The sequence below is a fragment of the Lepisosteus platostomus genome, chromosome 6 (genome assembly GCF_059453375.1).
Source record: "Lepisosteus platostomus isolate fLepPlt1 chromosome 6, fLepPlt1.hap1, whole genome shotgun sequence".
NCBI lineage: Eukaryota > Metazoa > Chordata > Actinopteri > Semionotiformes > Lepisosteidae > Lepisosteus > Lepisosteus platostomus.
The window spans coordinates 63644379-63759737 of record NC_142616.1 but is presented as its reverse complement, the minus strand read 5'-3'; the positions used below and the strand labels follow the sequence as shown (position 1 = coordinate 63759737).

At 38.1% G+C, this 115359-nt stretch overlaps 7 protein-coding genes across 17 annotated transcripts; 2 read left to right on the top strand and 5 right to left on the bottom strand.

The window, feature by feature from the left end:
* Nucleotides 1–1121: 1121 nt before the first annotated feature.
* On the bottom strand, nt 1122–6041 carry LOC148662104 (uncharacterized). The gene is made up of 3 exons (XM_088636855.1): nt 4050–6041; nt 2561–3628; nt 1122–1998 (listed from the first exon to the last, which is right to left on the bottom strand). The coding sequence occupies exons 2-3, from the start codon at nt 3617–3619 to the stop codon at nt 1684–1686; spliced, it is 1374 nt and encodes a 457-aa protein (XP_088492981.1). The 5' UTR covers nt 3620–3628; nt 4050–6041; the 3' UTR covers nt 1122–1683.
* A 146-nt stretch (nt 6042–6187) lies between these two features.
* On the bottom strand, nt 6188–12203 carry cnbpb (CCHC-type zinc finger, nucleic acid binding protein b). Of its 4 annotated transcripts, none has more exons than XM_088636856.1 (5): nt 12045–12203; nt 9245–9388; nt 8735–8797; nt 8156–8396; nt 6188–7194 (listed from the first exon to the last, which is right to left on the bottom strand). In XM_088636856.1, the coding sequence occupies exons 2-5, from the start codon at nt 9366–9368 to the stop codon at nt 7077–7079; spliced, it is 546 nt and encodes a 181-aa protein (XP_088492982.1). In that variant the 5' UTR covers nt 9369–9388; nt 12045–12203; the 3' UTR covers nt 6188–7076. The 4 variants fall into 4 exon arrangements, with proteins under 4 accessions (XP_088492982.1, XP_088492983.1, XP_088492984.1 ...); XM_088636857.1 differs by having other exon boundaries at nt 8156–8354; XM_088636858.1 differs by lacking the exon at nt 12045–12203 and adding an exon at nt 11859–12027.
* An 11564-nt stretch (nt 12204–23767) lies between these two features.
* raf1b (Raf-1 proto-oncogene, serine/threonine kinase b) lies at nt 23768–52221 on the top strand. Of its 5 annotated transcripts, XM_088636844.1 has the most exons (19): nt 23770–24079; nt 24253–24406; nt 38390–38619; nt 39073–39185; nt 39337–39439; nt 39894–40051; nt 41179–41271; nt 42086–42239; nt 42914–42973; nt 43880–43904; nt 44011–44117; nt 44422–44539; nt 44959–45043; nt 45559–45735; nt 46380–46426; nt 47180–47298; nt 49134–49265; nt 50608–50742; nt 51162–52221. In XM_088636844.1, the coding sequence occupies exons 3-19, from the start codon at nt 38416–38418 to the stop codon at nt 51300–51302; spliced, it is 1971 nt and encodes a 656-aa protein (XP_088492970.1). In that variant the 5' UTR covers nt 23770–24079; nt 24253–24406; nt 38390–38415; the 3' UTR covers nt 51303–52221. The 5 variants fall into 5 exon arrangements, with proteins under 5 accessions (XP_088492971.1, XP_088492970.1, XP_088492969.1 ...); XM_088636845.1 differs by having other exon boundaries at nt 23768–24406; nt 39340–39439; XM_088636843.1 differs by having other exon boundaries at nt 23770–24406.
* A 1861-nt stretch (nt 52222–54082) lies between these two features.
* On the bottom strand, nt 54083–66278 carry mkrn2 (makorin, ring finger protein, 2). Its single transcript, XM_088636853.1, has 9 exons — nt 66136–66278; nt 65685–65817; nt 64403–64531; nt 62776–62930; nt 61295–61614; nt 59791–60005; nt 58498–58608; nt 55636–55780; nt 54083–54719 (listed from the first exon to the last, which is right to left on the bottom strand). The coding sequence occupies exons 2-9, from the start codon at nt 65708–65710 to the stop codon at nt 54567–54569; spliced, it is 1254 nt and encodes a 417-aa protein (XP_088492979.1). The 5' UTR covers nt 65711–65817; nt 66136–66278; the 3' UTR covers nt 54083–54566.
* Nucleotides 66279–66297: 19 nt separating this feature from the next.
* LOC148662100 (MKRN2 opposite strand protein-like) lies at nt 66298–71223 on the top strand. The gene is made up of 4 exons (XM_088636854.1): nt 66298–66500; nt 67439–67488; nt 68228–68390; nt 68836–71223. The coding sequence occupies exons 1-4, from the start codon at nt 66298–66300 to the stop codon at nt 69065–69067; spliced, it is 648 nt and encodes a 215-aa protein (XP_088492980.1). The 3' UTR covers nt 69068–71223.
* A 578-nt stretch (nt 71224–71801) lies between these two features.
* Nucleotides 71802–80508, bottom strand: tsen2 (TSEN2 tRNA splicing endonuclease subunit). 4 transcript variants are annotated; one of them, XM_088636851.1, is made up of 13 exons: nt 80270–80508; nt 79767–79836; nt 77846–78080; nt 77701–77767; nt 77311–77350; nt 75803–76361; nt 75384–75461; nt 74967–75017; nt 74483–74621; nt 73557–73593; nt 73133–73244; nt 72333–72422; nt 71802–72120 (listed from the first exon to the last, which is right to left on the bottom strand). In XM_088636851.1, the coding sequence occupies exons 3-13, from the start codon at nt 78032–78034 to the stop codon at nt 72061–72063; spliced, it is 1422 nt and encodes a 473-aa protein (XP_088492977.1). In that variant the 5' UTR covers nt 78035–78080; nt 79767–79836; nt 80270–80508; the 3' UTR covers nt 71802–72060. The 4 variants fall into 4 exon arrangements, with proteins under 4 accessions (XP_088492977.1, XP_088492975.1, XP_088492978.1 ...); XM_088636849.1 differs by having other exon boundaries at nt 79767–79833; XM_088636852.1 differs by lacking the exons at nt 79767–79836; nt 80270–80508 and adding an exon at nt 78645–78719.
* A 5468-nt stretch (nt 80509–85976) lies between these two features.
* pparg (peroxisome proliferator-activated receptor gamma) lies at nt 85977–102891 on the bottom strand. Its single transcript, XM_088636841.1, has 7 exons — nt 102795–102891; nt 96452–96673; nt 95847–96016; nt 94222–94360; nt 92095–92294; nt 89440–89917; nt 85977–87582 (listed from the first exon to the last, which is right to left on the bottom strand). The coding sequence occupies exons 1-7, from the start codon at nt 102856–102858 to the stop codon at nt 87335–87337; spliced, it is 1521 nt and encodes a 506-aa protein (XP_088492967.1). The 5' UTR covers nt 102859–102891; the 3' UTR covers nt 85977–87334.
* Nucleotides 102892–115359: the final 12468 nt, after the last annotated feature.

Here is a 115359-nt window from a genome sequence, read left to right as displayed (position 1 = left end):
CAAACAGTTGCTGCCAAATATTCCTTTTTTCTATCTAGACACATTCTGATGACATTTTCCAGGATCTGTTATATGTAGATTTATAGAGACTGCTGCAGTTTCAAAGAGATTTTGTTACAGAAGACATTTTCAGCACAGTGTGTTCTGGGACCTTCCCTCATATTTCCATTAGTCGGCACCAGCAAAGAGGTTCAATGCCAAATTAAGACATGAATCTGGGCGACTATATGGTACCTGTTTATGTTTGTGCTTTGAAAAATGCTGTTAAAAACAAAAATAAAGGAAATGATTACATGTCATGAAGGCTGAACATTATTAAATTATTTTATTCACTGTAATATTTACTCAGTAGGCATCTCGTCTCATGAAGAAAATCTCATTTGCCGAGTTGAGTACCCCCATCATGTCATTTTTGGGCTCCTGTTCAGCTTGGCGGTTAACTTGCAGCAGTTTTGGATTAACTGTTCCGTGGTTTTGGGACACTGTCATCCATAGGGATTAGGTGGGAAAGCGAGTCCAATAAACTCACTTTGCTGGTAATATCAGCTGCGCAATGGGGTGGAGATTTAAAGTGCCACAGAGTAGATTACTACTACCTCCGAGGTGCTAACAGTTTCACTCCTAACTGATCATTTGAGAGTATTCTACTGCTAGTACAACCATAACAATCATCTGATCAACAATGAAAGTGAAGAAAAATAATAACTTATTATTAGTATGTCATCGAGTGAAGAAAGACAGCGTGGTAATGGACCACTGAGTTTTAAAGAGGCCTTTGAAGTTCAGGTGAGGTGTTTGTTTGTATTTTTGCCGTAACTGCCTACAGGTAAACACAAAGCCAATGTCTTGATCTTCCAGATCAAGTTGGAAAAACCAAATCACTGTGTATAAGGTGGCTATAGGTATCTACCTTATAGGTAGAAAAAAAACTCATATTTAATCCTGGATGCCTGCAGTCTTATAGGTTTTATGGATAATTTATCATATTCACTGAGTAAAAACCTGGAAAATGGAAATATACAATAGACCAGGGCAGCCATGGATGAAAACCAGATGAGGCAGCAACCCCTCAGGAACAGGAGTGCATATCGGTAACATATTTCATGATGACCCCTTAGACTATTGAAATATTAATAAATTAAGGGGTTATGGTGTGTTTTTTTTTTACAGAAATTCTAATTGCAAAAAAAAACAATGAATTGTGTAAGTGTAAAAAAATATTAGGAAAACAGAAAAGACTGAGACAGCTATCTTTTATAAAAGGTACTACGGGGTCTTTTATCCACTTTATTGAGATTAAGAGGTAGACTGTCAATAATATATACTCATATTCTAATTTAGTATACCAGTGTTTTTAAAAGTCACAGTTTTGGTTTGACCAGTAATCTTAGGTATTTCTATGTGCAGCAAGTAAATTATGCAAATGAACCAAATTTGTATTTGAAATAATGGCACTCTAAAATGAATATTTGTGTTAAGCAAAAAATGTTCTGGTGTTTGCCAAAGATGGCACAATTGTGAAATTTTCCCTCATGTGCAACATATGAACCTTTGTTGATGTTGCCACACTTTACAGTTGTCTCATGTCTCCCACACCTCAATTTTACTTCACTTTTACAAACTAATTACTTCACTCGGGGGAAAAAGTTCATTCTGTGATGTCCTTTCTAGTTTTAACTGCTATCACAAGAGTGCACAAACCTTGGAGTCATTAGTATCATTTCTTGATCGTCTGTGAGGCTGATTAACAGTGTGACCGTTGGAAAGGCATTCTGCTGGACAAAGCTTTTTGTCTTGTGTCCTCTCGAGCTCTTCGTTGAGGGCTTGGACCTGCACCTTGACCTTGACCATCTCCCTGTTCTTCTGCTCCAGAGCTATCCTGGAACCCTCGAGTTCTTCTCCCAGATTAACAAGCTGCTGCTGCTTCAACATCCTCTCCTCCTCCAGGTGGAAAATCCTCTGTTTCAGGCACGCTGCAATCCTGTTTGCCTCCTGCAGCTGTAATGAGTGAATACTTAAGGTCTTTGAATTACAAGTCTCAAGTAATTGCCTTTTCAGGAGGGACATTGTAATTTTACTAAATAGGGTTGAAAGCTTCTGTATGTAGTCTGTCAATATTGTAAACAGGTGGGGAGAGACATTTGAAATGGAAGATCTAAGGTAATTTAGAAGTAGTGCAACAGCTTTTGTATAAATCTTACTTTGGAAATTCAAAGTCTTTAGAAGTCTAAGGGACTTGAAAACAAACAGGCATGATTTGTGTTTAATTTACAACTGTTCAGGATTTATGGGTGATGGTCTTTTCTGCAAATTGTTTAACTTTTGATCTAGCTGTTAGGTAGCATACATTTTTATGAAAGGCAAAGAAAATAAACTAAATGAGAATGTGGGTGCCCAGATTTTAGCCATCTTTAGGGCATTATCTGTTTTCTATGATCCTAATAAAAAGTGATTAATACGGCATTGGAACAAATTCTAGCAATGTTTTTAATAGTCATGCAAAATAGTGCATGATGTCATTCATGCTATAGAAAAGCATCCTCAAGCACATTTAACTTACTTGGATCATCAGTTCACGTGATGAATATCTGAGCTCCTCCAATTGCTCCACTTTGGTCTTGCATTCGGTCAGAACGCCAATTAGGGAGCTGTTGGACATTTCCATTTCCAGTTCTCTGATCCTGTGTGCATGGCTCTCAGATTTCCTTTTCTCTGTGCACAGCTCGATCTCCAGTTCTCTTATTCTCATTTTGGAATCCTTCACCTTATTGCACAGTCTGTTATTTTCACTCTGGTAAGATTCGTGCTTCAATTCAGGGTCCTGCAGCTCCTGAATAGAAGGCTCTGGAGGACTTAGTCGATCTCCTTTACATTCCATGACACCATCTCTGTCATCTTTGCCACATTGCTCTGTTGACTGGTGGTGCTCTTTCAGTTCCTGTTGAATTTCTCTTTCGTCAGATGCACATGAAGACACTCGCTCCCACCTGTCGTCTGCCAGCACAAGAGCCTTGTGTGATTCCTTCTGGTGATGCTCACCATTAGGAGTGACCTGCAACAAATCTTTTCCTGCCGGGCCCAGAGGCTCATTTTCGTCACACATGATTGTAGACTCCAAGGTCTCCTCAAAGACTGATTGCCCTATGAGGACAGCTCCAGGATTTGATCCAGCTTGTACCTCACACCTTTCCTTCTCAGATTGTAGTGGGAAGCCATCATCAGTGTCCTGCTGTTTGATTTTAACAGCCCCGTCTCCAGGGCTCCTCTCTAGTTCAGACACTTGTTCTTCCCTTACATCCATCTCATCCAATTCTTTTATAGACTCCAGCGGAGACGCATGGTAAATCAGGTTACTCAGGCTGTCCTGTGGATGAGATGCTGCCAGCAGACTTGCATGAGATTGGTCTTCATTTTCAAAAGGGACCTCTTGTCCCACTTTGTCTGTTCTCACCCAAGGCTTCTCTATGTCCCTGGTTAGAGATCTAACAGAGCCAGTGCTGTGGCTCTCCCCAGTCTCATCTTTACCATTCTCATTTTTACTGTCTTCGTTCCTGACCTGCGTGCAGTGCTCCTCTTGATGCAACTCATCGTGGACTGTTAGTGCCTTGATTGTTATCATCTTGGCAGTCTAGAACCGTTTTAGAAAAACATATTGAGGATGCAGTCTTCTTATCAAATTATTTTTTATAGATTCATATGCTAAACTTAATATTCTAATATAGTTTGAGCTTTTTATCATAGCAATGCATTGTGTGCATACTTGGAAATTCAAACATGAAGGTCTTAGACCTAAACATAAGTTGTTTTTTTTCGTTCTACAATAAAACTTGACCCTTGCTTATTGCAGTAGTGTGAAGACTACTGTGTAGCACGCACATACATACAGCAAGACCAGCTAATTTCTACAAAAGCTTGAGTCCAAAACTAAAACAGTAATGGTCAAGATTTGGCGTAGACATCATTGCTTTGTCTTGTTGTTCATCCACATGCAGCAGCAGATTTAGTCAATTTTATTGCGAAATGAAGATAAGGCCACAGAACGTTCTTACCTCCAGTTAGCAGGGCACTTCCAGGTTCTGACGGTTCTCGCAAGTCCCTCAGATCCTGTAAGTCTCTTTTCTGTGACTCTTTTTTCAGCTGCTCAGGTCTCTTGTATCTTCAGTGACGAAAGCATTGCCTTTGTTGATGGAGACCAGGTGATCGGGGATCCAGTTACATTGTCTGAGCTCAGCAGCAGTGAGCGTTTCACTGGAAGCACCAAACCCATTTCATACTTCAGCTTTTCTCCATCTGTGACAAAAATCACCATGACTGGCAGCTACATCTTCTAAAAACATCATATTTATCTGCATAAAAAGATTCAGGTTTCTGATGTAGCCTACATATATTCTAGCTACTAATGAGAAAACACCATTTTAAAAACCCAATTCACTTATGAACTCACAATGTAATCAAGTATTTCTGCAATCTATATAAATCTATAACACAACAGTAAACAGTGTATTCAGATTTCTGATGACTGAAGACTGCGTAATTATCAAAACTACGAAAGTCTTTAAAGAGAACAAAGCATGAACAGGTGAGAGAAACCAGAGCCGCGAATTGACTAATACTTTGTGAAGCCCGTTTCTCAACTTCTTTATCTGTGGAATTTATGTAAAATATTGATCGGAATCTTTTACCGTTATCAAAAGATACAAACTTTAAAACTGGCAAACACCAAACTGTAGCAGGATTATTAAATGGAACCTAACAAAACATATTATAATGCTTTCTCAATGTAAAGAATACTGCATAAGAACAAATACCTCTACTCAGGTCAAAATTTATTGATTCGAATTGATGTATTTCCAGGTTATGGTATGTTAATAGTGTTAAAAAAGTTAATTAATTGCTACATATAGGTTACTGTCCATTTTATTTAACAATGAAAAGAACAGTACAATCGCTAAGCACCAGTGAGACCTCTATATTGGTTATACTTCAAGGACCTGTAGAGTATTCATTTCATGACATTAAAGCAATAGCAGTTATAGAGCTTTGCCTCCCAGATCTAAGTCGTCACTGAAGAAAGAATTAGCTATTATTTATGGAAAAACCATGTCTCAGTCCAAAAAAAGTGACCAAGTGGCGGATCAAAAATACTCAGGAAAACATGAATTCTCAGGAAACAGTTCAGATGCCTTAAATATTGGCTATAGCAGAGCACATTCTTTTTTTAGGTTAGCTATATTTACACTACGGGTCACCAGAAAGAACTGCAGCACTGAAACTGATCTGAACAACTGAACGAGATGGAAACCTCGGGCTCTTGCAAATTTAGCACAACCACTAACTCTCTAGTGAAAGCGGATTTACCGATTTGTTTCCACCATTAATTTGAAACATCTTTTTCTGTGCACCTGGGGAATTCCTTTTCATCAAAAATTAATCTGATGCTCTCGTCAGCAATACCAGCTGGTTTTCAAGCAACTTTCATTTAATTCATATACAGAAAATTCCCTTACTGCACAATAAATGAAAAACAGCAGTTTAGGTTGAATTACAAATATGTTGCATATTAGTATTCCAGGAAGCACGTGTAGTAATTTAATGTATTCAGGCGATAAAAAGCACCCAGGAAGCCTAAAAGGTGAATCAATATTAAGATTAGTGGAAAAAAAAACAACTCAAGATGTTTATATCCTTATTTAGCACTAAGGTTCACCAATTTCAGGGTTTAAGGACAAGGGCCTTAAAACAGCTCTTTCAACTGGTTTCTGCTCGGCTTGTTGTTCAGAACCTCAGCATACAAACTCCAGTTGTAAATTTGGAGCTAATCCATGTCTTTCAGCCTACTCAGTGAAACTGTTCTAAAATGCAGATGATGTGTATCTGTTAGATCAATAGTCTGTTAAGAAGTGGGAATCTGAAAAACAAACACGTAGGTGTATTCATTGAAGATTTGTGGTTGCGTGTTACCCAAATGTCAGGTTTAAAAACATGTTCATTTTTTTAAAAGCAGCCTTTCTTTTTTTTGAAAAGAAATCATAAGAATACAATAAAAAGGTGAGCTTACAGTTCAGATCATATTCATTTAGAAGAACGTCATAAATAACCTTGGTGCTTGTGTGGTCTTACCAGCTTAGGAGAAATATCAACAGCAGAAGAAAAGTTAATAAAGTCATCAAGAAATAAAACTTCAGTCTTTCTCCCCTTCCTCCTCCAGCTTTATTGATAGTTTAAAATTACATTTCTATGTTCTAGGACTTCAGTTGCGTTTACCTTCCGACTTAAAAACCGAGTACAAGCAAATGATTTTTACAGTAGTCTAAGTGATATATTGTACAAAAATAACATTTTGATTTCTGTGAAAACATTCTTCTTACTCGAGTTACTTCAAATTCTGCTTTCAACTGTTCTTGAAGTTTTTTTTTCTCCACTGTGGGTTAAATGACTACTTTGAAAATCTGAGACTAACTTTGACCTAATGTGTCTCCGACGCCGATGCTGTAGCTGCATGCGGCTTGTTCATACAAAACAATTAGAACTGATTTTTTCTTTTAATAATTTGCAGAAATTAAACAGGTTTCTTAACATTTCTTTTCAGTTATCTCCCACTTAGCTGTACTGCTGGTAGGGCCCCGAGACTGATGTATCATGTTGTGTACTGCTTCCGAGGTCAAACACCTTTAGGCCAACATTTTTCCACCCAAAAAATTAAATCATACATGGAAGTACTCAGGCTTCCACGATTTCATTTTCCCCCCTCACTCAGGATCGCTTCGAAGAACCCGGAGAGGGCTTTCCTGACTCGTCTCTTCCCACTCATTAATCCCTATTCACCAGTGGCATGGAAAGGGGGTTCTTTAACAAAGCATTATACATAACACCTCTACCAAACTAAACATAAACATTTTTTTTGTATTAAATGCAGAAAGTCGATTTTGTTCCACCCCTTTCCTCCTTTTACATGTCAAGTAAAGCTCACTGGCCTGGGACTAGCCTCTATCTGCCAACCTTGGGCCAGTGAAGAGGATTCAGAGAAAATAATACAACCATCAATCAGAAAAAGGAGGGGCGACAAAGGAAAAGGATTAAGCTGTGGCCTCGATGGTGCATTCTCTTGCCAGGTGCCCAGACTCGCCACAGCGGTAGCAGTTGACTTCGCTCGTCTTGCTGCAGTTAATGGCAACATGACCGGTTTCACCACACCTTCAAGAAGAAGAAATCACAATTAATTCCAATGCTCCCCTTTCAAGACCAAACACATTCAGCCAATCCTGGGGTCATTCAAGCAAAAAAAAAAAAAAATCAACATCTTAATTTTGTACCTAGGACTGCAAGAGTACCAAGAAGGTCAGTAAAACTTGAGATGACAGCACTGACAAATGACCAGCTAATTTATATACAGCTAATGATGTGTATTTTATGTAAGATGTATCCTGTGTATGATATACCAGGTACTACCACAAGAATAATGAAAAGATCTAATGAGATCTAAGTTGATATCAGGTGAATAGATGTACAGAAATACAAGACAGAGAAGAAAAGATAATGTTGTACACTAGATTTGAATGCAAAACTTTGTTTTAGGATGTTTCAGAACCAAAGCCCCAATTCACTCGATTACAAAAGAAATCTCTTCCTTTTTCATTTTCAGTTCTTTGTGTGCTGCAGGTCAACCTCAAAAATGACACGCACAGCAGTTTTGTACATGTTTTCACAGATTTACTTTTATTGCAAGCTCCTCCTGTGGCATGGGTGGTCTAATGAAAATGCCAAAAGTGCTAATATTTTAACACTTTTTTTTAACATTGTAACCCATATTTCAGACCACTCCCTAGAAATTACAAAAACAAATTGCCGACAATCCTTACAAACCACTTACAAGAGATAACTTTGACTCCTTGACCTTCTGTACTTTTTAAATTCAATACCCACAGTTAAGGTTTGCTACTATGCACAAAATCATAAAGCTCAAAAGAAGAGACTGGGAAATAATGTTGGGAATATCTATTTTATTACACAAACATTCAAAAAGGCTAAAAACATTGTCTGAATATCAATTGTACTTTTCACCACTTCAAAGCCCCTCCTCACAATTCCATGATTACAATGTCAACATGCAGGCAGCACTGGCACAGAAGTCCTTGCAAATGATGGCCCCATTTACCTGTAGCACTTCACTTTGGTGCAGTCTTTCTGAATGTGACCAAACTCTCCACAAGAGTAGCACTTCTGCTCATCTGCGTGATCACAGTCACGGGCCAGATGGCCTGGTTTGCCACAGTTGTAGCAGTGCTGCTCTCTCTCCTTTTTCGGCTCCTTGCAGTCCTTTGCAATATGACCGCCTTTGCCACAGTTGTAGCATGCTGGAAAAGAAGTATGCTCTGATGTGTAATGCCAAAAACCGTCTGAAAACAAAAACATGCTAGATTGATTAAAGATTAAATTGGTGAAAAATGCTTTATGCAATGCATTTTGTAATTCACACATCAGACCAGTTACCAAACATTAATTCTCAAAGATGAAAAACCGTAATAAATACAAATTCCCCAAAGATTTAGCCATTAAAACCCCCTTTTCAAAATGACTACCCCTAAATTCCCTTGATACTTAAAAAGACTAAACATCATCCAGTTAATCTAACATACAATACACATGTGCATACAATATGCCAATTCAAAATGTCTTGAATGCCGTTTTACTCATGTAAAAAGTACATAAGGATTCAACAGAAAAACATTCTTACCATCCTCCTGACGTTCACAGTCCTTGGCAACATGGCCTGGCTCTCCACAGCGATAGCAGATGTCTGAAAGAGAAACAAGTTTTGCATCTAAACCATTCTGCACATTTCAGACATGACTAGTTCTCCCCCGACGTACCACAAAGTGATAAGATGAACTCTAGAAAAAGCACCGAAAACATCACCCATCACTTTTCTTGGTGTTATAAAGAATTATTTAATTCAAAACACCGGGAGGGGGATTTATTATTCTTATGAAGAATGAATCCTTATTCTTAATAACGTCTTAAGAATTATTCATAGGAATTAGATTTTTTTATTGAATGATGTTCCTAATTCAATACCGTTTTACAACAGGTGGAGAAATCCAATCCAGCAACAGGACAGATCATCAAAGCCCGATGGAGAAGAGCAGAGATTTCCCGTTTTCTGACTTCTTAAACCACTGCTCCTTGACCAGAGCCCGCGGAGAGACGCTGCCCGCCCGCTCCGCCCCCTGCGGCGCGGACTTACCTCTCGCCGACGTGAACCCTCCCCGGCCACGGCTCCTGCCCACACGTCCGCGCCCCCCACCGGAGGGGCAGTCACGGGCCCAGTGGCCGTTGCGGCCGCACTTGAAGCACTCGCTGCTGCTCATTTCCACTGTCTGTGAGCACACTGCCGAGAAAAGACACGGGCCGAGGGGGGCCCTTTCAGAAGTGCCCGCTGAATCGCTCGGACCACCCCCACCCCAAGGCCTGTAACCCAGCAGGAAGCGGGCTCCCAAAAGACCTTCGGACCACAACCTGTTCACCTCTTCGTTGAATAAACTCCCAAAGCCCCAAACAACAACAACAACAACAACAACAACAACGACGAGGGAATTCCTACATGAAAGGAAGGTTACTTTCCAAAATGAGCCACCAGCTACTTTTCACATCAGGCTGAACTGTCCCAAACCGAAAGGGACTGGGTTTCCTAAATTGGCAGGCGATAATGAACTGAGCGCTTCATAAGTGAATGAGGACAGACCTCTGAAGAGATTTACTACATGATGACAGTGCCAACGATGGCGTTTGGGCATGTAGGAACTCTAGGTATCTTTTCCACACTGAATTCTTTAATTGAATGAGAAACATCAAGGGGGTTGCTCCCAAGATGTTAAGGTTTTTAATTCTACTTGAGATCGAACCCGACAGTTACCCGTGTGCGCAAACAGAGAACAAAGTACCTCAACTCCTGCAAACTGGTCCCCCATCACACTAAATGCTTTACACAAATTATCACAAGACCGAGCTTCTACACTAACTCAACTAGGTTCTTTAACCACAGAATTTCAAAACCTCAATTTTAATCAATTTTCCATTAAAAGTTATATTAACGACTCCTGCTAATACCCCCTTTTTAAGTTTCATTCATGTCAGTTGAGTGTGATCAGTTCAAATCGAAACCTGTGGTAGAAGTGGCACTTATGACGAATTCAAATGCCATGATCTACTATTTAGAGCCACGAAGATGATGAATTCTATGGCCATTATAATACTTCGTTTAAGTCCGTTTACTTAAGGAAAATACTACTTTTTTTCGAACAAATATAACGTCGAGGGAGGAACGCTAGCTTGCTTTAAGATTCTCGGAGACTAGAACGGTATGTCGGATAAGGTTATGAAATCCTTTAAAAGACGGAAAATGTCAATATATTCTGTTAACCCCTGCTAACTTAACCTCCTTTACCAATGGTCGACGAGCGATTAAAGGAAAAGTTAAAAGCAATAACCGTGTCAGTTAACACCGAAGCACGTTGAACGTCCCTAAGAAAACGAGGCTCGGGAGGCCAGATTCTGACTCACGGTTCAGAAATCCAATCGATTGGCCGATTTCGTTACAAAAAATACCGGCGATATAAGAAGCCCCTTTGAGCTTAGTCGTTTTATCTTAATCCTTTCGCGGTGGGCCTTTTGTAAACGCTTCTGAAACACATCCAGAAGCAACTTTAATCTATTTTACGTGACCTGTAACATTCCAAGGATTAAGGAAAAGCGGTCACTCGTCCTCGTTTTCCAGGTTAGAAATAACAATCGGGTATATACATTTAATACATAAAACCATTCCGTCCGTATCTGACACGAAAAAAGCAGGAATCCTAAAAAAAAAAAAACCAACAACAAATGAAAACCTCTTCACTCCTTATATGTAACAAGTTAAAACTAAAACGAAAGAACAGGCCGAAGCGCTGGGCCTACAATTAACAGGAGTGTATGTGAGCCGAGAGGGTAAAAAAAAGAAGCGCTAACGATTTTTTTGGGGACGTTTGAGATGTGATTTACATCGCCGACTACAAAAAAAAAAATACTGGGAGCACGTTTGGAGAGGTTAAAACTCAAGAGAGAGAGGAAAAAAAAAATCAACCGGGCCGTCGAGGCAGCACGCTTCCCGGGAGCGCTGACTAGATCGTTTTCTGTCCCACGTTTCCCAACTTTTTACGTGCTCAGCTCAACCGCACGATCGAGGGGTATTTCCCCCCCCCCCAACCCCAATTCCTGCTCCACCACGGATGGGGGGGGCAATTACTATGTTTTAAGGGGGCGCACGCTTCCCAATACCGTTAACAGAGCAACCCCGGAGCGCCCGCAACAAGAAAACGAGACACATGGTGCCCCCGTTTCGAGATGATGCGCCTCGGCCCCGTCTTCTTCGCTCCCCGCTACCCGTCTCGGCACTTACCGAAAAAACAACTCCGGAGGGGGGGGGGGGCGTCTAAACCGGGGTTTTTATTTTTAAATCCTCCCTCGACTTCACGTTGCCGAGAATCGGCTCGCCGGCTCAAGCAGCACCACACTGGGGGTGGGGGAGACTGCGGCTCCACTCTGCGCGCCGCCCACCCACGCCTGCGGCCCTCATCAGCAGCGCGGCTCAACCTTACGAAGAGGCCCGGGAGGACGCGAAATAACCCCCCACCACCACCACCCCGGAAAACCACGCTTGCACGCCGCCAAATTTAGCACGGCGCCCTCTCTACCCCCGAGCCGCCTGCGGACAGATCGGCCTTTTCCTCGCGAAAATACCGTGATCGGTTAAACTCCCGGCAGTTTCCCGCGCCGAGCCTGACGCAGTAGGCCAAAGTGCGCCGTCAGAAATACTTGTTTACCTTTTCCCCCCCGAAAAAGGAAAAAAAAAATATCGCTCCTCGAAACGCTCGGGTATCGGGGCGCCTGCGACCGCTGCTCCCTTCGGATTCCCGGTCGGGAGGGACCTCGGAGGACCGCGGGATGGTGGCACGGACGCCAACAATTGTGTTATTTCGGGAATTATTTCGTCCTTTTAGTGCACTCACCTTCGCTACGTGACTCGCCGCTGTTTATTTTCGGTTCCTCCTCTTCTCCGCTGCGCCACACGCGGTTTGCACACGACTCTCCGGTCCGGGGCCTCCTCTGCACACGGCGCCCGTCTCCCCGCCCCTCGCCAGCCAATGATGTGAGGGCGCCCGGGGACCCCACCTTCGGAAAGCGCCGAATCACCGACAGGCCCCTTTCCCTTCGAAATGCCCTCCTCTTTTCCGCTGTCAGAAAAAAAAAAACCCGAACAGAAAGAATGAATGACCCTTCCCCCCTTCGTACACGCACCCTGTCCCTGGCCTGGGGAATGGTGGCTTGCTTTCTCTTCAGCGTCATAATATAAGAAAGGGAAAAAAATAAATAAAAATAATAACGTGATGGGAGATGGCTAAAGAAATATCTAACACGTTGGACACATGTTGAACGGTCCACACATGATCGTTGAAGGGTGTGTTAAGAGATGCAATAGTAAACGTAGTAAAGTAGTAATAGTAAAACGACCGTGCTGTACTGGGGGACCCCAGTTTAGTCCCTCATCCACTTTCGGTACCTTACTCTATGAATTGGCTTCATTACTCTGCTCTGATCGCTGATGTCATCCAGGTGGATGCTGCACATTGGTGGTGGTGGAGGGGAGTCCCCATTACCTGTAAAGCGCTTTGAGTGGAGTGTCCAGAAAAACGCTATATAAGTGTAAGCAATTATTATTATTATTATTATTATTATTATTATTATTATTACTACTACTGCATACAGCAGGGTGTCCCCTACTGTCACCATAATGGGGAAGGGGTTAGTATCTTATCCCGGCGAAACACTGCCACCTACTGGTCCACCACCATCACTACGGTTTCCCTAAGGTTGCCCATCCCAGAGCTGACCAAGTCTAGAATTGCGTAGCTTTTGACACAAGGTGGTAACACCTTACTTATTATGATTTATAACCAGTGTCTTACAATTCAGGCAGTTTCAAAACCACCAGAGACCACATTGTTAGGACACAGGTTTATAAGATATGCGATTATTAAAAATTGGGATTAAAATGTAGGGAGGCAAGGTGGTGCAGTGCTTAGCATTAACACAGACTCCCACCACTGGGGTCCTGGGTTCAGTTCCTGGGGTGCTATCTACATGGAGTTTGCATGTTCTCCCTGTGTTTACATGGGTTTCCTCCTGGTGCTCCAGTTTCCTGCCACAGTCCAAAGACATACTGGAAGGTTAATTGACTTCTTTAAAACTGGCCCCGTTGTGCGTGTTTGTGCTTGTCTGTGACCTGTGATGCACTGGCGTCCTTGTCCAGCCCGTATCCTGACTTGCTCCCATTGTTTGCCAGGGCAGGCTCCAGCCCCCTGTGACCCTTATTGGATAAGAAGGATAGAAAGTGGATGGATTGATGTAGATGCCAGTTCCAGCTAATCGATAGAAATCCATTAACTTATTATTGCAACAGCTCTTATCCTGGGGATAGAAAGGTACAAAGGAGAGTTAATCAAGAAAAGTACTTAAGACAATTAGAGGGACAAGCAGTTGGCTTGTTTAGAATGATATTTCTGCAATTACACTTTTATTTACTCATGCATGAAATGCTTAACACTGTGTAGGTGATTGCGTGTGCTTTGTACTTACAGTAGCAAGGGGTTAAGCAGCCCCCAACTGGCTATGTACAGTAAATCATCGGACCGAGTTACATAAACTAAATATCAAAGAGGAAATAAAAAAATAACAAAATATGGCCAGACTTGACATATCTAAGTGTGAAATTTTAAGGGCCATCCTTCCATCCGTTCTTTTGCAGTCTGTTTTCTGTTTTATGAGTGATTGTCTCATATCAACCATTCTCCTACACACGCAAGATCACAGACCAGCTACCAATTGTAACAAACTACATTTCCCACTATGCCTAACAGCAGCGGGTCAAACGTAATTTCCGTGACGGAAGCGAGAAACGAAAAGAAAAGTGTTTTTGTGGAAAAATGGCCCCAGCGCCATTTCATCTCTAAAACTAGAAATACAGAAACAGTATCAGAAAGCATTGCAATCTGAGTGTTGAACTTAATGTACATAGCTTATTCAGGCGATTATTATTATTATTATTATTCAGGTCCCAGTATAGGAGTCTAATCGCCTAAGATTTGTATTTTAAAACAAATAGAAAAAAAATAGTTTATTTAGTTTCCGGCTACATTTCAGCGAAGTTCATTTGTTACCGTTATTTATAATATGTCGCTCTGTATATTTCGCCTTTTTCAGTGCTCGTTATCCTCCCAGCCAGAAGAGACAAAAACAGGATATGTGCACACTGATTGGTTATAGTGTTGTTGCTGGGGTAACCCTGAATAATAAAGGCGTAATGACTCCCCGATAACCATAAAATCACCTTGGAGCTTTCCTATTTAATGAGCTCTCGCTTTCTATTTTGCGCCCCACACATGGGGAAGCTCCTCATTAGACTACAGCTAGCCTAATGTTAAAGAAACAATAGATAACAAATTTCGATAAAAGCAAAACCAAAGAAAGATCAGTTCCTTTAACCGTACATTGGCTTAAAATATTTTTATTTATAACAGCAAAAATAATTATTCATTTTTAAGAACAATATTATCAAAAATCTTCCAAAGGAAATCGAGTTATGTTGAAATTGTCAAATGCGTTTGTAAGACCTCATGGAGAACACAGTAACAGCATTGGTCACCACAAAAATATATTGTATGTCTGTCTGAAATTAGGTCAAAGAATAACAATCTGGTATGCTAAATTTCCAAGTTGAATTAAATGCCTTACACTCACAGATAAAAAGTAATCTCTTGATTGCTGAACAGGGAGGAAGTCAGGTGGACTTGATTCAAGTTTTCAAAATCCTTAAAGGTGCTTTCAAATCCCATCCAATATATGTCTGTGCAATTAAGAGTGGAACAGGAAGACACAAGTGGAAACCAACTGCATTTTAAAACCCCAAACTGGAGGCCCTTCTTCATACAAAGAGTCACAAATACCTTGAACAAATCATGTTACTGAAACTGAATGACTGGCATCCTCCAATAGGCTGCTAAATCTACTGTCTTCTAGCAACTGAATTATCTAGATCAGTTTATTCCGAAATGAGGACTTCCTTTATTTATAACCAATTGTGTGTTCTAACGATATTTTCATATCCCATACATGTAAAAAACAATCACTGAACCTTTGGCCTGACATCTGTGGCATGAGACATACAGGACAATATTAAGGTCTGGAGTTAACAAAATAATTCTGACAGGGCTATATAACATAATTTCAAAATATTTTTCTTTCCTCTTTTTTACTGCTCATTGGTGACTAATGGCTTGGCAGGAAAACAACAATCTAGCCTTCACAGAATTTGCCGCAATGACAAGTATATTATAATCTATGAAAATCAAAGGAAAAGCATTTAAAAAATATATTATCATCCCTTTTTCAGATGTGATTGGCCAGATTGTAGAAAAAGCAGTGCTTTTGAAAAGCACTTTGTCAGATTCTACAAGTTTCCATAAACCATGAAACCACAGAAGAGACTGTTCACAGATAGTCTGTGGAGAGTTGCTGGGGTTTCTCTAGTCTGCTTGTCTCTATACACATGATCTGTGAGATATTTAAGAGTACATTCAGGGATATTGGTGCAGTAAATTGTCATAAATCATAGTCCTGGTTCTAAAGTAGTCCAGAGGTCAGAAGGGATCCTAACTTCCCAGATGCATGCAATTGACCCTCCTGGCAGCTGCTAAACTTTCAGGCATCTGCTGTTATCAATCTGAGATCCTGCAACTAGCAGACACTAACTCCGACTCAATCTGTGAACTTCAGTTCAGTTCTTTGCACATCTATTTCCCTGCATTCTATTAGCGATCTAATAACTAGATAAAGCAGAGGTACAGCTATAAAAGTACCCGGTTTTCATAAATAATAAAAAAAATGCTGCTTTGGTGGACATAACGGATGAGAAGAAAGTCTTGTAATATACTGGCAACGCTTTAGCAACACAGGACCTGGAGAGCTCCAATCTAGAATGGTTTATAGGTTCCATTAATTTTTTTTCTTCATATTTGATACAATTTAATTGCCATTTACTCAAGTGAGTAATTTAACAATCATTTAAGGAGCTGATCCCTAGTACTCTTCAGTCCCTAAGTACAAGAGTTCTTTTAATTGAGCAAATTCTTTTGACATTATGATTAATAACGTCCAAGTGTTTCCGAATTTAAGAGACAGGTGGCCTGTAAGATCAACTGGACTGGGGCTCTCCAGGAGGAGGTCTGGAGATTCTCACTTAGCTCATTAGCTCATTATGATATATAATGGCAATTAAAAGAAGTAGCAATCTTGAGAAAATTCACTGGAATATATTAAGATATTTAGATACAGTGATTAAAAAAAATATTCCATAAAATTTGCAATGATCTTACTTCAAAAATCTTGAGCTGATCCAATTGTCAGCGTCAGAATTCAAATCCATCCCTAGTTTATGCATATAAGTCTTCATGATTAGAAATGGATAAGGGCTTACTCTAAGGGTAGATGCCTTTCCTTGAAAGTGTCCTTTCACTCTCCTCTTTTGACCATTTTTTATGTTATTTCCCCTCATGGCCACCTGAGGGAGACAAATAGTAAACACGGTATTACTTTCATTTTAATTTCTTTTTCACCCTTAATATAAAATAAACGGTTACAACCAGGCGGGATTAACATACATTGATAGTATTAATTTGAAAAAAAAAAAACTTTTTCATAAGGAAAAACACTTGGAAGTCAAGTTGATATAGTAGTTTGTGTGTGTGTTTAGTCGTTTTAGTCGAGTCCGACTCTTCTTGACCTTATGGACTTTAGCATGCCAGACCCGTCTGTCAGCAGCTGCTTCTCTGAGCTCTTGCAAATTCATATTCATTACTTCAGTAATACTATCTATCCATCTTAACTTCTGCCACCCCCTTCTTATTATCCCTTCAATCTTTCCCAACATCAGAGTCTTCTCCAGTGAATCCTGTCTTCGCATTATATGGCCAAAGTATTTGAGTAGTATGTAGTATCATTTAAAACAACAATAAGTACACATTTGTGAGTGAAAAACACAGGGTTTATATAAAGTTATTAATAATGTCCAAAGTAAGAAACACAAACACTGTTTTTCAGATCTGGGAAAATGGTTCATATACAGTAATACCTATTGTATGAAGCAGAGGTTCATTTCAAATGTAGGACTAAAGTATATGCAGGACTCTGTCTTGAACACTTGTAGCTTGTTAGTTTCCAGGTTTATGAGGAATAAAAAGATACTCAGAAGTTACTTCAGTTTTCACGAACATAGTCACAGAAAGAGGAAACCCAAAGGATGTCAATACCTTTACATATTTACACTAAAGACATTCAAATACAGCTTGTTGGAGTACTTCTGGAGCTTGTTTTATTGAGTGAGCTCAGAATTATTTTTAACAAATGTTTAAACAAACATGTTAACTGTCTCTTGATCTGGTAACACAGAAATTGTTTGTGGTTGAATTTAACTGAGTCACCTCTTCCTTAGGAAGCTAAAATGAATCTGATGTTTATATGGACGGGTTATCGGCCATGCAAGAGTTAACGGTCTCAGAGCCAGGCTGTGCCTCTTGAGAGCTCTGTTAGCGAGGATGCCTTGTTTATGTATGAGTCATTGCACTTACAGTGCTTCAGTCGCCCCCCGCCCCCCACCACAGCCCTTTCTGCATTCAAGCTTACCTTCCTAAGTGTCTGCTTTGAGACCAGATCAATATGTTTGAAACATGCAACTGTTCGTAGTTATTAAGGTGGTTTGCATTCTCATATGAAATGAAACTCAACATTCAAGCCCGGAGGAAAATCTTCCAAGCAACCTGAAAAAAAAAACACAAAACTATAGGGAAATGAGATGTATTTTCAGATGGCAGGAGAAGCAATAAACAATTTATTTTTCTTGCCATTACGCACCACAGTGTGCCCCCGGATTTTCCTGTTTAGCTTTGTTTTGTTTTAGGAGGCTTATTCACTTTTATGTTGGATTATGCTTAATTCTTCTATTCATTGATAATACATTTCATAATTAACATCAAGTGTGAGTACCGGGAGCAATCGTGCACACACTAAAGGTGATAACAAATTAAATTGACAGAGATGGCAATGTGGCTGGAACAGCACACACTGGAAGACTAATAAAAGATTCTGCATTGGAAACTCAACTGTTTTTTATGGATCACAAACAATAAGACCAAGGGCTCTTTCATCTCTTTATAATTGAACAATTATGTCCTAATCATGAATTTCTCATTCTCATTCCTCATGAACAATTTAATCAGTTTATAAATCAATTATTAGATTAGGTGATGATACACTGTTGAATTAGACATCATGTTTTCAATCCATTTTCTGAGGGTGAGAGAATTGCTACTACTTCCTTAAGCAGTTGTGGTTATAAAATGATGCAAGCTTAGGGGAATACCTTAAATATGATCTCCTAGGCTCTTTAACAGACATCCTCTCCTCATCTTCCAGCGAGGACCATGTGAGCTGTTCTCATTGTTTGCCTCCTAAGAATTCAGAGGATGACGTGCAATTTGCTGCCCTTCCTAAAGCCTATGTTTGGTTTAAAAACATCATTCTAAAAATCCAAAAAGGACGACAACAGAACGAAACTGAGCAGTAGGAATCTCACACCTTCATGCCCCTGCGCAGTCTTGAGCAAGGTAACCTTTTGAGAAGCGGGCTGCTTGCCCCTCAGACTCTGCTTTGTAATGGAAGCAGTGCAAGTAGTTTGGGGGTGGGAATCAGTGCACCTTCCGCAGGTTAACAATGTTAGGTTCTCCTGCACTCGGTAGCCTGCGATGGGAAAAGCTCTTGTTCAACAATGACACCTGTCCCAGCAACTCCAGGTGAGTTCTTCCTCCAGTCCTGGAGCGGCTTTAGTTATTAAGATGCATGCTTTAACATCAGAGGATTTTAATAGTGGTGTACAAACAGACCACAATTATGAAATTAAGATGACGATTTATTACCTTAGAATGAAACTGCAATGAAGTTGCATGTCTCTGCAGAAGATACTTTTATGTTGTACTTCTGCAAGGTTTTTGATGACATGCATTTCCAATTCATTTTGTCTCTTTTCTAAAAATAGCTAGTTTTGTTAAAGTCAAGAAAAAGCTTTAATGGTAGTCTCAATGTCCAGAAAGCAGCACCTGTGTCAACTGAATTATTACCATATGTACACTGATTTGAAAACAAACCTGAAAAAAATAGCAAAAGATGGTATATTGATTATATTTAGAAAGGAATGTTGCTGTATGATTATATAACAAGATCACACTAACTTCTTAAGAAAAAGAACACTTTGTGCAACAATAATTATTTTGTTTTAATTTTGACCATTTTTCCAGGAATGTGTAATTTGATAATAAATATGAATATATAGAAATTGTGTTTTGGGTAAAATAGAAAGGTCACTTATGTTTTTAATGATAAAATACTGTATTTCACAATGGATATACTGTTTTAATATACTGCACAACAAATGACTACAAAACCATTTGGAGACTAAGAATAATTAGATTAAGAGAGAGAAAGAGTGGGCACTCTTTTATATATGAATTATCTTTCAAAATATAGACCTGCAGTACATCCCATGTGGAGTCAGAGATACAGTATGAAAGTGTAGAATTTGAATCTAATATCGTGATATATTAATTAGATTAGATTATGCTATTTAGTCTGCTTAAAAATAGTCTTTTTCAAACTCCCTAATAACATTTAACTATGACGCCAAATCACAGCTTGTGTTGGCAAAATTCTACCTTTGATTAAATTGTTAAGAATATTAAGAATAAAGACCGAAGACTGAAGAATAATATAATAAATGTTAACTTATATTCTATATTCATATTCCTCTGGATATAATCTCCAGTGAAATAACAGAGAGTTTGGAAAGGAATAAAGTAAGTGACACATTTTTTAGCTTTAATTTAAAACCTTTTGTTACGTGTAATCTTAATTTGTTTTACTGCACATACCTTAATGAGTCAACTAATCAACAATATCTTATGTACTACGTACAGGTAAGATTACACACCAGAGAAAAAAGGCAAGATGTGTAAATACAAGAATTAAAAAATAAACACTTGTACAATAGTCTTTTTCACAGCTCACATTTGTAACTTTGACAATATTTATAGTTTGCCTTTTTAGTCATAATTTACCACCAGTTACCATCTGCAGGGAAGTCTTTTTAGATTTTGAACTTGCACTTTATTATTTCAGCCAGAGAGTGGCACTCTTTACTTTCTATGGGTTTATTCCTCTACTCTTTTAAAATATTGAGTTTTCAATACAGCTATTCTGGTCTTGTTTTATATTAGACCAAAGGCAAATGTTAGATTCTTTAGTCCATTGATCAATAGCTGACAGGTCACACAAAACTGATGGGAGCAGGGCTGAGTTAATTCGTTTTACTAAAAACCCTCCATAATGTATTGCTTTTTACAAAAAAAGAAGGTTTGTTTCATGTAATTGCACTACATGCCTTAAAAATAGACGACATTTACAAAGCACGTAAATTCAAAATGTATGACCTCCATTCAAAATCGATGCCATGCAATTGCTTTCTATTCATCTCATTGTGGTGCTTAGAGCTGTGTCATTTAATAAATGACCAAGAAATAATCCATTCACATTGTACAAGTTCACAGAGAATCATATGTGCTAGACAGTTCTGAAATAAGTTACAGCCTACTTGGATTACCTGGATCAAAATGGCTTAATGTTGCTTTTGACGGGTGCTTTTGGTTCAGATCAGAAAAATCTGAAATGTAGTGAAACTTGCAAAGCTTTGCAATGGCTAAAAAACACGAGAAGGAAATTCAGAGGGTTAGCCTAAGGTGCGGTTCATAGCTCTGAAATAAGAGAGGAAACAGCCTCCTAACGTCTGCACGTGCCCTCGTCAGCAGAAACTAAATATAGATGATTAGAGGGAACACAGAATTTTTAATATACATTTGTTAAGGGTTTGGTCAGTGAATTTAAACATAAAGGTTAACCAAAGCAAACCTTTTCTGTCAGCAAACATCCTTGAAACCTCTAAGGCATGCGTCGCACATACAGTAACAGCCTATTGCATATCTGATAACGTGCTACTGCATTTTACCCTTTAACGAATGGGAAGGCAGCCATGGGGAGATTAAGTCAGAAATTCTCTCATTAATTTTCCCAACTGCAAAAACCAATTTCTATCAAACCCATTAAACTCAGAAGTAACTTGAAAGCAAAACCGAAGAAACTTACTGATTTTCTTATGATGAAAAATAAATACAGCTCAGTGTCCCCACAAACTACAAAGCAGAGGAATACTTTTATCCCACTTTTGAGTCCAGTTTTGCTATTGGAGTACTGGAGAATGAATTGTGACGCAAAGGCATTTAGGCTTCAAGTTGTGAGGTTTCTTCTATTCACTTTACTGTGTTGTGGTTGCAGGCCTGTTTGTAGCAGAAACTTCAGTTTTCATCTCTTTAGCTTTATTGTGGTTTGCTGATGACATTATATGACCCAGTTTCTGTCTTCTAGCAAAGCAAGACGGGGTAGGGTTAATCCCCCTTTCATAAAGCATGTCAGGAAATATGATTGGCAATTACCGTCTGTAAGAGAAAGGGTTTGCTTGTAGCCTTTTTAATTAGACGGAATGTAAAAATATTGAAAATAGCCTTAGAAATGGATCAGAGTTGAGTTGTAAGGAAATTATTTGTGTGCTGTGCCGAGGTTGATCTTTTTAAGCATTTACAGATTTGGGGATTTGTACGAAAGTAGCTCAACTGTTAGTTGTAAAGACATAACATATGAGCAGCATGCCAGCATTAGCATTTAGGTCAAATTTCAGTGATTTTTTTTCTGGCTCATGTCACAATTGTCGCTCTGGACAATGTACAGTTCATACAGCACTTCGGGGAAGATTCAGTTATGATTACTCAATCTTACACACCTTATAAAGAGGTATAGAATTTTGAAGATGAAGTTTTTGTGCAGTTAACCAGTTCCACTTAGTTCATACACAAGCTAAGATAACCTGTGCATCTTACGTTAATAAGATTACTGGATTTTACCTAGCTGCATTCTTTTATTTTTAAGATCAGTTATTACCACATATCAGAATCTGTACTGGGCAAAGCTGAAATGTGCACTTTGTTACGTAGGCTGAGATTACCAAGAGAATAATTGTTTGGCCAAGACAGAAAGCTGACAAGAACTTTTCCAATTAAAAATTTCCAGTATATGCTATTTGTCCAGCATATCACATCAGAATTACAGACAGACTTTTACAGACACACTTTTGGTTGAATTTTAGTTCTCTGGAATGACAAAGAAGCTAAGATGACATGCCCATATCATGTAAATAAGTGCTGGGTAAAAGCAGGTAAACTACACAAGTGTTGTTTTCCAAACCTCTGTTTGATCTCCACCTTGTCAAGAGTGAGTCTCGTATCAAACATACAGTATCTGCAGCCAACAGGAACTGGAATGGTTGGCCTTTCCGAATTTCATGAGATTTTATTTTTTCCAAAACATTATCTCACAAACGCTCTTGGAGGTACAAATGTATCTGCACTCTTTATTCAATATTTCCTAGTGAATCCGCTCACATACAGCAGTAACATTAGGTAGTTGAAAAATATCCAAAAACCTCATTGTTAATAATAATGTCACTGGTGCTGTTGGGAAAATGAATACTTGAAAAATGCAATTTCAAAATTCTGTTTTCATTGTTCAAACATCTGTGGATTGACAGTTGCTTTAAAAACAAAGCTGTAATTATATCACCTTATCACAGAGTTTCACTGAATGTAAACCCAAGAAACTAGTAGAAAAAAGACAACCATTGTTTATTTCTGGGCAAATCAATGATAAATGTTCACGTGATGTGAGCTGGTAAGAAAGAAAACCTGAAATAAAAAATAAAGTTTTGTTTGGATACTTTTCCTATCTCTTTTGATTTAATGAGCAACTTCAACAGAGGAAATTTACAGCATAGGGGAGGTGCCCAAAACTTCGAGCCTGCTGTAGCTTAGTGTTTCATCGATTTGTACATGAAAACTTTTAACTGTGATTTCATGGCAGTTAACAGAAAAATGTAAACCTGCTTTTTAGCTTTAATAGAGTAAGTGCCATACCAAATCAAAATATTTTCCATTCTACTTATATAATCATACTGCTTGCAAAAAATCCCATAATAACTGGTTTTATGGAAGAGATGAGTTTCATGCACAACAGATAGTACTGAAAGAAGTGAAGACTGATGGCATACACAAAAACTCGTTTTCTTGCTTTCATTGCAAATAAAAAATAGCAACAATAACTCATTAAGAATTGTAGAATACTTGTGCAGGTATTTGAATTTGAAATTTTGAATACTTTTGGAAAGAACTTTCTAAAAAAAAACCAGGGTACTCTGATGTATGATCAGCACATCAGAATCCATAATTAGACATGAAAATGAAGTCAAATAATATACCCGGCGATGTTTTTGCTTCTTCAAACAAAAGGTTAGCAGTGAGAGAACTCCCTCAATGTGTAACTGTAGTTATTCTGGGGAATGTGCTGCAGCTCTATGTGAGTATTTTCAGTACTGCAAAACCTTTTCAGCTAGCTGTATTTTACCCCAGCGGTTAGTACCGCAAACTGAGCTCTAATGTAAGATTAATAGGACGCTCAAAGCGTACAGTGCCAAACCTTGTAACGTGAGGTACATGGCTGTAATTCTTGCTAGTCAAGACCCAGGGATCCAATTTCAGTTACTGGCGTCAAGCAGGCGCACTGGACTAACACAAAAACCTTAACCTTCTCAAAAGCGTCACGGAATGTGCAAATAGCGGCGTCTCTACTCAAAAATACAGATCGATGCACACAGCCTCCTGAAATGTATCTGGGAAAGGCACTTGGGCAGTGCCCATTGTGATTATCTGGTGATCAGAAAGTCCCATAGCAGTTAAATTGTTTTGGCTTTTTTTAGCTCACGTTCCCATGTGACACCCAGAAGGTGTGTATGTGGTTGCATTTATTTAAATCTATAAAGAAAGCAGTGTAATGGATCAAAGGCGAGGCTACGAAGAAAGCCGAGCGAAACGTATTATAATCGTAAAATTCAACTAAAAGACGAAGAAAAAAAAAGGGGGAAAAAAAAACACCGTGGCACTTTTTTTTTTCTTCCAGTGACCTCCCACACGATCAGTTTAATCTGGAGGACTGATCAAAACAGTTGGCTACACTAGCTCTTTTCTGCTGTGAATGTGCAGCTATGATGATGATGTCACCGAGTCTCCACTTTTTCTTCTAGTTATGGCGGAGCCGAAGTTTTCAAACTTGGGTAAGTTTTACCAGTGGCTGCATTACAACGTCTTGTTTCGTTTGACTTGGTGCTTTGCCTTTGTGAAAGCTGCGATCTTAACAGTTCGCCCTGTTAGCCTGCGAAATGTTAGCCGAATAGGTTTCAGTATTAATGCAAAACGTCGGTGTTTTGTTACGCGCTGCGAGTTTGGATCGGTCAGAGATGGGCCGTTGGTTCGGTGGGGGGGTAAAGAAATTAGTTACGTTGTTTCGTTTTCATGTTTATAATACCCTACGGCAGAACAAAGCCCACAAAAGCTGAGGCGTCGTGAAACACTGGCGGAGACATTGTATTCCAGAATCTTAATGTGTTCAATAAAATGAAAAAAAATCTTCAGTTCCCAATTCAGTGAAGGGAGTTCTGAAAGAAACGCTTGTTTTTATCCCATTGTTGCGTTAAAGTATTTTACTTTTGTGTTGCCTGGTAGTTCGGAAAATGAATTATCGAAGCCCTGAACGTGACCGTCAGGCTTGTAATGTGCTATCAGTGGGAAACTGAAAAATTCACATTGCTTTGCAATTGGGAGTTTGTGGAAAAACATTTTAATCAGGTTATTTTCGTTGTTGTGCATTATATAGGCTAAAATATTTTAGACACATAATTATGTGCAACGCCAACAGCGATCACTTCAAGAAATTCAAATGAAAGTTATACCGTGTTTACTATTTGTCTCACTTCAAATGTAACTTTAATGAAGTTTACGGAAAACACAAACTAGAATAAATTCCCTTTTTTCGAAATGTGCTTTTTTATTAACTTCTTGTTTTGAGAACAAATCGTATTTCTACATTAGAGTGCCACACACGATCTTTATTTTTTTTCTGTTAAAGTAGAGTGCAAATGAATATTATTTTTGTGCTTGGATTCACAGTCATGATGCTGTTAACCTTGTGAAGTTGAAGATACAGTGAAATCTAGTAATTAGTGGAGAATTTAAAGAGACAGTGTCGCTTGATTCATGCGAGAGATTCATAAACACATCATTTACGATTATGTTTAATAATAAGGTGATGTCTGGGTAACTGACCACTTCAAAGAATAAGTATGTTGTTTTGAGTTTTTAGGCAAGTACAAAACGTTGATGATACATTTGGTATTTCATTGGAGAACATCAGTGATTTAGGAGGTTGTTCACAGTAAACGTTGATCGCAATGTGTAAAAACAAAATAAAAATAAAATAATACAATTTTGAAATGTAATTTCCCTGCTTTTCCAGACGTTCTTAGCAGAGTGCAAGAGAAGATAATATTATTTTCATACTTTATCTGGAATAGTTGTCTCTGTAATTTTAGACTACAATACCACAGAAAATTGAATTTGTCTGAAGTGGCTTATTGCTGTTCAGAAACTATTTGGTCACATTGTGGGTTATGTGCTGGCTGGTGATTTGATCTGGTTTCTCAAACGTAGGGGGTTGTTATAAATGTATTGAGGTTTTATCTTCGATGTTATGATCGTTTGAAATGCTTTTTTAGGTTTGGTCTGTTGTGTATTGTTGTACAGATATTGTTGTATTGACTTGTTTCAAGTGGAATGTAAAAGTGCAAATAGCTTTGCCTTCCCTTTGCAAAATACTCTGCTACTGCAACAAATCGTGCCGTGTGAACTCTATTTCAGTGGCTGGATGCCTCCGTTCTTTAGCTTCAAGTTCATGGCTGGGCTTTGTCTTCTTTAGTTGTGAAAGGCTGTGCAGTGTTATCAACACTACCCATAACTACAGATGCACAGGTGGCTCCATGCTTTGTCTCTTTCTGTGCTACTCATCTCAATATTGTTAGCCTCAGTGGACAATTTCGCCAATAAGTTGTACTCTTGTATGTGTCTGTTCTGCCTCAGAGGTCAGGTGTAGGTGAAAAGAAACCACAGTCAATCCATATAAGATGATCGTGATCTGAAGGGGTGTTATATAGCCCAAATGTGAGTACTGTGTTTGAATTCTCAGAGTATGTTAATCTCACCTAAGAATATGTGAATGTTACATATGTTGTCAAAAAGTTGTGGCCTACTGTTTGGTGGTTTTAAATGTTTTAATGGCCTGTAAAAGCTCTTCAAAAGCTATCGGTTCATAAAAGGTGCTTGCAATTGGCAATTTGTTTGTTATCATTGAAAATGCACCAGCCTCAGATAGTTTAAATGCTTGGTTTTAAGACATTTGCACACAGCTGAATTTGTGTGAGCCCATGTTTTAGTATCTGGAGGTGATGGAGAGTTTAATGCATTTTCTCTAATGATTTTATTTGAAAAGGTGTGTAAAAATACAACTGTGAAATGCTGAGCAGTAGGCCTAATAATCTCTTGTCACTATGCTGGCATTCGTTGTAGTGGAAAAAGACCCTTTAGGCTTCATAAAGCATTGATAACCGTATTATTTTAGGTTCTGTCTTACTTTCACTGGCTTCATTTTTTCTTTGGTTCAAGTCGTGGAAACAGTGGCCAACAATCAGGAAAAAAATTTCAGAAGCATAGCACGACACAAGGATAAAATGAGCTCCTATTCAGACATGTGTAACCAAATATTTTCTTAGATGTTTCTGTTGTAAAGAGCATAGGAAAATAAATGTGATTATCGTTGCCTATACTGAATTTCGTTTTAGGAAATGCAATTCTTTTAAAAATAATTGCTCTGCAGCTGCAGCGCAAGGTGTTGAGGACAAGTCCATGCATGTCATGCATGTGTGGTAAAATGTGGCATTAAAATGGCTCTATTGATAAGGACGGCTCTAGATAACCTAATTGTTTCGTAGCCTAGTAAGTTTCAGAAACATCAATGTATATACTTGAGGTACTGAGCAAACTTACCAACCCTTCCCCACTCCCAAACCCAGCCCTGAAATGATTAAGGCTAGTTGCATTGAGCACCTTAAGTTAAATGCTTACTTAACTTTCTCCTCAAGTGCTCTGTGAATTTAGAGGTGTTGTACAAAGCAGCTGAACACACTGATGTCACTTCCCTAGTTAACAAGAAACAATCCATGTTTAAGACTTAAGATATATGGTTTTTTATTGTGTTTTATACACCCTGGTTCTGGTTCTGTTATGGTACCGTGTATCTGCTTTTGAATTAGCTTTTTTAAATGTAGAATAATTGATGGTATCTTCTACAGAAGTGAAATTTAATCCTAAAATAACTTCCCTCTTCTTGAAATTAGCTGTTTAACTCTGGAGTTATGTCTTAACTGTTTGGTAATAAGTAGGTGTCTCATTACAAGGTTCTCTGGGGCTGGTCTCCGTTTTCCCATTTGTATCTACTGTACATATGTGTAGTGCGTGGTCAGGGAGGTTTATTAAATAGTTGCATCTATTATCTTTCTGGATCTCATCAAAAGCCGGATTCTGATGATGCAGAATTTGTAATTTAGTATAAGAGCTGATCTGAATGAAAGACAGTGCTGCTCAAGGTGTCACTGATGTTAAGTATTGTACGTATGTACTGTACCTACTTCCCCATGTCTTGAAGGATATAAGTAGTTCCAATTAGGCTGAAAATGTTGTGATTTTGCCCTCAGATCTGTGAACACTGGCTTGATCACCGCAGGTTCCATTAATTCCTTTCTTGAAAAAATCACTGCCATGCTTTAGGATGTTTATACACAGCCCGCTTAATCACAACACAAAAGCATGAATTAGATACACGTGAGCAGTAGGCTGTCAGTTACTTTGAGACACTTCTATTTTTTTGTTTGGTTGGTGTTGTCAATAATATACCAACTGTTTACTTCCAGAATTATAAAATGTAGCCCTAATAGCTTGGTTTACTATATGCTAATAGTTTTAGATCTACAATCTTACATCATGTCCACACAGGAGACAGTTAGATTTAAAATGCATATGCATACCGTTTGTGCCTTGCTGATAAGGCTCGACACGAGCCAGTGTGCTTGAGAGTTTTGTCTGCCTGTCTGGCTATGGGGTTTGGCACATACTGTACTGTTAAAGGACATGTTTGTGTGTGTGGTTTATGCTTTCAGACTGTTCGTGCTGTCTTTCTATTTGAAAATAAAGACATAGAGGTCGTGCATGATTTTCATTCTACACGGCGCATGAATACTGAAAGGTCACTTTTTTTTGTGTATTGCCTTGCTGTTAGAGTGTATAAGCATACACTGTGCATATGATATTTGCTGTACATTGCTTGATTCTTCTTGCATACAGTTGGGATGGCTTTATTTTTGCAGCAAGTTCTTCTTTTCACTTCTTCTTTGAAATAAACATTTGAGTCTGTTAAAAATGTCAATTGTTCAAAAGACAAAGTGCTTTGGGGGTTTCCATTACACCTACAGACTGTGTGAAATAAACGTTCCAGCTGAGCCTTAGAACCTAAGCAAATGCCAACTGGGTTCACATTTGTCCTACTTTTCATAGACAATGAAAGCTAAGATTCATAAACGGTGTCCTACCATGAATTGTGTGATGTGTGACACCACTTTGCATTCTCTAAGAGAAGCTGGATTGGAAGCTGAAAATGTGTGAAGTTTTTGGGCAATGTGTACCAGAAACCTGTCAAAGCCACCATTAGATACTGTAAGTTGTGAAATTTCTTCAGGACTTCTGCTACTCTCTACTTTTCCTGTTTGTTCAAGCAGACCATTAGGGTACCTTTTTGAAAAGAGGGACCATTTTGCCCATGCATGCTCGAACAAGGGAGGCCTTCACTTCCAAAGGGGGGGAGATTTGCTGTCTGGGGAACAAAAAACTCTTCAGTAAGTTTGCCTTCACTTGGCGTTTTCTAGCTGAAGTTATAACTGTTACCAGATGTTTTGCCGATTCAAAGCTAACACAAAAATAACAAATTTTTAACATTTTTCAAAGCTAGAAATGTATTTTTAATGGACTTCACCCTGATTAAAAAAAGCGAGGACATATCCTGCTTAATACTTTCATTAAAGTCTTTAATGATCAAAGTTTTCATGCATTTGGGTACCTTGTGTTTCTAATTCTAGTATGATTAATGTGTGACAGATAGTTACAGGACTTGATTCCTCCCCTGATAGAAATATACATGAGGGGCTTTGTGTTACTTAACGGATAGGAAATTATTCATGTACAACAATGAAATGTGACAAAAAGGAGTTGGCATATAAACAAATAGGTAATATTGCAGAGGGATTTTAAACCTGCCAAAATGAGCACTAATAACTGGCGGAGTGAAGTCGTCTTGTTTTTCTTTGGTAATCCAAACCTTCGAAGATTCACATTTATGGTCATAGATTAGGAAATGGCGGTTATGTTAACATTGCATATATACACAGAGTGCAATATTTAGAGAGCTACACAACACTCTAGGACAACGGGAGGGATTTTTTCCCTTGCAAATGAAACTAACCGTACATAAAAGTTTTATGACATCAAGGTCCACATTGCTTGTAATTCAAAAGATGCCTCATTTTAGTTGACCAAAGCCAGTGCTGTAAACAGCAGGGTTTTTAGCTGCCATTTTAGCCAGCAGTTCTCATAAATATTTACTTTGCAAGTTAAACGGAGAAGAAAAAAAAAGAACACTGCGATGTCTGTTTAGACTGCTGGAGCCGTTAACCAAGTACATGATGAATGTCTTTCACCCTGTCCTCAAGTTGTGCTCATGGCTCTTTTTCATTTTGTACCCAAGTAGCTGCCATGACAGCTGGATGATTTAGTCTGTTTTAAAGACTAGTGTGTAATGATTTTGTTTCCTGCAGTGTTTCAGTCTATTTTATGTCCAGGTGGTATTTGCAGTGTGCAGTAAATATTAGATCTGAATATTGTGTTTCAAGTCCTCCAGCTGGGTTCGGATCCCTTTGAAAGAGTCAGGACGTGCACAAACTCAGTTTCGTGCTTATTGAGGGAAGAAATATGGATGTCAGGATTCCAACCGGCTCTTGAGGAAATAGCTCAGCACTCATTTAAACTAAGGTCAAAAATGAAAATTAAAGTTCACATCCAGAAAAGTGAAGTAAATTTAATTCTCACATATGCTGCCAATGTAGCCACTAAAATGAGTAATTTTGCAGGATTTTTATGAAAACGATAAGGCCCAAAGAAACTTAAACTGAAGTGTCATTGTGACGGTTATTCCTGTGCACAAACATTGTCGCAGGACTCAAAAATAAACTGCTGAGCATCTTTAAAGGTACGGCCAGATGACTTCGTGTTGTGTAAGATTAACAGGTAATGTTCTATTTTTAGGAGAAAAAGGCATTTGACCCTTTTAGAGGTCAAGCACAGTGTGAATTTAATACCCGATTTGCCTAAAGTGACCCCTCGGAGAACATTCCTCATTTACGTGTTGTGAATTGCAGTCACAATCCTAAGGAATGTTGTGGCGGTTAGCTTGGACTCATTTAGCCCTGTGTGCTGTGAGTTTGATCTCTGCCCACAGCTGACCCAGTCTTGAGGCAAGTCTGAAAGTCTAAAATGAGCTCTGTGCATTGGCTTGAGGTCATTGTCTGAGAAGTGAGCACATCTCCTGTGGTTTCAGAAATGACTGTGTGACACCCTCCCCCCAGAGTGGTAGCTAGGCTCAGCTTTTGATGACAGTGCAGTACTGGTCTACCCACTAATCTCATCGTGTGACTGGCTGTGCTTTTTGATATTTAATATAATGGAAAAGCACAGTTCTACAGCATCACGGTGCCAGGAGACTGCAGCCAGCGGCCGAGATGAAACACTTTTTGCAGAGATGAGAAAACTGCTCAAGTAAAGCTTTTGTTTGATTCCCCCACTGCTACAAATAAAGAAAGTTACACTAGTGGAGTTGAAACCTTCTGAGTTCAGGAAAAAGCAGAGTGTGAATGAATCCCTGGGCCTGAAGAAGAGTCTGAATAAACGTGAGTGTTTAAATGTGAACTGAATGGTTCAGGGATGACATTTACACAGACTGAGTTCTAGGTATTGCTAACTCAAGCCTGGGCCATGTCACTGAATGACTGTACCCAGGCAGTGGCTTCTGACTTCCTCAGCCTGTCCTGAAGTAGGGGCTGGGATTAATCAGCAACGTTTGTCTTGGCCCCTGGTAAAAGTTATCCCCCCCAATAATGTCCTGTGCACCTGCAGAATTGCCGCAGTGTCTGGGGCTGTGGAGCTTGACATACAGGTGGGTCTGCTCCTTTGTATTCTGCCCATCTGGGTCCAGGTGTCATTGGTGGGGGTCAAAATCTTAACACATTACTGGGATTCCAAATCGGGTGTGCATATAATAATAATAATAATAATAATAATAGTGATTCGATAAAACAAATCTGGAAATGTGTCGGATGCATTTCCGGTCTTGGGTACTCGGAATGTTGACAGTTGCACAGAGGGTGACAAATTTTGATCTCCGTAAAAGTAGTATGCTTCAGAATCATCGTTCACCTAATTGAACTGATTTAACACTCGTCACGGATGTAAAGCAGATAATGATTTAAACAGATCTATAAACTGTGCTGGAATATGGCCCACGAGGACTCAATATCTGAAGAACATTGATTGAAGTTCCAGAATTTTTTTCAGTCAGGTCTGTGGTTTATGAGATATTGCCATGTTGGCCATTAACATGGGTTTCGGATTTGTCACTTGCATTTGACACACTGACAGGCTACAGTACCTACTGTAGGTTCAATTCAACAGAAGCTTTTGTTACTTCATATATACCATGCATTTACACTATAGCCTCTCGCTTAATGCATCAGTCCTATGCACTACATGCATTTTGGGGTGATATTTCATTCTAGCTTCTAAAATATTTAGTACTTTGTAATCTCAGTGTTTTTATGTGGTTGGTAAACTTGACTGCCAAGGTGAAATCCATTTCATAAGCACACAGACCAGCTGCGCTGGTTCTTTCCCATTATACAAAGTAGGGAATTTCTCATACCCTCTAGTGCTCTGCAGTGTTTAATGTGGGCTGGCAGGGAAATCAAATCATTTATAAGAAAAAAAGTATATGTATGTATACTGAGCGTGCAAAAAGAAGCTTATTACTTATAAATATAACAAATTTACAAAGCTATCCTTGAGTAAATTCCAATGTTTTTGACTATTTTATTGAACAGATGCCATACAGTGAAAATTTATCATTAACAGCTTTCGTTAATGTGGGTGTACTGTGAGACTTGCAGGCCAGGTGTTTTTGATGCCAGTGTGGGAAGCAGCAGAAGCTGTGCCTCTGTGATGCATGCTTTGGAACGGGTGGGAAATGCTAGCCTTTAGGATTCTAATCCATTCCCGTCTTGGAAGTGAATTGTCTCGTTGTAATATTGGCATGCCAGGATGGTTTTGCAGGAAGGACAGCAAGTGAGGTCCCAAAACTTGATCCATGAAGCAGTACGAAGTCAGGCTGTCATCGGTTACCACAAGCGTTCGGGGGAGAATAGACACTGCTGTCCAGACCTTCACACTTGGATCTTCCCATTGATCAGTCTGTTGCACACAACAGTAAGCATGACATTCTGGTCACCTGCATCAAGCTGGTGTGCACAAGACTTTGTTTCATTACAAAAGAGGCCTTGGCGATGTTCTCTTCTTAAGCAGGGTGTATCGTGAAACCTTTCTATATTTTTATTTCCTGACTTTCATCCACTTTGACATTTAAAAGACTAAACTATCTCATGCTGTTTGATTTAACGCTCATCTAACATAATAAATCGAGTGTATCACAGTCACTGAATGATCAATGGCAAAAAATTGTGATCATGCCAAAAGCATGTATTTCATTTTTTGCATCCATATAAGCTCATATAATTTTTCTATAAACATACATAAAGTGGTTTCTTTTTATACTTAGTTAATAATTTTTTCATTTGTTAAATCTCCACAACATTTGTTTTTGTCAAGGACCATTTAATTTTATGATAAGTCTTCTACTAAATGTGATTTTGCTTTGTCAGATCTCTAGCCAGCAACAAAAGTTTGCATGCAGTAGCTTTTGGTTTCATATACTGTAGCTAACATTGCCTAATCTATAGCACTAAAAGACACTGATCAAAAGCTTATACTTATTCTTTAAGATGCATAGTGACATTCTGTTTCTTCATACTTTTCATCATCTTATGTAAATAAAATATAGATTCAAAACACTCACTGTAGTGGGTTTTTTGGGAACAAAATCTAATGTTTATCGAAGATTTCTCTCATATTTGTCTCTTTTTGAAAATTAGGAGACAGTTTTATTTAAAAAAGGCCTTATCACAGCATGCAAATAGCAGTTATACATTCTGGCAACTACAATTATGATTTTTATACCAATGTCATACTGCTGTGGTTGGTATGAAGCTCAAGATATGATAAATCAGATATTATCTACAGCCTCAAAGTCATATTGTGGAGACGGAAGGAAAACCAGTTTTAGAAGAATATGAATCAGTCAAGTAAAAAAAAAGTCCTGTAAAGATGAGAATTTAAGTCCTGTCATGCACTTTCAAGGCAGTGAATATCATTTAGAATTGCAAGGCCAGGGTGGCGGAGCCCTTATTGTTTTGGTTATATCTGTTGGTGTTAAAAACAGTTTAATTCAAGATTTTAATTTGAATGCGCTTTCTCAAAACGAATTTGTCCAGAGATTTATGAATTGGTGGTCATGACAAATTAAGAAAATCCGCTACCAGGAGCCATCTGGTTGGTGAAATATGCTCCTTGGCATTATCCTGAAACTTGGCCTGTTTCAGGGCATGTTTAAAACCTGCGTCAGACTTGCATGTCACAGGTTGCAGTGATACTTTTTATGTGTACCTCAGCTCACCAACTCTGCTTGGCATAATGCATCCTATAGCTCTAACTGCTCTTCAGACATCGCTTGGCCAGTTAACTCCAAAGTGGGTACATACCATTCTAGTGACGGTGCCATTGCCAGACAGTGAAACAGGGTTCCTGCATAAAGCAGAAGGGCTATCTTATTTTTTTGTTGATACACATCCTGTGCCACAAACTGCTCCTGAGGAAAATCTACATGGCCAGTGGATTCCAGACTTGGTAGGAGTTATTCAAGGCACAATACGATTAACATAAAATAATAATAATAAACTTTATTTTATATAGCGCCTTTATGGGTGGCTTCTCAAAGCGCTTTACAGGATGACAATAACAATAAATAAGAAGACTACAACAATAAATAAGAAGATTTCACAAGATAGGACACAATTATAATTACAACAATACAACAATAACAATAGAGGAGACCGTGGAAGGTGGTATTAAGAAGAGCAGAGGGGTGAAGAATGGAACCAGTTAAGTAAAGGCTTTTCTGAAGAAGAAGGTTTTGTCAAAATGTTAAAATGGGGCTCCTTCTTTGAGCACAAGGACTGCCTGACAGCCGTTGTGTGCGCAAAAGTCCAATTACTGCTGTCTTAGGAGCCACTGCACTGATTTAATTGAACTTGTAGGTGCATCACATAACAGAACCTCCTCCGGTCTTTCACCTCACGTGTGGATCTGACACCTTTTACAACCACATTAGGTCATCACTCGCTATGTGAAACACGACCCATACCACAGACTGCTCCTCTTCAATATCTGTTGCTGCCACTAAATGCGAAACCATGCAACTTACAAAATGCTTGTAGGTAGCATTTTTATAACACAATTGAAAAATGGCTATATATGGGTTCCTGCATGACCCAAAATTGCTACTTGACCCCTGTTTTTTTTAATTCACACTGCCTCAGTCTTGGGGAAAAAGCAGTTGCTGCGATGTCATTATGGAACTTAGAAGACTTAGACTTGGAAGCTTTCAAAACCACTTGTAGTTTACTAGTTAAACATGAGTAGTTCAGTACCTAATAAAGTCACTAATAAAGGCTGTTGTTTGTATACTAGTATGCAGTGTCTCCTGACTGTTAGACATTTTTGTGGAATTCCAATCATCCACACATTGACAAAGTAGTTGCTGATTCATAAAGGAAACGACTCTTTCATGCTTGGCGTAAGGAGAGCCTATCAGTTAGACCCTGACTGATCGTTTTAAAGTATTTTGGTTTATATTACAGGGAATTTGGCAATGATGCTGTATTGGCATTTAATGTTAGCACAGAAATTTGAAGTATGCAAAGGTTAATAACAGGCGATGTGTTTTTTTGCTTTCTTCCCAGAACCAACTATTATGATTCATTTCAAGTAATACTCATAGGAGCATCTATATTTAATGTTGCTGAGTGCTTTCTTCTTTGTGAATATTTAAACTGGTATAATAACCTTCCAAGTATGCTGAGGACATTTTCATTGAGAGATAACTGTGCAGACCTTTTTCAGCCCTTAACTCTTTAAATCTTTGAGTATTGTTTTTATTTCAGTCTTTTATCTCCCAGTCAGTCACAGCTCTGTTAATGCTGAAAGTGACTGCTTTCATGGCATAAATATTCTTCAGGGCTTCCCTGATGGTCTTATTTTGCCTGATGTGTTTTAGGATTCTCCCAAAGCAAATGATAGTTGTGAAAGGAAGGCAGCAAATGTCCCATGTTTGTGTTTGCCGGAAGGATTTGTCTGTATCCTCATGAAAGCAGTGGCAGGCAGTTAATGGGGGTCTCTAGCCAGCAGTTAGTAGATATATGTGTCTTGGAGAAGAGTTGCCTTACCTTGGGGTTCACAGAAGGTTCAACTCCCAGTTAATAAACCACAGGATTTTTCAAGGAGGGGCCGGGGATCCTGGCTTCTTGCCAGAGACCACACTCCATGGTGCTGGGCTCTACATACAAAGCATCAACTGTTGTATTCTCCACTCCGCCAGTCTGGGTCACTGAAAATAGGGGTTTCTACAGGCTATAACATTAGGCAGAAAACATTTCTGGCTGTTGGGAGATGAAGATGTCCTTTATGTGATGTTTTTTTTTCTTTGCCTGTGCTGGGAAAGAATTTCCCGAAATTGAAATGTTGGAGAAACGAAGACTTAACATAGCAGGACTCCCCCGTCGACCTACTACTGGGGTCCAGTGTCATTGGCTATAGCAGGTTTGGACACCTTGAAACGTCTTCTTTTTTCATTCTCATATCACTAAGAACCAAAGAAAGTGATCTGCCCTTGGAACAGAAAATGGGGAGAAAGCCTGCAACTTTGAAGTGTGTGAGATGACCAAATCAAGTATTGTTACAGTGTCGTGAGATGTTGTCCTTTGTTCCATTGTGAAGCCCAGCTCTAATGGACCTTTGTGAAACCATCGTCCTGGATGTGTTGGAGCCGATATGATGTTCTTCTTGTTGCTGGCCTGGTGACACTGGTCATCCCTAAAGATGTAGCAGTGCATGTTTTTTTAATTGATCAGTGCTTGAGGATAGTGCTTCTTCATAAAATAGAGAACTGGCAGCCTTCACATTTACTGAAAAGTCCTTTGGTACTTTTGTGATGGTAGGACTATGGCTACCAACCAGAGCAAGATTAAAACCATGAACCACTGTGTGCACTACAGGTCACCCCTGGTGTGTTTTTAAGCTTATACATTCAGAAGATCATGTCAAAAAATTATTTTCAATATACAAGACGGCATACATGATGCTCTCCTCATGTGGCCCTTAGCTGGCTTGGTGCTGTTACGCTAAAATGAAGAACTAATGCGAATGTTTGCCTGACATTTGCTGAAGCTGCTCATGAGTGCATCAGGATTCAGGCTTTACTTCAGTTTCACTGCTGTAGTTTAATTGGCTCAGAATGCTTCTGTGCTCATCTACTTGCACTAAGTATGTTACAAGGCAGAAAAAGAAACTGCCCAGATATGTATACAGCATTTGAAATGTATTTTTAGAAAACAGTCTGGGACCTAATCCTAAAAGACATGATTCTGTTGGAATAACATGATGAATGTTATTTTAAGTCTGCTCTTCTGCCAAGAAGAGGTAAGTCTGGCACCATGGAAGATTATGAAGTAGTTTAACGTCCCAACAACTAACTTGAATGGTATGATCAGTGGCTGAGACGTCTCTTTGGTGCTTTTTCAGTATTGGTTCTGCTGAGTAAGCAGCCTTCCTGCTAAGTCTTCTCTCATACTGAAAGTGCGTCATTAAGAGGTTTAAGTCTGGTCACATGCTGTTATGTTTTGAGCAATATCAGCTCATAAAGAAAATACTACTGTGATAGTTTCTTTTTAAATTAGCTGCTTTCCTTTTCCTTTCTTTCCAAAATAAAGCCTCCCTAAAAACACATGACCTTAATGCTGACAATTCAAATTGCCCTACAGTTCATTTTCAAAAGGAAGAAACTGTTTCAAAGGTTAAAAAGATATCCAAAATTCTGTTTCTTGAAGCTAACATGGTTATGCTTGTGCAAGAGTAAATGGATTAGTTTCTAAAATTAGCTTTTGTACATAAGCACTGATGTAGTGATGATATAGTGCAATATTGAGCAATCATACAGCACACTTCAAAGAGAAAATATGCACCAATCCTTCTGTTCAAGTGATATGCAAACACTACTGTATTTGTATGTTCTTGCATTTTGTTATAGCTCTAAATTTTAAAGTAGTCTTTATTTTTTCAGTTATTTTAGATTATTCATACTAAGTGGAAACCTATTGATTTTCCAACAAAATCTAATCTCTTAGTATACCATGAAAAAGTAAAGTATTAAAGATATTAGGATTTGACGGCTGACCAATGAATTAAACGAGAACTCTTGTGGTTGTGATTAGTTTACTCTGCCTTGCAATCGCAATAAAGTCCTTAAAGTCAACATGCAAAAGCTCTTCAGAGCTGTTGAGAAAGTGCTTATTTTTAAAAAAAACTTTGTACGATATTTATAAATAACTTATAGTGAATAGTTCGATTCTATGGAAACAGCAACACAAAAATGGTGACATACATTCAGAGTGTCAAACATTTCTAGAGTACTTACTGTAAAAATACAATATGTATATAATCCTTCTGTTAATTATGTGGTGTGTCATTGCTTACATTCTGATCTGAGCTCATACAGCATGTGGCAGCTGTGAAGTTCAAATGTAGTTCAGCCGACTGAGCATTCATTTCTCCTGCTAGAACCTTCTCGACCAGTAAGCCTTGTCCCTCCCTCCCTTTTGTCAATTTAGATTTTTAAAGGTAGCGTCTTTTGCCAATGGAGCACATTCAAGGAGCCTGGAAGACCATTAGCAATGGGTTTGGCCTGAAGGAGTCGGTGTTCGACGGTCAGTGCATGTCGCCCACCATTGTCCAGGGCTTCCCTTACCAGCGGCGCTCTTCGGATGATGGCAAAATCCCCGACCCCAGCAAGGCCAACAGCACTATCCGGGTCTACCTGCCCAACAAACAGCGCACTGTGGTGGGTATGGGCTTGGGGTCCTCAGGGTCTTTGTCTTGCAAGGTGACGTGCTACCAATTCAGCCAAAAGGAACGGAAATAGAATAGTTTTACAAAAAAGTTCTGTTTTTTCGAGATGCAACTTCCCCTTATAATTTCTTTTTAATATTTGGATTGTTTTGCCCTGTGTGGGTATGATTTGTGAGGTATGGCAGGTCCGTGCGAATGTGTATGGCATCATAAATATTTAAGTCAAATTAAATGATCAACCCACATGGCCATTCTTGTATCCAAAGACTCTTACTCCATTTACAGAGCACTGATACAAGGATGATTTCATCCCAAACACGTGGGAGTGGCGTGTCCTTAATATTGCAGAAAGAAAAGGTTTGAGCTTTCGGTGAAACCAAACAGTAAGGCACACCTAAGGGTTTCACTTTTTCTGCACAGCTTCATGTAGATTGTTCTCCTCTAGGTGAATGTGCGACCTGGAGTGACCCTACACAACTGCCTCATTAAGGCCCTGAAAGTTAGGGGTCTCCAGCCAGAATGTTGTGCTGTCTTCAGGCTGCACCCAGGACAGAGAAGGTAATCATGAAGTGAGCGTACATTAGGCACGGATTTGTTTTCAAGCTGCCGGGTTGCTTTGACTGGGCAGTTCCGTGACCCTTTCAGACCTGGAAAGACCTTCCCATTGGATCTGTGTTTACTGTGTGGCTTGCTTGCTCTCTCGATACAGCAGAAAATCCCGCATGGATTGGAATACGGATTCTACCTCATTGATTGGGGAGGAATTGCTAGTGGAGGTTTTAGACCACGTACCCTTAACAACGCACAATTTTGTGAGTATCTTCAATCTGTAACTGGAAACCGTGAATTTGGTGTTTCTTTACATGTGGTTTAGTGGGCATACTAAAATGATGAGCAGTTCTACCATTCATAAGATGGTGAGCAGAGCTGTTATTTTTCTCTGAATGCAAAAACTGTTTTTGGCACCAAAGTATTTTTATTTTGGAGTGATTTGAGTTTTTGAAAACATTTTTTATGAGAAAAATTGCATTTGAATGTTCTGATGATTTAAGCATGCATTTTACCTGGTGTTAGACCAGCACAGCGGGGGACATAGAGTAAAACAGTTTAAACAAACAAGACATTATCTGTTGATCTCTGATAGGGAGAAGGATGTGGATGTACAGACTTGTTCTCTTATCATTTGCCTAAGTAGAAGTCTCTTTTTCATGTGGTGGGTTTTAACCTTCTTATGTGTAAAAACAAATTTGTTTCTATTCTCTGCAGGTCCGGAAAACTTTTTTGAAGCTGGCTTTTTGTGACATATGTCAGAAGTTTCTTTTAAACGGTTTTCGTTGCCAGACTTGTGGCTATAAATTCCATGAGCACTGCAGCACCAAGGTCCCTACCATGTGTGTGGACTGGAGCAACATCAGACAGCTTCTGTAAGTATCGCCTTATAATTAACATGGAAAACTAGCAAAACGTTAGAGGAACTGTTGCAAATTTTGTGGTTGTTGTAAACCCTTTTCCTTCTTCTGGTTTCCCTTTTAGCTTATTATAATGTTATATATGTGACTATTCAAAGAAAGCAGACTTCAGATATGAATGGTGAAGTTAAAGATACATTTTTACTAGTCTTGTAGTGCTATAGGCATCTTTTGGGTGTCAAGAGGGTGATTGTCATGAAAAACGTCACAGGCTATATTACTCTAGGCTTTAGTTACACCACAGTTATTCTGCAGTATTCATCAGTGGCTGTTTGCTGCATAGTTACAGGAAACTGAGAAGGAAAACACAAAATATGCTGCATGATTTTTTTTCTTAAAAACATGTTGACTAAAGCCAAGATTAAATCATAACTTCAAACCAGCAGCCAATAACAAATTGCAGACCTATGTGTGATGGTAGGTTTCCATTACGTTGGAGTAAGAAGGCTAGTTTAAAAAAAAATGTGCTATCTGGCACTAGGCTTTTGAATTGCGATACCAGAGATGTTTAGCTTCAAATTTTGGTTTCATCCTAGCCAGATTTAAAAAAAAAAGTTTTCTCTTCCCACGGTCCCACTAATAGAGGCAATATATCTTGCTTCTGAGTTGTGTGCATGCCAGTATTGTATTGTAAATCAAAATGGATTTTGCATTGTTTATCTCTATAAACATCTATTTTTAGTTCACTGTGCTTTATAGATTGATACCAATGTAAATGAGGAGGCTTTAGCATAAAGGTAATTCTCTGTGGGTGCTTTATTTATAAACAGTGCATCTTTGTATAATATGGGGAAGTCAGCAAAGTGTGATTTCCTTAAAATGTTAACATTATTGTTTTGGGCTTGTCTTTATGCAGGGCAGGCTTGCTATTTGTCTAAAGGTATTTTTGCTATAATAGACATACAGTAGACGAATGAATGCAGATGGTAGATTTTGCTTCACTTGCAGGCTAGCGTTAAGGTTAGAGGCTGATGTTGGAATACATTAATAAATAAGAGTGCAGTGTTTCTCTGTGGAGAATTTCATACAGAGTGGGATTCTCTTTAGATTTTCTTTCACTGAACTGCCATGCTCTGTCTCAGATTGTTTCCAACTCCAGGAGAGAGTGGGGCTCCCTCTCTGCCTCCTTTAACTTCACGACGAATGCGGGACTCCCTCTCACGATTTCCCCCCAGGTAAGCAGTGTTTTTTGTGATTTCAACTTTTGCCATAGAAGCAATGTGGAAGAGCAGGGTTCGAGCTTTGCAGTGTCAGGCTTAAGAAACTGATTTGCTGGGAATAATCGACGTCTTTTGACAAAACAAAAGATCACATACTTCACAATGGCGTGGAGAGTGCCTGGAAGCCGTGTCCAGAACGTAATAATTTCCACAGTGTAATTCTAGAATACTCAGCACTTCCTCCTTTTTTTATTTACTCTAATGAAAGCGGGCCAGCAGACGCAGATTGTGCCCTGTCATCGCTGCAGTGTGTTCCGTTGCTGCTTCCACGGTGATAAAACACAAAGCGCTTGCTAGTCAAGGGTGTGTCCAGCTAGCACAGCAGAAAAAGACAGCCCTGAAATTGTAGAGGGTTTGGTTTTTGTCCCGAGAGGTCCTGGTCAGAGCTTCTGTAAAATACACTTGTCTTAGCAAAGGCTCTATTAAGGACATCAGTTTTGATTTCCTTTTCTGTGCTAGTTGCAAATGCAAGATGTTTCTCTGCCCTTGCCCATACTGCTCATTTAGGTGACCTAATCTAATTTATGTTTGAAGATAGACAGCTTTTTTAAGGAGCACAATGAACTGGTTGACATGGTTTCTATTACTCTTGTTTACCACTAAAATTATAAACTAAAATCCTTTAGAATCTCAGGAAAGTTCAAGAAAAGGTGCAATTGTTTTCTAAGCCTTTTCTGACTCTAACAAATGTGATGACTGGTAGGAGGGCTGTAGAGGAAAAAAACTAGTAGTTTGAATTCTGAACATCCTTTCTCTGTTTTTCTTACAGCTCCCAGCACAGACATTCTACACCCCATGCCTTTAATTACATAACACCTTACCCACCCACAGGGGGAGCTCTTTCTCAGAGACAGAGATCTACGTCCACCCCTAATGTCCACATGGTCAGCACTACCATGCCAGTTGACAGTAGCATCATAGAGGTAAACGACCAGATGAGAGATGATTTACTTGGTTTCGCTCGTGGTAGGTTTTTGGAACATTAATAAGGACTCATAAAATAATCAATATAACCATAACAAGACACCAAGATTACTATTTTAAAAGTGATGGAATCTCAAGGACTTATGTAGCCCTGTATAGAAATTCCATGTAATTCAGAGCATGATGTTGGCCCTGAAGTATTTGTGCAAAGCATCCATGCACAAAATGACCAAGACGTTTTTAAAACTGTACCAAGGGAATAGTAGATGTTGCTTCACTTCACAGTGACAGGAGCAGGAATGTGTTGAGAAGTAAATTATATTTATTTCAGTGGATCTACTATTTCATGGCCATGGCTTTTGATTTGTTTTGGTTTTATTTTTAAATAAGTTATCTCCCCCCTCCCCGTTCTGAAACACATTTCGCTTTTGCACTTCTCCTGCCTCTTTCTTTCCCGCCTGTTTTAGATGGTTTAGTGCTGGAGAGGGTTGGAATGCCTGCTGGGTGCCCTGTTTTCCACAAAAAGAAGAAACGAAAGCCGAGGCTTCGAGACAGGGCCCCACAGGTGCCACCCTGTTCAGCAGTCCTTTTCCTTCTTTTTATCGCTTTCGTTTTCTTTCATTTTCTCCTCTGTTCTTCGCTCTCCTTCCCCTTGTGCCATGGCGTGGAGTAGCTAGATTGCCTGAATGCTTCACCTAGTTCCTGGTGTCGGCGATTTTGCCTAAGAGGAAGAGTAGGTATTATTTGCTTCTCCACTGCTTTGGCTGCAGCTACCCGAAAATAAGGGCAGTAAAGATTACAAATGAGCACTCTTTGCTCCCAGGCCGCAGTTATGAGACAGAGACATGGTTCAGTCTTTCAGCATTTCCACACAGGGAAGCTGTCCATAATGTGGAAACATTTTCAGTACTCATAATTAACAGCTAATTAGAGTTAAGGAGTGTTCTTCTATGTACTGTTTTAGCCTCCAAGGCATCGCTTTAGAAACTGAAGGGGAAAACTAAATTTAGCAAGGGTGTGCCACTTGAGAACATTAAGTTCATTTTATTTTAAATATTTAGGTTATATAGTATTTCTTTAAAAAGAGCCTTCAGAGAAACACAGAATGGTAAAAGCTTCTGATATTGAATAGATGTGGTTAATGTGTAAGTGAACCCTTTACTTTTTCTTCACTTTGGAGGTAGATTGCAGCTGAATATTCCACGTCGCAAACAGGAACCCCTTTGCCTTGTTACTGTAATTTGTCTATCTTGAACAGTTACATCTCGGTGTTCTTGTTAAAAAGGCCAGTGTTTTGGAGTGTCTCCAGTAAGTCTTAGGTGTGGCCCCCACAATGTTCTGCACATTTCGGAATGAGGAAGCTTTTAGCACCACATTAGTTATTTCACTGCCTGAGCAGAATATTGCCCACATATCTCAATCAACTTGTACAAAATGTTCCCTGAAGATAAAACACAGCTGAAGGTGATGCCCTGATCGTTTTTTTAACTGAGGTGCGTCTCAGTGCAACAGATTGTATTTGAGCTTTCATTTAAATCTAAAAAAAAAATGTCATCGTCCACTTAATTACATTTTAAAAATCGCTGGATTTTATGGGAATGCTTTTTGTTTTCTGATCTTTTTTCTCCTCTTTTTCTAGGATGCAATCAGAAGTCACGAATCAGGTAATAGTATAACAGTTCATATTTTTCTGGTTATCTGATTTGCCCATTTGCTTCTACTTTAATACCTGGATGCGTTTCTCCTAGTCACATTGCACATCTCTTACAGGGAGCCCCACCAGTCAGAGTCCGACTGGCTGGTCTCAGTCCAAAACCCCTGTGCCTGCTCACAGAGAGAGAGCCCCTGCTTCCAACACGCAAGAAAAAAACAAAATTGTAGGTCCTGTTGAAATTTGCATGATTCAGCTTGGTAGAAACAGACCATCTATCTATCATTTCTTCTTTTAATCTGATACTTTACTTGATATTCTGAATGTGTGTCATTTACAAGATGTTCTTTAGAGGTTAAACTTGTAGATCCCTGTTTGCATGTGTACAGCATTTGACCCTAAAGTGGGGCATAACATTGTCCTAAAAAGCTTCATTACACTTAAATATTGTTGGATTTTGCCATCACTGCTTGAAAGTGTGGTGAAGCAAATGTGGAGAATAGTAGCTAATTCTGTTTGCCCTCTTTCAGCGACCAAGGGACAAAAGAGATTCCAGCTACTACTGGGAAATTGAAGCCAATGAGGTCATGCTGCTATCTAGGATAGGCTCTGGCTCCTTTGGGACAGTGTACAAGGGGAAATGGCATGGTAAATGTTTTCCATAAAAATGAAAACCATGTTGCATTGCATGCCCTGCCACTGTGCAGTGCCATTGTTCAGAATGAGCTTCACTACGACAGCAGATCATCTAAATATGGATTATTGTTTAAACAGAACACCCAAGCAGTTCTGGTAACAGAAAATGTGATTATAGTAAACCTATTTAGGAGGGCAGACGTCAAATCCTGTGGAAATAAGCTATACCATTACTATATCAGTATCATTTGGAGGAATTAGAAATTAGACTTTTACAGATCCTACAGCTGTCATATTTAGGAAGAATGTTATGTTACATTCAGTTCAAAAACCTATAGAATAATCTTAAATTTTGTTCTTGATGGGGGCGAGACACAGCATTTCTCTGTGGTGTGTGAAACTCTAGTAAACAGAGGAACTTTTTCGCGTAGGTGATGTCGCTGTGAAAATTCTCAAGGTCACTGATCCAACGCCAGAACAGTTTCAGGCCTTCAGAAATGAAGTGGCAGTCCTGAGGTAAGAAATGAGGGGAACAGACCTAATATTATCCTAGGGCATTTAAAATCGTACAGGAGTTAGTTCTGGAATGAAGAGCTGTTTCATACATCTTTGTTTAAAAGGTGACAAAGGAGGCATTTTTAGAACAGAATCAAGGAGTGAAGGATTTTTGTGGGAAGAACTGTGTGGCTGTTGGCACCAGTTATCCAGGACCTAAGAATGGGATCCCATCTTACTTTAAAGAAATGCCTGTATTTCCCTAATATTTGTCATCTTTAATTAAAGGAAAGTGCATTGAGCCAAATGATGAGTAAGGTCAGGTAAATCCCCACCTCAAGGGAACAATAAACTAAACTGTGCTAAAGAGAGTGATTGAAACTTGTGTATACCATATAAACAATAGACAAATGAGGCAAAGAGCTTTTACATCTTTATCTTACCACGATAAGAAGGAAGGTCTTCAGCGGTAATAAAGGAGGAATTTATTCATCTGTCATCCGTCGATAACAGTCCCTTTCACTTTTTCCATACAGAAAAACAAGACATGTCAACATTTTATTGTTTATGGGCTACATGACGAAGGACAACTTGGCCATCGTGACACAGTGGTGTGAGGGCAGTAGTCTTTACAAACACCTGCATGTCCAGGAAACAAATTTCCAGATGTTCCGGCTCATAGACATCGCCAGGCAGACTGCACAGGGCATGGAGTAAGTGCAGCCCTTGTTAAAAGGTGTTTAGCAAATATGCCTTCAACACACACAGTTTGTAGTGGATTGACCAGGGTCGATCTCTTTAAGCTCTCATTAGATTTTACAGTTGAATTTGTTTATGGTCTGTTTCTGAGACCTCTCACACAAAGCCACACTCGGATACACTGTTTAAAAAACAAATGCAATTTTATGATGCTATTATTAGATCCTTCGTACTGATGAGAATCGGCTTGTTTTTTACAGTTTTTTTTTTGGTTAATACATCACCCTTTCTGTGCCAACCGGTTTGTGGTTCAGAGTGTTCTCTCTGTGTGGCACACAGCTCTTCCTGTTGTGGTTTATCAACATCCCTGTAGAACAACACGATAGTGGTGTTTTTTTTTTTCATTTTTATTTTCTAACCCAAACAAATTTCCCATCAGTGATTGCAGACCACATATAAGCAAAGAGAAGCAGCTTTAAGTCTGCTTCTTTAATAATTTTTCTGTGCTGTTATGTAGTAAAATGTGTGCGTATAAAATGAAGAGATCACAAGTGAATGAAAGAAAATTGCGTTAAGTAGATTCCTCTACTGTGCTTTTTGTACAAAACATTTTGCGATACTTTGTGTTTTTATTTTAACAGTTTTTTCCCCCCTCTAGCTATTTGCACGCTAAGCATATTATCCATCGGGACATGAAATCAAACAGTATCCTTTTCTTGATCATTGCATGACACTGTCATGTCTTGACAGATGTTATGAGAATCCTGAATGGTTTTCTGGAGGGAGGAGATGGTTAGGAGGAGTGGACTACTAGTCATAAATGTGAAAACTGCTACACCCTCATAACTGCTTAGGTGCAGAAAAACATGTATCTTTACTAAAAACTGACACATTTGACATGGTTCTGGGCTAGTCAGATGCTGCTGTCATTATTAACCTTGTCTTATGCCAAACTTGTATCATAAAGCCTTTACATTGGCAAGCAAAAGGGAGCTGATCTTCATTTTTTAGTTATCGTGTCAGATTGATAATCATCTTCGGTTTGGGGTCTAATGAGGATCGCGAGTAAGGTTTTGATGCATTCAAAGTTCAATCCAGGAGCTGGAGTCGCTCCTCAAAATGCAGCATGTCAATCCCAGAACTGGGAGGCCAAAAGGGATCCTGGAGCCCTGGAGCTCAGAAGCAACAACAGTACCTGTCATTAAAAGTTAAGATTTGCAGATCCTCCTAGGAATTGTACTTCTATACAGAACACAGAAGAGAATTTCTGACAGAACCCATCCTTATTCTGTTCTAGGAAACCATACAAAATGCCCAACGTGACATTTGAAAACTCAAACATAAAGTATGGATTTGTAATTGAATGACGCATAATGATCTTGGTTCCCTCAGTCAGGAAAGGCTGTGATTATTGCAAACCATTAGGTGTACAGTATATTGTCCTGAGCATGTGTGAAGATATCTTCCTGCATGAAGGGTTGACAGTGAAGATTGGGGACTTTGGACTAGCAACAGTAAAAGCGAGGTGGAGTGGTTCTCATCAAGTTGAACAGCCTTCAGGGTCTATACTGTGGATGGTGAGTAAGTGAGCACGCTTGAAGTGTGTTCTGTCTTTACTGAATCTACACACTGTATATTTAAGTACACAGGCATAAACCTTCAAAAATGTCATCTAACGGGGTTATTAGTTTTGAAAGCTAAGTTTAAAACAGCACATCTCTGAAATGACCATAAATCAAAGTTTTTTTTTTCCTAAGAATCTGATCTCTTCTGAATTTCTTTAGTTTGGTCCATCAGTTTGGAGATAGTGTTTTAGTTTGTGTTCAGCTGTGATGTTAGAAACAAGTGGAAGGTAAACAAGATGGTTCTCAGTTTGAAATTTATAGATTAAGAAGAAGGTTAAGGAAGAACTTAAAAGATATTGACATGCAAATACAACCACAGAAGCACATCAATTCCACGTGTATAAGCACCAAAATGATACAAATGATGAATTAAATAGAAAAAGAAATCTAATTTTGACTTTCTCAGTAAACAATTCTGGTTAAGGATTATGTCATTTATGAATTGTCTTAACAAGTAATATAAATGTAGAATAGGTTTAAAGCTAATAACACTAGTTTGTGTGGATTTGGCAGAGGAAGAGTCATAAACTAGATGATATCCTTTGCATTATCACCACTATAATATTAGCAGTACATAAGAAATACTGCATTGTATTTTTCCATTTGTAGTACCAACCATTTAAAAGGACAGCTTTCGCTACAAAGAGAGGGGGTTATATAAATGAACCCTGTGTAACGTTTGTTCACATTCCAGCTCTATTTTCCATGTAATTTTCTAAAATAAACATGACAGAGAAGTGGCTTTTATTTTGGAAAAGACGTAGCAGGAAAGAGATGTTGTGATCTTATCGTTTATAGGTTTCTCAAGCCATGCAGAAAAGGGAAGAATGAGTTCAGCAGTACTTCAAATCAGATTTGCTCCATTCCTTAGCAGTATTTTAAACAACAGAGGTGAAACTCCCACAGAAAACATTTGTACTGTATGGGAGTTTTTCCCCATACAGTATTTTATTTTTTCTCACCTTTTTATTTGAAATTCCATTCTCTAGCTTGAGATTGAAACATACTGGCTGATATCAGTTGAGATTTCATAGAAGGCAGGTTTTTGTACTTCATCACAACCAATGTCAACTAAGCCTCCTAGAGAAAGACTTAATGGCTAAAGAACTGAATTCTGAGGAAGATAACAAAGATGGTTACCTGATGTGCAGATAAAGGGGGCTAAGTTTTTTTGTACCAAAAATAATGGTATGAAACACCTCCATCTTAGAAAAATCTGAGAAAAAAATCTTTGTTCTTACGAACGTGTTTTCTCAGCTCACCTAGTCAACACTAGTGTCTTCTACTGTTGCAGGTGAGTCTCTTGATTCAGTTTTTCAGATTGAGTGAGAGAGCCCTATTCAAAAATGTTTGAAATTATTTGATCATAAAAGCTTAATAGCTCCCCAAATAAAGGCTAATTTAACCTTTAACCTCCCCAAATAAAGGTAGATTTAAATAGTGATTTAGTATAGGTATCATTCACAAGGCTAAGTGGATTTCAGTGACGTAATAGCAAAAGCATTATTTTTCCATCCTTAAAATATCTTACCCCATATTTAAAAAGCTAGAGAAATGATAAAAAATTATCTTTTCTGAGAACAGACTATATACAAACCTAAAAATGGAATACCAGTTTAACCATACCTTAATCTCAGATGAGTAAAAGATTTCTTAATATAATTAAATGTTTTAAACTTGTCAAATGAACAACCAGTGTAAGCTTTTCTGTTTTGTACAACAGCTCATTGCCCTACAAACTGTGGTTTATGCTTTCTTAAGCATTCTGTTTGCCTTTTTATTACCAGGCTCCTGAAGTCATTCGGATGCAGGACAACAACCCTTACAGTTTCCAATCTGATGTGTACTCCTATGGGATTGTTCTCTTCGAGTTAATGACAGGAGAACTGCCTTACTCGCATATAGCCAGTCGAGATCAGGTAAATCATCTACTGAGAAATGTAAAACAAGTTGCTAATGGGTTGCATCCAAAGTTTTGTTTGTAACGTTTAACAAGGGCACTTTTAATCTTGCTGGGGTAATGTCTTGTTTATAGCTTTTTATGGAAATGCCATCCTTAGGAAATACAAAGGGATTTGCATTCAAATTCAAATATTAAGCCTTCTCAGTAGACCTGAAGGTGAAACTGCTGCAAGGCTGCGGAGCTACAAAAGGAGTGTGAGGACAGAAGAATCTCCTAGATTAACTGATGGATACATTTTAAGGGCTAAATTTGTAATGTTTCCATGAACCAGGACAGCGAACGTGAACAGGTGGATTAGTCTGTGTGTGCCCCTGAACACACCATATAGTTCACCAGCATGAATGTAACTCTCACACGCCAAAGCCTTGTGGAATGTAACGCCTATCTGTGTTCGCACTGGGACATTTTGGTACGTTTTCTCTTTCAAGCTTGAGGTTACTTAAGCTGTAAAGCAAATATCACAAGTCTGAAAAACTTAAGCATCACAGCCTTTTTAATTAAAACAAATACTTCTCTGTTGTTCTTAGTTTCTTTTAAACTAAGAACAGCAGCATCTTGGGTTATTAAGATTTAAACCAATGGCATGTTACACGTAAAAACAGTTTTGGTCCTGAAGAGTAAAAGAGAAATGTATGAAATTATCCGGACACGCTCCTCATACTGGGGGACGCATTTTTGGCTCCTTGCCGAGTAACCTGCTTGGCTTCCAGAAAGAACCAGGCTTTTTTTTTAATGTCAAATATTTTTTGAAGAGATAGATTGCAAAATTTTTAGGTTGCCTTGTCGTTTGACGCGCATGAACACCCACAATCATCAGAGTGCAGCTGTTGGATTGTCTGTAACATTGTTTACAAGAGCATCGCCAGTAAGAAGAAGAATCCTCTCGCTGGCTGTTGGCCCACAACATGACTAAAGTGGTCACCCTGGAGCCACAGAACTAAATTTAGGCTAGGGAAATAAAAACACTGTCTCTTGTGACCACAGGATGAAGCTCATTGGGGCCTCAATCTTTTGTTTGTTGTGCTGGCATTCCTATGGTCTCTTTACACATTATTTTTATAAATATCTGGCTCAAGGCCCATTCCTTTCTGCTGTCGTCATCTCGAATGATGGAATGGTGCCAGGGCATTGCTGTCTTCAAATTCAGGTTCATGTTTCTTCTGATCTCAAGAGGTCTTTTTTTTTCCTAAAAAGGCTACTGCCATATATTTACTTTATTGACACGTACACAGTAAGCCAAGTAGACTTTTTCTACTTGCTTTTCAAAACTCTTGACTCTTGACTTTGTTTGCTCCTAGATCATTTACATGGTTGGGAGAGGGTATTTATCTCCAGATCTCAGCAAGCTGTACAAAAGCTGTCCTAAAGCCATGAAGAGGCTTGTAGCAGACTGCATCAAAAAGTCAAAAGATGAAAGGCCTCTCTTCCCTCAGGTAGGGTGATTTAAGGGGGGAGACAAAAAAAACCTACCGTCAGTGCAGGATTGTAGTTTAAAACATTATCGAGAAATATCACTTGCTAAAGTTCCGTTAGTAATTTTAACATAGCAGAGCAACATTTTGTACAGCTGTACTTCATTTTAAACAAATATTACATAATGTCTTTAACAGGCAATGGATCCAATATAGTTCTTTAAGCAAAAATTCTAAATGTTTAGCATTTACCTGCTGTTCAAGCTAGTATGTGGACATAACATTTGTGACATATAAAATCTGTTACTATCTAGCCCAATGAACTTTTTTTAATTTGAGATTTTTTAGTATTGAGGAAGGTGCTGACCTTATTCGCTATGATCCCATGTCGACTGAAACCAAGAGACCTAAGACAGGGCATCCTGTGTTCTGTATTTCAGATTTTGTCATCTATAGAGCTGCTGCAGCACTCGCTCCCCAAAATCAACCGCAGTGCCTCCGAACCATCCCTTCATCGAGCTTCGCACACAGAGGACATTAACTCATGCACTTTGACCTCCATGAAGCTGCCGGTTTTCTAGCACAACCTTCTTCTCCAGCCCAAGCCAAATACATTAAGCTGAAAAAAAAAACCCAGTGCAATGCATAGTGTGTGTTTACAAACACATACGTATATATTCATCGTACCCATGGACAGCAATTCAGAGCCAATGATGAGAACTGTAGGAATGAAGGGGCTGTGGATTACTATGAAGGAAATACAGCTTTTTGTTCTCCCCAAGTTTACATCACTTACATATGGATAGCCAGACTACAAGGTGAAGACGGCTAGCGAAGAGTTTCAAGCAGTGGAAAGAAGAAAAACTCAAAACTCTCTAAGTCTGTTTCATAATTGTGCTGAAGGATTTAGAATTGACCCCCCCACCCCCTTCAGTTGGATTTTAATAAGCTTTTTTGTTGACATAGATGTTCCAGGGATCATTAACTTATTTTAGTGCTTTTTCCCACTTGAATTAGATTGTGCATAGACTTGATGAAACAGTACATAAAATCCCTTCAGTGGACGAGTTGTATTTTTAGCACTCTCTTATATGAGAACTAGCATAACATGCTGCATTTCCCAATTTACTAAAATACTTTCTGACCTGTTTTATGGTATGATCTTTACTACATAGGTAAAATTAGGGAAACGGTTACTGTATTTTCCTGGCCCCTCGTTATAAACAAAATGAATATTTTATGGCGTTGGCTCAAAATTGTATTTTTAATGATTTTGCTTCTAGAGCTGTTTAAAGTCATACTCAGTGCTGTCTGTCTAGGGGTACACTGTCATGGGAAAACTGTGAGAGGATATGATATGACTGTTTTTAGTGTCTTCAAATGATTTGGGATTTTAATTTGTTTTCGGTCTTCTGTTGCTTCTTAAAGAGGATAAACTTTTTATTGTAAACAAGAATATTGTTTATCCAGTGTATTTTAATAAAATTAAGTTAAATAGTTTTTGTGTGTGTTACTATGATGACAAAATGTCTTATACCTCAACCAGTATACAGTAGGTGTTCACCTAAGAGCAAGTTGAGTTCAATAATTCCAGGTTCGCGTTGGGATGACATCACTAGCCAACTGTGAGTGGGACTGTGAAACCCTAAGGTGTGCAGCCAAGGGTAGTGGGCGATTAATCAGCGAGAGCTCGGTCTTTATGCTCACAGCTGGAGTCTTCTGAACACACAGCTCTCCCCGATTCCACAAAAATGACATCTTTTCATAGGTGGTTACTCATACATTCTTTACCTATCCCTTGCATTCAAGACATCATTGTCATGTATAAAACTGAGGTGACCAATAAGGCAATTACGGGGTCTTCAATTTCAATAAAGTTGAACATTTGCTGTCCTGGGAGGACAATGGGTCTCGTAGTGCCTAATCTGGTAATGGTGAGCCATCTTCAATGCCCCTTTCTGCTACATTGTTCTAACACTTCATGGTGGAAAAGGGGCAGACTCCTTTTCCAGATGTTCTTCTTTCATCTGGTTGGGGGAAAAAGCCATAATTCATAATTCGCTGAGATCATAGTTGTATTTCTTCATCTTTTACCATAGCTTTGAAATGCTTCTTTTGGTAGCTGAGAAGAGGTAATTGTCTTTGAGAGCCAGGAAGCTGACACCAGGATGAAATGTAAATGTATAACCCGATTAAACTGATTATAGCTTCTATGCCCATGCTCATCAGGAATCTGAATCGATGGCATGGATCGATTGCTGTTGGAGAATTTTGTTATCCTCAATATTAAAGCCAAGTACCATTTGCTGATATACCTCATTAAATCTGTTCATTCTCTTTCCATTTTCTGTCAAGGCACCTACTGCAGCTTCAATGCACATTATTCCGTGATTTAAGTCAGGATGGTTTTTTATTAGGAATATTGAATATCCAATTGTTAGCAGTGGATTCAGTATTGAACAGATCTTGAAAAAGCCCCTTCCAATCAAGCTGAGAGCCTCCTTTTCCTCGATCAGACTTTCCTTTTCCTTATGTTTCTAGTGACCAGTCCCAGGGTACTTAAGCCAAGAAATATTTCTGCAAGATATTAAATTCCCCACCGCCTTTTGTAATGTCACTAGTTCTCCTTTGAACCTCCCTCTTGTTAGTTGGTGGGCCAGCATCTTATGCTTGGAGGTTGGGTTGTTCTGCTGGGGGTGAAAGATGACTGTGCAACTTCTTTGATAATGCAGAAACCATTTCACACAAGCTATAACCCATATCCTGAAATAACGAGACCCTGCTCCAATGACAGACTGGAATTTTCATTCTGCTGAGATATTCCAGGTGGTATTCATCTGTTCTGCGATTGAGGACATGGTTTCCAGACTGCAGGCCCAGGAGCATGCAGGAATCCTAATAACTAAAACAGATCCAGGATTGAAGGTGTGTTTCAGTACTTCTTCACCCTGTCAAGCTGACCCTACCTTATTTAATAATTGCCTGTGTTTGGTGGTGAAGTCAAATGAGTAAACTTTGCAAGACTGGCATTTCTATAGTAGGCTCTAAACAAACTTTAAAAGCCAAATGATAGTATGCCTAACATACAAATTCACATACTATATTTGCTCTAAGCAAAGAGAGACTCATGTTGCTATAAAACAAATTGTTCCCCTGTGCTTATATAACAATCTAGAGTGATGTGGGAGAAAAATTCTTACTCCTACAGGACTGTTTCTACATTAAAGACAATTCTTAACTGTTTTATAATGAACTCAGTCAATTTACAGTTCACATGGAGGACAATCTGGAAGCAGTAATCAACCCTTAATTATTGTGATCAATGCATACAAGTTGGCCGCCACTTTAAAAAAAAAAGTGATTTCTGTGCAGTAAATTTTATTTCTACAAGCCACCCATTTACATTTTTAAATTGCTACTGTACATACGAAATTACCCCATTGTGCTGCTTCCACTGCTCCAACACAGAACACTGAGGTTCTGTTAGGTTCGTTATAAATTATTTAAATCTGGCAAATAGTATTAAGCATCTCAAGAAAATATAGCAGATTTTTACTTGCAAAGTTTCTGAAAATGTTACCGGTTTCCTTTCACCATGAAGCACCAGACTTAAAAAAATACCGTACACGATAACTCCCAGCCACCTGCTGGCTCCCAGGAGAATACATTTTATTGCCCCCAAGTTGAGGCCGAATTTTGATATGTTGTTGTGGCCTGAAGTAAACCACCACAGCGGGGGGGGAAAAAACACGAAGACGGGTCTGACAGCTGTTAGCCGGGGAGCTCCCTCCTCCAGTCCACTGAGCAGAGCGCCGGGGCTGTTGGGAGTGGAGCCGGGCCGGCCCTCACTGCGAGGCGGGGGCGCCGCTCTCCCCGTCGGCCCCAGACAGCTGGAGGAAGAGCTCCCCCAGCTCCGCCACCGCCTCGTCGTCGGGCTGCCTCGCCCCCCGCTGCTCCCGCTCCTCGATGAAATCCCACAGCCGCACGGCGTTGAGAAACTGCGGGGCAGCAGAGGAGAAGGGGGTCTGACACAGCCGGACGCGCACGGGTCTTGAGCATTTCGGAAAGACGGTGAAACTGAAATGAGTGCACGCACCCGCCCTAACAAAACTGCTTTCAAGCTAACTTCACATGCCCAGATATGACCTACACGGTGGCATCCTTCTATCCACATTAAAGGATCCATTAGCTAATATGAAAGTATAACGAATTGCTTTTGGATTCTGTGTTTGTGTTGGAGATGGAAGTGAGACCTTAGTTATCCCTAATTTTGCAAATTAACTTCAGATAAAAAAAAAAAAAACATAGGATCACCTATATGTAAATCATACACTTGAAAAAATAGCCAGCATGGATTTAGATAAGGTAGGTCTTGACTAACCAACTTGTTAAGAGTGCTTTGAAGAAGCAACATTAAATGGATACACACAGACAATATGATACAGTGTACTTCGATTTTGGTGATGTTCCTTATACAGGCAGTAAGCATTCGAAGGTGTTTGGATAAGGGGGGAATTCTCAACCTGGGGCGGTGTAATTAGTGGAGTACCACAAGGGTCTGTACTAGGACCAGTGCTTCTCTTAGAACAGTTACTTATGGAAAAAGACTTGGGAGTTTATGCTGACATGAATTACACCTTCTAGATAATGTAGGGAATCAATTAAAATATAGAATTAAAATCAATGTTAAAATTGCATAACGCAATAGTAAGGCCTATTTTAGAATACTGTATACAACTGTGGTCATCTCATTATAGAAAAGATATCGCTGCTCTCGACCCTTCTCTGGTTTCTGAGACAAGCACTCCAGGGTTTAAGGGAATGTCCTACTGTACATCGACAAGCTCAAGAAACTGATCCGCGAAACGAGGAACATGGCGCGTACAGAAGTGGGGGAGGCGAGGGCGATCTTACCCGAACGTTGCCCTCGGAGCTCAGCTGCTTGCGGGGCTTGTCAGGCTCAGCACGTGTGCCATCCGGGTATGCGTGCATGTAAAGGCACTTCCCACCAAATGGACAAGTCCCTCTTCCCTGCTCAAAGTATTTACAAGGCTTTTTGCTGAAAGAGATGGAGGGCAAAGTGATGTTAAAATGGAAGACATTGGTGACGACGCATTGCCTGCTAACTGATAGGGCTTCCAACTTTCGGCAGCACGGCCATTATTTTGGTTTCCGTCTGCATCTAAGACAAGTTCGAGATGATGTCTGGAAAGGCTCATGCCTTCATTTCACTCATTTCCAAGAGTAAAACAAAAAGTGCATTAGCAAACAAAGGAAGCTGAGATGCAGGGCCTCATATACAACATTGTACACGTTTTACATCTGACGAAACATTTTCAGAATCAAGGAGTTAGCATCACTAAAATGAAAAATGACTAATCTTTCTCGTCGAGTGTTCGGTTTTATTCCTTTCCCAAAACTATACATTCAGTTCTGGCTTCCATTAGATTGACGTGATTGAGGAACTAAAGTCAGTAATACGCAGACAAATGTTTAAGCTAAACAGCTTTAATACACCACAAATTGAACATGACATGCAATGACTCATTTTTGCAATTCTTTACTACTTCCTTAGACATTTCGATTTCCAACACAATTCACACTAATTCTCGAGTTAGGCAAGATAGAAGTCTGCAAAAATAAACAAACAGGCCTTTAACACACTCATTGGAAGCTTCTAAACCCGTTTTGAAAATTATTTGATGCTGCAATTAATACTACTCCTGTTTGACCCAGCACAATACCTTTGTTTTCTCAGACAAAAATCCTGATATGCAGGAGTGCACAATGAAAATAAAAAAAAAAAACTTTGGCTATGAAACAAAAACAAATGAGGTCAGTGTGACAGATGAAGGAGACAGCGCTGCAGGGTTTAACAAGCTGAAAAGTTTTGTTGCAAACAATTCATCTTAACCCTTACAACACCTCACAGGCTTGTAGAACTGTCATACCATTCCTGTAAAATAACTTTTCAAATTATAATTCACGTAACAAAGCACACATTCTTACAAAATTTGGCTACATTACAATGACTGTAGATTTGTCAAATCACAAGCTTCCCTTTGTGAATCAGCTGTACTTAAACTGAAACAAAGTTACGTTTGATCAACTTTTCTCAGCCGGAATCATTCATATGGAAATATTTTAAACCCGTCCAAGCTCTCAAAGATTTAGCTTTTAGAAATGAACAAACTGAATTAATGCATTTGTTAAATCTATTCTACAGCAGAACTTCCATTTTGAATTTCAAATGTTTCTTTAGTAACGGTAAATTCAGGGATGTTATGGACAGTCAGATTACTGAATACAATATGAACAAATCAAAGAGTCATATTGTCTACATTCAAATCTGTTTTAGCAGGTATATTGAGAAGATGTTAAATGCTGACTACAGCTTATAATACTGCTAGGTTTTCAAGAGCACCTTGACTACATGCAGTACAGATCTGACTGTGAATGGTTATAACTCTAGAAATAAAATTGGCTTCACTTCATCTTTGATACAAGCCATAAACTAGATTTGCTTCAGCCCTATAAATAGAACTTGCTTGCTATTAAAAACTCATCTGTTTTTCATATAATACCAGCAGGATACTTATGTCATTAAACAAAAAGCTTTACGTGTATGTGACGGACAAAACAAGGTATTTCCAGTTAAACACAAGCTTTTAGCAACAACTTTTACGAAAGGTTTGCTCCCTTGCTAAACCTCACACAGCTGAAAACACACATCAGACAGAATGGAAAACAAACAACCATGGAAATCTATTCTTATATCACACTCTGGCACATGCAAAAATTCATTCCATAGGTGCAAATTCCTTTCAGATGTCATTCCTTGTACTAAGGAAACAATCTTAAATATCAAAACATTTTTGTAGTGTACAGCTCAGATCGAGCCGGCGTGCTTCATTTTAAGATGAAAAGGGATTTTCCCCTCTGTGTCAACAAAACCAAGTATCTTCCAAGCAGGAGCTACAAAAAAAAAAGTGTGGCTGACATCTAAACTGGAGAAGCGCTGCCAAGATCTCCACACTGACCTTTGTATTTCTATTTCTGTTTAGGCAAGGTTAATGGAAACGTTAACCTTCAGCACACCTTAGAATACCGCGCAATATTTCCATGACCAATACATGCCTTTAAACACGCCATCATCAAATCCTGAATTTCCACGTTTTTTCACAGATTATAATAATGGAGGAGAATCACACATTGCACACAGAAAAAAAAAAAAGAGTGCTGAAACAACAAATAACTCTCCTTCCAAACACAATTTTCCAATACACAGAAGTTATTTGTTCTTAATTGACCGACATCTAAAACTTTCTTTGCAGTCACGGCTTTTGAAACTAACTAAACCATCTGGTGGAGAGCACGCATGCTGAATGTTACACTATTATCTGCAAGAGAGATCAAAAATGTTTAAATTGTTTGAAATCCAAAACTTTGTAAGTAGGTCAGTGCCGATGTGGCAATTCTCCCACTAGATGGTGCTCTTTTCTTTAGCCAGCACCTTGCTGAAAATTCAAGTGGCACCTGTGATGGATTATGGAGTGCTCAAAACAAAAGCATATAATGGGATAGTGGAAGGCTAAAATCAATTATAACTGCAACAGATCTGTTTGCAAAGGCCACACGGTGCTCACTGGACACTACAGAAAGAATAAAAATGACTTCGACGCACAGGACAGTCAAATGTTTCATAATGCAACACGATGAAGTTATGTAACCAAATTGAAATTTTGTCTTTCAAGTAATGCAAGATACTTCTCTGACCTCACTCCAGCTTTGAACTCTTCAATAAGCCTGTTCTTCTCATCCTGGTCTTCCACCCAGTACGAGCTAGGAATAACAAACTCCGACACCACACGGCATTCTGGGCATGACCTGCCACAAAACCAGGAAGAAAAATGCCTTTCAGTGAACAGTACAGAACAAGAAAAGAAACTGTATCCTTCAGAGTCAAATCCACTGTTCTTGACAGAACCGGTTCCATGAGATATGAATTGATGAAGGCTCACAAAACTAAATCATAGCTCTCGGAGTCTCTCTGTTCTAGTTGCATTTCCCAACTATTATATAATCTTTTCTTCTCTTTTCAGCATGAATTAAGCCCTTACTTGTTCTATGGCAGCCTACGCATGCTGATACAGCTACCTACTTGAACTACTTCATTATATATACACTGAATATATATAATTTCCTTCTCCATCTTATGATCTTACAGGAAATCTCCGTCCTCTTTAATTGTATTTTTCAGGGTTAATTCAAAATGGCAAGGGGGTGCATGAATTGCAAGGGGGAAGCAATGTCTGTTTCACAAAACCTGTGATGCGACATCCGCTTTTTAATCATTTCTGAGACGGATGTAAAACTGACGTATATCACTTTGTTTGAGCAATCCTGTGTTCACCAAAAAGGTTTTCTACCTATCACGTTGTTGTATCAGTTGTGACCATTTCTGAACAAAACTATATAGCAAAATACCATTTGTACTATGCTTTTTTGTTATCTATGTTTAAAACTGGGGTGGCACAGTAGTTCAGTAGTAAGCATTGCTGCGTCACAGTGTTAGGGGGCTGGGTACAATTTCGGACCTGGGATGCCATCTGAGTGGTGTTTGTACGTACTGCACCTTCTCGTGTACATCTCCTCTGTGTGCTCCGGTTTCCTCCGACACTCCAAAGATAAGTAAAAGATAAAGTTAACTAGCTTCTGGAAAAACTGGCCCTGGTGTGTGTCTGTTTGTGCCCCGTGATGGACTGGCATCCCACCCAGGATGTACCCTGCCTTGCACCTGTTATTTGCTACCCTGTATTGGGAATTAGAAAATGGAGAAATGGCTGGATGTTTAATTCGGAGTCTACAATTCAATTTTTAGAGTTTGTCTAACGGGGAGAGACTATCGAGCAATGTTATTTAACTCGACTAACTAATCCACCCCCCAGCTTCTATCAATCTGTGCTCACATTGAAGAGGAGCTCTACATGCAGGGGCCTCGACCACCACTGCAGAGCGCAGGATTCTCCGGCCTGACCCGCGTTACACGATAGGTTGCTCTGCACTCACTTGATGATCTTGTTCTCGAACTGCTTGGCACAGCGCCACTGCCTGATGCAGCTCAGACAGTAGGTGTGATTGCAGCTGGAAAGGATCCCGAAGCGTTTCTCCGAGGGCACCGCCTTCTCGTACACCACCTCCATACAGATACTGCACACCTTGTCCTGGCTGAACTGAGCCGCAAAAGCCCGCTCCATATCCACCTCAAACGCCATCATGCACAGCTGGGGGGAAAAAAACAAAAGTGGAAAACATACTCTTTACGTAGGCGTAGTTACCTAGTGTGCTTTTTTTCAAGTCATAGCAAGAAGCAGGGCTTTTCTAAGTCCCGATTAGGTCCAACGTGCACTTTGTCTGGGCCCTAATCATGTGCATCTGCACATCGCTCTTCTTCAGGTTTCTCTCCCATTGCTCTGGAACAGCAGCAGGCAAACTGGACACAGAGAAGTTCAAGAAGGTACTACGCTGCAAAGGAACAGGTAAAGGTTTATTCCAGGTTAATTAATATATGACCTAATTATACAAATAACAAGAAGAATCCGTATTCAACTTTGAAGTAATTTTTAATTTGTTTTCAGTAGAGTTCAATAGTTTTAATTACTTGCGTTTTAATTCGAAACATTGTGCCTCTTTCTTCAGCATGGAATAAACCTTTACAAACTGTACATATATACACAGCCCTCAGAGACACAAACAGCAGCCCGAGGGGCCACTTACACAACCTGCTTATTTTTGCCAATGTTAGGGAGAGGTTTTAACAACAGACAATCGATAAATGTTATTAATTTGAATAGCAGCTATTATGGTTTTGCAATTTTCTGTTTAAATTCTATTTCTGGGGGCTTCTGCTGGGTTCCTTTCATTTCTTGATTGGCCACAAACATGGTACTTCCACAGCTTGTGGAGAGAGAACACACATTTCGAGGAGCAGAGACTAGTGCCTTTTTATGCTCCAGGCTTTTAGTAAAGCAAATTCACCCTCAGGAGGAACTGACCAAGAAACCAAAGTAAATTAATTTGCAACACTGCTCAGATATGAATAAAAAATGTAGCAAAACTAAATAAATTATTTTGAATTGCATTTGACAGTTATTTCCTTTAGAACTGTCAGCAACAACCGCAACATTATACAGAGGGTATATATATATGGGAAAGAATATATTGTATAATTAAATGGGGCATCAATTATTAATACATGTAAATATTAATCTAAAATTACTTTACAAAAAGGGGTGGTTTTCAGATTAATAACCATTTTCTTTTTTGTTACAATGGAATCAAAATATTTATGAAATGATCACATCCATTTAACAGACAGACCCTAGGCAGCATTAGAGTAATGCTATTCACAAATTGCAAGATTTAATCTGTGATTGTGCATTTGGAAATGGCAAACCTAAACAATACCGAATTAAGACAATCACTGAAGGCAGGCTGTTTTAATACTGGATGAAAACTACAAAAGTGGAGCCATCTGAGATTGCCAGGGGCTCTCTTGGTTGTGCATCCTTACCTTCTCATGTGCTTTCCTCTGTTCAGAGTCCATGGGATGCAGCACCTGAAGCCCACATATGTCACAAACATCACCATGGAGATACGTGCAACTGTTGCCATAGTGACACTGACCAGCAGCTGCATAAGGGCACAGCTGTTGTGAATCAGTAACCGAGCTCCCAGATGCTGAACTCTCCAGCCCACTTTGGATAGCCTCTAGATATGAATGAGGTTTGGGGTTGACGGCCTCATCGCTGTGACCCCAGCAGTCCAACTTGGAGCTGTCTGAGGCGTCAGATCTGTGCTGTGGCATCCTTACCTCTGAAGTGCTGCAAAGAGCTGAAGGAAACGCACACTTTCAGATTAACAAGACCTCATAAAAACCCATTATTTGGGTGTGTGAGTGAACATAGACTGGGATAAACTTGAGTGTCAAGTAATATCAAAGCTTACACAAAATTCCATATACTCAGAGGTCATTTAGTTTACCTTGACATTTACACACATGTGACATAAATATCACTGCTAAACACCTAACAATGAGAAAAACACTAACATAAGAAATGAATTTAAGAAATACATTCTTTTAATGAAATCCGAGGTCATAAAATGACGTGAGGACCATCGCACATGTTGTATATCAACCATCCATATTGTAGCAATAAAAGAAAACCTAAAAATATTTTTTAATTCATACAGGAACCCTTATCTTCAAACAGACCACTTTAAAAATAGCTGAAAACTACAGTATGTCTCAGGCACAGTGCTTCAGATTCAAATGACGTTATGATGCCTAGTGTCAGATATTAAACCATTACAGGAATTAGAAACAAACTCATTTTTACAACTGATAAAACTACAGATTTCAACAAATGCAGAAAATGCCTTAAACTTGATATACATTTACCATATATATGACAGGGTAGCTTATGCTCCTAAGAGTACAAAAAATGGTATCGAGTAGTAATAATAATTCAGTCTTGGTCAGGGGTGAACCAGGATTATTTTTTTGATTCGTCAGTTTGCAGTGCATAACAGAGAATACCACTGCTTACCAGAAAAGGGTCAATTACAACAAACTGCTAAGGAGGTTAAGGGACCAAAAAAGCTTAACGATTTTTTCTCCTTTATAGCCACCTTAAATTCCAGAGTGAAACCACTTTGAGACTGTCTAAACAGCCACCAAATAGAAAACAAATAAACACACCAGCTGCAATACGTTACTCACATATACCAAAACCAGAACAATTCGTTAAAACTAGCTGGCGGGCTCACCGTTTAGGGAAGAAGTGTGACACTAGACTTGTGTGATAAAATTGCTGGCCCTCTGTATCTTTAACACCTCTCCCAAAATTCAAAGATTACTCTGCAAGACAAGAGGGGCTGGCTGGCCGTCGGATGACGAAACAAAAGTACAACTTTAAACAAATGTGCGTGCACGCACACTCAGATCAGTCCAGGCTGCTCTGAAGCCAAAAGCTCCTGCAAGAGATGCGTTACCTCTGTCTCTCAAGACTAAGGATCTTTTCCCACGTCTCCCAGAGCCTGCTGGGGGGATGGCTCCTGCAACTGCAGCCAGACCACTGCAGCTCTTCTCGGTGAGATCTCCGGGGGCACCTGCCCCCCTTCCAGCAGCTGTCTTAATATGATCATACCTACAAAACACACAACATGCAATAAGAAGAATGTGTTGCATTGGAAAGGTTTTAAAAGCACTGTTAAACTATCTTAGGGAGCGTTCGAGATGAACATCAGGAGTCATCCTGACACAGAATACTGCAATAACTTGGAACCAGATCCTTGGCCACATCACTGTATTAAGGTAGACACCACAGGGTCATCAAAGAGATGGATCGATCAAATTCTCAATTACTAGCAACCAAGCGAACAGGGTGAGTTAAAGCCAGCCTATTCTATTTCTTTGTTCATATTTTCTTGGACTGTGTGACAATACACTGAACGCTAAACGATAATAAAACGAAGATCGTCACGATTTCTTTTCTGTTTGTCAGACGACGTTCTAAAACATACATAAATTTAGGATGGAATGAGTGTTCAAAACGGAAAATGTGAATAATATCACATCGGTGTAAGCTAGCATTACAGGAAAGGCACACACTATTGATCTTATACTGATGGTTGGTAGTAGCAGTATCACTGCCTTTTAAAGATTCTTAACCTATATATTTTAGTCGTGGGGCTAAAAACAACTCATCTTCTAATTTTATGGAATATAATATGAGAAGGGATCATTTGAAAAATCATACTGGAATTAAATAAACTCTGAAGCCTTGCTTACCAAAATTCTTTATCTATTTTTGGAAATCTATAAAGGGGTCAAGATGATAGGAGGCAAATGTTTATTAAATGGACTTGTCTTCCGAAAGAAATTGATTGGCATCACCATTTAAAACTCTAAAGAAAAAATCAGGATGAACTACCAACAGCTTTTTTTAAAAATTAAAAATCACAGATTAAAAAAACTAACAAATTATCTTTAGAAAGACAACATTTTAATAGCAAATACAATATTTATCTGCAAACTGCAAATTAAAAAACACATGACTCAAGGTTGTGATAAAAACGCAGAAAAATAATCGTCGTCAACTTAAATCTACATTTACATTAGCGGATGATTAAAAAGTTAATCGATTCAAACAAGCTGAATGGAGCTGCTTACCACTTGCCATAGGAAGCTTTTCTCTCTACAAAAACAACTGTTCCCCTTGACAAGACAAGTATGACATCTTAGAATATTGCACTACATGCACCGCAACGCTAAGACATTTGGCACATGATGGCGGGACCTCACAGAATAGTCCTGTGAGCACCAATAGTAAAACATCACCATTGTCGACCTAAATGTACGCGATTAATTCATAGCGTGTAACGCTTGGAGGATTTCAGTGCTGCTAGCGCCCTCTGGTGTGAAGAGTCATTTTAGCACACGTTCCCTTTCGTCAGATTTGTCATCTCGCTGAATATTATTGCTCGTATTGGCATAGTTATAATGACAGTTATTCGAAGTCAATGAATTCTGTAGGCCTCTTGTGTTTCAGAATTACTTTAAAGGGATCGAATGCTTGTTAAAAAAAAACTGACAGGGTTACTGACAAGAACTTTCTACCTGCAGCGATCTCCGTATGCACACTGCCCTTTTTGGTAAAACTTGCAGATCGTCGAGGGTTTGCTTGTAGTCAAATCGTGCGAAAACATACATCTGGTCCCCTCGCGGCAAACGCCATGCAAGAAATACCTACAACGGAGACAAACAGCAGTCATGATGAGCTGTACGAGGAGCGGAAAGTTAGATTTTTGAACGCTTTAATAAAAGCACATGCATTCCACATAATGCATCCCACATGAACACAAATGGCACATTTCTGGGGAACAAATGTCATTTAAAATATCTCCCTCCGCAAGACCATTAATTATTTACATCCATTTTTTTGGGAGAAAGCATCGATTTACAGATCACGGGAAGTGTTTTATTCTCAATCAGGATTACTTTCTTAGTGGGGTTATATCCTACTCTGAAATGCACCACCGTTAATGGTGTGATCTCTGATGACCAGGAAGAACCCTTAATGTATTGTTGTCGTTATCGGGTTACTTCTACCGCTATTGTGCACGTCTTGGCAGAGTACTGGAAGAAAAGATCATTAAAAAAAAAAACATTTTGCCCACAATAAGAAAAACCCACTTTTTTGTAAAAAAAAACGACCGGTTGATAAAACTGGTCAGAGAAAGTCTGACCTTTGATTTTAATGCTTTACAGAATTAGAACTGATTACCTAGGTTAAACGATTTGAAGAGGTGTATTTCTATTTCTATTCTTCATTTAACCAGATAAAACAGCTGAGAATAAATTATCGTTTGCAAACGACGTCACGGAGAGCACTGACAAACACAGCAGTGTCTGAAAACAATTTCAATGGACCTGTAGTGTACAACAACAGTAGCTCCTCGCTTCTGATCCTCGAGCTTAAAGCTTAAGTATTTCACAGATCTAAAAGCAAATTCTGACATTGTTAAGGTAACAACACTTAACAGGCAATAAAACAGCCCAAAAAGCCACTGTAACTCTTCCATAGTGTCTACTCATTGTACTTGTTTCAGAAGGTCTCCTTACTCATTTTAGATTGCCTGATCAAATTGGATGAAAAAAAAATCATAATGAAGACACTGTCAACCACTATCAACGATAGTGATTTGATTCTCCTTTTCCATTAGAAAACGTATAACGTTACAGTGCTTAAATTATTGATGGTCAAGTAAACGACACGCCATAACGTCACTTTAGAACTCTGCTCTCAAACATGTCATTTTCAGAATATGAGAGCTAAACTCTTTTTAAATATGGACGTGTAAAATGTATATCGAAAACAAAGAAAAACAGCAATTTTTACCTGCAGGTGACTTGCTTAGTAGTCATGTTCTGTCTTCCATAAGGGTTACAGAATTGTACCTCCTCCAGATACTTTGGGTGCACGCTTCAATTACATCCCCCCGGAACAAGGAACTGCAACCCAGGGTTCCGATCTTAAAAAAAAAACAGCCTGTTTGACTTTTAAGTGGGAAATAATAGTCATGGAAAAATAAATGTTTAATCTACAGCAACTGTCGTTTATGAAAGTGGCCTAACAGTGGAATTATGTACCCGTCACAGGACTTTGCTAACGCGATTTAACGCACACTACAGCATTACACTACAGTCACCCCCACTGCACTCGTATCTACAGACGCTTCGTTAGAATAAGCCATAATTAAAACGGTCCGGTAAAACACTGTTTTGTGTCGAACACACTCCATGCAATTTCACCGTCTCTTATAACCACAGAGAGAGAAAAAAAAACACACCCGCTATGTAATTAAAGGTTTGCGTGCAGCCACTCCTCGCGTCAATGAAGTGACATCACACAGCCGTAGGAAGGACCTGCTCTCTGATCTCTAAGGTGCGATCTGTTACTTTGTCACTGCGTGACACTCGGTTTTGCTTCAGTGTGTCCGCTTCTGCTCCAAATGGAGAAGGCAGTTATCAAATTCCACCACTGTGACAAGGAGATTTACTGTTTTTTCGTCCCAGAGAACTGCCCCGTGTGCGGCGAAAGTCTGAGCTGCCGGCGGTTTGAAGAGGCACCGGTTAGCATCCCTAGTCCCTTCGCGGGCGGACAGAGAGCCAAGTGCTCGTTCCTCGTCAAGCCCACGACAGGGGAATTTCTCAGGTGAGATCGTTTTAGCGGTGCGGAAGATTTTTTTTTTTGTTTTCTGTCGACCGTGATTCACTCACAGGCGTGTGTCAGGGAAAAGGGAAAATGAGCACAACCTCTGTTTCAGGGACTGAATGTTCTGTTCAAAGGCACTGTATGCCGCAATTAACTCCTTAGTAAACAACAACAACAACAACAACAACAACAACAACAACAACAACAACAAAAAAGCAGTTTATATTAAATGAACAATACTCCGTTAATTGCTTCGTTGAACATCGGCAAGAACAGTCCACGTCCTATCGCCTTCGAGTTGAAGACATCAGTTGTGATTTCTCAGAGAGAGCCAGGACGTTTCAGATTTTTCTGTTCAAGATTTTTTTCCCCAACATTTTGTAGAACCCTGTTCGAAAGGTGTTCTGCAGCAGATTCAGACGTCTACTGTACCGTATGCCAGGGTCACGTCCTTTGAAATTAATCAAAATAACCTGTCGTTTTTGTCAAATGGGACGGTAATGTGTTGTAGAAATAATTTAGTCATTATCAAGTCCACCAGTTGAATTCCAGTACATCTGCATTTTGTATTTACAATAAAATACCCTTCTAAATGGATGAACGCGTAGACAGAGGGAAGAAAAAAAAAACACTAGTCAAGGGACAATAGAGTAATTTGGATTTGACTGGCAACTTTGACGGATTTGCTATTAGTACTGTAACAGTACATATTGTGGTCACGTAAGGTACACTTTGAGCTGTTCAGATCACGTTTTTGAAGATTCCAATGAAAAAAAAAACAACGTGAAAAAATCAGTTGTTCCTCTCAAATTGAGATGTATGAGGAATGGTGAAAAGTTGTAGCAGAAAGCAACATAGCTGGCTTTGAGTGAGTTGTCAATTTTCACAACGTGTAGTTATTTCTACGATGTTTTGTTCAAAGTTTCTTACTTCCACAGAGAGTATGACGGAAGATCAGATCTTCACGTTGGAATCACCAACACTAAAGGTACTGTACAGTGTATTTTGAATGCACCACAATTATTGAATTTATTCCACAGTGATGGAATATCACAGGAAACAGTTTCAGACTTGCAGAAGTTCAGTGGGTTAGTATGTTCTGTAGTTGACGCAGTAGTGGGAAAGGAGTATGAAATGGGACAACGGCAGTGTGAAAATAATTTACGTGCAGGCAGCAGCAGATAAAAAGATGTGCAAGTGCTTTCGAAAGCGGATGAGGTCACATTTGGTTATGAAATTATTAGGGGGAGTAATCATGCCTACAATAGGTTCCCATTTTTTTATAAAAAATGGAAAACAAAAGGTTACTAGTCAGTTTGTATGACTACCTAAATAACGCTTACATAATCTCACAGAAACCTAACTTTTGATTTGCATTCAAAACAACAGGACCTCTTCATCTATTACATAATGTGTACAAAAAATGCAAATCATCCATGGGTCATTATATCTAATGGAGTCCTTAACAGTTTGCTAAGTTATGAAAAGTAGATGGTGTCCTTATTATTAGAAATGTTTTAATTCTTACTTTATTTCATTCAGATATTGCAATTGGAATACATTTATCAATTTAGAGGGGTTTACCTTTTAAAAAGCAGTATATTAACATTTTTATACTGATACTTTCAGCCACCTGTACTGTTCTCAGTGTATGAACACGTGTATTACTAACATTTAAAACACTCAACAGCTCGGAGGCTGCATGAAGATCTGTGTGTTCCTTGCAGGTGTAGTTTATAACTACAATGAGACTGGCATCTGTAGAGATGAGCTGGGGTGGGATCAGTCTGTCAGTGTTCCCCTGGTCCAGCCTGACATGTACAGTTTGATAAATCAGTGGGATTGCTACCTGGAGCAGTTCTCTTCCGCAGAGATGTGGCATTCACAAAGGTATTGCTTTAAAAAAAACAGATTTTTTAATGAAAAATCCACACTACTTCAAAATACTAAGTGACATGAATAAAGTTGGACTATGGGAGTTTATGCAGAAAGACTGATTCACTGCAGTTTAATTTAGACAAAGAAACATTTAGCACAACACATGGAATATCAGAATGTTTGCCATTTCAACAAAGACTAACTTTTACATGTTTTCATAAGTTTCAATGTTTGTTTTCCTCTTCACTTCTGTTAATGTGTTGTTTGGCAAAATATTGTTTCATAGGGTTTGCAAAATTTAGAAACTGAGATTATAGTGAGGAGTTAAGTTTAAGCTTTACATTGTGTATGAGACACTTCAAAAATAGTTTTATAGAATGTACATAAAAAGATACAAAATAACAAAATCAAGTAAGAAGTTTCTTTTACTTTGATAACTTTTCCTTATCTTTTACAGATACAATGAAACAGAGCACAACTGCTATACATATGCTCTCACATTTATCAACTGTGTGCTGGCCACACAGGGAAAGAGCAGCCTGAGCAAGACTGAATTCACAGAAAAGTTTGTTCTTCCAAGAACCAAGAGAGCATCCAGGTACATCACCCTCTACCAGGAAATTTCTGAAAACTATTTTTACATCGTGGATGGTTCTCAGAAAGAAGGAGATGACACCAGCTACGTCTGAACCTGCTTGACTCAGAGTGGTTCACTGAAAACATAAATGGCCTGATTTGAAAAACATTTGGCTAATTGAAAGGTGAGGGAAATTTTGTCCTTCAATTTTGACACCAGGCCACCAGCTGCTCCATCACACGTGCTTTAAGTGTTTTTTTTTCCCACATCAGGAATTTTATGTTACTGTATTTACGGTTTGTAAAATGGTACATGTATATGGAATTAATTAGTTTTTGATGCCTTTTCTCTCTCTGAAGGCCATTGCAATATTAGGAATTTTACTGTATATAAATTACAGGGCAAGAGGTGTGTGACTTGATTGAGGTTTGAGTGCATGTGTTGGAATTTCTTCACAATACTGTAAGAAGTATGCAGAATTCAGTTTATTTTTCAATGGTTCTGTGACACCATTTGATAACTGTGGTTTTCTGCTGAGCTTCAGAAACATGTAGAAGTAAAAGGCTGGATACTGCAGCTTCCATTGTCAAGCAGAAAGAGCAGCTGAAATGAAGACACAATGCAGTTGTGCTAGGATGCACAGAGAGCTCTGAGCCGGGTCACTTTTTAATTTGTCATTCAAAAATGTTCAAACTGTTCAGAATAAAATCATACATGTACCTGGATGGGAGACCTCTTGGGAAGCTAAGGTTGCTGCTGGAAATGGTGTTAGTGTGGGTCATAAAGCCCCCGGTATAGTGGCGGGGACACTATACTGTAGTGGGTGCCGTCTTTCGGATGAGACGTTAAACCGAGGTCCTGACTCTCAGTGGTCCTTAAAGATCCCCAGGCTTTTCAGGATAGTGTAGGGGGTTATCCCGGTGTCCGGGCCAAATTTACCCCCCTCTGCCTTTACCGTGGCCTCCAAATTGTCCCCATGTGTGACTGGCTTGCACTGGCCCTGCGATGGACTGGTGTACCCTTGTCTTGCGCTCATTGCTTGCTTGGGTAGGCAAATGACATGACATGGATCTGAAGTTATTTTAGGATTGTTTTTGAAACAGGATGCAGTTAATTTTCTGTAGCAATGCCTTTGTCCCGTGCTAGTAAAAAAGGTGGCAAACGTACACAACAAAAGAAAAATACAACTGAGTGTCACCACAAGGAAGCGCTGAGCCGCTGAACTGTCATGCATCAAGGAGCGTTGCTGGAAGGAGAGTGAGGTATGGTGAAAGAAGCAATTAGCAATCATACAAACACCACAGTCTGGTCATCTGAGCAAGTTGTTTCATCAAAAAGACAAATAGTTATATCTGCTCACTTTTATGGTATTTTGAGGTGCTCCGTTATATTGAAATAAAATTTAATGTATTCTATTCTAAGCACAGTGTTCTATCTGGGATACCTAATTTTCTCTGTACAGCATTCTATCTGCTATGAGGGGGAGGAAAATAGGAAATTTCCACAATTTTATTGATTTGCAAATGGCTAAAAGATCTAATTCTTCTTTTTCCAAAGACCACAGACTGAAGAAGCAGGCTTATTGGAAATAGGCAACTTCCTAGTTAAAAATAACAGTTATATAACATAATAATGTTAATATAATATATAAGTTAAATAATAATGACAATGTTTTGAATTTACCGTTTTAAATAAAAGCTGGTCCATTTCTAAAAAAAGCTGCACACGATGGAGATAGTTTTGATTATGATCAGTAATTCACCTCTATCCTCGGATCACTTCACACATGAAGGACACAAAGCTCTAAAATTACAGTAAGGGTTCGTTTGTTGTCTACAATGACACCTGAGTTCTATATACTGGGCATGTGTGTTTTGACAATGAATAACCTTATGGCACAAGCAGCTCTCCTAATCTTCCAACTGCGTATCAGTTTTCACAAGTTTCCGTTGAGTGAGTTCAAACCAATTAAGTGTGATTTCACTCAAATGGTCAATTAGGCTTAACGGATTACTATTAAATATAGATGGAGAGATAAAGTGTCCAGGATATGCTGAAACCAAGATACCTTCCTGTTAGCAGAAGTGTAGGTAAACTATGTTTTGTTCATAACCTTGTTTTGTCTTTTCCTCACAAATGTTCATCTGTTTTACACTGAATTGCACAAAAAATGCATTTTAATTTAATTGTCAGTTTGATTTTCCAATTGTTTTTTCTATACTAAATGTGTTCAAATGTATAAGAATAAAATTAACAATTTACAAGGAATATCTTTCTTTTTTAAGGGCAAGCAGTTATAATTACTTATGTAAAGCACTATGGAAGAAATTCAATTGTACACTCATTGCATTGATTTCCATTGGTCTTCCCTAAACTGAGCCCTAATAAGGATTACACAGCAGCAAATGGCTGCTACCTTTGATTTTATATATACAAAAGAAGAATTTGACCTCTGTTAGGATGATTCTGCTTTCTGGCATTCTTAATGTTATTTGAATCAATAACATCCACTGAGTTGTTATTTACTGAGTTAACTTCCCTCAGTCTAGTTTACCCTTGTTTCCAGGTCTTTACTAATTGGTGATTATAAGTTACTAAGAAAACCTGAGACTAATACATAGAAAGAAACATTACAAAATGCAACAAATGCTATTGGTTCCAGTATCTGTTGCATTTTTAAGTATTTTTCTAACATTAACACAGGTAACAAGACAGTTTGTTTTAATTTAGTTTACTTCAAGCACAAAAATAATACTGTAGGTTCTCCTAAGATCCCGAACAGTTATTTTTCAAGCTTGAAAATGGAAAACAAACACAGAAATCTCAACTTGACTTTAGATAAAAAGACCATTTTGTCACAAATTTAATGCATTTGGCCTGCACAGAAGTGAAGCAAGTTGACATATAAACAATCCTCATACAATGTCACAATTTTTAACAAACTCAGACTAAGAACCGATCAACAGGGTTTATTTTAAATAAACATTAAGGAATGTGAAAAATGACAGACAAAATATGCTTTTGTGTGTGCTCGCCATCAGGAAAAGTTGTATCTCACATGAGCTTCAGAGTTGACTGAAATGAACCGCAGTTATTACTTCGGAGCTATATCTCCTCTTGTTCTGTATGGTCTCGAGAAGATATCCACCTGCTCACAATAATCTCCTGAAATATCAAAATACATTAATAAGAAAAAAATCTCTTCATAAGAAACACTGCAAGATTTACACAGAGATATCCTTTTCTCTGTAACTCTCATTATTCGGTATTTCCTTTAATCAGAGAGATGCCCGTCAACCAGTAATTCTGTTTTTAGACTAAAAGGACCTATTTTGATCCTGAAAGGATTATTTAAATTGGAATAGAAATCTTCCCACCTGAACCTTGATCCTTTTCATGCAATCAGGGGTGGACATGTCTTCTTCTGTCATATCCAAAGGCCTGATGACATAGCATAGCAGCAGTTCCTGAGAACAATTGAAGCAAGTTGTATCAGAAAATGCCTTATCGGCTGGCAAGTTTAAATTAATAACAAAACAGCTTTTATCTTTAGGCAATAGCTTAAAGATAACAATATTTTTAAAAAATGTTTTGTAATTTTCCAATATATTTGTAATCTAAATATTGGTGTTTAATTGAGACATGCAAAAATATTTACTTCTTTCGTTTTCCAGCCTTTTGTTTTATTTGTATAGTTTATTATACAGTAGGTAACCTAAGACAACTAATAGATTGCACATCTTTGCTCACTCATTCTATAAAAGTGAAGTTTTCAGACATGACCAGATGGTCTGCAACTTAAGGTACCTTATATCCAAAAGGAAAAAAAGTATGGATATCTTAGGGCAGTCATATTCATTCCTGGTCCAGGAGGCCTGAACCACACATGGTATTACAGACAACTGAAAATCCTCAATGAGTAAAGACCTGGACACTATGGTAATATAGAACATACTTGATTATTCAATAAGTCACCAAGTGTCCAGAGTGGAACAGACACCTGAAGACACAGTAGCCCTCTGGGACTAGGAGAGAATATCTGTGTATCATCTCGGCTAGATACTTCCAGGAACTATCTGGGGATAATGAAGTCTTCACGAAAGCCCCTAAATACATCTTGCAAACTAACTTGCACATTTTATTTCAATGAGCATTTTTGCCACGCTTCCAAAGTCACCTTCGAAACATTGCCTGTGATTCTGTTTAGAGCAGCCAGGGATCGCCAGGTGAAAGGCCGCAGAGCCGACCCTTGAAATGTCTCATCCGCTTTCTCCACAACAACAGAGTAGCTGGAAAGACACACCGCATATTTTGTAAGCACCCTCATTACTGCAATTTGCATTTTGTAAGAACCAGAAAGCATACTGTTCAATTAATTTGCATTTCTTGTAGATTTATAAGAATCTCTGTTTATGAGTATAATACTCTAATACACTGACAGATGTAAAAATATGTTTATTGTTACATTGCTACATATAAAGTTATGATTTACATCCATGCATTTTCCGTTTTCAGTATTCAAGCTGCCTTCTCTGGTGAGGGCTGTGTCATGGACTACATGCACAATCTAAATATACAGAGAATTCTGAAGTGAAACTAACCTTGCATGGTAAAATGGAGGTCCTTTCCGATATAGCACTTTGAAGGAGGAATCAATATGTTCCAGGAAAGAAGAAAAAAAAAGTCCAGAATGAGGTACAGTTATTCTCTCAAAGAACATGGAATGTGAATCTGCTTGAGATTAAATTTATAATTGTCTTAGGTGCACAAAACTAAAATTGCATATGTACACCATGTATATAATATAAGCTTAGCTCATAGGATATTTAATGAGGAAAAAAAAAGCCAGGAAAAACGGAAAAAGAAACCCTTTAGGAGACTGGTCACTATATGATATTGCACTTCTGCAGAGGTGACTACCCTGAGAGCTGCCCTACTTCGCTATACGAGGAAACCAATGACCCTCTTTGTAGGTCAGTGGGAATCAGTTACATTTCCGAAAAGGCAGGAGACAAATGTTAAGGGACAATGAGGAAAGCATTGCTTAGGAGGGATAAATTATTCAACACGCAACTCAAGGTGTTACTTAAGCCTCTTGGAAAATATATGAGAATGATTAAGCCTAAAATAAAATTCAGTGGGAAGTAATGAAGTACACAAAATGATTCCCTGGACAGCCCGTAATAGAGACTCGCTCTGGAGCTTTACAATATAGAGAACTATCATTACATATTTTCCATATATTTCTAAGTGCTATGGAGAGTTTGTATAGCCACGTAACTGATATGCTGTAAATCTCCTTACACCTGCCCATTGTGAGAATGTCTCACTATTGTGAGAACCCAGCTACTGAGCAGATATGGAGACTAGTTAGAGAAAAACAATGGGTACTTTGGTCAGTTATTAAAACTGTCAGTACACCCCAAACACAACACTCCTCCAGTTCTATAAAGAATTAAAAATGAAAGAAAAAAACAAAATTAATGTCTACTGTGAAGGAACATTAGTGAAGGTATAACATACTTACAGAAATCTGTTCCATACTTCATTCCAATCTTTGGCACCCATCCTTTGCTTCTAAAGTAGTGGTAGGCCACATAACTCGTTTGAAAGCTAGGCTGGATTGAACTAAATATTTCCCAGAGATTAAGAATTGTTAAGGGATCCTAAACAAGAAACCAAAGAGCACTAAATGGAAAAAAGTCCTCTCATCAGTTACAAATACATAACTAAAAACATTTGATTCTAATACATTATGAGCACACAATCTCTTTTAAATGTCAATTATTATTATGGTCTTATCTGTTTAATATTTTTATCCAAGGCAATTTACAAACAATGAATGTAAAGTATTAAGTGCAATAGATTCAAAGTTCTATCACACACTTTAATATGATGGCAAAAACAAGAAACAAACAGATTTAAAATACTAGACAAACAAATCTTTCCTTATATAACTTCTCTCACATTATAAGATGCACAGGAAGTAATATTGAATCAGGGCATCTTACCCCATTGTGATAAATGGATAAACACCCCAAAGCATACACCAAGAAGAAGGCCTACACAGAAACAGAAATGTTAAACAGACCCTAGAAATTCCAAGGCTGATAAACTCTAAAAATCCTTAAAGCGGTGTTTCAGGCATCACCAGTATTTGTGTGGAGAGCACAGTTGTGAATAATTGTAGTGACTGTCCCTAGACCAACAATGCTAGAAATATACACAATTCATTATACTGTATATTACATACTGGGTGTACTATACTGAAAACGGTATTAAAGAAAAAAAGCAATCTGTATACAAGAGGGTTATATGTGTTCTTCTAAACGTTTTCTCCTTCTTAATATTAATGATCCTCCCAGCTATGACAAACAATCTCTTACTTTAAATGAAAGTTTAAAAATAGAAGATAAATTTAAGCTTACCTCTTCTAAACTCAGCTGCAGATACTCAATAATCCTAAAAGGGTTGATTCGCCAAACAAACCGTTCAGTTGTTTGAGACTGTAAAAAGAAAAAATCAGATGAATGCCAGAGTATGACTTAACATTTAGGATTTTAACCACGACCTTCAAGGTTGAAGTCCTGTGCTCCTTTTAAGAAGCCAGATAGCAACACACACTTATTTGTCATGGATGTCCTTTTGCTCAGAATGAATTCGAATTAGAGCAACAACCCAAAAAGTGTAAAGAATGTTTTTATAATACTTATATACCCAAATTGATCAACAAGATTTACACAAATGTCTATTTAAACTGTAGGGCTTTCAGCTCAACATCAGACAATTTTACATTTTTCTTTAAGCCCAGAAAAATATCCGAAATAAGTGAAATGATGATATTTACACTGGAAAGGGAGTTCTCGTTTTCCCCCGCGCACTGAATTTCCTCTTCCTCCTCCTCCCTCACCAGTACATATTCGTACCCAGGGGAGAAGGAGGGGCTACGCGTGTCTGGCCTGGTCTCCATCACCCTGTCCTTCAGCCTGCACCCACAGTGCACAAGCCAGTCATCGTGCTTATCACATTTCACAAGGCTCAGGTCCTCCCTATCTCCCTCTACAGGCTCATCCGAGTAGCTGTCCGCCAGCGGGTCATAGCAAGGATCCCCTTGTCTCCTGGGTTTCTTTTTCTCCGGACTCCAAGACGCCGCCTCACACTCGGGCCGATCCGGCTGCCTGCTGTCTGAACTGCGACCAGCTGGTGAGGCTGGGGCTCCCAGCGCTCCGTTATTTCCCTGAGAGGTGCTGCCCGTTGTCTGTTCAAGGCCATTCCCCAGCCCAGCCCTGTTAGCCTCAGCCAGGTCCACTGGGTGTGTGTACTTCTCAAGGGCTTGATGAATGGATTCTTCATCCAGGCCCTGCTCACGCAAAATATCCTGGGCCCAATTTAAATGAAGCTGGTACCTGGAAAAACAATACAAACAGGAAAAAAAAATGTCTTTCTCACATTTAAAAAAGCAGTGATACTCCTATACTTTATTTTAATTTCCATATGAATTGGAATAATATTAAAACAGAGCAGGTCTGAATAATAATACCTTATTTTTTTTTACACACTCAAAATATACAGAATTAGAATCTTCTTTACCAGGTTACATTTAAGGCATCTAACAGTTTAAACTCCCACTCAAGAGAAAATAGTGCACAGAAAGGCCTTGTGGAAGTCCACCCACTTTCTAACCTCTTGTTCCAATTCAGGCAATGGGCAGAAGGGAGGGGACACCCTGTAGGGGGCGCCAGTCCATCACGAGGCAGACACAGACATGCACACAGTCATAGCCAGGGCAAATTTCCCAGAATCCAGTATGACTGGTAGGATACCGGAGCACTCAGGGGAACTCTACGCAGATAACACCCCTAGTCAAGAAGCAAACCCAGTACTCCAGCTCTGCGAGACAGCAAAGCTAACAACTGTGCCACCATGCCTCCCCCTTCTGAAGTCTAAAGTCTAAATTGTGTTTTATCTTTTGTTACTTCACACATACTATATATAATACATATACAGTACTGTATTATATTTTATGTACAGTTTGGACTGTCAACTACAGTCCTTCAGGGCCGGAATTCTATTGGCTATACATTTACATTTCAATTACAGACCAATGTCTACAAAAAAAGAGTATTTGAATTTATATGAAAAAGGTTTAATTAAGATTAGAGGTGAAATTAGAACTATATACTAGATACTCAGGCCCCTGTGCCCAGGACTTGGATACAGGTGGGTGGGATATACTAGAAATGGAGGAAAGGGGGAATTCATCATAATTTTATTATCATCTCTAAACATTTTTAGAATTCTTCTCAGCTTTTCAAGATTGTTGACACAAATGAAAGGAAAGCAATTTAAACTTACTTGGAGGAAGAAATTACAGGTAGACTTCTAGAGCCAAGATCTGTGAAGAACATACAACATAAAACAATTAACAGTAAGTTGGATTGCCTTCATTAGTTTAGACAGGGAAAATATCCTGTCAAAGTGCATTTAGGTGCCTGAAGAAGACCAAACATTGCATAAAAAACAATAACCAGATTTAATGCATGGTAAAAAGGTAACGAACTGTATTTTCAAAAGCACTGGGAACACCTCCAACTGTAGTGATGAGCAATTTTATTTTTTATTTTATTTTAAAGGGTTCTACCCTCACTTCATCTTGAGAAAATCTGAATGCCTGTTTGTAACTGAAATCGTTCACTAAAGTCACACAGGAGAGAATCAACCTCCCATCCCCAGGACAAAACTTACTCTGCCACTTGTCTGAAATGTTGTACTCAGGTCTGCTCCTTGATAAGATACCTTTCCCAAAATAACCCTACAAAACAAGCAGGAAACCATTTTTAGAAACCAATCTGATGAAAAAGTAATCAGAGAATATAAACATCGTACACACCTTTCCATATAAGGCTTGTATATCCTCGGGATCTCTCACAAGGACATGCTGGTTTACAATCTCAGCTCTGTAGATCCTGCATTCCTTATTTTGTCCTTTGTCTGCAGAAACTGTCACAGGGAATGGACCCGCATAGGACTCGTAAACCCTGGCTCGTCGTTTAGGCGCCTGAAAGACGGCTTCTGTCATCTCACAGTGCTTCTTGACTAGAGACCTAGTTCAATTCCCTTGCAGACTGATGTAGGATAACAGGAAATGAAAAAAGCAAACATTAAAGTGTTGCACAGGTTATTATTTACTTGGTGCTTTCATGATATGGAGAGCTCTAGAACACGTTTTCTTACGATACACATCAAAGCTACTTCCTTCTTATTTGAAAATAGTTGTAAGCTACTGTGTATACTGTACCTCACCAGTACGCAAGAATATAATTTATTTATTAACAGTTTTCACCAAGTTGAAATGATCTCATCAGAAGCAAAGCACAGACATTTCAATGGTTTTAAATGCATTTCTGCGAGTATTCTACTTAAAATATTTTTCCATTTTAAAATTTACGATTAAGCTGTGTTCCGCTTACAGCCAGTCATTGTATCCTCGTATCAGATGCAATGAATGAAACTGACAGACATCCGTAATTAATAAGCAAAAAATAACTGACTTTGTTCCTTGTACTAATACAAAAACACCGAAAACCCAATGCAGCACATTCTTACAGCTTCGTAAAGCTACAGTTAACTTACACGTTTTGTAAGCGGGTCCTCAGAAAAAAATACATACAGTACCAAACGTAACTTACTCTGCTACACACGTGAGAAATATGTGCTACACAACATTGTATCCGATCGGAAACGTGTAGTTCTGTAACTTGGTTCCTTTTTATAAAGCAATTTACTAACAAAAGTTTAAACAAAGGCCAACAATTTTAGCCCTTGGTAAGACAAACAGCAATACATTGGAAATGGGGGCCGTTTTTGGTGATACCTCTAGTCTAGAACACGTATGGTATTCTGATTTCCATTGTTTAAGGGATGCCTAAGTAATTGAAATACGCTACATACGAAGACACTTAAAATGTAGTTGTTAAAATTCACTCAGTATATATAAGCCACATACGTATAAACGAGTAAACTTATTTTATCACAGCTAATGTAAAAAGGAGTTTAAAGCACTTTGATTATTCCGTCAAGATACAGTTGTTACGTGACATATTCCGAAACACTGCGCCGCCTTGTGTTCGAATAAAGATTTATTCCAGAATTGCACAGAAGTATTTTGTAAAATCAGACTGTTTAAAAAAACATCAAATGCGCACGATAAAATAGAGGTTCTGTACAATAATGTACGGCTGTACTATGGTCTGCCTGACGTTTTAAAAAAAAGTCTGCAGTTTCAAACAAATCGAAAAAACGACGTTTATGTAGATCATATCTTCACATTACATATCTTAAGGAGTCTCATCTCAGTTTACTTAAGACATGAAGACATAAATTAGACTTAAATAATAAAAAAACATAATCACTAACACTAGGTTAGGGCGCCTTTATGGTTAAATGAAATTATATTTCGAATTTAGCTAAAGAGTGACCTGTGTACAGTAGTTTAACTGTTGTTGCAGGCTTTCGTGAGTCACCAAGGTGGGTACTGCAGTAGTTCAGTATGGATGAATTTAAAATACCTTGTGATCATTGGGGAAGATAAGCGCTGTGCAAAATAGGAGGAAATATTTTGTATATGGTTTTACCACTTGAGCGAGGACCATATGGGTAATACACGTTTCCTTTACATGACTTAATTCATAGCGCCTATTGCCTCAGCTTTCAAGAGACCTCCTGTTGATCTTGTGACCTGGGAAGTCGGAAATTGTACCAGACGCTTCGCTGAACGCGTGGTTAACTTTACTGTCGGCAGCCTGTCTCACCTAGCCCTCTGCAGTGAAGTGTTGGCGGTTTGTCAGCAGTGGGCAGATGTGATGGTGACTGGCATCTCTGCTGGTTTGAAAAAAAAAATGCGTTAATGAGCAAGTACAAAGTGTCACTTTCTTTGATAAATACCGCAAAAGAGAAGGGAAGTTTTGTTTTCCAATAATAGCACCAATGTCTCTCACGTAATAAAAAACCAGACAGTCAAGATGTATATATATTTAAAAGCAAAGGATGTAGATATTCAAATGTAAAAGCACTTTAGAAAATCTATTGTTCTTGTTACCTCCCGCTATATTATCGACAAGACGCTGTTCTATTTAGTTAGCTGAGGACTCCATTTCCATTTCCATTCTTTTAGAAAGTCCCAATCTTTTTTAAAATGTTTAAAACCTACCTTAAAGTCGACCTCAACCAACTTCAACATTCTTAATTTAAACTCATCGCTAAAACAATCATTTAGGAGGAACAAGGTCTAAACTATTTACGAATGTTCACCCACCGGCTCATTGCGAATGTCTTCGTCTGGTCCTGCCCGCTTGAAACTCCCCGTCAAGTCCTACTGTAGGTCTGCAGTTCGGATTGATCAATTAACTGTCGATGGATCTCCAATATCAGGCTACATCAGACCCTGCAGTTTTGCACAGCTGAGCGGTTATACTGTAGCTGCGCTTCAAAAGCAAGGCAAGACTCGGCCAAGCAGCTAAATCGCCTGCCCCGCTCTCGCCTCCCTCTTCGCCTATCCAGGGTCTGCTCTCGGTGTATTTGTCTCACATTTTCCAGCGGTACCATCTATATCTGCTACTGTACATGGTCTCATCTAAAGCACATTTACTATAGACAGGAACTCAATACTGTTTGCTGGAACACAACGTGTAGTCAAACTACGAGGCAGTAATTCACATCGTGGCGGTAAAAAGTATGTATCATTACATGCTCATCAGGTCCCGCTCGTACCTTTGAGCATGTTCGATGTCAGGTCAATTAACAGAAATGCTAATGTACAAAAAACACATTTATAATTATTTTTTTCAGTACAGATTTTTAGGTAGATGTATGCATAGTGTTGTGTATAGTTTGTATGTCCTATACCACTTCTTCCTCTTACTTGTGTCATTCTATGTCTGTATGAATAACTTTAAGTGAAAAGACAAGAATTGAAGTGTGCAGTGACCGCAAGTTGTGTTGATCGGTTTGTTTGTCATCACTAAGCCCTGTCTCTGCCCAGCTAGTGTACGAAAGAGCCAAAGAATTTGATTACTCAGCCTTGAAATAAATTGTTGTCTGACCTCCCATTTCACAAGAACAAGTTTATGATTTAAGAAATAGGAACCCCAACTAGAATCCTGCTGGGATATCAGGCTTTCATAACAGCCACAGGGAAAAACAAACAAATCATGGAGCTACCATCAGGCAGTAAACTGTGCTAAAAAACAGGTTCCAACATTTCATCTCAGCTCCTCATATGCTCTCGAAGATGAGGAATGCTTTCAAAGAAGGAGTTGTCATTTTGTTATGGCACCCTGCAGTGAATTGTGTATATGTTTTAATAGCAGTGATGTAAATCCAATGATTATATGAACATATTTTGTCTTTGTTTCTATTAGTTACAATAGGATTTTTGGCAATACAGATTTTGCTCTCGAAAATGCCATTTGAATTTCTTATATTAGGCTTGTTAGACTCCCAAAATGATTATACCTGTTTCTGTTTGTTTTTAATCAATCTAATGCTTTGTAATCCCCTGCTCTTGAACTGTTTTTTTTGTAAATTCATGTGGTGTCTGTGGACACAGTTTTACATCTGTCTGATATGCGTGTAATGTTTCACGTTATAAACATGGGAATTTTCTGCAAACCCATTTGGGTGCTTGAGATGAAAGGAAGACCATTTCTTAGTCATGTTTCTCTAAAAGCAGAAACTGTGTGTACCTCAGCTTTCCTTTCCTCTGTTTTTCCAGGCAGTGTGGGAGGCTGGGAGGCTGAACTGGGTTATTGTATTGAAGAGAAGTTCCTGTGGTGCTTTTGTGGCCATGGTGATACTTTCTTCAACTCCTTCACAAAGAAGCACCTAAAGCATACCTCAGGGGCTGTTCTACTGCCACAGACGGTAGCCACGTCAGAACAAATATTTAATGGATGTTGTGGAGGGTTTATACCACATGACAAACCAATACTAAACGTGCTAGCCCTGTTTGCTCTTTAAGAACACGTCATAGGTTTATTCCATGCTGAAAAGAGAAGAAAGAAAACACAACGTTTCGGCCGTGGAGCCTTCTTCAGGCTCCACGGCCGAAACGTTGTGTTTTCTGTCTTCTCTTTTCAGCATGGAATAAACCTACAGTATGACTTGTTCCTTTGCAGCCTACGCATGCTGACGCAGCTACCCACCTGAACTGTTCGCTCTTTGCTTTTTTAGTTATTTTATTAACCACTTCTACTAACCCATCTACTGTAAACTATTCTTTTAACTGATTGGAAAGAATTTCATGTACCTCATGTACAAAAATACAGAAAATACAGAAAAAAGAGAAATAAGCATCTGTCATGTAGATGTGTAACAACCTTTTATTAAGGTGATGCTAGTTCTTCATGCACAGCTTGGAATGCAGGAGATATGAGTAAGCACCGGAGAGAAGAATATAACTTAGTACTGCAGTTAATTACAACTATAAGGAGCGAGAAAAGGCATCTCAATTCCATGGTGACATGAAACTGAATCTTCTCAGCAGGCCTTAGTTTATTATCCCAAGTTATTTCTTTTTTGTTTGTTTGTTTTGAACATTTTTGGTTGGTATTTTCCATTTCACTCATACCCAAACTGGAATGTGCATTTCTTTCCTTCCATCCAGGCTTACAGCAATGGCTTCTGTGATGTAAAGGGACAAAAAGGCTCCTCCAAGCTGTGCACCCAGCAGAAAAATTCATTGTTTGACTATTCACAAGCTCCCCTGTGCCCAGTGGGAGAGCTGGCGGCGATGGCACTGTAAAGCTTGTTGATACCCCAAAAATTGCAGATGTGGCTGTTTCACCATGAGATCTCCAGACAAATAATCTCAACTACAACCCCGGCAGTGGTATGTCAATAGTGTGTTGCCACTTGACTTGGGGAAACTCGTCTACAGACGTTTCTCAGACAAAAACGTTTTTTTGCTTTGGTTAAACCAATCAGAAGTGTGGGAGGTTTGGGGGATCATTCTTGAATGGCTAAAATGGATGGATATATCAAAACTGTAGGACTGTTTAATTAAAAAAAAATGAGCAGAAATGCAAGATGCCCTTTTAATTTAAGACTTTATTGAAATTTAGAAATTCTTGCATGAAACTATGTCACATGTTGTACTTTTACCTACATTCCTTTGTAGCGAGAAAAAAAAAGGTCACATGACTTTTTGTACCTACAGCTCAGTGGTACATTTTTAGCTTCAGGCTGGGAGATATGCATTGTTCATGAACTGTTGCCTCACACACTGCAGACACACCTCTATTTCTGATTTCGTCATCAGTCATTTTAAACATTCAAACGTAAAAAGCACAAGAAGATGACAGTACAATGCTTAAAAAAGGCAGACAAATGTTTTTATAAGCAATGTCAGTATGCTTTATAGCTAAATTGTACAAATCATCAGTTGCAATAAACCATTTTTAAATAATCTTTAACAACTGCTGCTTTCAAGCTTTTGTCCAGATGATTTTGTATTCCAGATGTTTAAAAGTAAATGTTAATGAATCCTAATATAAATCTGCTTAGTTTTAACCACTTGAAGCAACATGTTTTCATATAAAGTTCATGCTATCCCCTCAGAAGACCATATTCACATTTTATATAGCATCATTTAAACAAAATTTTGTTTAACATTACTGAATATTCTACAAGGAATGGATTACTCTATATATCTAATTCTTTCTTCCTTTGAAGTTACATCAATGCTCCTGAAACAAAATGTAAGGCAAAGATCTAGGAAAATGTTGTATCTATTATTTAGGCCCTAAAAAGAGAAAAGCACATTTCAATAGTAGATAAAACATTAAATGAATATTAACAGTTCATGTAATGTTAAGCATTATTCTACATTTTGAGCAGGCACATTATATCAGCTAGAATATGGATAGAATCCCCCTGAGAAATATCTAGAGATCAGTTGCAAAGTTATAGAATTGTAGAAAATGAAGCTGTTTTATATTGCAAACGCACACAGTAAATCTTTTTTTTGTTTTTCAACGATTTCCAATGTGAAGTGTTGTTTAAGGTTACTCCTTTAAGTTTCTTTCATATACAGAAAAACTTCTGTGCTTTTTTTATTGTTTGGCAGACTCTTCATAAAATCCTGGCAGGATAAGGTCATCTGAGAATTTGCGCTAACAAAGTAAGGATATGCTGACACGACATAACCCATTTAATCATCATCAACACATAAGTAACAGGCTCCGGTCCAGAATGCCCACCTGCCAACTTGCAACATTCTTTGTAAGAACCAATTAGCTCTCGCCTTTCTCTTTCCCACCCATGCCATTGGAGAATAGCCTGGGCTCGTTTTCAGTGCTTGAAGTTTACAAGATCCTGAAAGCCCTGAACCGATTCTAAATTAAAAAGCCGGTCTCATCCAAAATAAATCCAAAATCTTATATCAGTTCTGATGCAACTAACCTTAGAATCCCATTGGTTTTACATGACTGATTGGGTGTAACACAGCTCAGTGTCACATTCAGCAAATTAGACTCCAAGATAGAAAAATAAGATTTTTTGTGGTTTTCAACTTCTGAAAAACCAAACAGAATATACAACATATCCATATTAGACTTTCCATGAAAGTATAAGACAAATGGCTGAGAAAAAAACAAATTCCATCCTTCAGTTCCCGATTTTTAAGTTATTTGCTTTGTTTGGCACTTAACTTTGTACACATGATCTTCCATTATTTTCAGAATATTTCAATTACAATTTGTAATTATGTTAAACACCTCATAGACTTTTACTTAGGCCCTTTAGAAGCTTGTTGCATTAATCAGTACAAGCAACGCAGACTTGTCTGTTTTCTTTCCCACCTTTCAGAGAGTCAGATGATTCTCTTAAAAATGCTCATTTAAATCTGACAAAGCACCATATTTGTTCCATTCCAAGATGGAATCTGTTTAAAACCCCCAAAAATGTTAATTTTGATTTTTTATTGATCGATTTTGAGTGGAAGTCTTCAAAGGGATCTGAAAACAATACAATAGAGACCAGAGCTGTGTGGAAACTTAACACAGTCCAGTAATGTAGCACATTGCACTGTAGAATACAGCAGAATGCAAAAGACCCCACAATTGGACAAGGTTGAATTTAATATAGTTATCTTCCCGCCAGCCTCTCAAAATGGCAAATTCTTCCATTTTTGACATTAGCCTACTGAAAATATGATGAGAGAGGAAAGAGAAAGACGGATTTAGCATCAGATGGATCACATGTGTCAGCGATAATACAACATTATTTCATACTGGTGATGCGATGTGCTAACCAGTTCAACAGAGTTCAACTTTTGCAAGTCTAAAGGGATGTTTGGTATAATGTACAACTAGAGGATGGTGCAACCATGATAAAGCCTTTCAGCAGTGCTATGTCTGCTGGAGTGTGAAGAAAGCCTCACTTTGATGTAGTTCAATCTGCAGTGACATGGCAAAGACAATGACATGTGCTCATGCTCTGCTACTGAATTTGCTAAAGCAATTTTCTGAATTGTTAATGTTGACAAAGTCCATTTTAATATTAAGTAATACGTTTAGATTTTCAGATGGTGACCCATTCTGAATCTGCACTCTGGGTGAAATTTAACCTTCTAGGGCTGCAACTGCCTTGTGAAAGATGAGGGATGAAAGATTTAACCAAATTTAACCAAATTCTTACTCTTGTAGTAACTGATTAATAAGATGAGTAAATGTCATAGCTAGCAGACCTATCTGTTCCATCATAGGACACTGCGAGGGCACAGTAATCTGATTTCAGCTGAGCATATCAATATACTCGGTATTTTATATTCCTTGGTATTATTTTTTAAATCACTCCAAATTGTCTAAATAGTACTCTTTCTTTTGTGCCCAAAACAATTGCTCACTTGACACACTAAATTGGGGACTAGAGGAAATGTCAATATTGCTGTACCTCAACTGGGGCATTTTATCTTAGTGCTCTGAAGTAATGGAAGCATATCAGAATTATTAAGAACTCCTCACAACATTTAAAGGCAATTTATTCACATAAGTCCTCTTTCAAATTGAAAATAAAATAGCCACAAATTAGGCTGAAGCTGCATCAAGGTTTCCCACTTGGCTTCAAATGACAAAACATCTTTGTAAATTGGAAAGACAAACTGTACCTTGAGACTAAAACGTGAACTAAATTCATACATCATTTCCTTGTAATGATACCTTACATGCTTTGATCCATTTAATAAATTGTGAACAATAAAAAGAGCTCATCGTAAGACAGCAAATTAGAAAGAGACCATTTACAAGAAATTCTATGAAAACAGCTATACAGGTTATCTTCTATGAAAGCATGAAATTGAAGGATTTTCTACACAATGAGAGATTTGTAACGTACAAATATAAAAAAAGAAGAACCTTGTCAAAAAGAGGAGTAATGTTCAAAACCGTTGGTAACATATTTTGCCATGCAGCCAAAGTTTTTTTTAATTTTCATTAAGCAATGAAATATTTCCTTTCAACGATTAAAGATAAAAATAATATTCAGCATAAAATGTCTTTGTTCCTAGTTGTTTAACTTTCTTTGGTCAGTTTTCTGCTTTAATTTTACTTTTTTTTGCATAATCACATTTTCCTTTTTTTTTTATTCCAGTGATATGTTAAACATCACAGTATGTTTCCATGGGCTAAAGCTCTTTATATAAACATTTACATTTGAAATTGTTACTTCATATATGTTTAACTGTTTGCATTTTAAATTTTCTTTCACAAAGACCTTTTAAAAAAGCATGCATAAAGGCTATAGAATTGTAAAAATGCTAAATTATACATGTACTATATTTATCCAAGGTATAATCCAAAAAAGACGTTCTCATATATTCACAGTAAATTTTAAGACGTTTTTAAGTTTCCCTCACAGTGACATAGTGCAGCTTCTTTTTTTAAAAAAGGAAGCATTTAAAGAAACACTTCTTCATTGAGTTTCCAATTACTTTCAACATAATCTGTACTCAGAAATAACGTTTCTGATTCAGACAGTATCCCTAATTTATTTGCAATCCACACAGAATCCGAGAGAACAGAATGCTTACGGTTGTTCTGATTACTGTCTCTATTTGTCCAGAAAACACACAAAAAGGTGGATAAAACATTAGCTCAGTTTATAGTGGTGAGATGAAAAAAAAAATCAATCAAAACAAATTTACCATTTGTGCCTAAGGGAACATCAAGGCCAATGCTGTGAACCCTTTAGATAGTAACCTGAGAGAAACCTGCACCACTTGGCCTGGAAAAAGTGACCTTATTGTATTATTCACTCCATATACCCTGCAGAGTCTTGCTCTACCTAGGTGTGCCACTGAAGATAAAGCTGTGAATTCTGCTTTCTAATACAAGTCCTTTATTATTTCTTGCATAAGCGGGTGCAGGCACATGTCCACTTCGGTTTTCTTGAGGAGCTGCATCAAACGCACGTGATCTGTCACAATCTGACGGAGGTCCGTCATTTTCTGCAGCAGCTTGGCGAACAGCTGGAGGGATTCGGGATGGTTCAGTTTGAGCTGCAGTTCCAGTGCTTGCAGGACAGTGTCCTGTAGGTCTTCAATGGGCTTCACATTCACCAAACCCGGACGATCTGCAAGACCATAACACGTGGCTTTTAAAACATTATCACCGATAATTGTATTTGATGATAAGATTTGATAAGTGACTTCATTGTTGTTTAGCATACTGGAGCACTCCAAGTATAGGACCTTGCAGTAGGGTATAACAGCAGTGTCCCATTTTTAATGTGAAACTACAACCTTCCAGTTACACGTCCTCACCCCTACCCCTCACTGGTGCCTCATCAAAAATATGTCCTTTATTTTTTCTCGACAAAGAAAACACTACTTCTTCACCTGGAAACCTAGAAGAGCACACCAGCACTTTGAGAGTCACTGTAAGAGTAAACCTTTTCTGAGAGCAAGACAATCATTCAATTAGTTCAACAAATAGAGGTTATTTCCGTGCTGAAAATTAGAAACAAAACAGAAAAAAACCCCAATGGCTGTGGAGTTTCTTTAGGTGTGAGGAGAAGGGTAAACAGCTGAAATATGTTTGTTTTTTATATATCGCTACTTTCCCATGTTGAATTAACTTCTCCTTGTTTCTCTGCAGATGCAGCTTGCTATTCAAACTTTTTAAAGTTGTTTAATTTAATTTAATTATTGATTAATCACTAGTCCTGAATTTGATAACCCCTTCAGATAAAAATATACACTCTTCTGTGGTATTTTCTTTAAGTAAAGCCTTGATTTCAAGTTAATATTTTACAGACCTTTGTGTAGCTGGTATTTTAAATAATCTAGTGAACTAAGTTCAAGGACACAATTATATTTCCCAACACAAAAAACATTTAAGTTATCAATACATCCTCGGTGATAAAGCCTCTGTGGATATATTCAAAGATTATTTTTTTCTCGGAGCGTTGTCAAAGCCAAAGCCAAAACATACGATGTAGTCCCCATGATATAATGTTGAATAAAAACAGATACATTTTTAAAACGTTTGCATTCTAACATAGACTACAAATTCAATCAAGTTTGTAGCCTTGTAAATGTCTTCACTTAGTCTAAGACATTTTGAGCAATATGTTAGAGCAATATGACCACATGTCAAACTAAAGTGAAAGGCAGATATTGAGTCACATGCCGGCAGTGAAGCCAATAACAGCTAAAAGTTCAACACAAGCTGCAGTTGGATATTATCAGAAAGAGAATGCCCTGGGGCACTTTCTGGTTGGGCAATACACAGCGATCTGATTAGAATGTATGCAAGCAGCAGATGACTTGTTTCATTTCTGCAATGAAAAGAATGACTCAACAAATAGCAGTACTTCAAATCTGACTCCAAGGAGATCCCTGGGTCCCAACAAGGCTGCAGACACAAAGGGTGATCAGGACTGTATCTAGATTAGAAATCTTGACCGACTACTACTATTTCTGCTGCTACAGTGAAATTTAAAACTAGCATTAACATAATGCAAGATTATTCACAGACCTTAAAGACAAATGACACCTTTAAAGTTAGTGGGCTGAGGCTGTGAAATCTGATTTGATTTTCCACTCTTCCAGCACAATTTCATGCTCTTCATTTCCATTAGGCAAAGTTAGTCTGTACAGGCAGATTTGCCTAGGGTATATTATGTAATAAGTAAATCCTTCAAAAGTTCTGCATTTTTTGCTAAAGCAATGGCATTTGAAATCCTGATTCACTGCTTTTAAAGCAGATGTAATCTGTAACTATGGCTGAGCTTTTCTCACTGAGCATGAGAACCCAGAGTTACCATTTTGATTCCAGTTTTGCAATAACAGTGAATCTATATTCTCTGGCAAGAAAATTAACTTCTGTCACACATCGTCTGATCTTTGTATGACAAAGCTGTGATCTTTAATGGAAATATAACCTTCAAAATTAGCACCTGCCTTCTGCTGTACACAAAATAACTCACCTCCACTCAGGATGATCACGGCAAGAAAGAGTGCCATATCACTGTCATCCAGCTCAAGGGCATTGAACTTCACGGAGAAGTCAAACTTGGGCTCCATCATTTCGCAGAAGGGTTTCCGGAGGCTCTTGAGAAACTCCCGGGTCATGAAGATCTGTCCATAGGAGATCAGGGTTCCATCCTTGTTCATGAGAGAAGCCCACATGCTAATTAGAACTTCATGGACGCCATACTTTAGGAGAGTCACCTGGTCATTCAGGTCGAGGTTGATAAAACCCGGGATGCTCTTTGCAAACTCTGTGACCTCCCGGACAGCTTCCACCGAGCGGACCTGACAACGCTGGAAGAACCTCAGCTCTGCCTCGTCATTGGGCTCGTGGCTGAACCCCTGCTCCTGTCTATGCTCTAGGAGTGGGACCTGCTTGCAGTGTATCAGCTGTTCTCCAGCAGTGAGAGATTTCATATCGTGGATTACAAAAGGCTGTTGGAAAGACAAAGACAAACAGTTGCCGTTAGTTCTATCTTCCATCTATTCTAATTCGTTCAAGGCGTCGGAAGCTCACTTGTTGAAAATGTTACTTAACAGATTGTAAATGACATGTTAAGGTAGTTGAAGAGGTATACTTGAACAAACATATTTGAAGAGGACATTAAAAGGTGACCAGAGATGCAATTTGCATTTCAGACCTACAGTATATATAGCCATTGTTTGGTAATGAGATGGTTATTCTGGTAAGAGTTGTGACAAGTGAGGGCCTGTCTCTGAGGCACAGAACTGACAGCTCCCAACTGCTCTTCCCCTACATGACAATTTAAAATATACAGCCAATCAAATCTAGCCAGCATGTGTTTTGAAGGTGAGAATAAACTAGCACCTGGAAGCATGGCAGTTAGTGTAACACCTGAAGCACTAACTGTCTTGTCACCCTGTCAGTTCTAGTCACTTGTTATGAAAACAGGAAAAGAAAACAATTCTGTTCTGTCCTGAAGTACAGGTTCCGTTCTTTTGTAAAGCTATTCGTTTTAGGCCCCTATAAAATTCCTCCACGTAGTCAAGTTTAACTGTTACATCCCTCTGTGTAATATTAATAAACATACTAGGGAGGTACTTAATCCACCCTTACATGAAGTGTGATTTTTTGTCTTTCTGTTTCTGTCTGAAGATAAATTAAAATCTGTTGTATCCATTTCAAATCTCAAAATACCATCCTAGAAACATTATGTCTAAACTTAGTTTAACGTGCCAAATCACATCTAATATTTAGAAATATATTGGCAAAAACTAGTTATTATATAAAATATAATTAAATATAATTTTTATGAAAATAATTCTGACAGGTTGTTAACACAATCCTGCTGCCCATTTTGTCTTTGTCTTTAAAACAAACAGCTGTATGGTCTCATCTGCCCTATAACTTCAGGCTAGCTAGTCAAAACAAGCTTAAATAAAGGATATTTAACAGCCTTGGAGATATCACTTCCCAGAAATACACTTTATGATTATCATTGAATGCCTCTGTGTTTTAAAAACACAAAGCATCCTTTAAATAGTGAATACCCGTCTGCAACAACATGTCTTCTCGTTGAGGGAGAAGTGCAGGACAAGGCTATGCTTGAGCTGTCTTATGCTCAATAAAGTAACCAAGTGATGATCAAGTGATAATGTGGAATATCTTTACATCCACCGAAAGTCACTATAGGAATGCACTACATGGTCATGCAGTTACAAAACTGGAGAGCTCAGAAGCAATTAAAGCCACATTACAAGTTACTTATTAACCCTTAAGAACTGTATCTCTAAATATCATGATCAACCAGCACATGAGACAATTTCCAACAGAACTGCTCCCCATCTGAAGTCAAAACCGTCATCACAACAGGAAAGGACAAGTCCAGTTCTCAAGCTCTATTTCCTTTAGATTTCACAGGTGTATTTCAATTAGTAGTACTAAATAAAAACAGGTTATTTGACCTTTTCTAAGCTCATTTCAGCTGAGTAAGAAGAGGCTGAAAACCAGAATTCCCCCAGGGCTTTGAGGACTGCATTTTCCAGTCTCTGACTGTAAATATTGTATATTTAGGGAGTGTCAATATCATTAATCAAAGGCTCAATTAAAGTCACTCTGTGGAGTTACTACACTGCTGAGAAAGTAATGATAAACAACAATTATTTTGAATGTATTAATTCACTGCAATTCTTGTGTCTGAATACATAGTTTTTTAGGAGGGAGGATAATTCAAATAACTGCATAAAAAACTGATTTTCATTTTCCAAACAAATTATTAAACTATCTAATAATAATAATATACACATAAAACTGCGTTAGGCAAAGAGGGAAATTTTAAAATTATAAACCAAACTAACACAGTGGTCTAAAAGAAATAAAAATGGTATTATTTATGAACTTTTTGAACAGATATAATAATGAGCTATCCTGTATTCACATGCTATATGGATCCACAGTAGTTCAAGTAGGTAGCTGCGTCAGCATGCGTAGGCTGTCTCACTCCCAAAGAAGGCTCCACAGCCCAAACAGTTTTTTTTTCTCTTTTCAGCAAAGAATAAACCTTTACTTGTTCCTATATGGATCCATGTTCACTTTCTAACCAAACAAGTGTAGAAGTGCACTTCTGAAGCAGAAGTGATGAACCACTCACCGCGATGTCGCCTGTCTTTCCAGACAAGATGGCCCTTGCCTTTGCTTTGGTCAAAGGGAAGGACTTCAGATATGAGTCATACAAGTGTTTGGCAAGAGCTCTCAGGTCAGCAGACTCTGGGTTCATGTGGTCAGTATCCGAAGAGAATTCAGCCAAAAGCTTCTCTTTCTCGGCTTGGGGCATGCGACCAAAACGAATGGCTGAGGAACAAGAAAAAAAAAAAACATTGCAAAATTCCAAATGTCATTCATGACATCTCTTTATAGCAAATTCAACTGCCCTGCTCTCTTTGCTGGAATAAAAGCTTGGTGCACAAAATTAAAATAGTGTTTTCTCAGCTTGGTTACTACGCATCTAAAAGTAGAGTAATGTTTGTAGGATGGTAAAAAAAAATTACTATAAGTTGAAAGACAGAAACAGAGATGTTTCTTAGAAAGAGGGAGACACAACGGATTCAATCTCAGTAAAGAGTTTTATTTCTCCTCAATTGGAGCAATATAAAGTTCAATAAAACATCCTCCAACTGTCACCTGCATAAGATCTAGTCCTTGTTTTGTTTTGAAACAGACCTCTTCTCTCGAAATACATTTCAAGTCTGAGTCCTACACTAGAAAGGAAATGAGATTCTTGAAATACACTATACCACTATATGTTTTTTGCTTTTCAGAATCATTACCTGCAGAAGATAAAACATGCCCTGAGACTGAAGCATTTACTACAAGACTAGATGCCTGCATCTATTTAAATGTGCTTAATGTTTTATAAACTCCACACATAAAACCTTAAACGTGTATTGCAAAAAATGTTTGCATTTCTGGACATGGGTGGTGATAGCTGAAACATTCTGTTATCAGAAAGTAAATTGCATGTCTAATCCATTGAACTATAGGTTAAAAAAAGATCTATATCTATATCAATCTTTTTTTCAGAGCGTAGTTAGCCATGTTATTCATTTAAATTACTGACTGATTAGTTCAGGTGCAGAATGCCACCACCATTCTCAGATCCGTCACCACTTAACTGCCTCACACCTTTAATAAACTTTCTGTTTGTTACACTTCCTACTTCTGGGCCCCTGGCCAACAGCTCTGACACAGCATTTCAGTGTCAATGAAATCTCAGCAGCCCAGGGGCTGAGCACCTTATCAATGATTCATGAAAACACATCTAAAGTAAACCATCAGAAAACCCCAAACCACCACAGAATCTGTGAATTGTGAACTACTTTAGTTATCATAAAATTTGAGAAATAATGCTCACTAGCCTGATAAGATTCAGTTTTTCATGTCAAGAAATCATTCAGATAATTGTTATGGCTAGTTAAACCATATAACTCCTACTAATAAAGTAATACCTTTATCATCTTCAGATAGGGAATATTAGGTGATATTACAGTATGTGAAATAGGTCTTACTATGTTTTGGACTTTCAAATGATTGGGTAATGTTGTAAAATAGGTGTCTGTAAAACCAAAGCAAGATTTCAATGAACATTAGAAACATGAAAAGGCCCATCTAGCTCATTTTCGCACTTGATAGATTCAAGGATCTCATCCAGTGATTTCTTGAAAGAAGCCAGGGTACAGGCTTCAACAGAATGCCTGGATAGTAAGTTCCACGCTCCCACTACCCTGCTAGTAAAGAAATGCCACCTGAAAAATCAATAGATGTAATTTTCAATTATCCATATCATTATGTGAAATGCCAACAGTGTGTTGTGGTCTTTCGTCTTTCACAGATTTATTATTAATATTTTTATAGATTTTGTTTATGTATGTTTTCATTGCGTCACAAACATGTCTTGAAAGGAAGCCATTCGAAACGAGTGACCCAAGACCCCTTTTTGAGAGCGGGAACTATACAGCTATGCATTAAACCACACATAGGAAACTTCATTTTGTTAAAAAAAAAAACACACCCAGGATGGGTTCTTTTTTTTTCTTTTACATGTAAAGTCACTACCTTATATTTTTGAGTCTTGAAAGGTGTGAACGGAAACCGGGCAGCTGGCACATCAATTCGAAACAATGGCAGAGCTGCATTTCTGCAGAGCGCCACCTCGCCTACATGAGCTCTTATCTCTCTGCCAGACAACAGACACGAAGTGGACAACGGAGGCACTGCTTACCATTATGGGACATGCCGACCATAAGGCACTTCTGAAACCGACAATACTGACATTTGTTTCGGCTCTTTTTGTGAATACGGCAATTTAGATCGCATCGGTCGTAAACCAGCTTCAACCGTATCGTTCTACGGAAGAAGCCCTAGAAAAAGTTAAAAAAACATATATATTAAAACAAGACAATGGGATGTGTATCGAGCCAAATTCTATATCCTGTGATCTTCAGACCTGTGTCTTCATATTGAAAGGGAATGTTTTCATTTCTTTTTCTCCATTACATCTCACTAGGTTGTAGCCAAGAGCTCTAGATGACAAGTGACTGAGTAAACTGAGATTAGTCTGAAATATACAGATAGCATAAAGACACAATATTGTTTTCTTGAAAAAAGGGATATATACTAGTTCCGTTCTGTATATTTCTTTGATTTCCACCAGGCTTGATTATCACCTGAGCCCAATTAATTCTCTCCCTAATGAGGACATTTAGTGCTTATGCAATGATTCAAATTTACATGAATGTGTCGCAGTAAGTCAAGGGTGATTAATTATTCAGAGACACACAACAAAACATATAATCAATAGCTAAAATGGACATATTTTATTTTTCTTAAAACACACATACATAAATAAAGTGTTACATTTCTTTTTATACATTGTATATTTTTGGAATGGGGAAAGTAAAAGACATGGCTCTTCATCAAAATCCTGCATGATTTCTGACATTTCTGGAAAAGATGGCTAAATATAAGCCCACTTAAAAGAAGTTACGTCAACATTGTGACAAAAATTGTACACTTTAAAGGACTTGCTTTTCACAGTATTCATCTTATACGTGAAAGCTTAGTGGACACATTTTAGTTTCTGTAACAGCACAAGAAATATTTAGCCAGAAATTTATTTTAAAACTGCTACAAGTAATGGAAATGTGGGCTGGGTCAGGGTGAGGAGACTGAATGCCCTCCCTTTTTCCTTTCATATAATGTTGTCATCTCAGTTTTGAAATTCGACTAATAATACAAATTTTCTGTGAGGTAATTTGGAAACTCAGTATCTACTTGTGGTTAATGTGACAGACAGTACACAGATAGGAAGACACTTCGAGCTTGGCGAGTCTTCATTTCAAATAAAGACTTTTGTGTACTCTTACAGCACATCAGTGAAGCAAAGAACAAGCACACTGTTAATTTCCTATCTGTGAGCAGACTTCATGAGATTCTAAATTAGCATAAGAAAGAATTTTCCTATGTCATGTATTATTTTTAAATTTGAATATAATCCAGATTGGAAAAAAAACCCTCAAATCTAATATATCTGATAAAGTGATATATTGTAGACGTATATAAACAGCAAGAAAAGTGATTCCCCTTTAAAAACTGCTTATCCATACCACATAAGAGAATACCATAACGGTGAAGAAACAATAATTTCGTGCCATCATGGTACCAAATGTTTTTGATTTATTACTGTTAAGTAAAAGATAAAGGACATACAATTCCAGAAACCTAGTTAATAATTAAGCCACACTGGGAACTTCAAAGAAATAAAACACTGAACTGGATGACACTGCAAAGAGAAGAGAAGGTCCTACATTTTAACAGCTGCAGCTTGTTGGGAGGACTAACCCATACCTTGCACCCTTCACAAGCATGAACTCCATAGTGGAAACCAGATGCTTTGTCGCCACAGACTCTGCACTCAATGTTGAGCATCGAGTTGGCGTTGTCTTCAAGAAGCTTCGAGTATGGCTGGCCTTTCTCAGAGTACTGAGGAGGAGAATGTGGTTCCATCTTTATTGTATCTGAAAAAAAGAAAACACAATATAAGGAATTATCATTTGTAAAAAAGGGTTTGAACTTGACACTAACCTGTCTTTTAAAGGAATTAGAACACTATTTTCCTATGGCTCTAGCTGCTTCACATCCACAAGTAATGTTTGAAGCGGCTGAGGGTAGAACAAACCCAGCTTTTGGGATTCATCTAAATAATAATATGTCATGGTAGCCCTGTGGTCCACTGTAGTAAAGCACAGTAAAGAAATTAAAACCACTGTAAATCATAGCAAAAATAAGGTAAAACCGCAGTAAAACTGTGAAAATAATATTATAAATTACACAAGGGACAACTTTCTAAAAGTAATTTTGGGTAACAGCCTTGTGGACTTTACAACCTAAATCATAATCAACCGAATCAAAATGGCTAAAGTTAAAGTGATAATAATAAAATACGTGCATACTTGGGTTTTCATTCATTTTGAAATCATACATGTAGTCGAATTGCGCCAGGTCTTCACTTGGGAGAGGGCTGGTTTCATAAGCAAGGCTGGAGATGCTGGAATAGTCCACTGTTGTGAAGGGTTTCATGTCAAAAGACTGGGAGCTGTCATCCAGGTCTGCCAGATCCACTGCATTCAGTCCAAAATTCATGGGCCAAACTGGCATCTGTGTGTCAACCATAGCTGGAAATCAGAAACAAAAAAAAAAAAACATCACTGAGCGCTTGAGGACACAGTGCAGTTCATTTGTACAGTTTGAACACGGAACAGTTTTGTATTTTCAAGGGGATCATTTTTAAGGAACGTTAATGACATGGGCCGTATCTGATTAATGTGGTATACGATTCAGAATGTTTTGTAGTATTATTACAAATCTGAAAAGGTTGTGTTGAAATCTATTTTTATGGACTCCATTAGGACTACTTAAAGTTTTTTTTTACTTATTAAAATTGATTTCTATAAATATATCAGTGGGCTACAGTGTCCATTGACAAGGCACGCATTAAAGCAAATGGTAAATTAACCTTAGAAATATATTTGAACAGACAAACTAAACTTAGTATATTAGTATAAATAAGGTGTTAATTGTAAAACAATGTTTGTGGAAATTCCCCTTCATTTTAGAGCATGAAGCGATTTCTATGATGAAATACGGGTATAGACCTTTTCCACAAATTTGATGTAGGCAAAGTCATCATGAAGACTGCTTGTTATTTGCATGATACAGTATGTGAATACAAGATTTTTTAATTAGGAGCAACACTGCCCATTGGTTTAATTTGGTAGCTGACACTTGATGCCGCATTGTGCTAAACTGTTAACTTTATAACTCCACTGAAAACACCATGCAGAGTAAAAATGATGCAAAAGCAAATTAATCTGAACGATAGGAAATAACTGTCATGCTGCAGAAATACTGTGACCAGCTCACAGTGGGGTTACTGAGCAATGTCTTAAGGCCTTATCACTGGGGAAAGGAAGAATTTCTAGAAGAATCTTGTGACAAACAGAAGAAAAAGAACATTTCTTATCTTAATGAGAAGATACAATCTCTAAAAGTGGAAGCCCAATAACCACTATTAGAATAACTGCCAGGTATTTAATAGATGTGAAGTTTTAAAAAATGTATTTTAATAACAAACAATTAAGAAAGTTAATTAAGAAAGCTGTTAATAAGAATCAGAAACAGAATCCTTAAGTTCAAAGAATGCACTCTGAAATCCAGCACAGAGTGTGCTCTGAACTAAAACAAAGATATTAGATAACAAAGTGAACTCTAACTTGGTTGAACTTTTATATGAACTAACAATCAGAATGTGCAATAACCCAGTTTAAAGGAACTCAGATGACCTTCAGGTAAATTTATATAATCAAGGCCATCAGTTATTTCAGTTATGTCCACATAATGATCTTAATAAGAGAGTTACCTGGTATCTCTCCACATTACACATGTTTAAAAGCACATTCGTAGATTCTCAATGTGGAGAACACTTGGTCACTGGAACATTAAAGCTTTGTAAATGATATAAGCTGATAGATGGCCTACACTATTCATATTTCTCAAAGTTCCATGTACCTTTATAGTGAACATGAAAATAAAAAGTATTTAATTTATAGTCATGTATTTAACAGTGGTTATGCAATAGAACTGTTTTGTTATACATATGTGAAAAAGAAAAAGTAAATATATTTCACCTTTTATACATACTGTATATTTTATACTTCTGTTGTGTGATCTTATTAATGCAAAAGTACCTTTTTATGATACAGTATATAAAGCATTTTTCAAGAGACTTCATAACTAATAATAACAACGTTTTAAAAGCTGCTTGGAGCCAAATTAGTATCTAATTTCCTCGGTGTGACAGAAAAATGAATTGAGCTTCTTATAACGTTAATTTGGATATAATCTATTTTCATTTAAAAAAAAAATTTTCTGGAAGTGCTTATTTAAATCACTTACATTTCCTTTGCCGGTATTTTATACAAATTCCTCAATCAGTGAGTTTCCTCTTAAATTGACTTGTTATAATACAGCCCCCGCCCCTGGCCATAAGAAAAGACACATTTTCCAAAGAACATTCTATGAGGAAAGTAGTGGGCAGTGGACTAAAAATAGCAGAGGTTAAGACTTTGTTTCCATACAATCGATGTCCATTTTGAAATTAGGAAAACAAGCTCCTTGCAGGGGGACCTTTGCTCTGGTTGGCGAGGTCCAGAAATATTGGAGCCAAACTCCCCCCCAGTCACATCAGTGGCTGAATCACACATTAATGACTTGTTTTTCAGATATGGACTCACTGATCTGATGATGAAACATTTAAGCAACACTTATTCTTAGCAGCTTTTATATTTCAGCCAAATTTCTCAAATCCATGTCACATCTGCCCACAGTGCGAATGAAGAGAATTTCTGTTTTTAGTTTCAATGACAGTGAACAAATTAAAACCTGAAATGAATCATAGAGGAAACAGTGCATTGGAATTATGTAATATTATTACGTGATAAATGTATAAGTTGACAGAAAGCATATTAACAAAAGGCCCTGAAAGCAAAGTGGACCAACCCTTTTAAAATACATTCTCTGTCCTTCAATCAAGTCTAATCTTGCATGAAACACCATTAAGTGATTTATATACCAATTTTGCTATACCAGCCTTCATACAAGTACAGAACTAATATTCTGATTTTTCCTTTAGTAAGAGCTATAGCATATAGCTATAGCATTTAAGGTGATGACTAACCTACTTTTTTATTGGCCAAATCCTATTTCTGGATTCTGTTTTACAAAAGCCAGCTGTAGTTTTATGAAGAGCAATTTATGGCGAGTGAAATACTGTATGCAATTATCTCCGTTGGGAGGTTTCTTGCAAAACACAATGCAATGTTATTCATTCATATTTCTTAACAACACTTCACATCCTGTCAGAAAACCTTGGAGACTTATTTGTGAACAGCAAAAGGCAGCTTTCCTAAATGTTTACCGGATTATCTTTATGTCTTTACATTATACAACACATACTTGAAAACACAAAGGAGTAGACAGATGATGTCTTAAGAAAATGTATAAATTCTGTTGAGTCCTGGCGTTACAAACACATGTTGAAATACATATGTTTAAAAGGGAATTAGTCCAAAAATGTAGTGACTTGACCCAGATTAAATAACTCAGCATAAACTTGTCATGTGAAATACTAAATAAATGCATTAACTTGTTTTAGACACAATCAAATATTTTTTCTTTTCATAGTCCAAAATAAAGAAGACCTTATTTTTGTCAACTAAATACAAACTCCCAATATTGTCCTCTCTCCAGTAACAAAATAACTTTATGACTATGACACAATCAACCAGATTAACATTCATTAAATATATCTTAAATGTTGAACTCACTTATACAAGAAAATAGTTTAAACATTGTACAAGTTACCAATCATTTAAAATACACACAAAAAACTGACACACTGTATATATCCATTCATCCATCCATTTTCTAACTGCTTTATCTAATACTGGGTCACAGGGGAACCACAGCCTATCCCAGCAAGCAGTGGACACAAGCAGGATATTTCTTACATGTATACTGTATATGTAGTTAAAAACACAAGAGAAAATGACAAAATTGTAAAAAAAGAACCCAAACGTTTTAAGCTTCTTCTTAGGAAATAGAATGTAAGCCAAAATTGAGGACATACTTTGCATTCTGCATTTCTTTCTAGAGGAGTGAAATACCAAAACAATCATACCACAAGTTTGCTTCCTAATTCTATGACAAAAATCAGATACCATTTCATTCATTGTGTTCTCTATCTCACCTGTGAATTGAACATCGTTATAACAATACTGTTTGTAAGATTTACTAAGTAAGTTTAAGTACAATCACATACTAAATACAATAATGTAGAGACTAGTAATGTTGAATGGTGAACCCTTTCTAAAGCACTTTAGAAACTTTCTAAAGTAAAAGTAATAGAGGAATGTATTTCTTTGCATCCAATCATCACCAGAAAGGATACACCCACAATAAGATGACGGTACTAAAACCATGCAGGGTTTCTAAGCACACTGGATAAAAAATGTATAATTCTGCAACTCTGGAGAAATGTTGGAGAACAGGTAACACTAAAATGAAATGTGGTATGTTTTGCCAGGGTAAGTGCACTTACAGCGAATTCAGAAAAAGCTTGAGTTTTATAACTACGTCATTGGAAAGGAACAATAAATCTGTCAACACCTACATAGCTATGGAGAAAAAAAGTACTAAACTTCTTTGTTAAAAGGAACCAGACAATTAAGCCACCACTGTAGAATTAATGGATCCAATATCATGTACTATTCACAAAAAAAGTGTTACGACCATAATTCACACAAACTCACATACTGTAAAATGACTTTGAAATGTGTAGAAATTTGAAATAACTTTGAAATAAGAAATATGAAATGTGCAGAAATCAGTGTCTAGCCCCATGCTCCTAAAACTTTCCATTTACAATAGAAAGCTCCACACATAATGGCTGTCCATAGTCGGTGAGAAATACTGGATAATTAAATCATGATTTAGTTGTCAATAGGCAGTTTTTGTTTTCTTCCAGTTCACAACAAAATACATCTTTCACTTTATAAAACACACCATACTAAATTGCGGGTGTGAATAAGTTCACTAATAAATCATCCTGATGTAACACTGTATTTAGATACAGGATATCACCAGCCACTGTATTTAGCAGATCATGAGCAGAGCAAATCTCTCCTTTATTCAAAGGCAGACTGGCCACACTTGAGAGAGGTAGGTCAATCACAGAATCACAGTTCAGATGAATTGCTCAACACTCCTGTTATCCCACTGTAAAAATACTTGTATAGTATTCGTACAGGTGCTTGGAAATGCACATACTGTACATGGCACGTTAGGAAAAATGATAGAAGAAAACTTACCCTGCTTCAGTGTCTTCTTACATTATGCCTTCAGTACAAAAGCAAGAGCTACCATCTTTGTACAGAACAGGGCTAACACTGGTGCAACCTGTTTGACCACATTCAGCAATATCTTGAAAAAGGATAAGTCATCCTAGAAATATGACTAAACAAGCAGCTAGCCCAATCTTCACAACAACCTTTATTTATGGTTGTTTGGATCTCCTAACTCTGTAACTCTCTTCTTGGAACTAGAAAACTTTACAATTTAGTATATCTTCTTGTCAGTTGTATTGTAATCATTATAGCTTCTACAACAAAAAGAAGCTACATCAGAAAATACCTGAATAATTTCTGAGTTTCACCGACTTGTCTGCTTTGATTTAATCAATTTAATCCTTGACTAATGCATAGATATTTAAGATTTGAGTGAAAACTACATTATCTTCAGAGATAGTATTATATTTACATTTCTGATGCTATGCCACAGAAATCCTGGTCTGAATTAACTTCATGGCCAGGAGACAAGGCTGACAGAAATGTTTGGGAATGGATACTGTAAGAAGGATATTTTACATTTGCGCATACTTTATGACTGTTAGAACTTTAAATGTTGTAGTTCCATACAGAGATAGGCCTATTTTCCCAAATAAATGTCTTATATAAAGCTGTGTGACACTCCTGAGTGCCTGTCTGATGGAAATCCTTGAACAGTTAGTTCAAAAACAGATTGTTTGCAGGGAAACTAGGACAAGTGCCACTGAAAAGGCTATTACGTATCCGTCCTGGAGATGCCTTTATTGTGTGACAATGTTTTTTCACAAACATGTCTGGAGAACATGAATGTAATAATCAAAGCGTACAATGCAATGGAGTCATTTACACTTTCCAAAGGGAAGATAAGATTTTTAAAGAAGAATGCAGGAAGGGTTCCAAACAAGAGGTCACCATTTACTCCAGCTACTTCTGCTAACAGCAGATCTAAATCTCCAAACCTCCAAATGGGTTGTGGGAGTCTGGAACAAGATCCTGAGCCTTGCTGTGGATGCCAAGACCTAGTCTTCTTTCCAAAAAATTCCCGATTGAGATCCTCAGTTTAATTAGCTACTAGCAACTAAATGGGCAGAAAGGGCCAACTACAACCTTTCTCATATCCTTATCACAGCCACCTGTTTCTAAGACATGAAGAACCGGAATTATGTTTGAAGTGTCATAGAAAGAGGAATATCAAGATAAAAGGGTAGGGATCTTTTTTAGTTTCTGGTTGATTTATCACATTTACATTTTCAATACTGGCACCATGGTAGCATGACAGTTAGCACAACTGTTAAATTTTAGTGGCAATTGTAAACGATCCCTTTCTGGGGGAATGTTTAGGGGGATTTCATACTTGGGGGTTTGTTCCCAGTATTAGTAGTGAGACTGTGAAGAAAACGGAACCGAATGATCGTCATCACCGGAATGGCCTCTTATCATTGGTGACTGTCCTGAAAAAAAAACAATGTACAGATTTTCCACATGGATATGCGAAAGTCAGATGTATACAATAAAATAACTGGCTACAAATGGCATACATATTATCACCTCTTTTAATCCAAGAAGAAACAATGAATAAAGGGAACTAGATAACAATGTCTAGATAACAATTTAAGAAACACCTACACAATTCTCAAGATTCTTCCAAAATATGACCAGGGCTTACTATGAAGAACACCCTGTATTGCACTGTACGCTATTGTGCAATCAGAACTAGAATACTTCTTGCAAGCTGTCTAGACACATAAAATTATCAAATGCGTAAAGAAAAAAAGATATGATAAACGGAGTCAACTTTGAGAATATCTTTACAGTTTGACATCTTTACAAAAAAATAACTTTCAGTGAGAAAAAGTATATTTGTACTGTACTTCACAGATGAACACAAATCAATCGTTTCAAAATCATATGGTGCAGAATAAGTTTTATATGTAAAAATTGTCCAGCTTCCTGACATACACCTCTGCTTTTTCAATCATTTCATCTACAGTGGAAAGCCCAGAGAAAACACTGAGGCGCTGAGTAAGAAACCTCAAAACCAATAGCAGGGTTTTGCCTCTTGAACAGAAGAGGCTGTGAACTCCTGACCCTGGCAGCAGTTTGTTTCTTTGCCCAGGTTAGTTCATAGCGCAACCTTTCAAAATTTCTACATTTTGAAAAATGATACATTTCTGTATACCAGGCTAGTTCAGATTTAGGTCATCGCTGAAACACGACGGTAGGCTTTTGAAATAACCTCCTTCTTCGATCAGCAGGGTGGTACAAAATGTGAAGCTGATGGAAAACCCCCCAAGTTTATTGCATTTTCCAAATTAATATCTTATCTAATTTGAATCATTTACCAAATCAGACATTTCTTCCCTTAAATTGTTAGTATTCCACGTAGGAGCTGAAATAATATTTTAATAGCAACAGACATAAACTACTTGAGAGTTTTGTTTGCTTGTTAAAGAATAGACATATTTCATATTTCAATACATAGACACTTTCCACTAACAGATATTTCTTATTGATCCTTATTGATCCTGAGATGAGATCTGATCTAAGGGAGAGCTGTGACACACCCGCCCTGCTGGACCAGAATTGGACAATTTTAGGTGTTATAGGTTTTAGCAAACTTATACAATTTCTAAAACTTCACAAATATATTTTCCATGGCTAATTCAAGAGCCGTTACAGTCGTGTGAAAAGTTTCTTTTTTGCTTTTGTTATACTAGTTTATAATAGTTTCCTTTTCCCTCCACATTTTGGATGTTTTGAAATGCCGACTGGCAGAACTTATGCTGATGCTGATGCTAGGGAACCAATTCACTAACACTTCATGAAAAATAAAAAAAGACGAGGGTCAGCACTCACCATACACTGTTTTAAAAAGCTGTGACATCTGGCATCCAAAATTTATGATTTTTCCATTGAGGTGGTTGCGATGAACTTTTGACTTTTAGCAAGTGGGTAATGCCCTTGGTGGATTTGCCCAATTAGTAGGAACTAAAACACACATTTTCCGCTTTTGACACAACATAACCTTAGCAAAAGTGCAGACAGCTAACAATCATGTGGCCTCAGTGTGGAGTATTAGTAAACGCAGATGACTTCCTGTTGCTTCATTCCTACTTACAGACACTCAGTTGCACTTCTCTTGATGGGGGACAGATAATGTTTTTTGTTGTGAGTTTTTTTGTCTTGCCAATATCCTGCAGTTGTTTTACGTAGAACTGGGTGGTTTCATATGAAAGCAAACTTTGGTACTATTACTATGTATATAAAATAAAATAAAAAACAGTCTGAATGTTAACTAAGCACTATTTGAACAAGATTTACAATTTTGTGTCCCTGAAAATAATATATTCTGAAATGTTTAATGAATATCTGAAATTAAACTTATGTGAATGTGTTTCGATCAATTACATCCACCCATTATCTAAAAACTGCTTATTCCTGGTAAGAGTCATGGGAATCTATCACAGAAGCACGTGGTTCCAGTTGGAAGTTAAAAAATACTGGAATTTTAAGACCAAAAAACAATACAATTACTATTTTATTATGAGGAAAAATTGCTTTACAGTGATGAAAAACACATAAAGTAAGATATTTCATGACATTATTAAGCAGTGGATCAAAGTTTGTACTGAAATTAGCTTATGACATAGAGTCATAAGCAATTTCGAAAGAACATCTCTAAAAAACAGAAAAAAGGTTAGAAAATTAATTTTCTTTGAATCCATTAATTCTACCACATGAATCAGACCACCTGGTTAGACTGCAGGTTAGCACAAAATGTATTTTTTATTTTTTCCCAATGCTAACCCAGAGCTTTACAAGATGTGGGTCAAGATGTGGCATAAAACATATTATGGGTCCACGTGCAACAAAATTGCATCATGTTCAAAAGATGAAATCTTAGTCATGGTAAAGCTGTGATTCAAACATAGTAGTACTGTACGTGTTTGGCTAAAATGAAGAATATCAACACGAAGTGGGCAAATAAACTCAAATAAGTTACTATGGCACTCCAATATTTGAAATGATTATATGATAGGGCACGCAAGACAACTTGTAGAAGTCTGTTATACCACAAAGGAAGTCAGAATAGGAGCTGTGTAGAACCTTAATGACAAGAGGTGAACTCAACTCTCGGTTGAGTGCTACAGAAAGGCATTTAAACTAATGATATTCTGAGAATAAGCATGAATGTACATACACCAGTATTTATTTTAACACATATGGTGAGAATAAATTGAGCTGCAGATACATAAGATCAATTTTAAGGTATAAATTCAAAACCTATGTTATCTCTATGAGAAGATATCATTCTTTACGAGATAGCACTCTTGGGATTCCACAAGTCTTACTGGAATTTTTTCAATAACACACTTCTGGCAAGTGCTGCACATCCCAAAATCTTTATTGTCCAGCTCCCTGGGAATTTGATTTTGCACAATATATAACGACATAACCTTTTGCCTAATTTCTTTTAATAGGAACAAGTTAACGGCCGATTACTCCTTTGGGAGCAGCTGAGTTTCCTTCGCGGATAAGGAACAGAACCACAACAGTCAAGGACTTTACTCATCTCGGATGCTGCAAGCCTGCAGAAGGAGTCGACACCACTCCTCAATGTATATTAGGAAAGGCAGGAGCTGAGTGGTTAAAATAATGATGTACAGTATGGAAATGCCATTTACCACAAGCTGCCACCCCCATTAAAGGAACATTTGTGGTACTTAGGGTTTTGACTCGAGCTGTTAAGTGTTTGTTGGGATTTTCTTAGGTAAAATTTTAGTTCTGAAGACCCCTCCCAAAAGTGTGCAAAAGGGCTTACCCCCTATCCAGACTGGAAGTTGTTAACCTGGAAAGCTCACCTCCCCTCACTCTTGAAGAGCCAGCTCTGAATGGGATCAGTTTACGGGGTTTTTTTTCTATGGCTTTTTTCTGCTTTGTTCCCTATTGTTTTCATTTTAAACAGGAAGGCCATGTTTACTCGCCTTACAGGCACACACCTCCTGAGGTGAAGAACAAGGCTGTAATCAAGAGAAAATAAAACTCGTAGCTCATTATGATGTAATGCTATGGCGAGCCCTTGAATTTTAGACTACACGATTGCTTCTAAAGCACGGACGTGGAAATGCCTTCGAAAGATTAACATGAGGATTTTCAATGTTTTTCAGTGCCAAATATGCTCCCCATTTTCCGAAAGCATAAAATTAAAGTACAAACCTAGTGACAGGAAATGTAGATATGAATATTAGAATTGAAATGAGATTATATGAACACCTACAGAATGTGCAAACAGCAGATGACAAATCCAGACTGATTCCTAAGAATGTTGTGCTCAGTCATGTAATGGGATTATAATATGTGAACACTAGGTACCTTAAAAATATGATGGAATCTGGTTCACAGTTTCACAAAATGAGCTGGACTTTATTATATGAGGAGTACGGTTTACACTACAGCTAAAGTTTCTAATATGTTTTCTAATACGTTTTCTAATATGTGTTTTAACTCAGCTATAAGCCTATATATCCAAATTTTACAATCTGAAAAAATCACCTTAATTAAAAGTGCCATTCACTGCACCTTTGGGTTTAGGCATTAAAACACCATTTGGAGTCTTTTGTTTGAATTTTAGAATCACCTATTTTTACTTTACCTGATTCAGCTAATGGCTATGAACCCCGCAACCTCACATGGAAGAATGAGGAAGTGTATGAAGACTCCTCTTACCTTTCTGCCTTCAAGGCCTTCCACTCTTCACTGGCTACGGAACCCCAATTACATGACAGCACCTCCCCCAGAGCACCCAGGAAATCTCGGGGGTTGCTGGGACCCGAGAGAACCCCAGTTTACTAATCCCACCCCTTTTTTTTCCGTGGTGCTCAGCCAGATCTGGCGCAAACACTAAGGGGAAATCTCAGTCACCATCAGTTAGCGACCCAGGACTGAACCCCTGAAGCTTACATCACAGAGGTCAACCTGCTCTCAGGTGACAACATCTTTGCAGGTTGAAGCCTACAATTCTGAATATCAGTACAAGTCGGACACTTATTCATATGCTAAAAAAGCACAGAAAAAACCCCACATGCACTGTGCAAGGTTCCTTCACCGTTTTGGGGGTATTTTAAGATAAGATAAGATCACTTTATTGGCCATATACAATTTCTTGTTTTAAGAATTTGTCTTTTCGCATTCCCCAACTTGCTCTCCATGAGACACACAGACAGGGAGAGAAGCTTGGGGTCAGAGCGCAGGGTCAGCCATTTATATGGTGCCCCTGGAGCAGCTGGGGTTAAGGACCTTGCTTCTAGCCACAGGCACAGATCCTTAGCCACAGAGCTACATTTTTTACATAAATCTAAATTGTACAGAGGACATGGAGTGCAGCCTCATAACATAAGGTGCAAACTGATGACATATTTTACGAAAAGCAGGAAGAAGCGATTGCACTTTTTTCGATACACCACTCATTATGCCTGTTTGGTCACAGGCTATTCTACCTGCAGGGAGGCTGTTTATTCATGGAGGCTCAGAAAGTTGCGTGTGAGCAGGAACATGATGTGACAAAGACCCAGAGGCCCCATTAGGCACTTTCTAATCAGTGATTTGCTGCTGCTGACACACCTTCCATTTATTGGTGAAGTTCAAAGTCCTTCAAACAGATGCACATCTCTTCGAATGAAGTCTACCACTACTGGGTCTCCTGTACATTTGTATGCTTACATAACAAATACAGACTGTGATATAAGGTATTTAATATACTGTACAATGGATCTAATACAATCCAATGTTTGAGAGAATGTTTACCTGCCGTTTCCAGGTTGTGCCACCTTAAGCAGAGAACTCGTTTGTAACAAGTTTCCAATTCAATACTATTACATACATAAGATACACAGACACTAGTCTAACATGTATAAATGAACATAACGCTGTTATGTCACAAAATATACTGTCAATCCAGGACATCTGTTTAAAATCCCTGTGATGCACCTACAGTAGTTCTGTATGTAACAAGTAGCGGCCATTCATAGGTAATATGGGAAGTCAAATGAACTTGAAGTAACTAGATTAGTTCATACGCAATTATAATAAAATATTGTAAATGCAATTCTTTAACTTCGCTTTTTATGTGTACTTAGAATATAGATGAATTGAACTATGATGTAATGATGCCATATGTCATCCAAACATTTCTAAAAATGTATAATGTTTCCAAAGTTAAAGGGAAAATTGAACAGAAACAGTGAACGTATGGGTATGTTTATGAAATATATGTCTTACTTCAAAGTATGACCAGATACCTTATAACACAATATGTCTATAATGAATAACATATCTTAATTTAGAGAGTAATTGTATAAAATGAAGGGCAACAATACAAGTCTACATGTCCATACATCCTACAGCTGTCACTGTATGTACAGTCACTAAATACATCTCACAGGAAACAGCAGAAGTTTGAGATTTTGTTTTTTGCAAATGAGAACACCAAACATGAGAAATCTCATCCATTACAATAAAAAACAAATAGTAACATGAAATAATTAACCTTCTAGACATTGCTACTGTATGTAGTTTTGCATAAAATACTTTTTGGATTGGCTTTAGCCAACTTTATAATGTATATCTGCATGGTTGTTGATATGGTTGGTTCAACTCCTAATTCTTATGAAGTAACGGGTGAACAGGTATTCAGTACTGATGAAAACATGACCAGCAACAGTGTAAAAATACACATGCACCAACAAGTCTATTCATTTATATAGAAAACGATTAAATGGCACAGATAATCTTGGCAGAATGTAACATATCAAAGAGGTCATGTTAAGAATGAAAATCATAAATAAAAAAAATGGTTCTCCTCTGAAAGTTCTTTAAATAGATTTAGTAAAATAAGCTCCACATAAATAGGAAGTTTGAATTCTGAGAAGTGTGTAGTTCTTCGTAGTATAGATTTCTCAATTTAACTAAATTCCTACATTAGTTTTCACTGAGTATTTCAACATAAATACCATACATTCAATTGATTCTAAAAGCTATAGTTTGGAGTGCAGGAATAATAACATTAAAATCTCTTACTTTCTGCCCATCATTGCTCTGAAAATGGCTCACTATATAAAATTATGAGGGCAACAACTACCCCTCTATGTGAGGAAGCAGGTTCCTGTTTGGTCACAGGCTATCTGATTTCGCTCCCCAAAGTTCAAGAAAGGAAAATACCTCCAGAGTAATAAATAACTGCTGACAATAATATACCACTTTAATATTATTAGTAGTACAGTATTTAACATTAGGACTTAACCCTCTTTGATTGGCCAAAACCACATTGTATTAACACCAAGAAAAGATCTCAAACAACACCCTTAAAATTAGTCATTCCCCCCATAGAATTCACATTTGGTTCTTATCATAGTAAAGTCCAAAAAACAGGAGTCACAAGTGGTCTCTTAAATCAACTGCAATAATCTGTAAGTAATAAAATTATGCATTGACTGCCCCCTCAGGTCTCTTTTTCTACCCCTTTCCTGTAATAGAGTCACGGTAACTTCAGCGATAATCTTGGGAAAGCTTAGGAAAAAGGAAGGAGAAGGAAAAGTAACATCAAACAGGTTTATAGAATCACATTTACTGTTGCTACCCATGCTGGTATATTATGATTCTTTGCCTTTTTATCAATAATGTAAAGATAAGAAAAAAAAAGTGTTATGGCTTTGATATGGGATTTTTTAAAACAATATGTACATTCAATAGATTTATTTGAATATTAAAGTTAATACAAACAAAACATATTTGGGAATGTACTGTAACTGTTTTATGTTAAACGTAAAGCACCAATAACTGACAGTATAGGCACGCAGGCTTTTAAGTATTCATCTAAATGACATACAGAATACTTGAAAGACTAAATTCCTGCATCCCTTAAAATGATTTTAATTATTTTAAAATGTAATTGTAAAGATTTCAGAAACAACTCAAACTACAAAGTTTTAAATATTGACCATTCAGAGTACATATAGAGTACGCATATTAATAGCTTCGGCCTTAGACAAAAGTAAATCGATCATTCTGTGTTTGATATATTCTCTATTACAGAATCCCAGAAAAAGTGTAATTTTTTCAGAAGAGTGTTCTGTATACTGTATTTTATATATGCAGGATATCCATAGTTCTAGAGCTATCTGAGTATGTACTTTGTCAAAAAGAATGGAAAAGCGCTCAGGAAAAGAAACATTTGCAAACATAAAGATTACAGATAATGACATCTCCAATTTAACAATACCTACTTGAAAATTATTTCTTAGGTGTTTAAAATATCATGTTAAGTTACACAGTAACATTATGCATTTAAACTGTGCTGAGTCAAGTTAGTCACTGGGCACTGGTAATTGGTAAAGACACTCAGACGAGCGTCCATAAGGATACCGTCGAGCTCCTGACATACACTGCACGACGGTAATCTTTGTTTGTCCATCACAATATTGACTTTTCAAAGGTTGGCAAGTCTAAGAAATTTAAACAGCCCTAAAATTTGTCCAAAGCAAATATCACGCTATATTACGTGTGTCAGGACACAACCGATCACGTTCCTCCTACAGAATATTATAAACAGCACGAAATAACACAGCTTCAAAAAGTTAAGCAAAACGTGTTTATCAGGGAAAAAATAAATAAAGCACACTTGCCTGATGTGGACAGCCTGTGATTGCTTACAGTGGGAATATGCTGCATGTGCCCAGTGTACTCAGTCTAAGAGGTCTCCACAGTTGTAACACAGTTGTAACAGTGCCTGTGTGCACCGTACAGGTACATGAGGCGATATCCCGATGACGCAAAACCCGCACTACCTATCTCGCCAGCTCCTGGGTTTCTATACAGCACGTAGCTCAGAACAAGAAGTACTGACCTGGTGTTGTCTTGTAAATTTGTTGTTTAGAGCTCTGTCACTTCCTTTTCGAAAACGTGCACAGTTCTTTGCATTCTAAGTTGAGACCCACGCGTGTCCGGACTTCTCAATTTCAAGTGCCACTCAGTGGATTAGGCAGAATGACGTCGATATCTTTATGTTAATGTACTGCAGAGACATATAGTAGGTGGCTGAACTGGATTTGCAATTAGCATGAGGACACACTGACAGAATGCACGGACGACTCAAAACTTTTTTCTCGCATTCCCCTCCCAAGAGGAGTGTTATCTGGATCACATGCAACTCGGAATCACATGGACACAAGAAACTACGGAAACATTAGTTCTCAAGCTGAATGAAGAGCCCGTTATTTTCATGTCCTGTTCCTTCGCTCAAAAAATGGAACAAGAAAACCAGAATAAGTGTATTAGTCTTTTATTATTGTTTCATGGCAATTTATAATGTAGATAGCAGAAGACTTTGCGATACCCGATAGGTAACATACAGTATACAGGAACTTTGACTCCTCCTCATCGTCATTAGTAGTACAGTTGTTAGTAGTATTAGTTGTAGTCGTTTTAAAAGTAACCGAATATATATCAGAAGTAACTAAGATAAAATATGGAATAAGGAAAAAAAAGTTCTTATTAATTGACATTGACTGTCAGTGTTGTAGTGCCTGTTTGTTAATGCTTTCAGATTAACGTCTGTGTACAGTATCAGTGATGTTTCTGCATAACGCTGGGTTAAAATTCCAAGACTCATATTTGACTTAGTTTATTAAATATCTACTATAAGGCAGACTTCATTTAGGCATTTTACAAAAAGATTGAAACTTGTGACTTTTTGATATAAAACGTCTAATGCGAAGCCCAAGATCGTTTTGTGGGTATCAAGTCAGTAACTGCGGAGGGACAACAGTATACTAACATTTTGTTTTGTTTTCTTATATCACTTTCAATTTTTAGACCTTTTTTTATATGAAGTCGCAAGTCCTGTAGCCTGTTATTGGAGTATCCTGAAAAATGTAATTCTGTTGTCTGTTAGTAATCTTTTGAAACAATTTGCAGTTATGGCACGTTCTGTGTCACAGATGACGCCATCAATGGGCATTACGGCTAAATCATTCTATGAAAAACGAGCAGCCCTCGATAGACACCTTTTCTTAATTAAACTCTATAGGATTTAAAGATGGAGCTGTTGCAAGAACATCTAGCTTCCCGATTGAAAGTTCAATCCCAGGGTTCAATTCCAGGTAGGAGCAAGCGATGTACAGTAGCTTGTTCTAATTCCTTCCAGAGGGCTTCCAGGTCCATTCTGCCTGCTTTCCAAATGAGTACCAGCAGGGTTAATCCTTCTGGGGGTAATAGGCCAGGTGGAGCGATGATGTTGACCACCTCACCTCCACCTCCAGTGTTAGATGGTCAAGAAAAACCTAACCTAGGATTTAAAGATACAGCCAATAACACTGTTTCTGATCATCTGTGTTCAATTACAGATGATAATACTCGGACACCGTAGAAGATCATATGGTTGTGCAAACATTTTGTGTCTCTTGGATGAAGACGAATTAAGGAAGTTCTCATTTACGTTCTATTTTTAACATTTACCACTGTCTTCTCATCTTCCCCTAAACATAAACTGATCAGCAAGGAGTCCCATGTTCTCAGTGGCTTCTTAAAGATAATATATCCTTTCTTGTTGTTTAAAGGTAAACGTAATATATTTTGAAGGATTCTTGTTTTTTTGAATTCCTTTTTACGAACTAAATTAGATTATTTTAAAGTATACGTATAGATTAATGACAACTCTTGATTTAATATAGACACATTGTTTATAAGCCTTCATTCTACAGAAATGTATAAATTGTATTTTGTTGATACTTTTCAACATATCTGATAATAAATATGATGCCATTCAGACTGTCGTTTCTTACTGTAGTAAGGACATTCCCTTGCAGAAGTATTCAGACCCTTGACCAATTCTCTCATTTTACTGATTTACAAATCTTCCATTGAAAGATTCTCTGTGATATTTTTATTTCAAAGCACTGAAACTCAAATTTAATGATTTTAATGTAACATTGTTAGAAAATTTATTAGAAAATATGCTGTTTGTATAAGTATTCAATTCTCACATTTTAATATTTTGTAAAAGCCACCGTTTGCAGCAGGACCAGCTTTAAGTCTTTGGGGGTAAGTATGTACCAGCTTCGCACACTGAGTGGCTCCAGGTTGTTCAGGTTAGTCGGATGACACTTGTGCACCGCACGTTTCAAATAGTGCCACAGATGCTCAATTGGATTGAGATCAGAGCTTTGACTGGGCCATTGTAGGACATTCACCTTTCTGTTCTTGAGGCACTCCAGTGTTACTTTGGCCTTGTGTCTGGGATCATTGTCCTGCTGAAAGATTAACTTTCTCCCAAGCTCCAGTTTTTTAGCAGACTGAAACAGGTTCTCTTGCAGTATTTCCCTGTATTTTGCACCATCCAGTCTTGCTTCTATTTTAACAAGATGCCCAGTCCCTGCTGATGAAAAGCAGCCCCACAGCATGATGCTACCACCAGCATACTTCACTGTATGTTTTTTTTTTAGGTGCAGGCAGTGTTACATTCGCGCAGCACATATCGCTTTGAATTGTGGCTAAAAAGCTCTATCTTGGTCTCATCTGACCACAAAATCTTTTCCCACATCACTATCATGCTTTTTGGCAAACTCCAGACGTGCTTTCACATGGGTCTTTTTAAGTAATGGCTTCTTTTGTGCCACTCTCCCATACAGGCCAGTGTTATGCAGAGCTCTTGATATGGTTGCCTGGTGCACCTTCACTCTGCTCTCAGCTACTGAACTCTGTAGCTCTTTCAAAGCGTTCGTTGGCCTCTCTGTGGCTTCTTCTTGTTTGCGCAGAGAATTTTTAAGGGATGACCTTTTCTAGGCTGTGTGGCTGGTTTGATGTAGCTTCCACTTCCTGATTACTGAACCAGCAGTGCCCACTGGGACATCCAAACACTTGGATATTGTTTTGTACCCTTTTCCTAACTTATGCATTTGTTTGACTTTATCTCTAACTTCTTTGAAATGCTCTTTTGTCTTCATTTGTGCAGCTACTGTATCCTTCAGATTCACAACCTGAATAATGATCCCTTAACTGTGGGGTTTTTATCCAGAAAATGTGGCAGTTGCTTTAATGATAACATTGTAAGACAATTGTGTCCTTGTTAGGGCAGTTGTTTTTCACCTGTGTAAACTAAGAGCTTCTGCAACACAGGGATTGAATACTTATGCAAACAACATTTTTCAGTTGTATTATTTTTCTTAAGAATATTTTCTAACATAAAACAATTTCACATTAAAATAATTAATTTTGAGTTTCAGTGCTTAGAAATAAAAATATCACAGAGAACTATAGTTCAATGAAGGATTTGTAATTCGGTAGAATGAGAGGCTCTGAATACTTTTGCAAAGGCAATGTATTAATCACCATTCTTTCATATGCACATCAATACTATTTACTCTCAGAATAACTGTAAAATAAAACAATTTGTGTTTAAGCAAAGACAACACAAATATTGTGATTAAGGCCAAAAAAAAGGTTTGCTAGACAAAGGTTTGTAGGTTTGCTACTGTATTCAGTCCCCCCTTGCAAAGTTGCAAAGGTGGCAAAGTCACTACCCCCTCCCAATTCATCATATAAATAGACCACTAGCTCAAGTAACAATCTCAGTTATTCTGAGTTATGAAACCCACATCTTAAATTTGGAAAAAAAAACATATTAAAAAAGTTTCAACTCTAAATATTGCCAAATTATCTAATATACAGTAGTTATACACCAGTTGTACAGCCAGGGCCGGGTCTTGGTGTTCGTCGGCTCTAGGCACTTTCACTCCGAAATGTGCAAAAAGAGGGGAAAACACCAGTTGAATTACGTTGATCGACATGAGGCACTTTAAACTGTTCTTATGCTAAACCACGTTAATGATGGAACAAGTCGAATGACCATCACTTCGATACTTCTA

Coding starts and splice junctions, on each gene's coding strand:
- mkrn2 (XM_088636853.1), bottom strand. CDS start 65,710: ATGACTACTAAGCAAGTCACCTGCAG. Junction 60,006..61,294: donor AGAGGAAAGCACATGAGAAG/GTAAGGATGCAC, acceptor TTTTCCCCCCAG/CTGTGCATGATGGCGTTTGA. Junction 58,609..59,790: donor TTCGAGAACAAGATCATCAA/GTGAGTGCAGAG, acceptor GTTTTGTGGCAG/GTCATGCCCAGAATGCCGTG.
- LOC148662104 (XM_088636855.1), bottom strand. CDS start 3,619: ATGATAACAATCAAGGCACTAACAGTCCACGATGAGTTGCATCAAGAG. Junction 1,999..2,560: donor CACGTGAACTGATGATCCAA/GTAAGTTAAATG, acceptor CACTCATTACAG/CTGCAGGAGGCAAACAGGAT.
- raf1b (XM_088636844.1), top strand. CDS start 38,416: ATGGAGCACATTCAAGGAGCCTGGAAGACCATTAGCAATGGGTTTGGC. Junction 38,620..39,072: donor CCAACAAACAGCGCACTGTG/GTGGGTATGGGC, acceptor GTTCTCCTCTAG/GTGAATGTGCGACCTGGAGT. Junction 42,974..43,879: donor GATTTTGCCTAAGAGGAAGA/GTAGGTATTATT, acceptor CTCTTTTTCTAG/GATGCAATCAGAAGTCACGA.
- tsen2 (XM_088636851.1), bottom strand. CDS start 78,034: ATGACAGAAGCCGTCTTTCAGGCGCCTAAACGACGAGCCAGGGTTTAC. Junction 77,768..77,845: donor TACAAGCCTTATATGGAAAG/GTGTGTACGATG, acceptor CTTGTTTTGTAG/GGTTATTTTGGGAAAGGTAT. Junction 75,018..75,383: donor TGCAGCTGAGTTTAGAAGAG/GTAAGCTTAAAT, acceptor GTTTCTGTGTAG/GCCTTCTTCTTGGTGTATGC.
- cnbpb (XM_088636856.1), bottom strand. CDS start 9,368: ATGAGCAGCAGCGAGTGCTTCAAGTGCGGCCGCAACGGCCACTGGGCC. Junction 8,798..9,244: donor AGGGTTCACGTCGGCGAGAG/GTAAGTCCGCGC, acceptor TTTCTCTTTCAG/ACATCTGCTATCGCTGTGGA. Junction 7,195..8,155: donor ACCAAAGTGAAGTGCTACAG/GTAAATGGGGCC, acceptor TTCTTCTTGAAG/GTGTGGTGAAACCGGTCATG.
- LOC148662100 (XM_088636854.1), top strand. CDS start 66,298: ATGGAGAAGGCAGTTATCAAATTCCACCACTGTGACAAGGAGATTTAC. Junction 66,501..67,438: donor ACGACAGGGGAATTTCTCAG/GTGAGATCGTTT, acceptor TTACTTCCACAG/AGAGTATGACGGAAGATCAG. Junction 68,391..68,835: donor GAGATGTGGCATTCACAAAG/GTATTGCTTTAA, acceptor TATCTTTTACAG/ATACAATGAAACAGAGCACA.
- pparg (XM_088636841.1), bottom strand. CDS start 102,858: ATGACGATCATTCGGTTCCGTTTTCTTCACAGTCTCACTACTAATACT. Junction 96,017..96,451: donor CAAAATGAATGAAAACCCAA/GTATGCACGTAT, acceptor TCTTTTTTTCAG/ATACAATAAAGATGGAACCA. Junction 89,918..92,094: donor GAAAGACAGGCGACATCGCG/GTGAGTGGTTCA, acceptor TCTTTCCAACAG/CCTTTTGTAATCCACGATAT.